Genomic DNA, 125,799 nt, shown 5'->3' with positions numbered 1-125,799 from the left:
TGGTTTCATCTTTTTCCTCACGCCTTTCTTAAAGTGTTTCTTGTGAGAGTGTTCATGACAGGCGCCTTAGTGTAACCTTAATAAACCTTCTAATTGAGTGGTCTTAGACTGTCGTGTTGCTACCTCCTGTTGCTCTTCTTCCAGCTGAAAATCCATTTCTCAGAGTGTTGGGCACAGTTTTAATCTTGAGGTGCACTGCCAATTTGAGCTTAGGTTCCGACTTTGAAGTCATAAAGAAGTGCTGTTGCTGATGTTCAAATAATGCTGAACCGCTTAGGGCTAAAGCAGAGAAGAAATAAAAATTGTGCTTTTCTAAAACATCTCTCACACCGTGGTTATCTCAAAGGGCTTTATTAAGTAATGTCAAGTAAAGGGGCACCTTTAAGCATAGCAGCGATTCCATGCACAAACGTACCTTTGAACGAGGAAAATTTTGGCATTAGAGTTATCTACTTATTTAGTAGGGCTATTATGTATGTTTAATGATCACTTGCAGTACCATGAGAAATATCCAATAATGGTCACTGCTTAAAACCATTAAGGAAAGATAAATTATGTGTGTATATTCAATTCCTCCTTGGGCTGGCTCTATGTAAGAAAATGCAGCCAAGTCGATTTTAAGGTTAAAGTGAATGTGTGAATCTTTGTTACATATTCCAGGAAAGCTGTTAAACTTACAAAGTACATAATTTGGTGGTCATTAAGTTACATATTTATGTTGAAGTACTCCAACAACAAACTATACTGGAACTTAAAAGTTTGAGCAGTAGATCCTGGCTGGCACACAATTACTTGCCAGTGTGATCACTCCAGCTTCAGCGATGCCCAGCAACAGGATGTTGCCATTTAGGAAACACAGATTCCTGTCTAAGCTTTAGGCAGAAGACAATGTGTGGGCCATATAGGTTTTCCAACCTGCATCTGTCCAAAAGATATGATTAAATGCATTTTTGTTTAGCTATTGATTTATTCACCTGGCTTCCTCAAATATCGGATATATATATGTCTCTCGTCCAAGAAAAATAGGGCTCTTCGGAGTATTGATTGCAGCAGTGGAGTCTGCAGTACAGCTCAGTAAAAGATTTGGTTCACATTTGAAGACATTGCTCTGTTCTAGCTAGTAGGTAATAGTAGGTAATAAACCTACATGTCCTTTGGATGTAGGTGTAAAAATCTGCTGACAGGATTATAATCTTTATTATTTATTCTTAAGGTAGAAAAAAAGATCTTTTCAGGTTGAGCTATCAGTGTGCAGTAATCTCCCTCTAAACCTGCTCAGAATTTATAGATTTGTTTTATGCAGTACTGTAAAAGCATGGGAAGTGCTATTGCCAGATTTAGTATTTTGTCTCTTTGTTGTATCCTACTTCTGTGACAGTAGCAGCTTCATCTTTTAAGAAATACATATGGTTTTACATATGTGCATGTATGGAGAGAACAAGAAAAATATTCACATATAAAGTGCAACTGAAGTGGAGAAACTGTGGTGTTCATTACAAGTTCTAATACAAAATATAATCAAATGGGTTCATATATGTGTACACTTACAAGGCCCTTTCCCTTGAATATTGTTTCCTTCTCTGGGAACTTACAGTGGCAAAACCCTACAGATGATATCCTTCCCAACTGGCAAAATATTTTGTGACAATAAGAAACAGATGTTGCTTGCCAAGACTCTTTGGATTTGTGATTTTCATGGTCTCTGGCAGTTTTGGACTTTTTCTCCAATGAGTGGTGGAACCACAGCACAGATACTTTCCACCTCTGCAGTTGCACCCCTGGGTTTTGCTGGTGTCTTTGCCTTCCAAGAACTCCTTTGCCTTTCCTTTGATTTCTTTTTGGTTCCACACTTTCTTCAGATGTACTCTGGGTTCTTGTTTTCCTTATTTTCTGTTCATATCAATCTCCTGTGAGACTTCTCCTAAATCTCCTCATCATCTTCTTTCTCTCATAAGATTCAACACTGAAATCTCACAGTTACCTCCAACACTCAGACTAGATGATCTGTCAAGCTTTGTGTGGGACAGAGGTGCCGTGGAAGTGCCTATTTATCTCTTTCTGACTATGAAAAGTACTTAAGAAGTAGATCAGATTTAGACATTTAAAGTGGGGTGAGATGAATTCCATCTTATGATACTTCTCTGTTGCCAGTGAAATCAAAGAAACTGAGTCATTTCAGTACTGAAAGATAAGAAATTTTTATGTCCTGGAAACAATGGTACCTGAGGGGATGGATAATGAATGCTTTCTTTTCTAACTCAGAAGCTACCTCAAAACACAAGTGACTATTGCTTATTTGTAAGTAGTTTGGTAGTCTTCAACAAATGAGAAATCCACATGGCTTTTAGTCTGTGTTTTCAGTGATTGCTTCATGATAGATGTCACTCACTGAACTGTCTCAGAGATTATAGTGCTCCTTCTTCTCTGGAGAGGAGGTCTTTGGAGTTCAGTCTGTGTTAGAACAAGTATATCAAAAAGGTGCTTTAAGGAGCACAGCAGCTCAGTACTGGAAGTAACTATGTATGGAACAAGATCCTAGGAACAGACTGTTAAGTTAAAGCTTAACATTTTCACACTAAGAATGAGATTAAAAACATGAAAGCAAATTAAAAGGGAAAGTAATATACATCCTGTAAAATTGTCAATAATAATAATGCCTAAATTGAGGCAGGATGCTTTCCTGATTCGGGCCCAGAAATTATGATGACCTCTCTATATATAGAAAGTCAAAGTAAAATATCACAGTGCTTTCTTCTCCCTTTACAAATTACCAAAAAAGCTCTTCAAACAGAAAGCTGGGCCATATTGACAAGGTAGAAGAAGCTGGTTTGTACAGTCACCATCCTGCAGAAATCCTTTTTCTGAAACCTGAATAACACTTTCACAGTCACAACAATTTGCCCAGTGTAGAGCCTAAAATAACCTTTAGAAGATGTGAGTTTTGATACAAAACAAAAGACTGGATTCATCTGCCCATGTTAACTTGGCATAGCTCTATTGAAGTCAGTGGAATTATATTGATTTACAAAAGGAGCAAATATGATCTATAAACATTTTAAGCGAAGACTAACACACACTAAGACACTATCCTTTTTCCCTAGTACTCCAGGTCACAGCAGAATTCTTGGATTTTAAGATTCCTTTTTAAGAAGAACATGATATGTAACATTTTGAAAGATATTACAGAAATGTGATGTCACCAGAACTTTGGCTGATCTTACCTGAAAACCATAAAAATATTAGTCAAAAATTTCTGAGAGATAATTTATATTTTGTGTGTTGGATACACACCAGTATATTTTGCAGGCTAATTCTGTAGTGCAAGTTTAGTCTTTTTATATTTCATCCGCTGTCACAAGTGATCAAATGACAGATAAAAAATTTACTTGATATTAATTGAGTATGTCATCTGCTTTCAAAGGCTCACAGTTCCAAAACTGGGAAAGACCGAACAAGGAGAAATGTATAGTGTCTCATTATACTCTATCTTTCAGGTAGCTAAATATTGTGACTAAAAGTCAGACTAGACAGTTACATCTGTACCATGTTTTACAGAAGTGGAAAGATAAGTCACAGACGTTGACAAGGCTTTCTTCAGTACATTCTATTGAAAAAAATGCTTTAGTTGATCTGCTTATAATTTTTCATGCTGTGTCCTCTTTTGGCACTGAACTCTATGAAATTTACAAAAGCAACACCTGCAGCTCTCTAAATCACAGCCCTTTTGAAAGTTGGTGTCTACATATAACACGCTCACATTCAATCAACCTAAATGTGCTAACAGCTATGTGACTTACAGTGAATCCCTGAAGACTTATGCTTGAGAAAGAATCTTCTTTGTTTGAAGATGTCTCTCTCTGAAGAATCTGTCATACCAACCAGACTTTCAAACTCTGCTCTATAAACACCATGCTGCAGTGCTGAGCAACTTCCTGCTAGTTACTAAATGCTGTCGACTCTTACTGAACTTTTAGGAATTGTAGGAAGTTGACTATTTACAGGAAGAGCTGAGACTTTTAAAGAATGAAGTGCAAACTAATTTTATTAGCTTACATGCTTATAGCTACTTTTAGGTATAGTTTGACATTTTCTATTTTTTTCTTCTTGACATAAAAATATACTTAACTGGCAAAGTCTTGCTGTCACTTCAATTAAGATTCTCACACCAGCCATCAGCTTCTTCTGTTGCTGTTGATGTTAGAGGACAAAATGTTTTGGAGGAACTTATGTGTAAAAAGCTTTAAAGTTAATGTGAAGTGCCATGAATTTCAGCAGATAATTTGCTTGCCTTACGTATATAAATGTACTAATGCTGTGAGCTATTTTATATTTTTTCAAAATCATAGCAGCCAGATATCCAAAGGACCAATTTGGTTGTGGACTTTTCTCTAAACAATCAGTGCATTTTCAGACCAGAGCTGTTGACTGCTTAATGATCTGTTGAAAGATTCAGTAGCATTTGGCACATAGATATTGTTTACAGCATGCCCTTCATTCTCTCTGGCACATAACAGAGCCTTCTGCTTCCTCTTGCTTCCCTGCTGATCACCTTACAGTGACTCTGGAAGTAAAATAATATAATTAAAGGGAATGTGGGTATCTCCAGATAACATTAGAAAATCACATAGCAGGATTATCCAGCTTTGTGCTTAGCAAGTTTAGCGGAAAGATGGGTTCTGTGCTTTTTGACATAGATGGTCACTATAATTCTTTGTGATGGGCCTTCACATTTGATGATATTGCAAAAGCAGAGTGGGATAGATTTAACCTTGAAATAAATTGCAATCTGTGTGAATAATTAAACAGTAGGGTGCCTTCACAAGGAAGTGGTGGATCACTATAACTTTGCTTTTTCTAAAGAGTTGATATATTTTTTACAAAATATGCTTAAATCATCTGGAAGAAATTTACAGCCCCTGTACTGAGATTATGGGCTGGAGACATTATATTTCCTTTTGATTTCTGGAACCATGAATCCATGAAGAGTTTCTTTTCTTTGTGGATCGTGGCATAGTGAGCAGAATTGTGCCCATAGTCCTTGCTTTGCTCATAGTACTAGTAGTTCTGTATTACATTAATGTGTGTAATTAAAATGGCATCTCTCAGGACTTCAGATTATTTCCTGAAGTGGTTAGGAAGTTTTCTCTACCTTGCCTCTTCATTTGCCTGGGCAAAACTGGCCAGATGTACTTTTATTTATCTTTTCCTCCACCAAACCCAACAAAAGTGAGATGCTGGATAGCGTAAATTGGTGGCTGGAAAGGGTGAAGATTTCACACTGGCTGGCTGGAATTTCTTGTTCACGACCCAGCTTTGGGCCTAAGGAAGAGAGATCAATCATAAGATGAATGTATATGTTTCTGTCAGAAAGGAAGTGTTGGGGGTTTATGCTTACAGTTGGGTGGAGGAGTAGAGTAGATTCTGGCTGCAGATGGGTTCCAGTAATATCACTAATGATGTCACTATAAAACATTTTCATACATAACATGATTAAAAGAGAATGTGTGGTTCCTGTTGACCTGCCTCTGAAAAGAAGTTTGTAACTCAGCTGTAAACTCTGAGGTTTATATTGCCATGCAGATTGAACTAGGCAGTAAAGACCTGTTCCTCATAAAACTATGCAGGTTTAATTCCAGCCCCCAAACCCTTTTATTTATTAATATTAGACTTGGAGATTTTAGGAGAAGCATAAGGAACTGTCTTGTATCAGCAGTTCTTTCTGGGCTCAATTCCAAAGTCTTTCTCCACATTGTATCCATGAATATATCTAATATTACATCTGTGGACATTATTAATAATTCAGTTCCATGGATCCCAGAGGCCAAATTCATAACTTTTTTTTTCTCCTCAAGGTTTTATACTTATAATGCAAAGATATATATTGCACTTTTTTTTTTTTTTTCAAAGTTTTGAGAAGTGAATGGGGGAGATACTCTTGCCCCCTTCTCCTTCAGGACCCCTTCTTCTTCAATCTAATAACTTCCATGAGTAGGTGCTACTCAGCATGGGGGACATGAGAGCAATCTCACCAAGCTGGGCTGGGCATGAATTTCTATTTTGAAACTGGACCCACATAGAAGCCCACAATCATGGGTGGGGGAATTTGAAATAGTACTTTCCTGATGGCTTCAGATTTGGAGTTCTGGCTTTGGATCTTTTCCCAGTGGAGGTAAACATGATTATACACCCTAGCAGGTGTTATATAATCTCTAGTCACATTTGGATCCACTGCTATGTACATTTGATACTTCTTCTCATACAAAATATTAGAGATTAGTTCTCTTCACCTCCATCGGTGTAGCTGGGATTTTTTTTCCTATAAAATTCAATAACAAGAAAAAAATCCAATGCATTTATACTCACAGAAAACCAGTCATGCAAAGCATTCGCTTATGAAAGACAGATAGTTACACTGAGTCAATACTAATACAATTACCTACTTGAACAAGCTCAGTTACTCAATGCCTTACCTAATTCTGCCTTTTGAGAGTCTTGCTAGGTTGTTTTTTTCTTAAGGTTCTCTTTTTGTATGCTTTTATTCTTGTGTTTTCAAGAACCACCAGTAGCTAGAAATGTAGAAATACACACTGTTGTCATGGAAAACCTGACTTACCTACACAGATATCTTACCATAACTGTAAACAAAAAACAGATGCAAGATTTGCAAACTATATTTACAGTTCTGAGACACAGTAGGCTATTTGGTAGAGCTGGGTATTTTTTTTTCTGTCTGTCAAAATATTGAAATAACCTTTTCTTATTCCTGATGGGACCAAAGTTTTCTTATTCCAAGTGGGACAAAGGTTTCGAGAGGCAGGGAGATGAATGGGATGAAAATTGTCTCTATTAAATTTTAAAATTTAAAAAAATAATTCTAGATGACTTCTCATGTTTTACCTTACTCTGTTCCAAATGTTTTGCTTCAATTTAATTTTTTATGTTTCATCACTAAATGGCAAACCATATTGAGGTTAAACATTTCTAATTTGGAGAATATGGAAAGAGGAAGATTTTTACTATTTCCTAATAGAAACTGCTTTGAAATTGATAATTTCACATAAACCGACCCCCCCCCCCCCATTTCTGTAGAAATGGTGCTTTCCAAACAAAACATTTATGTTAAAAAGTGTGACTAGTCTAGTTTATCAACAATTCTTAAAAATGAAGATTGTTGGTTTCGAGTTATATCTGTGACCCTCTGAAATCAATGGGAATCTTCGAGTTTCTAGAGACTGTATTAATTATTTTTGCTAAGTGTTATGTGTCAAGCTCATTAAAAAACACTTATATTAAATCCAAGCTCATATTTAAAAACAACTTTAAATAGGTTTGATTTAATCTTAGGGACCTACTGAAGTTTACCATAGCCTGACATCATTGCCCAGGAGCAATAAAACAGGAACTGATTTAAACTCTGCATCCAAGGAGCATGGAGATGTTGGTTCTTCCCCTTTACTTGTAGTTAGAGGAAGTTGCTCCACTGCACTACACTTGTATGGTTGCACTTGATCCTCCAAATTTGTGGATTATCCCAGAGTGTCGCACTGATCACAGTTTGAAGTCTCTTCAAAAGGCTCCAGAATCCAATCGTGATCCACAGAGAAGTGAGCGGTAAAGATGCTCCTCTACCACAGCTGTTCATTTCATAACATAGTGTTATGAGCAAATTTAAATGTGTGCCATTGTGCATGCCTGCTCAGCATTCATCTTAAGTTCTCCGTAATATATTCAGTAAATTAAAACTTATATACTCCCTGGAGAACAGACAAGAAAACCCATTCCTTCTACCGTCTCCACCTTAATCACTAAGTCACAAGTCATACTCTCTCAGGTCCCTGTGAATATCAGTTGTTCTACATAGAGTGGAGTGGCTTCAGCAAAGGTGGTGAGACAGACATTCAGAGTGCTCTATGACTTTGACATTATGGCACTTCCATGGGAAAACAAGCTCAAACCTTTAAGGTAAATGAAGTAACTGGGGCACTTCTGTCCTGGGCTGCATTCAAACTCAAATCCCTCTCAGTGAGTTATTAGGTAAAAACACTTATCAGGAGCATCCAGCAGGCCTGGAAGAGCTCAGCCTTGAACCTAATCCAGAGCAGTTTGGTAGCAGTACACTGGTCACAAGACCACAGCTGGTACTGGTATGCCTTCTTCTGGAGTTAATCATTATTTAGAAATCATGGCTGCAGTGGTTTGTTTTTTGATCAAGCAGAAGGAATGAGGGCAGAGCAACCCTCATATTTGCTGTGTCATAAAGGGAGTGTGAAGCAGTCGCTCTTTGGGAAAGCTACTGCTGAAAGTCTGCACCCGGTCCATCACTCTGCAGCTCACCACTGGGAAAGGGCTGGCTTTGCCGGGCTTGGCAGCAATGAGCATGGCTCAGCTCACAACTCAGAAAGCTGGGGTTGGCTCACACACAGCCATTTCCAGACGATGAGCTGGGTCAGTTAATACATTCACTTTGGGAGTCATAGGAAGAATACCCTCACATGGAGCAAGGCTACACTGCATGAGTATCTCCCTCATCGGAAAGAGAGATGAAGGCTGCATACAGAGACAAGGTGTGATTAGCATAAGGGAAAAGAAAGAGAGGCAGTGTATCTTTTGGAGAGAATCGCTTCATTCATTTTCCCTTGATCTTTTTGAAGGTTTTGGGTTTTTTCCTTTATTGCCATGTATCCCATTTGTAGCCAATGGGACTCTATGCTTCCACCCTTTTCCCCTTTTTCACATACACTGCACAGAGTGCCCAGCTATGGGTGTAACTTAACAGTTGTGCCCAAACTGCATCCCTTCTCCAAAGAAGAGGGACCATTACTTCACAAAAGACTCAGGAATTAAAGAATCTTCTTGAGAATAGAAGAAGTGCAGCTAGACACAGAAGGGAGCCAATCTCTAACATTGGATTACAGGGTAAAAAGAACAGATTTCATGGATCACACAGAATCACACAGAATAATGAGGTTGGAAGAGACCTCTAAGATCATCAAGTCCAACCTATGCCCTAACACCTCAACTAGACTATAGCACCAAGTGCCATGTCCGGTCTTTTTTTAAACACACCCAGAGATGGTGATTCTACCACCTCCCTGGGAAGACAATTCCAGTACTTTATTATTCTTTCAGTGAAAATTTTTTTCCTAATATCCAACCTATACCTTCCCTGATCTATCTGGAGACTGTGTCCTCTTGTTCTGTCAGTTACTGCCTGGTGGAAGGCACCGACCCTCACCTGTCTACAACCTCCCTTCAGGAAGTTGTAGAGAGCAATAAGGTCACCTCTAAGCCTCCTCTTCTCCAGGCTAAACAACCCCAGTTCCTTCAAACATTCCTCATAGGGCTTGTGTTCCAAGCCCCTCACCAGCCTTGTTGCCCTTCTCTGGACCTGCTCAAGCATCTCAACAGATGCCTAACAGTAAGCTTCCCTTCATTGCTTGGATTCTGAGCTGTCTGGAGCAGAGTGGGTTGTTTGGTTTGATTTTTTTTTTATAAGGTTGCATGATAAAGTATAAATAAGAACAATTCACAGTTCATTACTGCTCTTTTAGGCAGTACCTAATCTTTTTTGGTGCCAGGAAACAATGAGCTCTTGGCTTCTTTTTTTTTAACACATGATGCACAGGAGGAATTCCTCAGGTTTTATATAGTCAGTTGCTGCTAGATTTTTGTCTGCCACTGGCATTCAGTCTTTGTTGTTGCTGCATTTGCCACAGCTCTAAGTGCATAATAATACGTATTAGCAAAAATATAGTGACCTGTCACTATGTAACTTGCTGCTATAGCTGCTGCAAGAACAGTTTCCTCTTCCTGTTTCTGCTCGGGGAGAACCTTTCCTAAAAGCCCTTAAATAAAACAAATATTCCCAGAGTGCATATTTTACTGTCAAACTTTGCTGCTTTTAGGACAGTGTGCAAGTGTGCAGGACACTGTTGTGAGCATGGTATGTAATGCAGGAGCTGGGCCACTCCTCTCTCACAAAGGGCCACATCTGACAAGAGCAGAACAGGCTGGAATCAGCTGGAACCAACTGGAACTGGCTGGCACCAGTCAGTGCAGCCCTTATACTTCCAGACTTGTGGCCTCTGGTCTGTTGACTTCCCTTTGGGACAGCTCTTGGACTCTCACATCTCCCCATTAAGGCAGCTCTTGGTTTTCCTTATCTACACACTGGCACAGCTCTTGGTAACTCTCATCTTCCAACTGGTACAGCTTTTCTATTCTCATGTCATCCCATTGGGACAGCTCCTGGATTCCTCACATCTTCTGCTTTGTATAGAGATGTGTCATTGGCAGCCTTACAATCCTGCAGTGTTAATCAAACCAAACAGTGAGCTTATTTTGTTTCTAATACAGATACAGAGCCTTAATTACTTCAGTATTGTTTTAACTACCTCAGCACATTCTTATCTGTTTTACTGCACTTCATTTCATATTACATATTTCCAGTTGGAGGCTTGACAGGAGGCAGAAGCAATCAAACCATATTGTCTTGCAAAACAGTGGGGAAACTGCCATGTCTCTCATGCAAAAGATTAATCATAGACTGTGCGCTTTGTTAAACAAAAACACGTCTCGCTTAAACAGCTTAAAAGTTACGTCCTGTGTGATGCTGTCAGGGTGGGGGCCAAAAGTCAGAGGTCTAAAGAGTCGAATCTTTGAAGAAGCAGCTTTTTTTTTTTTCCTTGTAAGTCATACCATAAATTGCTGCAGCTGATCTGGGAGCACGATGCTTACACGAGACTGCTGCTGCAGATAGGAAGGGACAAACTGTTGCTGGGCAGATTAGTGGAGGAAGCCGGGAGTACTTCAGGTGCAGAAGGAATAGCCTGCCATAGCCAGCCAAGAGAGCTGTTTAGGTGCAAGCTTGAATTTTAGATCCAGAATTATCTCTGGAATATAAAGAGACTAATTGTGTAACTGCTGCCCTAAAATACCCGTGAGGGCCAGGCACTTTATTTCTAGGTCTGACAACAGCTTGGAAAAACCTACATAGGTGCTGTCTAATCTGAGGAGGTAGGGCTACGTCCAGAATTATTAAACAGAAAAAACAGAAGTAGCAAGGCTTGTGAGGAGGCAACAAAAGTTTATTTGGAATTTTTACCCATAGATTTAAGTAATGCTTCAGAAATACATGAAATCACTGTAGGGACTGATTTGTCAATCCAGGAGTGTAACTCCTCCATATTGCATTTACTGTGATCCATCTTGTCCTAAATATCTGAAATGAAGGTAATGCAGCACAGAGCACTGGATTTTTATGAATCTCACCAAAGTACAGAGAAATGGTTAAACATAAAAAACTTGCAGGTGATGGGGAAGAGGCAATTAGAAAGTCCTGGCGCAGGGACTTATCCTCTGCTTGCAGGGAACGTGTCTAATCTTCATTTAAAAATTCAAAGCCTGCTTGGCACAGATCCTAGATGTGTAGCGGTTTGTTTAGTGATGATGGAAAGCTTGCTCTACATTAATTCCTAATGGTTTATTGCAAAATGTTCTGTAATGATGACGTGCTTGAGCTGTTAATTGATTATGAAATGCCTTTAGATCTTTATGAAAAGCATAAGATAAAACTATTGGTGGATCATGCCGCTCATTAAAGAAAATAAATGTGCTGTAATTCCAACTGTCCTGTAAATCTCTTATGTCTGGAAATATTTTTATGTCATCCTTCTTTTCTCTGGTAGTATCAGTGTTTGCTGCGTGTTCAAATTCCAGTACATTCAGGGAGATTAAGGGCCTGAACCAATCTGACTGAAGTCAACCTGAATTTTTCCCATTGAATAGAGAAGGAGTTGGAGCAGTCCTTGTTTGCTCTGAAGTCCGAAAAGAAAATCTCTTGAAGAGTGTGGCAGCCACGAGACTTTCCGAAGAGAGGGGACGTGAAAATTCTGTTTCTGAACTGAGAGAACTACTTTATCCTAGAACTGTTCCTAGAACTGTCTTTTGTTGTCAAAAGAATTCTGCATAAATGGTGAGGTGTAGGAGATTGGGACAACGTTACCTGTGATACTATTTCATCTGGAATACTCAAGATTTGGGTACAATTACCACCTAATCTGGTTTCAAGAAGAGTTTGAATTCTCAGGGTACCACTGAGATGTGGTAAGATGACACTGGCCAGTGCATAAGGGCCAGTCCAGGAGAAGAGATTAATGAGTGTGACTTGTACCTTGTTCTGAATGGGGCTTAGGGAAGAAGCTTGGTGGTAATCCTCTGTGTAGGGCTGAATTTCAGCTCTAGTTCTCACACTTGCAGCAAGACCATCATAAAAGAGAGCTGAGCATTTTTAGACATTAAAACTAATTTAACTGGAGACATGAAAGTTGTATTTTTAAGCATTTTTACCTTATACCATTTCAGAAATAATGCTGTTGCCACCAGTTATTTGGGGAGCAAACACGTGTTGCAAAAAATTTTCAATTTTATCAGAAATAGTGTAGACCCCTAATTTCTGCAAAGCATTCTCTCTAGAGAAGTCAGCAGACTCCCACATTACTCCAGACCTCAAATTCTGACAGGTAGCACTGGCACTCTGGAAGGTGAAAGTGAATTCTGGATATTCATAAGTAAATTGAAGTAACTGATGTCCCATTATTCTTTTGCTTTCAATTAAAAAATGGATAGAGGGAATAAGAAATCTCCCCAAATGTAATGAAGTATTTGCATATAAAAAGACCTTTAACTTACATTCTTTGCTCATTGGCAGTCTTTGGAAGCCCATAATTCTTTTCTGATGTTAAATTTACTCAGAAAAAACATTCACATTTCTGGGGAAGTAGAAGTTTATTTTAAAAAATTATTGTTGTTAATTTATTTTCACAGGATGCAGACCTTTCTAGACACAAGAATTGTTTCTAGACACAAGCAGGAGAAGGATGTAAGATTCTGTGGTGGTGTGTTGTTTTGGTTTTTTTAAAATATCCTAGATAAAGGTTTATAGATGCTATATCAGTAGAAAATCTTACTATGGCAGCAAAGGAAATGTGGATGTTTTCAGTTTCTCATCCTGAGTGTGCAGCTTTGTGACTAGATAACCATGAACAAATGACTTATTATATCAAGGACTAAAGTTAGTGTTATTTCTACTGGTGTAAATCTGGAATAACTCCACAAAAGTCAATGGAGTTACAATGCTAATCCAATATTGTTTTCTCATCTGTAAAAGAGGTTAATGACATTATCCTCTCTTGGGGAACATGTCAAGGATATTTAGTTAATGTTGACTCTGTAAAATGCTAATTAATTGTTAGTGCAAAATTTGTACTTTAGAGGTGAAAGAAACCGCACGCAAGGTACTCATGCTTAACCCACTCTGCTAAAGACAGATTGGCTTTCATTACAACATCTCAAACAATTTTCCCATTATCTGTTTCATTTGGGAGGGAAGACTGATCCATTCTATTAGGAAAGCAACCAGATGCATGTAAATAAATTAACACCAAAAGATTACCAAGCATAGCATGTGCATATGTCCTACACTATGCAGCTTGCTTGTGTACTGGTCCAAGGAGAACATTGTAAATTTAAAATAAAAAGCTTTGATTCTGCTAACTAATTTGTTGTTATATATAGACTGAGAGAGAATAAAATATACACAGGCAAAATGGTGGACAGATAAATAATTACTGCCAGAAGTGATCTGCAGCTTTCAGGCAATCCTTTTAACATTTTTCTGTCTCATTATTTCTGTATATAAATGAGAAGTGTCTTTGTAAGAAGCAGCATGAAAGCCCTAGTATATGTCTTTCCAATGCAAACAGAAACATGACTGTAATTCTTAGTAACTCAGAATTAGCAATTTATGAAGCACTCATGGGACACTGTCACAAAGCAAGTAGGAGCATGCAAAACTGCAATAGCAGTAATTTCCACCCCTGTTCTGAGGTTCATGCTGGTAATTCTCAATGCATTTTTCACAAATGGGTGCATTATTACCATTTTGCAGATGTGGAAAGGGATGGCCCTGGGGCAAGTGCCTTGCCTGAACAAAACAGCTGGTGAAGGAGGTGCGAGGAAGCCATGCAGCTGCGTGCAGAGAAGAAAAGGGCAGGAGTGGGGGATTGCATTTCTAGCAACGGGCATCCCACAGAGCCTCTCCCATACCCACTTTCTCACATGGAAAGAGAAACTTGGCCTACCAGCCCCCATCATCTATCCACTGACATTAGATTAAAGGTAGAGGACAGAATAGCATAATAAAATAGCATCAAGGAGCTCTTCCTTATGAATGACCAACTCAAGTATTGGGATCTCCTGGATTTTTTTCAGGTGCTACTCTTCTCAACAGTGTGTTAACACTGATGTTTTGCATTGCATCTTCTACTAACAACCTGCCAGTCTCCTCTTGTTATCCCCTCTACTAGTGCTGCAATGAAGAGGAGGCCGATTGAATAGCTCTCATGTTCTAATCTTTCCAGGGGTTCAGCTGTGGTCTCTTGAATTAGGTCTGTAGGACACATCTTTCCAGCACAGACCAGCTCAGTTTTCTGTTCAGTCTGCAAGGACTGGTGAAAACAGACAGTAATGGTTAAAGCTTCCTTCTGTCTTAGCCATGTGACTGTATCCAGTGAGGTGGTATTTCCAGAGAAAAACATTGTTAACCAGTTCTGTATTAACCAATAATATTTTTACATGGAACACTTGAGCTGGCAGTGTAGTTAGAGTGGCTTTGGGCACCAGCTGCCAAGTGTTTACACAGGATTTCAAGCTGGCTTGTTCCATTCATGCCATGAGAGCCACACTGCTACTGGTTTCTCAGTCATCATGATACACAGCCTGGGTTTATTAACCTGACATAAGAAGATGCTAGACTTACCTTTGTTGCCAAAACAATTGCAAGGAAAGCCCAAAAATTCTACAACAATCATTGGAAATCACACACTGAGAACAAATTTTATTTCCAAAATTAGGTTTTTGTATATTCACATGATAAAAGGAAAAGAAGCAACAATATTTCCTATAAAGTTTTAATTTAGAAAAGAAAATAATCAAGTAACTTTTTTTGGTAGCCTCTATAAATTAGCAATAGCATTGGTTTGGCCAACTTGTCCTTAAAATGAGCTCATTAAATCTAATTGTACACACTGTATAGCAAAGAATCATATGAAAAAACTCTCTGAGTTTTATGTCCAATTAAAAGAATACTCTGTGGTGTTCAGCACTGATTCCAGTAGTGGATGTCTGCCAAGATACATTTAACTAAAATTAATACACTTCGAGATAGAATCAGCCCTGACAACAGGGAAGTAATCTATTAGAGGCAATAACTCAAAGATCACAGCAAAACTGCATGTTAAAAGAAATCATAGACTTGGGAAAAAGTTGATTTTTATTAAAATTTATTCTCTCTGATTTAAACAGATGGCTTAGTAGAAGAGATTAAGATATTTTCAAGATTTTGTAACTTGACCGTAGTGAATCAAAATGAATGAACACATGCCTTGCAAGTAGAAAATAGAGCTAATATCCTCCCCTACAGTCAAAAGCAAAGGGAAAATGCACAACTAAATAATGTGAGGATGAGATCCAGAGTGCCTATTTATGCATCATGAAGTCTGGGCTCAGCAGGGGAACCCAAATAACTAAATTATGCATGTCAGCTCCATATTCCTGGAGAGAATAGACACCGTACAGGGTAGCCCAGAAAGCAACACAAGGGCTTAGTGGCTGGCCAGTATGAGATCCTCAGGATTACAGGTGTCTGAGCATTCCCCTGTTCCTACACCTCAGAGCTTCTTTCTGCTCAGGACACACTGCACAGAGCCTTCCCCCCACTGCAATGGCCTAGCTGAGCATGGCTCATTCTTTCCAGGTGAATGGAATGGCTGAAGGACAAACCTAACGTGGAGTCTCGACTCATTCGTTCACTTTGAAAGTTCATCTTGTGACTGCCTAATGTAAAATGCAACGATTATTCAGAGCACAGCAGAGAATTCAATCTTTGCCTGATTTCCAGGGCCCCTCACCTTTCTCTCTGGCATTGCCCTGTCTGCTTTCTTTCCAGTTTCATTCCTGGATGTGCAGCAGCCCCTTTGGCAGAGGATGCACCCCTAAGAGACTTTTCTAGCCTGAGACAGGGCATTTTCAGGCTAAGGATTAACCCCAAATCTCCACTGCCCTGGGTAACTTCTTTGACCACTAAGCAACAGGACTGAAGAAGAAAAGCAGCATCACTTCTGTAAAGGGTAACTTTACACTGAAAAAAATACAGTCCTTATGTGATATATATTTAAGTTTATAGCTCACATAGTCATTTCTGGTTGCATCATGGTGGACTTCTGCTTTCACCAAGCAGGCATCTACTTTCACAGAAAAGAGCAATACACAGAAGTCTCATTTCAAGTGTTAAGAGAGCTTCCAAGTCAAGTAGGGGCATGCCATCTCCAAGAGTATGTTTGTTGTGGAACATGGGATTTTGAAGATGAATTTCTTGTATTCTCCCCAACTTCTTGTTTCTAGGCACTGAAGGGATGTCCCTAGAATTGCTCCCAGCTGCAAAGTATGATAGCAGCGATGGGGCAGTTGCAACCAAAGGACAAACTTGAGTTTCGTACTTACCTCCACAACCCTTGTCACATTTTGTTAGCTCAGTTCCCAATCTATATGGTCTGAAATGGACAGTATGCTTCAATACACTTGTCAAATGCCTTCCCTCTGTGGATCAGGATTTCTCAGAACAAAACCTCATATTGAATCTTTAGTATTTTAGAGTAGAGATTAAAATACCACATGCAGTGGTAGTCAGCAAGCAAACAAGAAACTTATGTTTTCAGTAAATCTGCTTATTTGTGTGTCTCCCATCACGGCAGCACCTGAAGGATTCTTTGCCCTTATATAGCATTAGTATTAACCTAATTTTATACCGGTCACTGAAGCTCAGCTTTTTTGAGTCCCAGGCCAGTGTCTTCCAGTACCTCAGGCAATCTGGTTGTAATTTGATTATTGTTTTTTCTGCTAGTGTTGCTTTTGTAGAAATAAAATTAAGAACATAAGCATTGTCTAATTCTCTCTCCTTCATTCTTAAACCAGTGTTCATTTCCATGGATTGAAATTTAACTTTTGGCAGAGGACCGACCAGCAGACCTAAGCACATTGACAAGTGCTGATTGGCCATGTGTGCAAGGAATTCAACCTTGGTCTGTCTTTTTTCATCCAAAGAATCTCAATGTCTTTCACTGATTCGTGCCTGGCTGTTCTCTGCCACCTGCACTGGAATGAGATGCCTGACCAGGCAACCCAGCCTATCTGAGAGGAAGTTAACAGATAGTGTGCAATAAAGCTTTATTGTTTCCCCAGTATGTGTTTACTCTGCATCACAGAGAATCCATTTGTCAAATATTAATTGAATTCTCCAACATTTGGCATATTTGCATAAGTATTATGAAATAGAACATTATCTCCCTTGGTATTATACCCATTTCCCTTAGATGGTCTCTCTTTGATCCATTAATCATGTTTCCTGTATCCTCCCACAGAAACTTAATTGCTCACATCCTGTAGAACCCAGTCACAAAAAAAAAAAAAAAATTAGCCCTATGTAAATCTAAGGTTATTACCTTGTCTCTATAAATGTAAAACAATTAAATTATCCTCTAAAAAGGACAGTGATGAAATTCCAGATGAGCATTGATCACCTAAAGAAGCAGATTGAGGCGATTTTATTAGACCAGTGGGGAAAAAAGTGGTTTTGCTCTACCAAGGACATTACTGGGGCAAATGATACTGCTGCCTATGTCTCTGCTACTGCTGCTGTCCCCTCTACTGGCTTCAGTATTACTTTAATATCTGAAACAAAGGGTTAGATTCAATAGATGCCTCCAGTTTTAGGGCTGATGTAGCCTCATGCTGGTGGGTACATCACCTGGGCTTTGCTGGAACCTCGAGGTATGATTTAAAGATGTGAGCACACCAATAGGGAACCATGTAAAGTCAAAGGTGCAGCTGTCCAGCTGCCTTATAGGAAATACTGAGAAAAGGAATATATCTCGAATTCCACCTCTCAGATCTGTAGGGATATGATTTTCAGAATATGTATCTTTAGCCTCAGATATCTACAAATATTGGAATCCACATGAAAAACTAAAAAAGCCTTCTTGAGTACACTAGATGGTGATGTAAATATATATATATATATAAAGACATAATTCCTGAATCTTGTTCAAGTTTAGATTCTGAGCCTTTCTGTCCTGTCAACATCAGAAGAGCTTGGGCATATAAAGATCAACAAATCTAGAAGCTCATGGATCTTTAGCACTGAAAAATGTTAACAGCTTCTAGACTTTAGTAACTTAGCAAGGCTTTTCAGGATCAAGATTCTGGGACTTAGTTCCATTTACAAGATCTATCCCAAAATGCCTAAGTCAGCATTACAGGCACAAAAGTCTCTTGTCTTGTAGAAAACAGAAGCAAAGACTCCAGTTTACCAAACTGGCATCTAAATCATCAATAGCTTCCTTACACATTTGTTTTCCTCAGACTTGACTCTAGGTTTAATTCTTTGCAATCACTAAAGACCCTTTGTTCTTTCACCCTTCCTTGGATTCTATAATATTTAGCAAAATTATGACGGAAAATGTCTCCATGTCTTTAGAGAGATTAGTTTCTGTTAAAGAGTAAAATGGGAGCAGTAAGAACCAGTATATCACTGCTCCCTGTTCACTGCTTTCTTCTGAACTCATTTGTTCCCTTTTCAACTTTTCCAAATTTCTTCTCTTGGTGCAAATTCATTCTCACTTCTTGTAAATTTTTCTTCACCACCCATTCCTTTTGTAAGGTTATCTTTGAAACATATTTCATCCCTAAAGCCTTTTAATGACTTCATCTATATAATCAGTTTCTACTAAAGAAAACATCAAAGTTAATCTGCAGTAGAAGCATAATCTGCTATATCACAAGTCTGTCTGATCATATAGTCTCTTTGATTTACAGCATGAAGGTCTTGATCAAACCAGGATCCACTCTTTTACACTCTGAACACTTTTGCTGGTATTTCATAAACAATATTAAGATGTTATAACAGCTCTCCATGAGTAATGACATGTACTTTCCCAAGAGGAGACCTGCATCCTGTATCATATCCTGTAAGTCACCCACTGTACAGGTGAGTTGTCAGAGAGATGGCAGAAGCCAGCATTAAGGAAAGGGATTATCTAACACACATTTTTAATTGCTTTATGTATAAATGACTACTAAGACACCAAAAAGGATTCTGGGCTTCTGTGCTTGAATTGGTCAATATATTGGCAGGTCCTGACAATATCATTTTTTATGATTTTATTCAGAACCTTAATTAAACCTCTTCTTTGGAGACTTGTAGACTTAAAGCCTTAAGCTATTCTTCAGGATGTCTTTGCATTATTTTTTTTTGTTTATGGCACAGCATTTGGACACCCATCTGAGAGAAACTCAAGCTTGTGAAAACTCCCATGTCTCCTGTATAAAATCTAATAAACATAATCCATCGAATGGAGGGGGGGGCAAACAATAGGTTTGGAGAAAAAATAATCATTTTGAAATTAGAAAAAAAACCTAGTTTTCTCCTTTCACCTTTACTACATGCTGAAAATACAATGCTTACTAATAATGTAGGACTAAACTAAAAAAACATTTTTCATCACATAAGGAAGGCTTTCCCTACAATGCAAAATTTTAAGCCATTTAAGAGATCTTGCTGCAGTAGAATCTGTTATTTAAAGAAAATACCAAAAAATCCAGGTTTCTGCTTGAAACTACCTGCAATAAAGAAAGGAATGTTCAATATAGATTCTGAAATTGAATAGAAGTAGATATTAGAAGCAGCAGCTCAGGAAGGTTAGCCAAACAAGATATGGCACAGTAGTTGAGAAAAGCTGGCAAAGACCAGCTGTAAACTCACTGGACTGAGCATAATTGGCCTATTAGTGCACATAGTTACTATGCATATTTTAAGAACTGGAGAAAATTCCGTGTATGGTTCCCATATATTTTAGAAGGTGGAATGCAGGTTACAAGAATTTTGGAAAATGGATGTGCACACACCAAGTTTTCATTGTAGAAATCTAGACATGCTGGCATCACTGAGTAATTAGGCAGACTGGTTCTGAGGATATACAACAGGTACACAAGGCTCATTTTTGTCTGTAAAAACCTGAATCCAGCTCAGTTCTGTTGATTTCAAGGTTTGGGAGACTTCATTTGTTTGAGAGCCCTTTTTAAAATGACCTCAGGCAGCACAGTGGTTCATGCATGAATGATAAGTTCTTAGTTACTTGTTGCTGCTCTTACCACCCCAAGGCTGGTTGTTTTCCAGTGACCCAAATCATTAAGCTGGGCCAAGGATGCTGGGTGAAATCCCAGGAGCATTTGTGACGGAGAATGAGCCTGGTTTCCTAATAAGAACTTCTAGATCAATGTCATAGGACAGCCTGCCTTTTATTTTTGTCTGTAAGACAACACCATACATGTCCAAAACCACATCTGAATTTAGAGACATTTTCTTCCAGAACAATAATTTTAGGATGTACACTATATTTAATTACACATAATTATCTTTTTGCCAGCTACATAGCCTTTTATTCTTCATATTTTACTTCTTTTTTTCTTTTCTTTTTTTTAAATGTAGCATGTTTTTTTTTTTTGGAAAGAATCTGCGCCTTGAGAATTTATACAGGCACAGCTCTGGATACAGTTGCTTTGGTACTGAAAAGTGTAGCTTTGCAGCTTTCCATTACATGACATGGAGTATAATAACAAAAGCTATTCTTCCACATCTGTCAAGAAAATTTATCTCCAAATCAGTCTCAGGCAGAAACTATTATAGGCTGTGCTTGCACAAGCTGACCGTGGTAGATTAGTCAGCCTCAAAAATAAAGATTAGCCCTTCTTCCTTCTTAGGAAACTCCATGTCTTTTTGCAAAGCTTACACATGAATGTACTTATTGCAAACTATTTAAAAAAAGCTCTTTGCAGTTTTGAAAATTTATGAACTGGAGGATTACAAACATTTGTAAAACCACATCCTGTCAGCTCCTGGCAGTCACGATAATTAGACATCAGGTGCCAGGTGCTAAAAAGAACAGTATGGGAGAAGTAATCACACATCAAACCAAAATGAACCATAGGGGAATTTTTAAGATGATATGACAATGTGGGATGTGACATTGAGGAATACTGAATGCAGAGAAAGGCCAATACAGACTGAGATAAATTCTCATTTCATTCTGATACTTCAGTTATCATCAAGAAGGAGACTAGAAGCAGAAAACTGCAGTAATGTATAATGATATGTTAGAGGACTCAGGGCAGGGGAATTTTGTGTCTGAATGTGACATGGTTTTTAAAGCTCTTCCTTCAGGATTTTTCAAGGAGAATACTTATTTTGTGCAGGGTGCCAAGTCCTGTGCAAGGGTGAGCCGTCAGGTGTTTCTACTGTTCCATTACTAGCTTGCAGAAAACCTTTAAAACCAGGGCTTCCCTGCTAAAGATGCAGAAAAGCCTGCAAAGTCATCTTTCCCTTGTGCAACTGAGAGACATGAGTGGACGGGAAAGAATTTCTGATGAAGAAAGGAGCAGGTGTTCCTGTGGTAGTAAAAGATATAAGTTGCTTATGCTCGTCTGCTCGACCTGCTCGTGAGACAGGGAATATTTTCTCATGAGACAGGGAATATTTTCTCTCAGGCCACACAAGGTCACCTCCAGCCTCGTGGACCTCACATCCAGACCAAACGGCCCCACAGAGCACACTGAGGCAAGGTGCCTGTGCCAAAATCTCTTGCAGTGGTTCATCTACTGATGGAATAAACCTCCTCTGTGATAGGGAAGTACAAACAGTCTGCTCTCAAAAGACATTTTCTGGAACAGCACAAGGCCTGTACTGTGATTTGAGCTCCTGACTGTGCACTACAGACCAACTCATCTGTGGCTTTCACAGTCATACGACCCCTCTTCAACCTCAAATGCATTAAATTAATATGATTTCTTTCAAATCTGTGTTTTCACATAAATTCACTCAGAGACATTTTATACATATGAAAAGTATTCTGTTTCTGAAAAGAAATTCAAATTTTCCAGTGGCTATCTTGGGACTTTGTAGATAATTCCTGCAAGTGTAATTTCTGTTTCTCAAGAGACATGTGACCAATAATTGAAGCTCAGTACCTCCAGTTTTATGTATCCCTGACTTAATGCACCAGTACTGCTGCATCACTACTCAGCTTTTATAAAAGGAACACCATCTACTTCACAGCGGGAAGGAATTAATGCAGGTCTGTAATACTGTAATTCACATGTGTGTAGTAAAAAGTAGAAAACATTACAGTATTAAAATTCCTGGTTTTCAGTATATGTATGTAAATTAAGCTGTAGCAGAAATAATTCTGCAAGACAATGAGAGAAAGCAGCCTTGAAACAAAATTCTTACCCAGCACATGTCGGTTTCATAATATCCCTTTTATTCAACAGTATAATTGAGGAGAATATATTTGACCTCTTTCACATTTTATAAGTAAAGGACTAAAATCCATAATCTCAATTACTCTCTTAATAGACTATCTTGACTTTTTTTTCACCTGTTGACCTGCAGGATAAAGCTATTTACAAGTGACGTTATTGAGGAGAGCACTGCCATAATGAAAATGCTGAAGGACAAAAAAAATCCGATAAGGAGACTAGAAAACACATTTGGAAGTGCACTTCTCAAGTCTAATTTATTCAATATGCATACTGTGAAGCAATGTGTGTCTAATGTACAATCAGGTATTAACTTGGTACCAGCTATTCCAGTCAGTAGTTTGCAGCAAGTTGCAGGTACTTGTCAGAAAGCAAAAGTCTGTGAACAAGAAGGTAGTCTAGCAGTGAAATGCAGAAGGCAGGGAGGAGAGCACATCAAACTGCTATGTTACCTCTTCTCCTTATGCTGATGTCTTTTCTCTTGCAATTCTGTATTTTTTTTAGCCTATTTTCTGTGCAGCCATGCATCTGCATGCACCAAACCATAAGTTTTACAGAGTAATCTCAGGCCTTCTGGTTTCAGTCCTGTAGGGCACAATGTGGTGGGTTACTAAGACAGCTAGTTCCTAGCATAAAATATTTTATTTATTTTTCTATAAGAAACTGCCAAAAAAGTAGCTATATTTTGCACTCAAGTCTCATGGCAAGACAATTGATTATCTGCTTTGTTCCTGGTCTGTTTTAAGTCATAAACATTTCTTTGTTCCTGGTCTGCTTTCTTCCTGGTCTGTTTTAAGTTACAAACATTTCTTTCATTTTTGTAGCAGCAGCTCAGACCCTTGGAATGTGCTCCATGCAAAGGAAAAGCCTCTCTTGCCTCATTTGTATGTGTGGCAGACATTTAATTCAAATAACATTTACATTCCGTATAAGTCAAGGATATCTGATGTCTTCACTTTCAAATCCCAGCTGCTGCAAATCTTACATATATGATAAATGGTTCATTTTAGAAACAAAGGTGAAGTGTGAGGAAGAATCATAGAATGGTTTGGATTGGATGGGACCTTAAAGATTGTCTGGTTCCAGCCCCTCTGCAATGGGCAGGGACACCTTCCACTAGACCAGGTTCCTCAAAACCCCACCCAACCTGGTCTCGGGGGATCCAGCTTCCAAGGATGGGGCAGCCACAGCTTCTCTGGGCAACCTGTGCCAGTGCCTCATCGTCCTCACAGAAAAGAACTTCCTCCTAATGTTTAATCTGAAGCTATTCTCTTTTTGTTGAAACCCATTGCCCCCCTTGATCTGTCACTACGTGCTGCCAGCAAAGAAGTAAGCATTCCATCAGATTTACAAGGGGAAGACGTTCGTTAAAAATTAGGTTTATAAAGGAAAGATTTTGCTACAAGGTTGAAGCAGCAACACAGATGCGCCTACAGAAGCCATGTGCAAGCCTAGCAGACAGGCAGAGCAGCACGACGCGTACAGGGACACTGCCATAGCCCGAATGGGCTTGGAACTAAATGATCCTCGAGGTCCCCCTCCAAGCCAAACCATTTTATAATTCTATGATACTCCTTCTACTGATACAGTGCGACCAAAAAGAGCTCTGAACAGGGAAGCTGCAGAGGAGTAACACTAGTGAGGCAGAGCGAGCAGGATTCACTTTTATTCCACTCTCTCCGCATTTCAAGCTTGGCCAGTGAGTGCCCCTCCCACGCGAGCACTTGGAAACTCCGACTGCGGGCTCCTGGGGCGGTGTTGTGAGGGAGCCGTGGTGACGATCCCTCTCCTGCATATATTTCTCCACGTGCGCGCTGAGATTGCCACGTTAGGCGAGCAAGGCACTGCCCACACTTAGATCGGCCATGGGGAAGAGGCTGACCGGCACAGAGGAACCACCCCAGCCGCCTCGGGGGACAAATACCCTCTGCCCCACCAGCGCCGCTTTTATATTGGGCGCGCGCGCCCCCCGCCGCCGTCCCGAGTCCCAATTGGCTACAGGGGGACGGGGGCGGGGCTTGGGCGGCCGGGCGGGCGGCGGCGCATGCGCTATTGGCGGCTCGTTGGAGGCGCGGGGTCACGTGGTGGGGACGGCGGCCGTTGGCGCCTCGGCGAACGGGAGGGCCCGGGCGGCGGCGGGTGCGTGAGGGGCGGCTCGGCTCTGCTGTCTTCTTCCCTTCCCTTCCCTTCCCTTCCCTTCCCTTCCCTTCCCTTCCCTTCCCTTCCCTTCCCTTCCCTTCCCTTCCCGCCCCGCTGTTTTACTTCCCTCCGCACTACCCCTCCTCAGCTCGGACGGATCTAGGTGCGGCCCCTGCGGGGGCTCCCGGTGACTGGCGGGAGCGGCCCGGGCGGACCCGGGGCCCTCTCCGCCCCGCACCACCCGCCTTGGGCTGCGGCTGAGCCCGGGCAAGCGCGGCGTTCGCATTCTCCGCCTCTGCTGTTATCCTTTGGAGCCAGGCTTTGCATTGGTCATCCTGCACATTTTTCCTCTCTTTAGGAGTGTGTGTGCGTGTGAGACAGAGAATGTAGTAATTTGCTACTTAATTTTGTGCCGTGATAAACTTCTGTAGCTCACCGGGTGACTAAGGGAGGGCTGGCAGGATCCAGGATGCTAATGACCCTTTTTATACTGTAAAGAGCTTGGGACTCATTGCTTTAATAACCCTTTACCGAAAGTATCCCATGGATCTTCGGCTTTACACCTCACCTGATTTCTTTACAGTGTTGCTGTTTTATCTGTGATAGTGTCTCTGCATATACCAAGATCAGTATGTATGATGCTGAAAGTAATTGTTTCCAGGTGTGATATGTTGGTTAAACTCACTAGATTTTTTTAGAATCAAACAGTGGCTTTTGAAAGTCTTTGTTTGTTTTGTGTGAATATTTTCAGGGTTATAAATATTTAAAGATCCTGTAAAAATCTTACTTGATTTGTGGGGAGGGGAATTTTAGACTTTCACAGTAAAATTTTGAAGGAAGCATAATTTGAAATTTGTCTTCTTAGGAAAACTTGAATAAAAAATCGTTAGTGAGCACTTTCGGCTTTCCAGTGAAATGCTTGGTACGCAGGCTGTTGCTAGAGTTTCAGAGCCTGTACAGTAGCAAACCTTGGAGTGCAGCCAAAAACATCAACAAAACTGCTGTTGTATTTTACCTCTTCTCTACAACAGTTATGAGAGTATTTCAGTACAGATCATCTGAGTGACCAGCCTACTTTACTGTGGGGTGTGCTTTTCAGTAGTTGATGGGTTTGTTTTTAAATCTTCCCAGGAGCGGAATGGTGTTCGCTCTTTGCTTTGCAAATGTTGGTGGCTAGTCCGCAGAGTAGACTGTGAATGTCAGACTGTTGCAGTGTTTGGTACATAGCTCAAAGAAGTTCAAAAGCAATATCATTTGTGACTGTGACAAAGACAGAGCCAATGCTGTTGATTACAGTTAAGAGTCATTAAGGTTGGAAAAGGCTTCTGAGATGTCAGCTCCAGCCTCCACTTAGGACAGATGTCAACAGTTGTAGCTCTCACATGCAGATGCCATGATAGATTTGACAACATTATGGCAGTATCCTGTTTTTATAGCTGTTTTGACAGTGTCGTTTATGCACAATTTCTCTTTTTCTTTGCATTGTTCTCACAGACGTTGATTATTCAGCATATCCAAAGATGAAGAGGAAACTTGCAGCAGCTGGGACATTGAGGCTTAGTCCTAATGAAGAAGCCATGTTTCTGAAAGAAGAATACGAAAGAAGAAGAAAACTAAGGTTACAGCAGGTATGCCTGTTGTATTTTTCCATGTGTTTTATTTCATTTGATGATATAACAAATAATTTAAGAAAAGTAGCTGAAAAGAGTATTTCCTGTAAGCTAAATTTCAAGGTAATAGTATTGTTGAATAGTGGAATTTTTCATGTTGGAAAAGACCCTTGAGATCGTCATGTCCAGCTATTAATCTGGCACTGCCAAGTCCACCCCTAAACCATGTTCCTAAGTGCCACATCTACATGTCTTTTGAACTTTTCAAGGGGTGGTGTCTCAATTGCTTCCCTGGGCAGCTTGTTCCAGTGCTTGACAACCCTTTATGAAAAAAAAAAAAAAAATGCAAAGTGGAAAATAATAAAAATAATAAACTATGTTTACTAAGTTTTCGGTATAGTTGTTGATTTTTTAAAATCTTGAATTGTAATAGGAGCCTTTCATAGATTATTGTGTTATATTTTTGGAGAGAAGGATATTCCAAGCAGTGTTTGTGATTTGTCACTTGTATGTAACTTTTTGGACTTTAACCAAAGTGTTAAATTGAGATTAAATTTATTATTTTATATATTAATTTTGGAAAAAGGTAGGAGCAACTTGAAAGTATTTTCTGGATAGACTGTGAATGGAATAGTAGATGAGATGGAAAGATGGAAGTAGGGTAAACTGTGTTGTGGAAAGTCTTGCTGCAAAAAGTATAATGCTTTTCTTGAATTGCTGATAAACATAAATGCTATTTCTACAGGTTAGAGAGCAGCAGAAGTACATCTCCTACCAGATAAGGCAGAAGGTAAAGCAGAGGAGAGAAGAACAACTGCATCAGTTAGAGGAGGCACTGAGAGCTGAATGGCAGAAGGCACAGGATGAGAAGATGAAAGTCCTGGAAGAACTGTATCTATCAAGCTTAAGAGCGATTGGGGAGGGTCACCGACAGGCCAAGGAAAATGTAAGTGAGCTTAATATTATTGTGTCATGGTTTCAGCCCAGCCAGCTGCTTGCTCACTCCCTCACCAGTGGGATCAGGGAGAGAATCAGAAAGGTAAAAGCCAGAAAACTCATGGGTTGAGATACAGACAGTTCAATAGGGAAGCAAAAGCTACACACAGAGCAAAGCATAATGAGGAATTCATTCTCATCTTCCCATGGGCAGGCAGGTGTTCAGCCATCTCCAGGACAGCAGGGATCCATCATGTGTAATGGTTACTTGGGGAAGACAAACACCATCACTCCAAACATCTCCCCCTTCCTCTTTTGTCCCTCCACTTTATGTACTGAGCAAGGTGTCAGATGGTCTGGAATATCTCTTTGGTCAGCTGGGATCACCTGTCCTGGCTGTGTCTCCTCCCAGCCTCTCATGTACTTCCCACTCTCTCACCACTGTGTGAGCCCTGCTCAGCAATAACAAAAACCTTCCTATATTATCAACCCTGTGTTCAGCACAAATCCAAAGCACAGCCTCATACCAGCCACTATGAATAAAATAATTTCTATCCAACCCAATACCAGCATATATTGTCAGAGACAATTTTGATGTTTTAGAAATACCAAAATTGCTGTTTGTTTGGTTTTTCCTTTGACATTCCAGATTTTGAAGTCCTGAAACCTAAATAGACAACTTTTTAAGAAAGGAAACTTTTTAGAAGTGGTTGTGTATTTTTTTGCAGTTATCTTCCCACAAGATAGTCTGTGGGCCTATCTGTGAAGGCTTTTGCTGGGTAGATGTTAAAGTTACTTTGTATTGGCTTGTCTAGTCATGTACATTTGTACCTGACTAAATTGTACATAATGACTAAGGATCTCAATTATGCCATTATTACAGTAATTTTTTCTCCACCATGGATCTTTTCTATGGTCAAGAAAATACACTTAACATTGTTTTTTCCTTCAGTGCTCCAGTGACATGGAAAACCTTGATAAAGGCTTCAGAGACCTTTGCCTGGACTGCAAACGGGTGTCACTTTTTAATTCTGCACCTATAAACTGATTTAACTTTTTTTAAAATCCTGTAACTTGTGTAGGCTCTGCTTGAGAGATCATTAAGATTTCTGGGTAGAATATTTCTATAGGTTTGACTCTGAATCAGGTTTACAGAAATCAGCCATAGATTTCTGTCTTGGTTTGAAAAGACAGGAGTCTGTGAAGGAAGGCAAGAGTCTCCCGTGAAATGGAAAAGGTAAACCCCCTCCCTCCAAATTACCACAATTTCAAAATAAAAAGGCTCTCAGGCAAAGATATGGGAATGGGAATAACAGTTCTTTACTAGAAAAAACAATACAAAACAAAAAAAAAAGTAATTAGTACAAACAAAACTACTGATAGAGTCAGAAACCTGACCTCCTGAGGAGTCAGGGTGTTGGTGATAGTCCAGTTAAATGGTGGCTGCTCCTCCTGGAGTGGCAGATGAAATGCAGCTGAAGCGGTGGTCTTGTAGAAGGGTGTAGTTTTCTCTGAAGGTCTGGTGATAGAGTAGATGGTCCTGGTCTTCCTCTGGGAATCCAGCGGAGAAGAAGCTGCTCCTTTGGGAATCCAGCTCCTTTGGGAATCCAGCGGAAGAGGCTGTTCTGATGATGTAACTTTATCAGTCCTGCAGTGAGTCATTCAATGGCCCATTAACAGACGATATCTCCCCGGAGGGAGACATTGTACTTGGAAGAGATAAGAAAACTGCCCAACTTAACAGAAGATACCTGCCCCACCTCCAACAGATGGCAAATAGAATATATGCTTATCATACAAGCCAGGACAATTTCTTACATGGATTTTGCAAAGTAGCTTACTTCCTGAATTAGTCAGAATCTTTAATAAATTAGCATTATGCTTTTCCATGTATCAGTGTCTTTAAATCAACTTCTTTATAAATTCCCTTCCAATGCTAGGATGGGTGAGTTAGCAAAAAACTGTGGAACCAGTGTTAGAGGAACAGAAAAGTAATAATAAATGTTTCTGTTGATGACTGAAGAGTAGTAACATACTTCTTCTACACAGTTTAGTTTGCATTTGCTACAAGGTGCTTAAATAACTATGTTTAATTATCCTTTTCATCAAACTGATGTAGAAGAAGCTAGGATTTCTACATCAATATTTGGTTAAATTGGCTGAGGGATGTCGCAGGTTTGCTGCTGTTGTTGGCAGAGAAGAAGAAAATAAAGATGGCAGAGAAGGAAAAGTTATTAAAGTAATTTTACCTTAATAGAGTAGAAGGTAGTTTTGAGCTTGTGCTTCTTACCAGCAGTATGTAATTTGAAATATCATACTGATAGTATGAGATGTGAGTAGAAATCTGTATTGATTACAATATTTTAATGTTAAGGAACCTGACTTAGAAGCTCTGGCAAAGCAAGCAGAGGAAAGGAAACACAGAGCAGAGACAAGACATAGAAAAGCTCTGATAGCGCAGAAGCACCAAAAGGAAAAATTACTTCGTGAGCAAGCCAGGTATGCAATAGTTATTTTATTAAGAATGAACTTTACAGTGTCACAAGGTGAAAGGCAGAAATGTTAATGCTTCTTGCTTGGAGCTTTTTCAATCTTGAAATTTTATAGATTAGAGAATTAATGCTCATGGACAAAGCTTGTGCCTTTTGATAAAAATTGTAGCTTTAAAACCAAGACAAGAATGTCAGATATTCAAGCTGGCTTTATAGACTCTCCAGGAGTTCAGTGACATATGAAATGAAATGTTGTCAGGGCAGTTCCTCATGGAGAGTTAACCACCTGGAAGAAGGACCTAATGTATTTGTCATAGTCTTTCTTCTTAGGCTGTTTTTTATTAAGCAGATTGGAACAAACTTGGGCTGGCATGGAAAATGCCATGTGTCCTCTTGGGCATCATTGTGCTTGGGTTGAGCTAAGACCTGTAAATAAAATAGTTAACTATATCTACACTCAAGCAGTTAAAGTAGGTTGAAGTGCACAATGTTTTCTGGAAACTTAGGTCAAAAGCAGAGATTTTGCCTTGCTTTTGGGATGCTTCTATATATTAATGTTTTTGCATAACTTGAAGAAGGTAATTTTTAATGCTGCCTTCCAGCCCAAGTTCTGTTATCTTTTTAATATGCTGCCCCATCCCTATGGCCCGACCATTCAGTGCAGGTACTTAGGAATCTGATTTTCGGTTTACCTTTTATTTTGCACTGTTCTGTCACTGTTGCTTGAATAATTTTCCATCTCTCTTCTCTTTTGCGGCTTGTTTTGTCTTTGTCCCCCAAGACGAGCAGATGCACGTAAACGTGCTCTGGAAGTGGAAAAACAAAGAGCAGCCAAAGTTGCAAGCCTGCCACCTCCTCCGCCACGTCCTTTTGAGGTATGTATCCGTGATACAACAGTGATCACAATTTCAGAGGTACCATAGATATTTATTGGTCTGACTCCTTGCAACAGACATCCAGAGTTGGTATTTGCATATATAAGGAGAGTGGTTCAGCAAAGGCCAAGAGAATGAATTTATTAGAATGTTAGTGGATTTCTTGCTACTAAGCTTGGGTACTTTATTGATCTCTTGTTATATGTGAATTTTATTTCTTGTAATCAGAGTCTTGTTTTTGTAGTTAATGTGTCAGTCTAAACTTTCATCATATTTTCATTTAGTAGCCTCAGTAATATGAGCCTTTACAATGATCCGTCTCAGCAAGTACATCACATGCCTCCTCAGCCTGCTGTCATACTGTTGTAGTTCACAGCATTTTGTTTAGTTCTGAAATAAAGGCAATTCTGTGTTTTTAGCTGTGGGGTGGTTTTTGTTGTTTTTTTTTCCTCCCTTCAATATCGTTTTCTTGTAGGGAGTCCTAAATAAAGGGGAAGCTCTTGAATTTTGATTGGAAACCATCACCCAAGTCTATTGGGGAGGCTGCAGCCTTTTGAGGTGTGGCTTTGTACCCCATTCATGCTGCTTTGATTTCATAGAGCTGGTGCAGACGTGTAGAATTTGCTGTAGGATTGCAGATCTGAACTGCAGAAAGAATGTTACGTGCATTTTTACTTTGGAGTTAACTAATAGAACTTCATGAATGCAGAGTTTTAAATTGCCTCATGTGGTGTTGTGCCCTTTTAGACCTTTGGGTTCAGGGATATTCAAACTACTGACAATAAAAGAAAGGTTTGAGGTATACTAGCCCCTCTCAGAGCCAGTGAAGCGTTCAAAACTTTTCCCAACTATATCCCAGCACAATATGTACAGGTTAGAGTGCAGGATGATAGGGGTTTGGTGTTATATTTGGAAAAACTAAATAAGGTTTGACCCTCCCAGTTTTAAGAATGATTAGAAAGAGTACCCATTGACCTTTCATTAGTACAAGCTTCTCTCTAGATCTTTTTGTTGGCTGCCCAAGGGTTTTCATGTTGTGTAAACTGGATATGAGTGAAGATTAAAACAAATGTAAGGGAGTGGTAAAGTTTGCGGTTATTTCTGGTGAAATATATGGTGTATTGAAATTTAGTACATCTGGAATAAGGTCCTGTGGTACAGTCCAGGTAAATTCACACACCCTTTCACACTGCTGCTGCCCTCTGTGTTGTGCCACAGGGTGTGTTCCCAGTGTGTCTGGTGTAGAGAAGGTGAAGTCTGTGTCAGTCCAGACTTTGACTCTTTGTTTCCTGGGTCTCATGTGCTTCTGTTGCTCAGTTTGGCATTGTTGAGAAAGCATGAGATGCTGTGGCTTTGCTTTGTAGTAACTTTTGCAGTTTAGAATGGGTCTTATGTCACATTTTATTTAACCCTTCCCCATAGATTGTCACTGCAGTTAATCTCCATAACAACTAAAATGACACAGTATTTAATATGTAATACTTTTATCTAGCAATATCAATAATGCATCTTCCTTTCCATTTTAAAAATGCAGAATTTTCTCCTCGTTCTGTCACCAGGGGAAGCAAGAAGGCTTTATTTCCAGGTTTCTTCAGGTTCTGGTGAAACCAGAATTGCATATACAATTGTGTGGATGATATGTCTGGGTCGGTGCTCTATTTAAGTATTGTTCCTTTTCACTTGTTCTAGCAGGGTTTGCAAACATCTGGATTTTCTACAGTATGTAGGGTTTGTTTCTCTTACAAAGTTCATGTTGTGATAATGGCAGATTGAATCAGTAATTTTGCAGATATGTTGAGTTTTTGTTGAGGAAAAGAGATTGCTCTCTTTCCGTATAGCACAGCGTGTCAATTTGTTCCATTTAAAGACTAGCTGACTTTAAGCCTTTTTTCTAGTTTTCATATCTGTATAGATTTCAATCCTTTTGTTGTAGACCTATGGCTGGGAGGGCACAGGGCTAAGAATAAAGTTATTTTCTTCAAAGAGTTATTGGGTGCTATGTACTTCATTGCCATGTACTTCATGGGGGAAAATGTTAAGTAATTCAAAGATTGAGAGATTTTTATTCCTGTTTCTGCTTCAAAAGATAGAAAACAAAAGATATTGACTGTCAGTTGGAGGAAGGTAAATCTAGCGCTTTGTCTTGCAAATGTGTTACTCAAAAGGCACTGAATCTAAATTGTTTAAATCCTGTGAATTACAGCAAATTACACGGTCATCTGAGTAAGTCTGCTTGTTTTTTTGAATGTTTGCATAAGGAGCTTATTAAATGCAACTATAATCATAATCTGATGCTCTGTTGCAATAACAATTGACTATAATTTCATAAAAAGGAGCTAGGGTATTGTTGTTTATGGCATGATTACTTAGAATATAAGAAACATTTTCTAAAGATACTCCTATTATTGTGATTTTACCCAGTTAGAAACGAAGTATTTTTACTCTAATGTCATAACCCATTTTGGTTCACAGAATTATGGATTTTAGAAGTTGAGGTTGTATTTAGTTAGACCAAATGAAAAGTTACTTAATTGAAGTTAAACTGTAAGCACTATCTTATTGGAAAATGTTGCAGAGTTCTTGGAAACCTACTTTTTCTTACATGATCTATTAGATTTTTATGGAATGGAAACAAAACCTGAAAAATATTACTATACTCAAGTATTAATAGCATTTGTAGAGTTGAGGTCATGAGGTTTTTGTTTGGTTTTTTGTCCCATTCCATGATACTTTGCTGCTCCAGTTTTGCCAGATTTTAGTATAGAATTATTTGCTTTTCGAAGGAAGGAGAAAAAAAGAAGGGAGGAGTTATAAAACCATGCTGGAAGTATGGTATTTTTTTCAGCCTAAATTGCTTTTGACACTGATTGAAAAATTGCAGCCTCCCAACATAATTCTCAAATCTTTGCAGCTTTTGAATAAAATTCTGTAGATTTGATTGATTACATGTAATTAATAATTCTTTGTTATTGGTTTGTTAATTTTAAATATTTTAAATAATTCAGAAGAGGTGTTTAATTGTACATTCTGAAAGTAACCCAGTACAGGTAATCTGGTAATCTGGCTAATGAGATTTAGGCCTGGGACTTGTCTGTTCTCATAGCTATAATTAATATCTGCAAGTGTTTGTTGATCTGTTACTATGGTTTTTATTGATTAAGAACTTTAGCAGTTTATTTTTTTACCTACTAGGATAACATGCAAAAATATTGTTTTAGGACCACAAAATAAGTTACTGAAGTTCTGTTGGTAAGACTAAAAGTAATTTTACTGGTTTTGGGTCCCTTAGGACAAGAAAGACATTGAGGGGCTGGAGCATGTCCAGAGAAGGGCAACGGAGCTGGGAAGGGTCTGGAGCACAAAGCTGAAGAAGAGTGGCTGAGGGAGTCTGGGGGTGTTTAGCCTGGAGAAAAGGAGGCTCAGGGGGAACAGTGTCACTCTCTACAACTGCCTGAGATTGTAACTAGGCAAGGGTGGGTCTCTTCACCCAGGTAACAAGTGATAGGACAAGAGGAAATAGCCTCAAATTGCCCTGGGGGAAGTTTAGACTGGATATTAGGAAAAAATTCTTTGCTGTCTTGTCAAGCAATGGAACAGGCTGCTTGGGGAAGTGATGGAGTTGCCATTCCTGGAGATACCTAAAAGATGTGAGTTGTGGCACTCAGGAGCATGATTTGGTGGTGTTCTTGGCTGTGCTGAGTTCATTGCTGGACTTCATGAAGATTTTTTCCAATATAAATGATTCTATGATTTTCATTTAAAGACTTTACTTTCTACAGTCTTCATAAAATAGTGATAGTCAATACTGAAATTTTGTATGCCTATTCTTATGCAGAGATAAGTTTAAGATATTCCTGAGATTTAATGCTGCTCTTTGTGTGTGTGCATTTCTTTATGGTCATGTTAGTTTTAGAGCACTCAAGCTATGAATCTTTCCAGTTTAGTAAATGTGGATAAGAACACATTTTTAGGAGAAGGTTGAGGGAAGAGGAAGCTGAGAGAAAATTAGTGGAGGAGATGTTAAATACAAAGACAGGTCCTACAGGATATTGAGTAACCTAACCCGGCTACTTTGCTACTGAGAACATGAGGCTAAGCCAAAGAAGAGGGAGGGTCTGATGGCTTATTGTTCAAATTTCCAGAAAAGAGTTGAAATGTGTTAGTGAACCCAAAACTTCTGAAAAACCACAGCAACTTAGCATTCCATGAATAGACACTTTTCAGTGAAGTTGCCGAAAATGCTCTTTTCTCTGGTCAACTAATAAATTGGACATAATGGCTCTGAGTTTCCTAAAGCAAGTCTGTACTTGACAAGTGTTGTTTTGCTGTTGGGTGTAATTATTTTGTGGGTCTGTGGTTGCCCTGCTCTGAGATGAATGTGACAGCTGTTGTAAGTGGGATTTGTATTAATGCATTAAACTCGAGTGCTTCTAAATTAGTGCTTTTGAAACATGACACTGATGAGCGTCATTTCTGTGCAGGGGTTTGCCTAAGACTGTTAGATGCTCTCTGTTATAAAAGCCCTCTAGATCTGCCTTGATGTCCTGATGTGGTTTATTAACTATTACATGTATATAAGGTTTTAAACACTATTTTCAGGACAGAATTTGGTGTCTTTTAATAATAATTTAGCTATACAGATCACTTCTGTTTAGTTGCTTTGGTGGAGCTACTGTTCTGTGATACAGCTGTAGTTGTACTTTTCTTCCTAGAGTTTTGAAGTGAAAAAGATCCTTGCGATGAAGCCCTGTGGTGCAGGCAACTTTTCTGTTACACGTTACCATATTGCTGAAGCTTTGGTGGACAGAGAAGTGGACGGAGGGCAGGTGAATAACTCCAAGTGTTTGTGCTACAGTGTTACATACATGTTTCTTTACATTGCATACATTGTCTGGATATCAGCTGGTGGATTTTCTAGAACCTGTTTAAAGATAACTTGTATAAAGAAGCTTACACTACTTACTGAAGAGAATCTCAGATGGGCAGGCTTCTAAAGCCTGTTATGTGCTCAGTCACTTAGGGGATCACACCTAGTAGTCCCTTGTGAACAGGCTTTTATTGGAAGGTGAGATCACGAGACTGGTATAATGTTCAAACACCCAAACTGGAAGACTTGTGTCTTATGCTGAATTGATAGGCACAGTTGCCCTGGTTTTCTTTCTTCCCCTCTTTTTAGCAATGTATTCCCAGATGTGTCTTGTATTTGCCTTACTTATTTGGAATGACTTTTTTTTTTATTCCTAAGTATATTTTTATGTTAGTGAGATTTTTCTTCTTTGAAGGTTGCAGATTGTTTCTGGTTTCCCAAATGAGATTGAAGATATTTCAGGGACATTTTTCCCCTTGTTTAAAACAAAAGCATGAGGATAGAAGTACTCAATCTGTTACGTTGACCATATCATTCATTTTACCATGTATTGTAGGAAAAATAACCACTCTGTGATAATAAATAAATTATATAAATGATTGTCCCTGGTACAGCTTGAAACTGGAACACTTTGTCACCTAAATTTACAAAATACATAATAATGTGGTTTTTTTTCCAAAGGTAAAAAGTGATTTTGGTCCTGCTTGCAACATAAACGTTCAAGGATGTTCATATGGCATTGTATGTCATTTAAGTGCTATTGCTGCAGAATTATTCATTTATCTATTGTTGCATATGCTTTAAACTACCGAAGAACTTTGTGGACTAAACTATTGATTGTCTGCCAGCCAGATGCTCATTTAGCTGCTGAAGAAGAAGGGAGACGTTTGGAGGAACTACACAGGGAGGCAGAGAGGGAAAGAAGAAAGCAACTTGAAAAGGCAAATATTAGAGGAAGTCATGCCTTGAAGAAGATCCAATTGGCCAAGGTAGGCAAAGCAGTTATGCCTGTTTTTAATGTCAGAATGGCCACTGTTCAGTAAGTTGTAGGTAGGTGATTAATAAAGGAATTACATTTACAGGAGGGAAATTGTTGGACTAAGTAAAGTTTGCAGAATGTCTTTGGGAAAAAAAAAAGTCAAAATCTGTTTGCTTGTTTTAAGCATCTAGAAGGAGTGAGAATGAAAGAACATCCTCTTAATTTTTGTTATCTGAATGTTTGACCTGCTATTAACCAATAGGTAATAGTCAAGCAAAACTTTAATGAGTTCTGCTTTTCCACATTAGCTGTAGTTGCAGTTGGTACGTCAGTGGAAAAAATATTGCTTAGAAAGTAACAAGTTTTTTTATTTTTTGAAAACTTTTCTAAGTTTTTACTCAAAGACTGCTATTCTGTTAGTGTGCAAGTCTGGAAATGTTGAAATAGTTTCCTTTAAGAAATAAAAATTGAACTACTAAGAAAAGTCTTTGTACTGAGATCTACACTCAAAAAATTTTTGTGGTCTGATAGCTTCACATGTATTTTTGTTGTCTAAAAAAAGAGCTTATGTTTTATCAGCTGGGATATGATTGGTCCTGAATGAGTAATCAAACTAAAATGGGGGTTTCTGGAGATATTACTGATGCTCCTGAAATTAACAGAAAAAAAATCCCAACAAACTTCTTTTTTTTTTTTTTTTTTAATAGCTCTCACATATACTCAATATGCCAAAAAGTATTTAGTTTGCATCTTAAAAAGTAGCAACTGCTGAATTATATACTAGCAAAAGTCACTTGGCAAAAGAAATACTCGTTTACCGTATAAAACAGGAAGTTTAATTATCTTGAGGAAAGTTGGCCTGCAGGTGTTGAGTCTGATCCTTAATTTAACATCAGATCTTCTAGGTAGTATTGATGACTCCTGTGTGTCTAAAGGGCTGATATGGCTTTCTTCTGAGGAAGCACTTTCTCCCTAGAATAAGATTAACTTTGAACATTAACCAAACATCATTGTAATCAAATGGAAGCATTTTGTATGAGTCTTGATATGTGGCTGTCTGAATGTGAACACTGAAGGTTTGTTATCCCTTCTTTATTCTTGAAGGACAGGGAAAGACTTCTGGAAGAACTGGAGCAAATGCATGCTCAGGATCGGATGCGCAGGAGACGGGTTGTCACACAGATGCCACCTCAGCTTTCAGTGCCACCATACAAACGCATGGAAATAAAAAAAGAATGGCAGAGAGAACTGGAGTCTGCATTTGAAGAAATGTGCAGTGAAGACAGGAGTAAGTTCTTTGTTGGAGGTTGCTGAATCTGGCACCCAGTAAAGGAGAGGCTGCTGCAGCTTCCTCCTCCCTGTCCAGCCAATAGCGAGGCTTTGTGTGTATTCATAGCTGGCATGCACACAAACAGCCTTCCAGGGCACATGCATACAGCTGGCTGTGCAGGCCAGCAGGAAAAACAGCACTCACATAAGTACAAGCAGCACAAATGGCCTCCTTCTGTTTACTGCTCTGGCTGATCAACAGGAAGGCCTTTTGTGGGATATATGTCTGTAATATGGTATGGATCCCTCCAGCAGCTGGTCTTAGACTATCCAAGTCTATCCAAGAGTTGTCCCCTGTATCCTAGGTCTCTCTCTGCCACACTGCAGATCCTCCTCAGGTTTTAGACACCCAGTCTAGTGTCCAGTGATTCATGCTGGATCCTGGAGCCTTAGAATTACCTTTCATACTCATGTATGTACTCAAATGCACATGTGCTCAAATATGTGTTATGGATCACTTGGTGGATAGCTTTCGACACTTGCTCTTACCTGGCAGCTGGCCCTTGATCCTTAGTCTTCCCAGTTGCTGGCTGCTGGGCCTGTGAACCCCCAAGATCTGCTCTACTCCAGTTGTTACTGCACAGACCCAGCTGGGCACGTGAGCATATGCACAGACATACACATGCTATGGATTCCTGTGGGAACTGACCTTATATACTCAGTCTACCCAGTAGCTGACCCTGAATCCTCTTGTAGTCTTGGAGATGCACACATATGTGCTAGCAGGTTTCTTAGGATCCCTTCCTCTTCTCTGTAGCTGGCTTGAATGCTTGGATCTCTTGATCCCTCTCCTAGACAGCTTGTAGGTTCCCCTAGCCTATACAATACCCAGCCCCTTCTTAGAGCTGCCTGATGCGTAACTCCTAAGACTCTTACCTTTCTTGTTAGCTAGTCTAGCTTGTGATTTGCTAGCCACTGCATGCTAATACTCATACCCACCTAAATGCACTCATTATGGCCTCTGCAGTTAGCAATGCTCTAGACACAGATGCACCTGTGACTTTTGGTCCCTGTTCCAGTTACTGGCCCTTATATATCTGTGTACACACATGCACACAAAACACAGTGTTCCTCACGTAGAAAAACAGCTACAAGTGGAATTTAGTGAGCAGACAGAACAGACTGTCAGGTACAGTGCATGGCCAGACCAGTGGACTGACTGTCTCATTTTATCTCACTATTTTTGCACTTTTATTTCATAGTTGTTGTGCCCCTGACTAACTTGATCCTTTCGTTTCCCTGCCTTGGGTTCCTCCCCTAAGTATATGTAACAAGCAGAGAATTTCAAGGTGATCTTCCCCTGTGTCCTACATCCCTTGTAGGCAGTGACCCCCTCAGTCAGTAAGGTGACCATAGGGGCATTCCTGTTGTGCAATCTTCTGGGATTTCACACCTGGACTGTGTGATCGCTCTCCTGTGGCAGCCTTGTGAACAGCCAGGTCAGGGTGTGTCTTTTCCCTGATGAAGTTATTGACATCATGTGTAATTTTTCTTGTGAGCTGCTTTTGGTGTAAAGCTAAGCCTTTCATCGCGTCAACTTCTATTTTGAAAAACATAGCATATTCTAGTGGAAACTGCTGTGGAGGTTCTGTATGAATAGATGGCTATTGATCTAAACAGTTTTGAATCTTGTACTTTGGTGGGAAAAAAAAGCTGCATTAAATCTCTTGTAAAATAACCTCTTGATATTTGAATTTCCTGGGGATTTGTGTGTGAGTGTAGTCTTGCAGTGTTATGGGATTTGTATTCCAAATGGTATTTTTATTTCATTGTGTTCTTTTAATTAGACATAAAAGGAGACCTGATTCTGCAGTTTGAGCCACAACCTTTGCCAGCCCCTTCTGACAGAGCTCAAGATAATGATCTCGATATCTCTTTGGAGCATGAATCTGCTTGTGACACTCAACCAGAGCTTCCTTGTGATACTCAACAAGAATCAGGACATGTGATAGAAGAGGAGGTCCTTAATGAACCAGAAAGTAAAACTTCTAAACTGCATATTTAAATTAAACCTTTTCATTTTATATTAGAAAAGATTAGTATATCAAATAAATTTTAGTAATAAGTAAAATGCCTTCAGTAAAACTTCTTAGTGTGCGTAAACTAATTCAGTATAATTTGGTTTATGTTTAGCATAGAGGCTAATACCCTAATGATTACGAATTTAAAAATGAAAATGTGACTTCTCTTTCTGATATGCTTTAGTTTATTAGTATGCTGAGAATAATTTTTAATTATAAGAACTACACTGTTAGTAGCCATAATTATTACTGTATATTTAGTATAAATTACAGACTGATGCCGATGTGTGAACTTAAGATTTTGAGGTATTTCAAAGCTGAAGCTTTATAGTCTGCTTTTTGTATGTCTTTTATGTTCAGGTTTGTGGTTGAGTTGCTGCATATTGTGAGTAGGCTGGAATGGATGCATTCCATTTTATTTGTCCTGTTTACTTGTGTCATGTCCAGGGTCATATGATGTGAGCCAGAAATGTCTCTGTGAGCTTTGCTGCTTGGCCAAGCACTTCTGCATCCCTTGAGTGGCACAGTCTGGTGTTTGGTCTGTGGTGCATTGTGCTGCCAGTGCTGATAGAAAGCAGAGGGCAGGTGTGGGGATAGTACTGCTATATATATTTCTGCTATAGTTTGACTATAAAACACTGCATCCAGCTTAGCCCTTCTTTTATAGCTTGCAGAGACAAGTTATGGCTTTTCTTTTGCAGGTAAGAGAAAATTTTGCTAAGATTTTAAAAATACAGCTAAGCTATTTGTCCAACTCTGTAAGCAATAAAAAGAAAAGAGGGGTTTTTTAATGATATGAAGATATTCATTACCCAAAACTCTTAACAGTATCTATTCTTTCTAGGGCATGAAGAAGGAAAAACTTGTCAACCTCGATCAAAACTTGCCTTAAAGAAATTGTTGAACAAAATTAGAAGCCAAAAAGAGGAGTGGACATCAAAAAGTGAGAAAGAGAGTCAAAGTGAATTTGAAACTATTGAATCAGGCACAATTGCTAGTGAAAAGAGACCATTATGTGATTTAGAACTTAACAAGGAGCAGCAGAAAAATACAGTGTCTGAAGCCAAAGGTACACAGTACATGCTTGCATCAAAGTTTGTTGTGTAGGAGCAAAAGACTTGTACTGCGGGGACTGTGACAGTGACTGTGACAAAACTGTTAAATGAACTTCCAGTGTTAAATGTTTTGTCTCGTTGAATGAAAGTACTGTTTCCTATCTGTGCCCACAAGGCATTGTGGATTTGTTGAAACCACAAATAGGAGAGGTTTTTGCTATTATTTCCAACTTGTCCATTAAGATCTTGAAGAGAACAGATGTTCAAAATACCTTTCTGTCTTTCAAATCTCACTCAAATTGTTGTCACACTTGGTATTGCTGTACTTAATAGGTGTTTGCCTCCAGGGATAGAATTCTCAGTGCAGGAGTCAGCATTGAATTTCTGTACCTGTGAAAAGCCACTTTCTTTGGAGATTCACAGCTATAAATGCCCAAGACAAGCATAAGTGGAGTTTTTTTCTGCTTTTAGGCACCACTCCAAAAAACCTTCATAAAACTGGAATTTATAGCAATTAGACCCTGCAATTTGTTTGATAGCCAAATCATCTTGGGCTACTTCCCATGTCTGTCCTTGGTGCCCTTCTGGTTAGGCTAAGGGTGCCCTTCTGGTTAGGCTAAGGCTGAATTGTGTATGTTGAGGGGGATTTCTGAAGTTTTCAAGTGATCAAGTTGTGGCATGTGGTTTTGGGTTTTTTGCTTTTGTGTTATTTGTTTTCATAGGATGCTTGCTTTTTTAAACAAGATAAAGTGATTTAGTTCCATCATGTACATGGCTATGCCAACATAATGCCTGGGGATTGGACGGTGCAGCATGAGTGAAACCATGCCTTGGGGAAAATGTGCTGCTATTTGAAGATAACAGTACAGGATTGAGACTTGCTTTTTGTGCAGTAGCCAAATGTTAGATAATTTTCCCAATACTGCCAGTTTTAGACCCTCTTTGTTCCAAGAGGTTAATGTGTGGCTTTTGATTCTTCAGGGATGATCTTGCTCTTGGCCTCCCAAGTAATATTAGAAGTAATTTTCAATCCCATTGAAGCTGGGACATTACTGTGTATTCAAGAAAGACACACAATAAAGGGCTATTAAAGACTTAAATTATATAAAAACCTGATTTTCCGGCTTATGGAGACAGGCAGAATAGTAGGATATAAATCTTTTCAAGAGCAGCTTATGCATTTTGTTGAGAGATATTGGGAAACTGTAAAGCAAGGTGTAAAGAAGATCCAAGACTCGCTCTGACTGCAATTACAGCTAAATAACATGTATGTTTTAGACTCTGTTAAAATGTTGGAAAATACAGTTGCAGATGAAAAGTCAGTTCCAATCCATCCTCAAGAACAAGCAGCTAAAATGAGAATGGAAGAGGCAGCTAAAATGAGAATGGAAGAGGAGAGACAGAAGTGGGTAAGTGTGTTTGTATTTATTCTTACCTCAGCTGTGCTGTAAAAAACGGATTTACAAAAGATTTTAAAATATTTCAGGTTATACAGCAGCTATAGGCACTCTCAACATTTGAACTTTTACTGTAACATTATCTATACTTCTCAAAAATCAAAGCTGTAGCTGGAATTTAGAATAGAGTGGAAACCCCTAGTTTCTTCAAATGTAACAAGTGCTGTAGGCAAGGCTAGTCAGGGTTAAATGAGAATCCCAGTTGTACATTAATACCTTTGTTTTATAAAGGGAGGGTATAGTCAGCAATACACAACTCTGAAAACTTTATTTACCCTGTGTAATAATGTAGGAAAGGCTGTGAGATTGTGTTTAGAGAGACAGGAAAAGCATACAAACCTTGAGTAATTCTTTTTTTTCCATTATCTAGGAAGTTTATGTAGGAAGCAAATGCAGAAAGTTTTTTGTGTCTCTGGGAATGCTATATTTATTACATTTAGAAAATAATACCTTTATGCATTATTTCATTATATCTATTGTGTATTGTGTTTCATTGTATTTTAATTTTTGTTGTATCCCTAGAGACCTACCAGGTGTTATGTGGTGGTTTACCAATTTAAAAAAAATGTTGAATTTTGGGTCTACATGCAGACTTCAGTTGTAGAGTTTAAGTTCAGAAATCAAGGAAACAAAAATTTGATTAAATAGTAATATTAAAAAAAAAAAAAACAAGCAGCAGATCCTTTATGAAAATGTGGCTACTTTCTTTAACCTTCATTTCCTCCCACTTTGCATCTGGCCAGGTGTATGTAGTTCTGTGTCCACATTAGCTGTTCTCAGGCCCAGCATTTTCTCAGGTTGCTTTTCCTGATGTGCCCATTCAGACTGTTATTAAAGGCTGTTGTGCACTTCATCTTTGCCAGTACTTTGAAATTTTTCTTTGTTTCTATTCTAAAAGCACATATGCTGTTACTAAGTGTGGATCTAAGTGAATTGTAGCTGATAGGTATATGGAAAGAGAATAAAAACAAACAGACTACTTCAGAGGCTTATGGATTTCAGAAGCTTTCGTAAAGCTTAAATTAATGTTTAGATGTGCTGAACTCTGATGAAAAACTGAGTAAAATGCAAAATAGATTTTTCAAGTAATTTTAGGAAAATTACTTCTTTTGCAGTCTTTGGAAAATGATAACATATCTTGAATGGATTCTGATTTTATCCATTTTATTAATTTTAGAGCAGATAATAATGCAATAGTAAATGGACTCAAGAGATTGTTAGAAATATTTAGCCAGTAAAACAAAGTTATTCCTGTAGACTTTGGAGCTACTTTTAAAGGCCTGTTGCAAATTGGAAATACCTGTCACAAGCAATAGAATTTCTTCTGTAATTTGGAACAAAAGTTTGTGTGTGGTGGTGTGTATGAGCAGTCTGGTTTCTTTGTTATTCAGTTCTAGAGATTCTCCCTCATTTTTCTTCTGATAGAATGAGGAAATAGAGAAACAGAAACAGAAGCAGCTGGCCTTGATTAAAAAAATTGAGGAAGAGAAAGCTCTTTTGGAGGCTGATTATCTGAAGATCCAAATGCAAACCTGTTTGGAGCAGGCTAAGAAAAAAAAGGAAGAGGAAGAGCAAAGTCAGCTGGTGCAAAGCCACAGTCTCCATTCCACAGATCAGCAGAACCAAAAGGAACATGAGGTGAATAATTAGAGAAAATTGTGTGTAGGTTTCTATTTACTATTATAATATAATAAAAATAACACCATTTACCAATTTCGAACTATATCAGTTAAGACAATTTTTATTTCTTAGGTTGTGAATTAGAAATTTGTACGTTTTAAAGCTTCTTTTTCTAGTGTGCAAGCTTCTATTTCACTGAAGGAGTGGCATGAATATGTGTCAGAGGAGGTTTAGGTTAGATACTGTGGATAAAGGTTTTTAACCAAGAGGATGTTTGGGCACAGGAACAGCTCTCAGAGAAGTGGTCACAGCACCAAGCCTCTCTTGAGTTCACGAGAGTTTGGACAGTGGTCTCAGGTACATGCTGTGACTCTTGGGGATGGTGCTGTGCAGGACCAGGAACTGGGCTTTGATAGCCTTGTGGGTCCCTTTCAACTCAGATATTCTGTGATTTTGTGATTGTGACTTCTGCTGTTGTATTGTCTCTCTATAGTTCAAGGGGCAGCCTTGATAATGATACCTGTTAGTAAAATCTGGTTATAGTCAGATAATGATTGTGCATGTAGATATAACCTTTTTCAAGAAGATAAACAGAAATCATAGTGGGAGAAAAAAGACAAAAATCTGCCTCTGTCTTTGTTTAAATCTCAAACAAATGCTTAAAGAAGAGGAATTTATGGAGGATGTTGATGGAAAGTAATCTTTTTTATATATAAAATCTTGCTTCATTTGCACAACTGCTACTCTTTTGAGAATGTGATTGCCTTGGAAATGCAGCTACATTGGCTCATTGCTCCCTGAGTTTGCAGGGTATATTTACCTCTTTAGTCTGAGCTGCTGTAAGCACCATTGACTTTGATGGTGTGTGTAGAGAGAGGCTGTAGCTGTGGGCCATCTGTTCCAAAATCTCCTTTAGCTTCATTGCCTCAGGCTGAAATCTCACAGACTTCAAACATGGTGGTATCCAGCAGCTCCTATAAACTTAGGTGCAAGAACATACAGCTTAAGGTTTCTGCCATAATAGTTTTCTGTGAATTAGTTGTATATGTGCAATTAAAATTATTTTATTTTGATTAGTCTGGAAATGTATCAGAAACCAGGAGTCCAGGAGAAGACAGTCATAGACAGACGATACATAGTTTTCAACAACGCCTTCTGCAGCAAAAAAGGTAGGTATCTATGGAATGTAAACTGTCTTTATGGAATGCCTGTTCAAAGTCATTGAATTGCCTTGATTATTGAAATTGACGTTTCTTTTTGCACTGCTTTGAAAAGATCCATGTTTTTGCTCTATTCAGGTTGCACAAACAAACCATTGAAGAAGCTAGAAAGAATCTACAGCAGTATCAGAATACACTGAGGCAAAGGTACTTGTCTAGTTCTGAAATACCTCTGAGCACAAGGGAAACAAAACCCATTAATTTAGAGCCTGTCTCAGAGCCACCCCTACAGATACAAGGAGCACAGCCAACACAGTACCAGGCATCAGAACAAGTTCATGCCCAAGAATATGCACAGTCGTTACCTGGAAAATTGGGTATGTTGGAAAAACTATCTTCACAGAAGCAGCAAGAGCAAGTGCACAATCTTTGTCCTGGAAAATCAGTGCAGTTTTCAGAAGCATCAGAATTGAAGCATGAAGGGTTTCACTTGCCCTGTGACTGTCCTTCACAGGAACAAGTGGGAATATTCAAAACTGCCGATAATCACATCAGAGAACCATTCCAGTCCCATTTACCATCAGGGTCAGTCAGGAAAGAAGTGACTGCAGTAAGAATACAACCAGAAGCATACCAACACTTTAGATTTGTGTTGCCTGCAGAAAGTTCCTCTGAGTCTTCAGAAACAGTACACTCTAAAGAGTTAACTCAGAAGATATCTAACTACCAAAACAAGACAGAAGCTGGAGAAGAGCATGCATTTAAGTCATCCATCATGCCAGCAGCAAAAAGATCAGCCTTGGCTGATCCTTTAGTCTATCAGCAGGGATCTGTAGAGGGCAGCAAAACAAGCCCTGATCAACCTCCCAATCTTTCTGAACCCACGATTCTAGCGCATGAAGAATCTAAAGCCCAGAGAGTTGAGGAATTCTCGGTATCAAAAGCAGGAGATGCGTCTTCGTTAAATTATTCTGGTATACTGAGCTTAAGGGACAGAGTGTTGGCCTCATCAGAAAGCATCCAAGCTCAGCAAAAGTATTTGAAAGAATTGCAAGAGCAGCTAGATGCACAAAGAGAAGCTCTTCTTTCTAAACAGAGAATACAAGAAAAACTACTTTTACAGAAGCAAGATAAACTGAAGGAACAGATGCAGAGACAGAAAGAGGCTTTGAAAGAACTTCTAAACAAGCAGGTAAGCTTTAGAAACACTTTGCATGGGTAATCATCAGTAGGTGATCAAACCTACAAGTCAGTGCTACGGTGTACCCCATGGAGTGTTGATAGTTTTAGGTGATTTACCATAACAAAAAATTTAATTAAGACTTGTGATTTGTAATCAGTATTTTCCTCTGGAAAGCTCCAAGAGCACAGTTTTATTAAATCTAACAGAAATACTGTGAAGGTCTGTGCTTGGTCTCTGAACATAATGCCTATTGAAATTGTTGTCTGAAATACCTGTAGGTAGAGTTGTTTTCATATCTGTAAATGCACCTCCAGGTGTAAAACAGCCCGTGTATTAACAATACGTAAGTAATACCTGAAAGGATATCATAAGCATCTTGAATAGATCATTTTTTAAAGCTTGTCTTTTTGTGTGTACCCACTATGAAATTGGTTTGGCAGCTGCAGTCTTGAGTTGTAATTTCCTTGTTTCTCAGTAACGGAAGAAAAATCCAAGTTTATTTTTGAGCTTATAAAGAGCCTCCTTTTGCCTCTGTTTGTGTTTTTTTTAAACAGAAGCCATCTTAGAAGAATAACTGTTCCCTATAGTTCCTGTCTTTTGATTTTGCAGTTTCCAAGCAGCTAAAATTCTTGAATTCAGGAACTGAAAAACTAAAAGTAGACTTTTCAGCTATTGTTCTTGTTAAAAATTATGAGTACTCTGATCTAATCTCACAAAGGCCTTGAAAATGTAACTAATTGTGTTGTAGCACATTAGGTTTGTAGAGCTCCGTAAAATACCTCCATGTCCAAATGTTTTTGTTAGCTAAGAGATATGTCTGGTATCCTGCATAACTGAACTACTTTCTCAATGTGCTCAATATTGTCTTGCGTGGAATACACACAAGAGAAAATGCTCTTTTGATAAATGAGTATAAATATAACCTTATATAAAACTGCTTCCCCCTTCTAAGGTGAGACATATGTGCCCAAATGAAGAAATGACAGAGGCACAAAAGCTTTTCAGGATTAAGAGAACTGACTTCTTCCAAGTCTCAGAAAACTACCAGCAAGAGAATTGTGGCATGAGTAAATTTCACAGAAGTGAAACAATTTCACCATGCATTGGTCCAGTTGAGCAAACTGGTAAGGCTGTTATGTTATTTTTCATTATAATTTTTATTGCTTTACAGCTGAGATGGAGTTCTCTTCCATCTCTCCAAAGTTAATTTGAAGTGTTTGTGTGTTTGTACACATATTATTGCAACATACTAAACTTTGTTTTACAGAACAATCTGAGAAAGTTCTCTGTAGAGAACAGAAACAGAGGTCTTCCAAACCACCAGTGACAAAAGTCAAGTTAGGGCTTGGTTTGGAGCAACATGAACTTAGTGTTATACCAGAGGTAGACACACCGAAGAGTTGTAGCCTCTCTTTGGCAGGTAATGTATAAAATATATAATAAGTGCTGTTATGAGTAGTAGATTGGAGGAATATAATATTTTCTGAAGAATCTTTGAGATTATTAGGAAATAATACTTGATACTGTTGCCTTTATTAAAGTATAATTATATACTAGCAAAGTTGTAGTTCAGGAAAGTTTATTCTGTGAGTGTCTGTCTAGAAAAACATAAACAAAATTTCACTAGGAAAAGAAAATTCAGTTACTCCATGACCTGAGTTCCCTGTTGATTTTTCTTTTGGGCAGGGTCTGTGTTAATAGGTAGTTGTACATTAACTCTAAAAGAAGTTTGTGTATTTTGTTGAAAGGTTTACGTTTGATCATACCAAGAAAGTGACTGTAAAATCTTTCAAGTAAAGTGTTAGTCTCAAGCTTCTACAGAAACTTTTAGACCATCTCTTTAGGTTGTTTTTTCTAGTTAAAAATACTCATTGCAAAAAAAAAAAATTTGGAGAGCAACAAAAATTTTATAAATATATTACAGTTACAGTCTGCAGGCAATGCTTTGCAATTCTCTGTAAGGAACATTATTTAACAGGTACAACAAACTCATGTTTTCTAAAGGTTGACATTTAATTTTTTTCAGTGTGTCTTCACATCTAAAATGTAATGCATATTTTACAAAGCTTTTTATGTTGTGTTCTTAAAAAGGCTCAGCATAACAACGTGAGTAATTATAGGCCTGTCAGACTGGCATTCCTTGCAAAATAATGAAACAGCTGATATGGCTCATCCTTCAGTTAAAGAAAAGTAGTTAATGCCAGTCAGCATCAGTTTATGCAGAGCAATTCTTGTTGGACCAATTTGATATCTTGATTAGATAGGAAGTTCTGTTGGGGAAGGTTTTGATGGAAAAACATATTTACGTTCTCAAAAGCACTTGGCTTAGTAACTTACACTTAGCTGTATAATGCTGTTGTGATCCACAGGTGATTTATTCTTATATTATCAAACCATTGCTAATGGTAGATAGTAAAAACTTGAGATTTTTATTGGATTGGGTGTCGAAAAAGGGCTGTTTTGTGGGCTGGGTTGCAGAGAAAGAAATCTTTAAACCAGAGCAGAGAAGTTGTATTACCCTGGGATCTGGAGAAGTTACTGCAAGTTTTCTTGGATTTGCTGTGTGAAAAAATTTGTTTGAGGTTTTTTTGAAGAAGTACTTTGGTGGAATTAGGAATTAGTTTTTGAGAAGTATATGATCTGCATAATCTTTCAGCCTGTATAATGCAAAGACTGATGTGATATGGCTAAATTCATTCAAATGGAGACAATACAAATTCAGCAGTTTATTTCTGTAGAATAGAATGTGCATCTTAATGTTCCTCATGAAGTGCAAAACACTTCCTTTTTATACCTAAACTGATTACAGATGTTTTAAATTTGGATAAAACAGATGATGGTACTAGAGAAACTTCTCAGATTTCAGCCTCTGGGGAGTTTGCATGTGTGAAACATCACAGTCATGCTCTTCATGAAGGCAGCTTTCCCTTGGGCATAACAAACTATGACAGAAAAGCCTCCAATGGAAGTCCAAGGCAAACTAATCCATCAGGAAGATTATTACAAGAATTGCTGATGCTGGCTGCTGAAACTTCATGTGATTCAGGTGAGGAATTCCTCTCCCTTCAAGAATACCATTCAGCATTGCTATTTTGCTGCTGTTTATTTGTAGAATATGACCTGACTGTTAAAGAACATGCAGTGCTATTTAATGTCATTGAATTTTGAGTGTAAAAAAGGGTGTTTCAATAAGCACTTGTTTCAGAATGAATGAGTTTTTATCTTTTGGGTTTTTGTGATCCGTTACCATTCTGGTAACAAGTCCACATTGCTGGACACTTCATTGCTGGTCAACAGTTTCTTGTCCAGGCCATGTGCTTTTCATCTGTAACCTTTAGAATTGTAAAGGTTTGCAGGTATTTCAGGTGGGAACCTGTTTTGGGTAGACCAGTGGCATTCCTGATTCAGTACCCAGTGATTCTCGTATTGATACAAAGGAAATCAGTGCTTAAAAAGACCTCTGGAGTGTTAATGTGTTGATGTAGACATTCACTGAAAGATCAATGTGTATAAGAAATTACTTAAAAATACAGTTGAGACAAAAAGTAGAAGGCTGAGGTCATTGTCAGCTCAAAAAAACTTGGAAAGAATCATGTCTTAGTTGTGACAGACACAAAAATTAAGAGTTGTAGAATATTTCAAATTTAAAGACCTATAAGGTTCATTGAGTCCGACTCCCTGCTTCTCCCAGGATTACCTAAAACTAAACCACTGCCCAGTTGCTCCTTGAGCTCTGATGGCCTTAGTGCTATGATCACTTCCCTGGGGAATGTGTCCCAATGACTGACCACCCTCTCAGTGAAAAACCTTTTCCTAATGTCCAATCTGTGTTTAACCTAATGCAGCTTCGTTCCATTTCCTTGTGACCTACTGCCTTGCTTAGTGTCAGGTGATTATTTTGTATCTGCAATTTCTATTTAATTCGGAAGTTTTGACTACCAGCTCACAGTGCATTAGCCTTCACTCTCAGCTTGTGAGACTAACACAATGCTAAAGCTGAGCCAGACACCTGGAATTTTCAAGTAGCTGTGACAGCTCTCCTGTCTAGGAAAAGTCTGTGCATAGCCAGTCTTCAAGAGAGATCCATTCTGCTTTCACCTTTCTAGTAGCCGTCATAGGCTTTTAACACGCTCCACTGAATATGTCAAAAGGAGCAACAGTGTAATAGTGTAAGGACTGCTTTAGCTCTATTCGTGTCTGTCTGTGAAGAGCTTTTATTGAACAAGAACACCTTTGAGGATAGGCCATGTTCATAGGGGGCAGACTTATTCTGATTCCATAAAATAAAACAAGTTGTTTTGGTTATCAAGAGAAACGTTTTTGTTAGAAAGTTTTGTGAATGTTCAAAATTTTGTTACAGGGACATTGAAACCTACTAAGCATGTTATGGGCAACTTGACTGGCTTTATAAAAGAACAAAGATGACTAGTTTGTAAAACATTCACTAAAGCAACTTGAAGCTTATTACAAGATGACAGTGTTGCATGGTCCACTACAGTTTTCAGTATTCATCTAAAATATTATCGGAGTTGCAGAGGAGTTCTCAGAAACTTGACAGTTTTCATATGCCCGTTGGTACAAGCAAAACAACTAATGTAGTGTTGCAGCCTGAACTGCTACAAGTCCAGGGTAAAGAAGCAATGTTTAATTCAGCTGCACCGTGAGATGTTCACAGTTCCCCAGCACACACATCTCCCAGCTCTCTACCCTGTCCGGAGGGGTGGGGTGGGGGTGCGAGGTGGGGTGGTGAACCTGGTCTCTGGGCTGTACAAAGATGAGGGCCAGTCGGGGAACAGGGAGGGAGTGGCCCCGGCACACAGGACCAGACGCAGGAACAGGGAAAGGAGCAAACGGGGTCCAACAGCCCCTTGAGGGAAGCCTCTTGTGTCTCCCTAATCCAGGGAAATGCCCCCCAGGGTCTCCACAATGTAGTACACATCTCCTGGTTTTGATAGAGATTTCGTCACTGGCCCAAAGCTTTAATTTTTCATTTAGTTTGTATTGAGACATCATTTCCAATTCAATCGGATTTACTTGGAATTGAAGTTGTTTTGAATAAGTACATATAAGCTCGTTTTCCTTCAGCTGTTTCTTTATTTCTCAGAATGCCCCTTTTGAAGTATATCTATCTTTGAACTTCAATTATCATGAAAACGTTTTGTCTTTTAACAATATTTGGAGAAAAGACTTGTATTTTTCTGAGTAAGTTGTAGAACTATTACTAGAGCAGCTGTTACCCAATGAATATAAAATATCTTGGTGTAGTGCCTTTTTACATTATAGACTATTGTATATGAACAATGCAATAGTTTATGTAAGAGGATTAGGAAACTTTATGTGAACGTCTATATTAAAATAAAAAAAAACCTAAAGCTTTCTATGATTATGTGTTTAAGAGGATTGCCCTCTTGAGCAGATCAGCAACCAAGAGTGCCAGCAATAATCTTGAAAACATGTAGGCTGTGAAGCTCTCTGGTACTTTCAGTAACTAGTGTGGTATTTCAGCAAGAAAATCTACAGTTCCTTGCACTTTAAATACAGGGTTTCTGAAGGGAAAGTTTAAGGTTCATTTTAGATTGTTGCTTATGATTTTTTATTTAATTCGGTTTTAAATTTTTTTTTACTACTTGATTCTTACCAGAACATGTCTGCATTTTTTTCATGTTTTCAAGATGTAATTGTATCTCTACAGGTAAGAGTAAATGCGTGCTTTGTGTGATCCTTGACCTTGTTCTTTGAAGTTATGTTCTTGATGGTTTGAACCTTTGACCAAATGTAAATCTTTACAACTTAGGAGTTGTACTGCTTTCATGATTACAGAACCACTAGATGTGTACAAATCCCTAGTCATTGATCACATGCTTTTTCAAATCAGACATAAAAGATGAAAAGAGAAAGTTGGTAAGTCTGCTTTTTACATGCAGATGCTTTATCAACAAAGGTGAGTTTGCTTTGATAAGAGGGTTGCCGTGGGTAACAGGCAGTTTTTTTGAAAAGTCTGTAATTAGCTGCCTATATAATTTGCCTCTCAAATTTAAAGGCAGCCATGTCTGTAAAATGAGTCCTAAGGACTGCTTGTGGTTAGGGAGGGATGAATTCCTGTGCTCAGTACTGAGTGGCTGCAGGTGCTACACAAACTGATGAGCTGGTTGCAGCCAGAGGACAGGTAATTGCTGAAGTGATGTTGCATTGCGTGCCACCAGTGATTCTAAAATCTGAATTGTTCTTTTACATGCTACTGATGCATTGATAGGATGAGTTGGGAACTTTGGACACTTCATGTCCTTTCCAATCCTCTTTGGTTAGAATGGGCCAATAGAATTTAAGCTGTTAGTAGGGAATTACAGAGTAACCGTGCAGGTGAGATGGGCAGTTTGGTAGCATAAGCCTCATTTCCTTAGGAAGTCAGCCTGCAGCTAGTGACTAGGTTTGATACATACACCTCTTCCACAGTTCTTGAGGACACCTCAACAGGCTTGTCTCTGTATATCTGCAGTGATTCCCTTGAGCAGTGTTCCAGATGTGATTATCTTCATGTGTTGCTACTCTGTACAGAGGTGTTATTCCAAGCATGACTTTATTTTGTGATCCAGGCTAACCTAAGATTTCAGTTTATCTTTAGTAATCACAAATAGTTGTCCATAATTTGGCATTTCAACAGACTGTCTTTTCCATTACCAGTTTAGCTTTTGTTTGTTTCTTTGTTTGTCTCCATGGCTGCTTTTGGACTAATCCCTGTTTTTATATTGTCTTCACTGACTGGCTGGATTTTTGGTCCTTTGTCTTTCAAATTGCACCCTAAAATAATTGTTGCTATTTTACTGCCATTCCCCTTGCGGGGGGGAAAGAAGCATTTGGGATATTACAGATTCAGCTTTTAAACATAAATTCTTTGTGACATTGTGGTGGCCAGAAAGTTAAAACATTAAAGTCTCATGTTGATTTCAGGATGCTGCGAGGAGCAAGAACCTTGCACTATTATTTTAGAGGAGGGAGAGAGAACTGGAAAACTCTCCTTTATGAATCTCCAAATACTGGATTTTTACAGATATTAGTATAATAAAGTCATGGGATACGAGCCTGGATTTTTAATTAAATAATTTGGTTTATAGCATGAAATGATACCGTTCATCCCTGGTATTAATATCACAAGAACAGTGCAGGTTATTACAGTTCAGTAACAAAATATTTGTAACATAGCTGTCTGCAGAATTTATATACAAGAGATTATTAAATGCTTGAATCTCATCTCTAGTGTATCCTGAATTACTACCTGTCATGGTGATATTCTAGAGAAAATAAAATAACTTCTTTCAGAAAAGTATCTGTAATGTTGATGGAAAGGTATCAAGAAATGGAGAATTATGTGGCAGCTTGTTCCAGCATTTACATTTTATCAAATTTTAAAATAAATAGTCTGTTTTTAGTTTCTGAACGTCTGACAGCCATTTCTGGACACTGCTTCTTGTTATTGCTTTAAGTTAAGCTTTTTGTACTGTGCATTTTTTTCTCCTATGGAGATATTTAAATAGCAATTGATTAGATGATCACAGTTTTCATGCTTCTTCAAAGAATTTTCTTGAAGGCCTTGCTCATTTCTAGGATCCTCTGTCTCCTGTATCCTGCTCCAAGGAAGAGGAGCAGACTTGAGCTGAGTACTTGAACTCTAAATAAATGTGGTTTAGATGTATTTCCTTTCATGTTTTGTACTTTCTCCTAGATGTATACTGGGTAATAGTGGCTATAAGAAATCTTGGATTTTTTTTTTCCTCTCACTAGAATGAGTTTCAAAATGTTTAATATTTGTTGAGAACACAATCTTTATTATTGTCATATCATATCAATCCATCCCTGTTGTTGCTTTGCAGAGGAAACATTTCCCTTTTTTTTCCTAGTATGAATTAGAACAACCAGAGTTTGCCATCTGGTAAGAAGCTGAGTTTCAGCATATACAAAGTACAAACTAGTGTTAGGATTCAGAAAAAATTAGATCTGCCTAAGTAGAGAGCCTTACAAAAGCTGGGGATTTGAAATGTCTGTCATTAGCAGCCTTTTTAGAATTGGGAGAAAACATGCCTACCTCACTTGTGTTTAATTTCAGTTTCATACTTAGCACTTCTTTCTTGAAAACTATACTGGAAATAAGGATATGCATTTGTTTGTGACAGTTAAGTTATAATCATAGAATTGTTAAACTTTGAAGGTGCTTATCAGCACTAAATGCAGAAATTGCATTTTTTGGGTGCTGCTGTGTTAGTTTTTTTGCACAGATACTGATCTTACTTTTATGTGTAAGAGCATTATGGCAAAAATGACTTAGTTCCATGGTATTAGTCATGCTGTAGTTAAGCAATTCAGTGCTTCTGGTTTCTCTGATTCACTTAGAATGTCTGCTTTTCTTTGTAGTCACTGTAATGATAGATTGTAAAGGATTCCCCCCACTCCAGTGAAATGATTGTGATAGTGAAATGATTGTGATAACGCTGGCAAAGCCACGTTTCATTCTGCTAAGCCAAAACATGAATTTCGAGCTCTTCCTGCCTGCTCTGTGGTAGTTTGAAATGATAGGAAGGCGTGTCAAGGACCACAGGTCGCTGATGAAATTGGTGGTATGGTGCAGCAAAAACTGTTGTGTAGGTGAGAGGAAAGTGGTTAAGGATGGGCAGAATCAGTGCCCGAAGAGTGAGGCCAGCAGCAGTAGAGTGTTACTGCCCTCTGCTGTGCATTGCTCACTATGAACTCGAAAATGGCCTTTTGTTCCTTATTGCTTCTGTTGTTTTTGTGTTCAGCCCAGTCCCAGGATTCTCAAGTGTCTCAAGATTCACCAGTTGTTGCTGCTGAAGGAGAGAGACTTAGAACAAGTTCTGGACCATCATTCAGGCTTGATAATACGGTTGGTCATATTAAAATAATCATATAACTCACTCTTTATTTTGTGATGTAATCTATCTTTCTCATATTGGGTGGCTAAGAGTGGGTGCACTATTCTAGATGCAGCAGTAAAACAAGCACCAGGTAAAGAGGTAACCACTGTGATGCATCTGCTGGCTCTGTTCCTGTTCATACAGCATGGGATGCTGTTGCTCCTCGGTCAGGGCACACCATGGGCATATACTCAGCTTTCTGAGACTCCTTTTTCACAGTGCTGCTCCCCAGGCAAGCCCAGCTGGGACTGGTGCTTTGGTTTCTTCCTTCCCAGGTGCTAGACTTTGCCCTTGCTGAGTTTCATATCATTCCTGTAGAGGCAACCTCAGAGGTCCTTCTGGATACCAGCACTGCTGTTCAGTGCATGGGATGCTCTTCCTGTCTTAATGTATCTGCAAATTTGATAAAAGTGTGGTGTCACCTCCTCTGAGTCGTTGCCAAAGACAGGGCCCTGTGTACTTGTTCCCCACCTCCACAGAGTGTGTAACCCTTCAGTCACTGACTTCTGAGCCTGATGATCCAGCCAGGTTTTTACCCTTCTTACTGTCCATCCATCCAGGTTGCAACATCCAAACTGGGATCCTAGAATATTGTGAGAGTGTTAAAAGCCTTGCCAAAACCAGCACCAGTCTCCCTCCTTTCTCTCCCTCAAAGATTCCATCATTTTGGTAGCAGATAAATACAGTATTTAAAGCATGATGTGTATGACATGGATATATAAACACATACATACATACATATATATATATATAGTGAGAGAGAGAGTACGTAATGAGAAATGTAGCAGAAGGGTTTCCTAGATTTTTAATTTTCTTAGGGCACATTATAAGTCAGAGTTTGAGAAGAACTGTTCACATCTAATTCTTCAAAATTTTGAAGTACAAGAACCCTCATTATCTGCTTTGTGACTTTGTAGAGCTTACCTTAAAATTAAACATGATAATGCTTTAGAAGATTTTGTATATTTTAGTTTAATTTCATAGAATTAGATTTTAAGTCTACTGTATGCAAAAAGCTCAATATTGAGAGTATTTGTAAAGTTCATGAGTTTTTAATATTTTGCATATATGTCCCTCTGAGATCCACAATTCAACTGAAGTGGGTCTGTGATGAGAAATAGCCAAATCTGACCACCAGAAGATAAAACAATCTTCCAGGTGACATGATTTGTATGCAGTTCTGAGAGGCTTCATATGAGAGTGAGTGTGTGTATGAGAGAGAGAGGGGAGGGGGCTGTTGGGGGGTGATGTGTCTGGGACATGGGGTGTGAATGTGTTGTACTGAGCAAGGATGAATCTATATTTGCCTGACTGTGCAAAACATGAAGGCTTCTACACTTGAACTGAGCTCAGAATAAAATGTGTGGGTTTAAAGTTTTACTTCTGAACATGTGAATACATGGTAATATGTGTGTTACTTTATCCTAGGAAGTGCCAGGTTCAGAGGCTTTCCTGCAACAAATACCCTGTGATGTAACTTCAACAGTTTCCACTGGCACCTTTTCAACCAGTGAAATGTTGAATGCAAGCCCCATTGACACTGGTGAGTGTTCAGGTTTTGTTGTTCTTGTAAAAAGAAAACGGTGGTTTCATTTCATGGCAGAATGGGTCTAACTTATTGAATGTAAGTTCTTCTGAAATAATCTCGTGTCAAACTTCAATGAAGGTTGATTAATACATCTTAGAGAGTTGAGTATAACCAGAATGTTTTCTTAGGTGCTCATGATATTTTACTTTTATAATAATTTAATATTATTATACATCTGCTTTGGCAAAGGATATTTTGAGTTTTATTATGCAACTCTAAAACTAGCAGCTTTCAAGTAGCAATTTTTGTTTTAAAAATTATCTTCAAACAATACATTAATAAAAGTTTCCTAATCAATATACATCATGGATTATTTCAGACCTATGATTGTCTTGCTGTTAAGAGACTTGTTCCAGTATCTGCTTGTCACCACAGTAATTCTTAATGACTTATTTGTGAAAATGTCATTTGAATGTCATATTGACTTTTAATAGTTTTCTGGGAAATGTGTTCTTACTATTTTTTGTCTGTAGTCTGCCTCTTGATGTTAGTTTTTCTTAAAATCAAAACCACTTCCTTTATAATAAATATATAAGTGCTCCTGACATTATTACTTGTGAACATGGAAGTGAGTGCGAAATTGATTAGGTAGTGACCCTTGGATTTGCTTACATTGAGGCTTAATATTGGGTCATTCTGACATGCATCTGATTTCTTAAGAAACGTATGTATATGTGTTATTCCATGTTTATAAATCAGTTCTTGAAGATTACAGTTTTTACAGCCTGAGATTTCAATGGCTCATTTTAACCCTAATGTTTCAAACAGATGTTATTTTGAGTAGTAAACTTTATAATTCATGATACATCTGTGTTTTATTGATGTAAGAAAGCTAAAGCCATTTCTAAGATAATTTTCTTGTAATTTTTCTTCTCTATTCTTTTTTAGTTAGTTTTTTAGTCAAAGAAAAATACCAGAATTTTTCTTGAAGAAAAATACCAGAAGTTATATGACTAAATAAATTTTTCAAGTCTAGCTGTGTCTTCACCATACACTCAGTGCTTAGTAATGACCTTTTCTGGTAGCTTTGTGCAGTTCTTCTGTAAGCTTACGGATAAAGAGGGGTTGGTGTACTGTTTAGGAACATGATTTTGGTTGTCTTGGTCCCCTGGATTTCTAGTGTTAGTATAAAGCGATTTCTGTTTGAGCACGAATAAAACCACTGTGGGGTGTCATGAAGATATTCAAGATCACATGAAAGGATTGACACGTTTATATGCAGTAGGAGGTAAAGATGTGCTAGTTAGCATAAAAGAGCAGTATTAATTCTTTTCTGATTTTATTTCAGTATTTCTTAAGTCTACATTCTGTAAAAGCGCTATGTACTGACTGCTCCCTAATTAGATATTAGCAACTTGCGTTTGTGAAAATGTGCGGTAGGGTTTGTAGGAGCGTTGACAGGAGACAATTAAAGTAACAAAACACCAGAACTCTTTATGAATATTTCAGGATACTAAGCACTGTCTTTTCAAATGATATCATGTAAGTGGTTTGTATGCAAAACTATGAACATCTAACTTACTATTTCAGGATTGTCTTCTGATAGTAGAGAAGTTGGAATTCTGAGAGAAACAGGAAACCACCCTTGGAAGTCCTCGCTTCCTTTTACCTTGCAGCAGAGGCAAGAGAATTTGTCTGAAGCATGTGAAAGTCAGTTCTCCAAAGGAGAGATGTACTTTTATAAAGAAAACCAGATACAGCAGATCCTGGGGAGACCTACTGGGAACTTGAACTCTTACTCAGAGGACAGTACACATTTCCAGGGTATTCATTCTTTTATAGCATTTTTGTGCTACTCTCTGATCATACAGAATGAGGAGCTTGCTCAGTGTTAGGCACTGGTCTGTATTATTTATATTCAATTTACATTTTAAAGTCAATAAGGATTCTACATGCAAGAATCCAATACTTTGATGTTCTTGGAGCTTGGTGTTAGATATATGTTCACAAAGCATTATCTAGTGCAGAAAAAAAAAAACTGACCAGGTCTCTATCAGTTCTGTGCAGCTTCCTGCCACTGTGGCTGGGCTGCTTGCTACCTATGCCATTTTTGTCAGTTTCTCCTTCCTGCTCACAGCAAATCCAACTTAGACCAGGTTGCTTAAGGGCTTGTCCAGGCAAGTTCTGAATATCTCCAAGGACAAGGATTCTATGCCACCAAGCAAAATTTTAGTAACTTTATTATTTTCTTTTTGTTTTTTTTCTTGCATGTTCAAGGAGACTGCATTTTCTTTAAACGTACAGAGGACAGATTCAGATTAAATATTAGGAAGAAATCATTAATAGTGTGAGGGTGTTGAGGCACTGGTACAGGTTGCCCAGAAAAGTTGTGGATGCCCCATCCCTGGAAGTGTTCAAGGCCAGATTGGATGGGGCTTTGAGTAACTGGTCAAGTAGAAGGTGTTCCATTGCAAGGGGCTTGGAACTAGACGATCTTTAATGTCCCTTCCAACCCAGACCATTGTAGGATTCTCTGTACTGTCTCTTAAGAGGTAGTAGACAGCAGACATTTTTGTATCACTTCCCTCTCACCCCCAGTTCTTCTTTTAAGATTGAACAAATTCATTTATTTAGCTGCTCTTTGAGCATCATGTGCTACATCCATCCTCTAATCATCCTTGTGGCTCTTCATTGGTCTTGTTCTGTTGTGAGTTTTGTACTTAGAAACCCATACTACTTTTGAGGCAGTCTCACATGAGCTGAACAGAGAACTTATGGACTTCACCTTTTCACTTAAAGAATAATAAAATTGAATCAGGGTAGCACTTTCTTACTTCTTTTTATACCTGCATTGTGTCAGAGTCAAAGAATTGGATGCTGTAAAGATTTTGTTTTTACAGCTGGTGTTTGTATACCTGCAGAATATTATAGGCTTTATTTACTGTATATAGAAACAGCTTGTGATATGTCCATTGTTTGGGGGGGTTGGGTTTTTTTTTAATTTGTTTTTATTTTGGTTTTGGGGGTGTGGGTGATGTTTGTTTGTTTTTAAAATAACCTCTTCTCTTATAGCTCTAGCAACTGAATTCTATTTTCCTGAAATGGAGAGACCTTTTCCAAACTTCCATCACCAGCTCTTTCAGCCTTTGGAACCAAGTGTTGACTTCGATACATCATCATCATCATCCTGTTCTCAATACAGAATTTCCCAACACAGTCGAGAATTTAGCAAGGTACTGCAGGAAAAAACTCTGGTGGAGGAAATGCTTTGGCTGAAGATTTTTCTAAGATTTAAATCTATAATCCCTATACTATTTAGAAAAAAACACAGTATATTTTTTATATATGTAGATTACTGGTTGTAGCAGAAACATGACCCAAAAATCAAAAACTACCTTTTTCTTTTTATGCTTCATATTTCTGAGAAAATTAATCTTAAATCAAAGTTTTTTTTTTTATGCCACTAGACTTCGGAATTTTCAACACAAAGTCCACATGTGTCTGCATTTCTAGATGAGGAAAACTCCGGTCTGAACAGACAAAGAAGCAGTCTGCCTTCTAGTCTTGAAACAAATGGCCAAAACATTTCATCAGAAGAAAGGCTGGTTAGAGAAAATGTTACTCCAGGTATGTTCGGTGTAGTTTTCAAAATCAGCTTTGTGCCAGTGTATAAATACCAGCCCTTAGTGTGGGTTTGAAATGGGGACAGATCTTGCTTCTCTCAGCCGTGCTCTGAAATGTCTTAACTCCGCTGCACTCTCACACACAGTCTCCTCCATCACCTTTAATGGTAGAACTAAATTTTTTTAAGTTAATTTCTTCAGCAGTTATGACTGTGATACAAAACCAGACAAGTGTATTCAAGTCACTGTAATGAATATTATGATACTTATTCCATCTGCAATGATTTGGTTGGCAAAGAAATATCAACTCTGGCTGAAACTGCCCTTTTTTCAAATATTTGTTAATGTATATCCATTACTTTGTAAGTATGAGTAAGGTAAGGAGATTCCAAAAATTGCTTAAAATTTTGTTAATGTGTTAGAGTCTCTCTAAACTGAGTAATTTGTCTTTTACATACATTGTGTTCTTCAAGAAACAATTCCATTTTCCTTTCCCACTGTTAAGTCACAGCAGTACACACTGCACTACTGCGTTATTTGGTTTGATTGCAGAACTGCCTTATCTCTCTGCAAAATGAAGGGGAGGATAAGACAACAACCTTTTGAGCAATGGTATTATAATTAAAAACTGGAAGTTTATGATTAAGTTAACTGCAGTTTATAGCAGGCACAATATTTTGTAATGTTTTGCAGTTAAATTTAAATTAACTTGATATTTCATGTAATTCTAAATTCTAAAAATTTCAAATGCAGCTAGTAGCAATTTAAATATTTCTGGAGCAATAATTGGGTGTTTCAGTGTTTCAAGATGCTCCAGCAAAAAGCTGAACAGGAACAGGAAATGTGGCACAATAATTCAATAATAGATGTAGTTATGATGCAAATGTTATTGGTCAGTTATATTTGTGACTTGCAAAGTAATAAAAAATGCTAGAAGAGGTTGACTTCAAGATGTGATTATGGTCACAGCAAATAGGATTTAGCAAGCTCCATTCTAACTTCAAACCATTCTATTTCTAAATTGCTTATAGACACCGTCTTTGTGGTTTAATTGCAAAATCTTCCCATCTCTTAAGTGTTTTTATAATCCCAAACCAATTATTGTTGTGCTTTAAAAGGAGGGGGAAAGTAACATAAGCAATAGGCTAAGCAAGTAAAAACTATTTTCGATGGTTCAAGGAAGGCTGACATGCAAATGCATCATCCAGAGAATTTTCTGTTGATGGCTGATGTTGCAGTGTAATTCTTCCCTCCCCATTAACAGCTGTTTATCAGCAGACAATATTGTTTACACATGTAAAATTAGATATTTTCTGTGTATCAAAAAATGTCTAAAGGAAACCATTAAAGGTTTCTGTGGGACTTTGCATGTGTATAAAAAGCCTGGTGATAGCACAATGCTGGAGTCTGTGCAACCGACTTTATCAAACTTAGGACAAAAGTGATTTAAACAACACTGTTGTCTGTTTGGTAGTTGCTGTTCTGCTGAAATGCCTCCCCAGTAATTAATGTTGATAGCCAGTCTTACTCTTTGCCCAGCCTCTTCTGGGGAAAAATGGTACCTTAATTTCTATGCTCAGGTAAAGAAAGATAATTTAGGATGCATTACTGTACCTAGTAGGAACAGTAGTGTCTGTTCCAGTTGGAATGTTGCTTTCTACTTTCAAGATTTTCTGCCCAAGTAATGGTGTTTTGGATCGTTTTCTTTCTGGTTTAGAGACTTTGTTGCAGACCCAAAAGAAACTCGGAGGACTTCCATTTACAGAGTATAAGCTGTAAAATGTTCTGGCTTCCAGTGTAGTTATGTCAGCACCATCACAAAGTCCATTGCTAAGCATATTCTAAGAAGCAGCAGAAAGTGTTGTTTCTTGAAGTTTTGTGCACAGTGATGGAATAATTTTCTGTAATGTTAATGGTACTATGTCTGAGGAAAGTTAAGCAGTTTTTTAAACAAAATGTTTCTTCCTATTTACTAGACTTCTTGTTACACATTAGTGAAAAGTCTTCTTATAGAGAGACTTGAAGTGGGAATTCTGTTTTGTTAGCAAGAAGTTTGACTTCTGACAATTTTTGAAACAGGATCTGAAGAATCTTTTCACCCACTGCAATTAGAATCTACTCTGAGTGATGACTGTCAGAATGCTGATCAGGCAGGGGATATGAATATTGTGTCACAGAGACATTTTGAACAAACCCCTGGAATTAAAAACAGAGGCATTGAGAGCTGTATTTCACCTGCAAATGCATATGAAGATCTGTCAAGAAGTATGGAATGTATTAATCTCCAGTGTTCAGTGGAAGATCTGCAGAATGAAAGTCTGATTCACCTGGAAGAGCAAAAATCATTTTATCGGCTAGATCCCATACCAGTTACAATGGATGAAACTTTCCCTCAGCAGTTAGTAAAAGAGACTGTGTCTGCTGAAAAATTACCTTTGAAGGCATTTGATAAGAAAAAGCTTCCTGAAAAATCAGTTCATGTAGATGAAGTAAATAAAGCAATGGAGCTGCATTTTCAGTGCAATATGGATATAAAGGAGCCAGATCTACGCTTTCCAGAAGGACAGGAATCTCTGAGGGTTCTCAGGGAAACAAACTTGGAAGACTCAGACATCTGTTTGCACACTGTTGTACAGCAGAACAATTCTTTATTCCAAAGACATGGAAAACATTCTCATCCTATGCCCAGAAGCTCATGTCATATTCCAGTCTGGGTGAGTAGAACAGATTTCCAAAAGCAGGTGTTTTGTTGTTGCACAGTTATTTTAGACCTTTACTATCTGAAAGCTTGGCAAATGTTGATTTTACAATTCTAGTTCCTGGTTCCTGGAGTTTTGCCCTACTCCTTCTTCCAGATCCTAGCACTGAGATAATTAGCAGTAGCTTAAATGAGCCGAGTTCCCACAATGGTTGGAGGAGCTGTAGCATCCCTACTGCATCCCCTTCTCTTAGCACCAAGGGATAAGAGTTCATGCAGCTGGGTTACATGGCATGGGTGCCTCACTGAACAGCCCCTGGCTCCATTTAGAAGCCTGAAGGAAGTAAATAAATTAACCAAAGCATAAGCAAACTAAAGAAATAGTTGATGTAGCTTTAAAAAAAAAGTTTGCCCTAGAGCTAAGTAATTTAAACTTGTGGAGAGAGGGAGTTTTTTAGTTGTTTGGTTGCTTTGGGTTATTTGTTTCAGTTTTTTGAATTCTGATATACAAATATTCTTTCTGTATTTCATTTACTGCTTGGGGCAAGTTTTCTTTTTTCTGTATGTAAAATGAGCTTCCTTTTTCTGACAACAGTTGTTGCTATTGCTGAAAATACTGGGTTTTTACTTTTTCTCCTTACTGATGTCTTTATTAATTTATTTTCTAGGAGACTGAGTCAGGGCATGGTATTATGGAAGAACCTGAGCTCACCCTGATAAGCTCCAATGACATCAGTATTGTAGAATTAGACATTGAACATCCTAACCAAGAGAAAACTAAGGAGGATGCAATGGATAACCCCTCTTGTGTGGATCAGTCTGAATGTAATGTTTATACTGAGGTGAGCATTATGTAGTGTGATTCTGGCTTGAACTTAGTATTAATTACACTAAGGAGAGGCCCCATTGTCGCAGTTCATCCACTGTTGAAAAAGAAGAGGTTGTTGGGTTCTCCAAGCTTTGTAATTGCTTTGGATCATCTTGGTTTGTGTTTTCCAGACAGATTAAATAGATCCTAAATTTGGGGTATTCCTTAGAATCACTTGTCATATTGATCTAGATAAAGCTTGGGAAGACTTGCTGCAAAAAACAAAACCATCTTGCTGGTGTTTGCAAGACTGGATTGCATCTTATTAGTTGAAAACTGAATGAAAGGAGAGTGTGGGATAAAATGAAAACTACAAAATAGACAGGAAAAAAAAAAAGGAGAAACCCCTCACCTTGTGAGGATGCAGCCATACCAGAGTACTACAGCAGTTAGAGGTTTATGGGGAAAATGAATCAGCTCTTCATAACTGCCACACTTAATTAACCTGTGGTGTTCTTTTTGATGCTTGCTTATATAAAGCAAAGGCTTTTGTAAACTGCAGAGGGGCTGGGCTGTAATGAGACAATAGTTTGGGTGCTGAAGCACTGATGTAGAACCAAGTAATCTGTGTCTGTTAGATGAACAGACTAGATTAAATCATGCACTAATTTCAAGAGCCATCTAGAGAATTCCTGAAAGTGTCTAAGGATGGATTTTTTTCAAGTAGTTGATACATGGGTGAGGTGGAGGTTGGCAGCTGGAGGCTGTACTGCTGCAGTGGATGTCATCTGCCTCTGGGAAAAGGGGGGAAAAGACAGAGCAGGAAGAGAGTGATGGGGAGAATTGGAGAGAGCGGGAGGAAAGGAAAATGAAATTGGATTTGCAGACCCGTATTATCAGACGCAATTGAAATCTGGTGGGCAAAAGTCTTTAATGGATGGTTTTGGTTTTTTTGGGGGTGTTTTTTGTTGTTGTTGTTTGGTTTTTTTAATTTTAACATGTTTTTAGAAAACAGCTTTTTCACACCTATTACCAAAATCCATTTCTGATTTTTCTTTGCATCAGGCATAAAGGCAAAAGCATGTCTTTTATTTGTATTAGTTCTATGCTAGTGGTACAGTAGTACTGCTTCACTCAAATTTGTCATATGTGTTAAGCATTTCCAATCCAATCACTGATCCTTTTGAAACAGGAGAGCGATTTTTTACCACTAGCTCCAGATGCAGATTATTCAGCATTCAAAAGGCCTGACAGTTCTCCCAAAGCCCAGAGTCCCAATGAGAGTCACTCTCCATCACATCAGACTGCAGGTAATTATGTGATACTTCAATACACTGAATTTGAAAGTATTTTTTTAGTATTAAAATTATCAACAAAATACACCTCTCATTTGGAAAACCTAGAGCTGCTTTTACTTAGTTAAGTGCATTCTGCTGTTCAGGCTTGGTCTGCAGTACCTTTGACCGAGGTTTAGTGTGTGTCACATTGACTTGTCTCTTCCTGGGCCAGGTTCTCTCTCATGAAACTTCAGAATCTCTACCAGTACACTTGTTTGGTTTTGTAATGACTTAATTTTGAAAAAAAATATGTGCCATTTTCTGATTTGTTGTCATAATTTATGTACCTTTGTTTATTTCTCATTTTCTGTTAGTCCCCCAAGTCCTGTAGCCAAAGAACTGTCATTTTTCCTATTCTGATGGTACTCTGGAACAGTAGTAAAATACTGACTGTTTTTTGTCCAAGATGAACTGCAGTAATGTGAAGGTCAGGAATTCACAGAACTTAATTGTGTTGGGGACTTGTCAGGTCTTCCATATGTTTTGATGCATCCAGATGTTTTTGATGCAGTATTTCTCATAGCATTAGTCTGGGCAGATCTGCTGACCTTTACTGGATTCCATAGGTTTGAACTGCTGCTGGTTCTGCAAGATTTCTGATCATTCAATGCCATTCTCCTCATGCCATTTATGAACATGCTCAAGCTCAGCATTTTAGAAGTACCTTGAAATGCATGACTTATTGCTCATTGTTAAAAGTGAAAGATGTGGAGACTTTTCCTTTTCTTTCACAGTGATGCTACTGGAATTTGCAGCTACACCTGGAAGTTTACAAAAATCTTTTTTAAAAAGAAAGCAGAATTTTATGCAGGAATCTCTGAAAAGAGTAGAAGCAATTAAAAATAAGGAGAGAGAAAATGAAAAGCTGGAAGCAAGAAAGCTTCAAGGAGGAAAGTCTGAGAATCTAAGAAGCAGACAGAAGAAGTCTGGTCTTCTCTCTGGTAGGTTTATCTGGGGGCGAGACACAGCATTAGATATCCCTTCAATTGCTGTTTTATATCAAAGAATAGATTTTATATATGCTACATGTTTGCTGTTGCAAACTGGGATATTCTTTAATATGTTTTCTCAGGGAATCTGGGAGCTTTGTTTTCCCCCACTGTCTGGCTGCCTGTTCAGTGTTGTAAAGGCCCTTATGGGGGCTCTTCATCTTTCACAATCACCCCACCTTTATGGGCTACCCCGGGCCGGTCAACGGGTGCCTGGATAGCGTAATTAAAATCCCCACCAGGAAGACGGAAGGACTCTTGAGCTGCTGGAATCTGAGCAGGTTTATTGAGGATTGATCGAAGGAGTAGGGAGGCAGAAATAGGAGAAGGGAGACAACCACACTCAGGGAAAGCAGACTCCGAGAGCCCCGGGGAAGGAGGGTCCAGAGTATATAACTGGGGAGGGAAGGAGTGCCTAGAGTACAAATGATCCAATGGGAAGAGGGTGTAAGGGAGGAACAGGGATGGGTAACATAAACTGGGCCAGTGAGGGAAAAGGGAAGGAGTGGTTTACAGAGGGAACCATTAGGAGCAACCAGAATGGGGAACTTTCCAGAACTTGGGGAGATGACAACCACAAACTGACAGGTGAGGGGTATGTGCTCATTTGCATTGGGGGGCAGAGGACTCTGGGGAAATGCCTTATGCTAAACGACTGTAGTTTCCCATGGCATTCCCACACTGTCCTCCCCATGGACACATCCCACACACCTTTATCATCATAAGGTGCCTCTGCAAACAACAGCTGCTTATCACAGAACAGCCACGTTTAGCAAACTGGTGCATCTCTAGTGCCTCGTCCTGTGGACTTTGAGGTCGGCTGTGGAGAGCCATGGATGGCCTAAAGCAAAGGCAGCAGCCTCAAAAGGGAGACTGGAGGGACTTATTTAAAAATCTTATTGGAAATCTCTCACGCTGTTGAGTTAGCTGAACTAGAGATTTAAATTTAGGATATGTTTGGCTTCTTTTTTTCCCTTAGGAAGAAATGGTGCACTTGCCAATCAGTTGAAAGAAGTAGAAGTGAAAGTGTCTTCTCCAGAGGATAGGAAGTCTGGAGAAATTGAAATGCACCAGCGTACATCCAGGTATTGCATGAACATAAGTGGGAGAAGTTTAATTTAAAAAAAAAACAAAGTAGTTAATCTGTGTTTTGTGAAAGCTGCTGCTCAGTCTGTGCTTTTCCAGCTGTACCCAGTGCTGCTTACTATTAAAGAGGTGGGAGAGGAGCCAGGTGTGTTTGATCAAGCAGGTACCTGCTGGGAAATGCCGTTGCAGAGGTGGCACTGAAGAAAGGTCACTCGGCTGGTGTCACCCTGCTGAGGCAGCTGTGCCACTTAATGCCTGACATGGGATGGAATTTGATGCCAAGTTCACAGTTGCACTTGGGCACTTAGGAGCAGAAACAGGCAACAAGTGCAGCTCTGAACAGGTTTGTTTGATGCAGCTGAAAAAGAATTTGAAATGATTCTGGATTACTAGATAGTGCAGTCAAATTGTCCCAGTTGCTGGCAACTGACCCAGGGCAAAACCTCAAGCTTGTTAACCTACTCCATCTTTGCCACTTCCTTCCTGCCCATACACTGACTTTTTTTTTTTTCTGTTTTCACAGACTTTATAATCAGCTTGCAGAAGTAAAAATCAGAAATGAAGAAAAAACAAGGCAAGAAACTTATGCTAAAAACAGAGAAAAGGCTAAAGAGTTTCAAAAGGTGATGACAGTTTGCTACAGTGTTCTCTTGCCCTTGGGTCTTTTAATTTCACTCAGCTTCCAGTCAGACTAATTGCTATGTGGTATGAATGGAGCTGAAATGGAGACCCTCAAACCAGTCTGGATGTGAAGTGATGCCATTGGTACAGCCTATGTAAGAATTTTCTTGTCAACAACTGAGCTCAAGTTTTCTCTACAAAGCTTGTCTGCCTCAGGCTGAATTTTTTTATGACCTGAGCTTGAGCAAAAAGTCTCCAACTGCTGGAAAGTCTGTAGCAAAAGAATAGCAGCCTTTTTCTTGGTCCAGACTTGGCCAAATTTCCATTTTAAGGCAGCATTCTGGGTTTGGTGTTTTTTTGGACTGCTTTGGCTACTCTAGGTAGGGTAGGATTCTGGGTATGCCCAAACTTGAAAGGTGCAAGATCTTGTCAGCGTTTTGATGGCAGTTGTGGAACAGGGTTGAACAAGAGGCCTTGAGCTTGTCAGTTCCCTTTCCCCTGCTGCACCCCTGACAACTGAAAGGAAGATAATCCTAACAGGCTGTAACTACTGTGGGGGAATCCAGGGCCAATTCCTGCCTTTAGCCCTGAGCAGCTCACCTGCTTTGTGGTGGGTGGAATGAGTGGCTGCTCTTGTTACATTGCTTTACAGATCCCATCATTAACAGGAAAGAGGAATAAGCACACCTTCCCCCCTGCCCTTGATCTGTGGCTTCTTTGGAACAGAGGAGGCACTGCCCATTCCTGATGTTTTAGTTACAGGCACAATACCCAGGCACGCTGGCTTTAGGGCAGTCACTTCAGCTTCAGTACTGCAGTCTCATGGTTTGTTTTATTTGCAGAAAATGCTGGAGAAACTGCGAGCCAAGAAGACTTGGAAAGCACCATGACAGGCAAAGACTTGGAGCAACAAGGACATAGGGTGGTGTTGGTATAATCCAGGCCACTGAGTGGTGCAGCCTCAATGGTGAAGTGTGAAGCCATTTAGCAAACCTCAGCTTTAAGCTGTAGGAAAACAGTGAGTACCCCAAACCCCTGTGGGTCCCTGTTCAGAGCTCACCACAGCAGATGGACTGTGCTGCTTTCTTCAGTGTTTGTCTCAGACTGAGCTACTGGCCTGAAAGGTCTGTATTTTATGTTAATATTTTAAAGAGATGCCAAGTTTTGTAATATACTTGTATAAAACATTTTCAAATAAAGTTTTAAGGTTATTTGAATCCTCAGGTGACAGGACTTTTCTTCTGTAAAGCTGGAATTTTTCTGCACTATGTGATTTAAGATTAGAAGTATGGTTTCCTGCAGTCACAAGGTACATCTTAAAGCACTTGAATGAGAGAATTAAAAATCTTACACCCTTACTTCTTCCAAAGACATGTTTTCTACTCCAGTTTTCTGAGCTAAGCACATCATCAGGACAAATTCAAAGCTCAACTCTTGCTGTAAACTTAAGTTATTAACAGGTGCAGCACCAAGGGCTTTTCATTAATGCTCACTCTGGTTAAAATGCGCCACAGCAAGTAATGGAGTAGTTGGGGGTGGGGAAGAGACCTTTAAAGATCCTCTGATCCAATGCCTCTGCAATGCTAAAGCTCTATAAAGATCTCCCTGGAGCCTCCTCTGCTCCAAGATGAACCCCAGCTCTGAGCCTTTCCACAGCTGCTCCAGCCCTGTACTCATTTTTGCAGCCTCCTCTAAATCTGCTCCAAGGGAACTCTAAGAAAGCAGATTTTTGATGAATGAACTCTACACTTCTTTTCACCCATTTCTTTCAGTCTGGTGCAGTTGCATGTACTGCAGCAGTGAACCATAAGCCCGAACAAGTTGGTAAACTCCATGGAGTCAGGTGGAGGCTGTTTGTAATTCTGGGATTATCAGTAGAGCCTGGGGAGTCTCAACTTCACCATGGCAATTCTGCAAGGACTGCTGAGGCTCATACACATCAATTCTTGTTTCTCTCTCAGAGTATCAAGGGAAGAGACCAAGCCTGCATTCTGCTACCAGCAACTCACAGGTGATTGATCAGCTGCCATAATTTCCTTAACCTGTTATTGGCTTTTCAGTGCAGCCCAGCGCTGTGATATTCTGTACAGAATAAACACCTGTCCAGGGCTTTGGTACAGTTCAGTTCAGAGACAGGGAAGCGAGGGGAAAGACCTGATAAACTCACTTGCAGTCACCTCTATACTCTCAGTTCAGCTGAGCCTTCTCTAATAGTGAACAAGCACCTTCACCGCAGCTCCAAGGGAGGCCAAGAGGTAAGTCACAACACACACTACTACAGTGTACAAAACAGTAACAAGTTGAAATGAATGTTTAATTCCAAAAACTGCAATAAAAACTCTATAGAGAAGATTCTTTGTTTGAAACAGCTGTGCAGTTCTTTGCAGCAGGCTTGAAGCAACATCACCGGGATCTAAGGGAGGAAAAATATTTATTAGCATTTTCAATCCAAATAAAAGCAACTTTTCCAATATCCAATCTAAACCTATCCTGGCTCAACTTGAGGTCATCTCCTCTCATTCTACTGCTTGTTAATTGGCAAACCTTCTTTTCTCCAGGCTAAACACTCCCAGCTCCCTTAGCTGCTCCTCATCAAATTTGGGTTCCAGACCTTTCCCCAGCTCCACTGCCCTTTTCTTGACACACAAACAGCAACTGCGCACTGCAAGACTGCTCAAACCACAACTGAAGCAACCCCGTTCCCTAATGCCCAATGCTGCAAGTTATTGCTTCAGAATGGACCTGAGTAGCCTCTCTACAACAGCATCAAAAAGCCCCAAAGGCAGCAGGCTAATACCCTTACTCAGCCCAGGAGGCCTACCAACACAAGTTATCTCCTCACAAATAGACCATAGCACACACAGAGTGTCCACGGCATCCTGCAGAGGATTTCAATATGCGGTCACCGCGTTAAGAGCTGCTGGTTTTTCAGCCACGCAAACCCTCTTTGAAGTGACCTTCAATTTCTTTACAGTATCAGCCTTTTTGGTAAATGCCTTTACCTCCACACTCACTTTGGTAGCTCCCGTGGTGTTTCTCATCCCTGTGACATGCAGCAACTTGGTGGCAAGACCCTAGGAGTTAAAAGAGACGGGTTTGGTTAGTACAGAGAAAAAGTTCACCTTGGGTGTAAATTGCATGAAACAGCCTATGGTTTTTGCTTCTGTTCCCAAGAACCAACCTCTCAGCAGGAGCTCTGGAATCCAATCTACAAATCTCCCAACAGGAACTTTTGTTTCCCTGTAGCTTAAGTGTTGAAGGTGCCCAAGGATAAATCAATACAAGCCATAATCCTACACCTCAGGAGCAACTTGCTCTTAACAGCAGAAGAGAGTATTGTGTCCTTGACCTATGTTAAAGCTTTATGCCCAGCAGACTTGGTGCCACAAATCATGTAGCAACACAGGAGTCTGGTGGATTTGCTTTATGGTCATGTCCACAGCTCACCAGAAACAGTAACATCCCAGCAGCCTTGGTAATGACCAGATACTCCTCTCACTGCTCTCACAGGACTTCACTCAATAACCCAGCTGCCCATCTTTTCCAGTGACGTTCCAATCAATCCTGCCATTACATAGCCCAAGTTGTGAACAAGCCTGAAGTGTGGCACAAGCTCCAAGTACTGAGGAATTCCTCACAACCAACAGCAGAGTAATTCAGACACCAGTACTACAAATGGCTGCACAAGTGTGACAGCAATTTGAAGTATGTATGCACACATAAGAATGACTCACAGGTGAGCAATCTGCTCCGATACTGCCAAGATCTGCAGTAATCATTACCCAGTAGTCTCTGGTACTACACAACCATTTCTACACTTAGTTCTATAATGGTTTAGTAGTTCCCATATTTACAGTCATACAAAGCTAATACACAAACTGTGATATCATACGGAACTGAAGGCTTACCTGCCAAACAAGTTGCTTCCATCTTTTTAACTCGGGGCAGTTCATTTTGTTCTGTATCATCAAGCACCTGTTAGAAAGAATTGAATGCACTTGCTGAGTTCCAGAGGCTAGTAGCCAGTTTTCACACAGATAATAATGACAAATGGAAACATCTGTCACCAGAGGACACAAGGAAAAACGACACACCACAGCTTTGGTCACCATGAAGAGACTAATTTATTTTTTCTGACTCCAATCATTTATAGTTCTCAAAAGGTGCCAGTGGACTGGAAGGTGAACGTGCCACCTCTCCAACAACACTGGACAAACTACCAGTCTATCAAATTTCTCTGCCTCTATGAAAGAATGCAAAACAATAGGTTGTTTACAGAAAGTTGCGTGAAAAAGTTCTCTACAAGAATGTAAATTCAGAAGGCTTTAGAAAATCCTAAGAAATCAGGGTGACAAACATCTATTTTCATTTGTTACATGAAAATAGAAATAAGTACACTGAAATCCCTTAAGAAGTTAAAGACTGTTTCAGCAAAAATACCAGGTGTAACACACAGCAGATTGAAAACAAAGGATACCAAATGCTGCACTAGTGTAGCACTGTTTTTTGAACATCCCACCAGGAGATGTCTGCTGGGTGCACAGGACCTTCCACAACAGCTCATTTTACGTTTGCACTTCTTCCATGCACCACAGTGGCTGTCAGGGAGTAAGAGGTACTCCTCATAAAACTGCCATGCAGACGAGATCAAGAACAGACTAACATGAACAGCAGCTTCAGTATCCTGCTATGTGAAGATTTGTACTTTTTACAGAGTACTTTGCTTCTTTTACTTTGAACTCTTTGTTCTACAAAACAGAATTTCAACAGTATAGCAGTAAACTGGCTGAGCTGCTCAGAAATGAACTCTTTAAACCCCATACTTGAAGAAATTAACCAAATATTGCTGCTCAGTATGAAACTGTGGAACATCCCTCAATACAAAACAAAAATGCAGTAAGTTTAAGAAGTTATTTCATAACAGACATTACAGTGCTGTCTCTTCTTATCTATATCCACTGAAACAAGAAACAATAATCAGTCCTGCATGATTAAAGGGGGGAATAGACTGTTTCATACCATCCAGAAAACAAGCAGCAAAAAAAATGTCAGTTGCACCTGAAGTCCCAGAACACTCAGACTTTTTACTCCAACCATGCTTTTCCACTTGAATCTTTTTGTTTTGTATTCCAAAAGCATGTTTCAGTACACCAAAAGAGAACACTGGGCATCCTGCATTCCTCCGATTCTACTCTAAGATTTGTCTTGCAGTTTTATCCCACAGAGCTAACAGGTAGTTAAGTGGGTAAAGCCAAACCACAAGTTTATTCTGTGAGGCGTTTCCAACGACATGAACCTACAGAAAAGATCCCATCGGGATAGACCTCAACACTTCTGGTACTATAAATTAACACAAGAGATAAAAATAAAGCAGACTGTAAAGGTATCTGGTACAGATCCCAGTAAGTGTCATTTTACGTTGTTTTAAAGACATTTTGGGGAAGGAAGAGGGTAAATGATACGCTAGCACCTCCTTCATATTAGCAAGTTTTTAATTAAAAGTTAAATTACCTGAGAAGCAAACATCAACGGGAATTATCTACAGAACTCTGCAGAATCCTCCTTGTAGATTTCCTTTTACATGTAACTACTGGTCAATGCAGAACTATCAGTTTAAGCAGTTAACCTGTTCACCTTGTTTTTGACTGTGGAATTTATGAACATTCCTTGGGCAAACTTAAGTTAATAAATTCCTTGGGCAAAGTTAAGTTCATAAATTCTTCCCTTAACAGTATGAGCAATCGATTTAGATATAGCAGTGTAGTGTTGAAAACAGTCCCTGAAACCTTCACAAATTCATAAACTTAGTCTGAGATACTTCTGGCCTACTGACAACCCCTCTACAGAGCCCCGCTGTCTTTAAGGTATAGGCAGAACTTCAGATGTCACACTAACCTTCGAAGCAGCTTCAGACATCTGTGAAATGGCAGCCTGCACTTCTTCCTTCACTTTCTCTAAATACCTGCCACCAGAAAAGAACAAGTAAAGTTACAAACCAGCATACAAATCAACAGAACCTACAACAGGACTAAGCAGATTTGTTCAGAAAGGCTCTTCTCACTCACTCTCTTCAGAGCAGTTGAACATTTTGCCAATCATCACAACAATTTTCTCACAGCATTTTTAAGTTTAGGGAAAATAAACTCTCATGTTTTCTGAAACAACACTGCATTTTTTTTCAGTAAGAGAGGAGCAGCAGTATAACCAGCTCACTAAGTTAAAGACAGGTGGCTGACCTGAAACAGGCAAGGGTAAAAAAAAACAAGTCACACAAACTTACCAAGATGCTAGTTCAGACTGGACTTCAGTTGCACTTCCTAAAATAAAATAAATTGTTGTACCTTAGTAATACTTTCAAGTTTCCTCAGTATTTTAGCAGTTCATGAAGACTTGGGTGCTTTTATCTTAGTATGAAGCCAGGAAGACAGTAGTCCAGTTACACTGGCTGAATGCTGATGACATAAAGTATTTTATCTGTATTCAAACCACAGCCCAGTTTATCACACAACTACCACCAAGGTCTATATCTGCAGCTGAAGAAACTGGAGCACTATGGCACAGAAGGTAAAACTAAGGGCATTACCTCACAAAGCATGGAAGAGACCATTGTTAAGACACCTTAAAAATATGCTTTTAATAAACCATTTACAGGAATTCAACACTGCAAGTATTTTTCCTCTATCTGCTAATTCTACTTCTTTTAGTACACAGGATGCAGAATTGACACCAACTCACATTTATGCTTAGATTTCATAGTAGCTGCATTTTTAAGTATGTTTGTAGAATTGTCCCACTAAGTGAACTTGTTACAGGTCTCATTGTCACCACTGCAATTAAGTGTACAGTGAGGAAAGCAGAACCTGTTACTCTTCTAGCCACGTTTTCCAATTCAGACACACTGCAGGTTGTGTCTAGTTGCTGAAGAACGAGGCATAAAAACTCCACAATGTCTTTAGAATAGCCTGGTTTTTAAACCTAGCCAGGTAACTTGGAAAGAAACCTTCTCTAGTGGTCATCTGGAACTTGGACTGTTGTTTCAAAATAGAACACTTTTTTTTTTTATTGTCAAAAGGCAGCCAAGAAGTTAAGACTTGAGCTTTTATCTTCATACAACTACCTCCACCTAGGAAAAAACCCAGCTGTTTCCTCAATACTTACACCTGAGTAGAGGCTTTCCAATCTGTTCCACACATCACAGGAATGCCCTTTTAAGAAAAAATATTTTGGAACAATGTCACTAGTTTAACTGTACTTTTATCCTGTAACAGCTTAACAGTTTTTTGATGTTCTATTTGAAAAGCTTCCCACTAATAATCACTCAATATACTTGTTTCAACAGAAATACCAAGTTTAACCAGCACATCTGCATGAAAACCAACGATGCCAGCTGTTGAAATACTGTAGCACTGCTTTTTGAACACCCCATCAGGAAGACACTGCTGGGTGCAGATACCATACAGTGCACAAATTAGTCTGATTATTTGCTGTGGGAATAGCAATAAACTGAAGAAACGCAATAGTCTTATGCTGAAGCTGAGAAGAGACACAAAGCTCACCTCCTTTGCTACCATGTTGCACAGATGTCCACTAAGTAAAGGATTTGTGAATCAGGTCAGCAAACAGCCCTAAGAATTCAAGAGATCCCCAAGTAGTTACAGCTGCTGCAGTGTGAGTGTGCTCATCTGCAAAGAAAGATACAACCAAACTACATTTCTGAAAATTCAGAACACCAAACTCTAGATTGATTAGTATTTGAATGGATGACTGCTGTTTGAGCCCATGCAAATATTGTCCCTTCATATAAGTAACACAACTAATACATTAATCAGCTGTGGGTTGCAAAAGAAGGGTTTTTTCTAAGCACTAGGTTCCAGGTTTTTGCCTACAGCAAAAGACAAAACCTGATCAAGTGCTGGAACAGACTGAACACATTCACCTTTTTACTATTTTTGAAACAGCATTTGAACCTACTTCCCAACTGACTATATACTTACTGTTAGCAGTAGAAGCTGACAGTTACCACCCTTTCCAGCTTTAGAGACACGTAGCTTGAACCAAGGTAATTGTGGTAAGGAGCTCAGAATCACACACTCATCAGAACAAGCTACACTATGCCAACCTGATGTGCTTCCTAGTGCAGTCCTCTACCTACAGCAACGCCAAGTAAGATGTCTGTTCCTGTCCTCTCACTCAAGAATCTTCTTGTAAGGTTTCACTACTTGCCCACCCTCAGCTCAGTGTTTCCCACATCAAAGGGGTTTTCCTATGCTGTATCTTTACATGGTGCTTTCCTCCATGCTATTTCCTACACTGTCCCAAGCCATGCAAACTTGGCAACATCCTACAGCAGTAAGCTTTCACAGCCATGTACATGCAAGTCTACCAGCTGCTCTCTGCTGTCCCTCCTGTTCTTGCAAGCTGTATGAATTAAGATGTAATTTTACCACAGGGAAGCCACCAGAAGCTGCAGCTGTTGATACATGTGGGTAGAGAAAGTGTGGGTGAGCCACCATGAAGACACTGAAGAGAAAGTAGCTCCTCAACATCTTCAGCAGAGAAAATTCCAGACAGTGTTGTCCAAATCAGATAAAGCTGCAGCATTTGACAGCAGGTAAAACTTTTGGTTTTTTGCACTTTGAAGTATTCAAGAACAAGTTTTTGTTCAAAGAGAGGCTACAGGCTCTAATTTTAGTCAGACTGATGAAAGGTTATGTAGCACTGAACTCGTACCTTGGAAGCTTCACACTCACAAGCTGCTCAGCTGTGGAGCACTGTAATGTATTTATTTTAACTATGGAGCACTGCTTTTTCAAAACCTTTTGTGAAATAATGCAAAAAAGGTTACCTGAAGGAAGCAAAACTGAAACCCAAGTAACACCTTACCTTATGCAGCAAGAAAGCCAAGAGGTATTCAATCTTCCAAAAGCAACATAAACTAGAAGGGAAAGAAAAGCAAAGTGATTAAAACTGTCATATACAGTCAAATAACTGAAGATTACTGAAGTCAAAGCTAGATTTTAACAATTAATTTAACAGCTCTAATAAGCTTGATTTTTATGTATATATTTATCCAGTTCTAATCAGAATTGAAATTTAGTTAATTTCTGAGTCACCCAGCAGCTGAACAGCCAAATTTATCACATGAACTGCAGAAAGAACATGACTCCACATATCCCTCACTATGACCTACCAAGAACCCCACTCCTTGATCCAGGAGTGGGATCAAGGAGTCTTTCAAGCCTTTAAGTATTTCTCAGGGAGACACCTTGAAGAGTTACATTTAGCTATTAATTCTGGACCAGTTTTAGTTGTGATCTTTAAATGCTGAAGAGTAATTTTTGAAGTCCTAGAGCTATCAAGCTGCATTTGGGAAACTTCCTTTGCAAAGGTTTGGGACCTCAATTCAAGCATGTAAATAACACAGCTTGACTTGCTCTCAGGACTGAGCGCCTACTGCAAATCTCAGACTGTCAGTTTCATTTGAAGGAAATTTAACCAGCAGACAAAGCCTTTTTCTGACAAGACTTGCTCAGCACAGAGTACTTTTACCTGCTGAACAGCTGTCAGTCAGCTGCTGACAGCAATTTGGTTAAGACTACCTGAGTGAGGCTGTGAGGTGACTGGTTTTTAAATCTTCCTGATTTACAAGTGAACATTTTAAGCATTTATTACTTCAGCTACCAGAACTGCTGCAGGAGGACTCAGTGATATTCAGACCACTTTCTAAACATTAGCCATGTTTCCCACTGACTAAAACACCTTTGAGAAAGGTATTTGCAGCTGGGGCAGTGCCTGGTAAGAACTGAAGCTAAAAAGTTTACATCAGAAGCCATTCTGGACTGAGGACGGAAAGAAGGAAAAAAGTAATTTTTATCCCAACATTCGCTATATTGCTAGTTATTTTTACAGTAACTTACAACTTCAGATTTTTGTATTAGATTAAGGAGCAGAGAATTAGTTTTCTGAGAGGTTATTCCACATGGAATAGAAACATCAATCATCCAAAATTAGATTTTATTACCATTCAGATGTATTAACCACATTTTTCAATAGACTTTTGTCAAAATTGACCAATCACTTCTGCATTTTTATGGCTGGCACTTGACTTGCATTAAGCTTTAATTCTTTTTTCAACTCTTTAACTTTTAAAGTATTTCAAACCTGCACCTCTCTAAGACAGAAAAACAATCTCTCAAGGACCACTCACGAAGAAATCGGCTATGAAAGAAAGGCATCTAAACTGCCCTTTTCACTCGAGCATACAGATGTATGCATGCTTTTCTATATACACATACTTTTCTATCCTGTGCTCTTGACCGAGAACAGCCCAGAAGGCACTTAAAAGCTTAGCATGAGGACAAGTTATTTAATTTTTTAACTGTCTCAGACACAAGCCCAATATACTCACAGTAAGCCAAATGTGCCTAGGCAGCTGGGTGGAGAGCTCAACACTGACTCCAGACCAATGTTTTAAACCCAAGAGGCCTGTGAAAGAGGTATTGAAGAACGACCACTGCCACCTCATTGGTCCATCTGCCATTCACCGAGGAGAGGCTTGCAGAGGCACTGAGTTCTCTTCAGCACCATCTTCTTCATCCACTATTTCAATCACTTCAGATGGTTTTGCATGTTTTCTTCCTGGCTTTGACTTTTTTTTTACTGGGAATTGTACTGCTTAGAATGAAAGAGCTGTTCTCCTAAGAAAATGGAAGACAGAACAAGTAGTAGGAACAAGTCCAGTTTTGAGATACTTACATAAGATTTTAGAAGTGAATTTGCAGATTTTAAGCACTCTACAGAGAACTGCAGAATTTCTATACATTTCAGCATTACACTGAAGAGAAGAGTGTAGACTATCAACCTTCTGCACTAACAGATCAGTATTCAGAGGTCACAATTAACTCTGGATTTAAGCTCAAGAACTAAATACTGAAGACATTATCTACCAATTCTTTAACTTCAGAACAGAAAAGCTACAGTGTTTCCGAAGGAGTGCTTACTTACCACTACTCTGGCATCAAGTTGTTCCTCAGTATCAGAATTCAAGCTGTCATCATCACTGAAATAGAAGTATTAGATCAAATTTGTACTTTTATAGTACCTTAAAATGTGTAAAGTACAAGCCCTTAAGTGAACAGTAGCTGAAAGACAGCATTGTATCTTCCAATGATTTTCAAGCTTTTTAAGTTATGAGTATATTTACAAGTATTCTTGTTGATTTACTGATCTCTTTATTGCACTAAGCTAATTGCTTGACCTAAGACCAAAGGTAACACTTCAGTTTTAATAATGTAAAAAGTTACTAAAAATCATCCTTTAGTCTTAGAACACTGTACTTTATTTGGGATAACATTAGGAGTGCACTTCAGGAAATACTTTGTTTCAATTTCTACCAACAATTACCAGTCTTCAGATCAAATTAAAAATACTCCCTTCTGTGAGAACTTCTAAGTCACCATCTACAAATATATAATATCCCAAGTGGCAGAGTGCTTTGTTCCCACAATAAACAATGCTTTCACAGGTCAAAAGGACAGAACAACTGAACTTGATACATACACATTTATATTTCAGTAAAGCACAAAAGGGCAAGTGAAGATGAACTTACTCTGTCTGAATAGGGGAAATGGGGCCTTCATCATCTAAGTATTTGTGTTTCCGTAACACCATACACTCTTTTTCTAAGTCATCACTGGCCTGAAGGGCTTTTAAAGCTTTTTTAAGATGTTCTTCATATTTAAGCACTTCAATATACTTGAAATATCCCTTTGCAGCTGCTTGCTGTAGAAAAAAATACTCAGGTAAGATTTTAAGATACCACTATAAAGCATTTGCATTATGAACTGAACTGTAACATTCTATCAACACCCATATATTCTTGCAGTGTTTTCTTTAAAAGATATTAATTTTACAACATCAAATGTTGTAAATGTCCTGTTTAACAGAAGTAAAACCTGTTTAATTCTGTTATTCTAGTAGAAACACAACACAGCCCATTTCAATTCACAATTTTTAGACTAAGAAAATATTCATCCCACAAAACAGAGGACTTACCTCATAGCCAAGAACCATCTTTAAGGGAATATGTTTCTCCCCATAATGTTTTTCAACAAAAGGAAATTGAAAACCTCTGTCTAGAAGCCTCCTCTTTTGTTCCTGAGGTGAGGCTGTCAGTGGGGGCCTCCCTGTGGGCATCTGTGTGCCCTCGTACTTTTTTTTCTTCTTGTTCTTCCGTGTCTGAATTTTGTATTTTCGGTGTGCAGCTGCTTTGAACTTTCTTCCCCTGAAGTGATAGGCAAAAATGGCCTTCAAATTGAGTTTTGACTTCTGCTGCTTGGAAGCTTCTAATGATTTCCCTGGACTTTGGGGAGACAGTGAAGACTCTGAGGAGCTTTCATTGTCAGGTACTTCTGTAACAGATTCAGCTTGTTGCCTTGAAGATTGAGATCTCCTTTTCCGCTTTGAAGGTGCAATGGAGCACTCAGGACGAGCAGCAGAGACATCACTGAAGAACAAACAAGTATTTACTTTCAAAAGAAGATACAGTTTTATGACACATTACACAGGTTCTCCAGAGGAAAAATTTTGAACTAGAGATAAAAACTCACATTTCTGAATCACTGCTGATCAGTAAAACCTCAGCTGAAGCTGCTGATGATTTACACATGCTGTTAGGAGGATCTGAAGACTCCCCAGGTGCAGCCACCTTCTGCCTTGACCGATCCGTTCCTGTATTCCTTTGCCATGAATACACCTCAGATGGCTCCTGCTGCTGATGGCTGATCAGCTCTTGCACATCAGAGTAATCGGAGCCAGATGCCTGGGGTTCATCTGTATCAGTCATGTTTCACTTTACCCTAAAAGGCAACGAGAATTCAAGAAGCTAAAAAAAATTTACATTAATCAGGTAACAAACTTTCCTCTACTCCACTTACGGTCACAGGGTAAACTCACAAGAACAATCTTGAGCAAACTTGAGCAGGTATTTTCCTATGAACCATGACCAGTGATATTCTGCATACTAACATTTAAGTCACAGCCACTTACCTAAAGAATAACTGCACGGCATAACTGAGGTCAGAAAATTTTTTAGAGTCCTTTTGGTTCAGCTCTTGACCAAAGGAAGGTAAACATCAGTGGTCCAACAGATTGTCCAGAGACCTACTGAGATTACTTCTGAATGTTTTAACCCTCTCCGTACTAGGGGTAAGTTTTCCTCCAAACAAGCACACATACAAATAGCCAATAGATTCTTATACTTGTAAGGATATTGCAGTTTAAAGTCATACATAAATATTTACTTCACTGTGGTTTAAAAACTTTAATCCATAACAGTGTCATCATGAGAAGAAATGCCTAACAGAATCTTCCTTCTGTTCTTTTGTGAGCTGTAAGATACCTAAAATGTCCTGCTCTTAAATATCCATCACCTATTTGTTCACTGGTTACAAATCGTCATAGAGCCCAGCTCCAGAACTAAAATGTTAATTTTCACTTGAATATGCGAGACAACAAAGTCCAGCTCTTCAGTGGCCCAAATCTACACAAAAGAGACTGTAACATAGAGCAAAGGAACCTGGTTTTCCTTTATATGAGCTTAGTTATTTTACCTGTTATTTACTAGCCCTGTAGACCTGTATCTTTTTAATTTTACTGCACTTTTTAGAGTTTTACAAACTCATCATCATACAAATGTAATTACACAGTTCAGCATCTGAAGACACTAGAGCAGAGCTCATCCCATGTCCTCACATAACCTGCAGCAAATGATCCTGAGGGCACATGAACCAAAGGATTAGGCCCAGTCAGCATGAGTTTAGGAAAGGCAGGTCCCAACTGACCCACCTGATCTCCTCCTATGACCAGTGTAGGAGGCAAACACTGTGGCTGTCGTCTGCCTGCACTTTAGTAAAGCTTTGGACACCATTTCTCACAGCATTCTTCTGGAGGAACTAGCTGCTCATGGCTTGGATGGGTGCACTGTTCATTGCATGAAAAATTGGATGGATGGCTGGGCCCTGAGAGTGGTGCTGAAGGGAGTAACATCCAGCTGGTAGCTGGTCTTAAGTGATGTTCCCCCAGGGATCAGTGCAGTTTAATGTCCACTTATGACTTCAAAAAGGGGATTAAGTGCACCCTCCTTCGGTTTGTAAATGACACCAAGCCGGGTGGGATCTGCTGGAGGGCAGGAAGGCTCTGCAGAGGTGTCGGCACAGGCTGGACTGACAGACTGAAGCCAAATGAGTGACGTTCAACAAGGTCCAAGTGCCAGATTGTCCACTTGGGTTACAGCAGAAAAAACCCTGAGGGTGCTAGTCAACAGCTCAGTATGATACAGGGTGTGCCCAGGCGGCCAAGAAGGCCAGTGGCATCCCGGCCTAGATCAGCAATGGTGTGGCCCGCAGGACCAGGGAAGGGACTGTCCCTCTATACTCAGCACTGGTGAGGCCACACCTCCAATCCTGTGTTCCGTTTTGGGCCCTTCTTATCAAGAAAAGACACTCACAGGCTAGGTTCACGATGCCTTTGTGGGCACACTGCTCACACTGGTTCACCCACGGCCTGACAAACACGAAGCCCAGAAACAAAACCAACCAACGCCAGAGCCAGGACAATGCCACTCTGACCGCACAGGCCCTGCCTAGTACTCACGAGTCGCAGCTCAGCATCCCTCGAGGTCTCTACCGCAGCTCCGGCCTGGAGCGCTGGCACAGCACGCAGATGCCTTAGGGAAGAAAAACAACCATCAAAACTTGCTGAAGAACTTGACCAAGGCGCCAAGCACGCCGCTCGCCCCCTCGCCAGGCTCAGCTGCCAGCAGGGCGCTGGGGCCGGCGCCACGGGAAGGCTTTCCAAACGCGGGCATGCACCAAGTCACCACGGGCCGGGGACACCCCGCCGGCACCGCTCCCGCGGGGTCCCTCACCGAGCGCCGCCACACGCCCCGGCCCTCGGGGCACGACTCCACACCGCCCGGCCTGTCCCTCCATGCCCGGTCTCCTCGGTGCCGGGCCCCCGCGGCGCGGATGGCGGCGGATGCGCCTGCCCCCACCACCCTACCTGCGCCGGCCGCCGCCTGGCCGCAAAAGGCAGGCAATGGCCGCCCCGCGCCTTAAATAGCGCCGGGAGCTCGCGAGAGGCGCGCGGGCGCACGGGAAGGAGGGGGAGGAGGATGGCGATGGCGCCATGCTGGGAGTGGCAGCGGGGCGGCCGCGCCCGGGGGCGGGGCCGAGCCCAACCGAGCCGAGCCGAACCAAGTCTTGCCTTGCCTTGCCTTGCCTTGCCTTGCCGTGCCAGTCCCGGGCGGCAGGGCAGGTACGTGCGGTCGGGCGATAGCGGCGGTCGGTGCGTGGCAGAGCTCGGGCCGGTCCTGGCTTCCCTCGGCTTCCCGCCCGGTGAGAGGCTCCCGTTCCTGCCGTGCTGCTTGTCCTTCCCCGCGCTGCCCAGGCTGCTCCTGCCTGAACAGCCCCTTCCTTCCCCTCGCAGCTGTGCCAGGCGTGCCGCCGGCTTCAGCGCTCCCTCGCTCCAGTACTCTTCGCTGCCTTTGCCTGCCGGGGAGCTCCCAGTCCCTGCGGACCCCAGCCTCGCCTAGCACGCCTGTTAATACCTGCCGTGACCCGTGCCTTCCCCAAATCCCAGCCGCTCAAACAGCTGCTTCTGCTGCCCCGCAGCCTTCCTCTGCCCCGTACGGGATCTCCTCGCACCGCCCCAGGAGAGAAATACCGCTTCTGCATCTGTGGATGTCTTGGTGTCATCGCTAATTTTCTCTCTCACAACTGCCATCTTCAAATTTTTCCACTGATATTTCTTCCCCCCACCTCCCTCCCCGACTCGTGTCTAGCTTGCCTATAACCTCTCCTTTTTTGCTTTAAGTCTCCAAGCTAATTTCAGTTCAGATTTTGACAATAGGCACCCCACACACATAATCAATCTAACGATTCATATTTCATCTGTATTCTCCTGGCACCTGGCTACTCTCTCTGATGTTTTCTTCCCACTTCAAAGGTAGACTTTTAAGTTTTTACATACTTGTTGCCTCCATTCTAGTTGCACCATTCCATATCTATAACAATTGTATCATCCCTTTAGCATTTGTGTTCTTTCTCTGAAAGTCTTCTGTAGCGATTCAGTGTCACTGCACCCCTCTGTGATGGATCTTAATTGTGTGCTGTTGTCTCAGGTTCTCTCTGTCCCCACAGCACACAATTCACTCCCCTGTGAATATTTGCAGTGGTGGGCCACAGATCTACCCTTTTGTGTCTAAGAACTATTGTCTACCAATCGGATTGGGTTTGTTGTGGTACATCAAATTTCTCCACAGTCTTTCCCTCTTTTCTTGATTGTGAGGAGCTAACTTATACTAACTTGTACTGTACAAGTGTTGTCTCTGCCTTTTGCACAACACCAATTCTAGCTTACCTTCTCAGACTGTTTTAGGACAACCAATGTGTGGAGTGCTGGCACAGCGTCCTCGTGGATGTGGCAAAAAGTTCTTGAGGGGGCAAGGATCATCTAAAACAATGCTCCCAAAGCCATGTTCTCACATTACTCCCTTTCTTGGTGCACACTAAAAGTCTTGTGGTATGATTCACTCCACCTGACATGAGGCTTCTAACAGAGGCACCAAATCCAACCTGCTACTTTCTCCTCCAGAGCCAGAGGAGGGATGAAGTCAACTGTGGAGATAGATAGGACCAACTAAGATGAGAATTACTATACACAGGTTGCAGTCTTTCTTCTCTACTGCTCACAACAACAGTAATTTGAGGTGGCTGAGCATTGAGCTCAAAAATTTCAGTTAAGTGACTGCTACAATCTCCCCACTCTTTTTCTTTCTTTCTTTTTTCCACTGGTTTGGTTTTATTTTTTCCCTTTATGCTAATGGTGTAAGGACAGTTACATTTTTTGACATTCATAAAAGTTAGGATTTTTTTAAAAACAGATGCTAGAACTATACATAAGGAGCTGTCTCACACCATAGTCCTTCCTAACAAAGACTCAGTCAGGTCTAGGAGTGTAGTTAGGATTTTGGCTTTTTCCTTCTTCCATCTGAGATCTGAGTAAATGGGACCCATTTTATTTTTTATTGCTGTGTGTAGCAAGTTAGGAGTTAATGATTGCTGCAGCTGATTTTTAGGTAGTGTACAATCAGTTGTTTCTGCCCTGACCTAGTGGCTTGCCCTTGTAGCTGGCTTTACTGTTGCATGGCTGACTGCAGTACAGTTCATTTCTGAAGGGACTCTTAAAGTCACATTCAAAAATTTTGTTACAGTACATACTGGTTTTTTAACTTACTTTTTGTATGGGTACAGAGCCTGATACTGCAGAACTTGCTGCTGTTGATTTCTATTTTGCTGCTAGCCTGTTCCTCTCTGGAAGGGGAAACACATGCCCAGAATCAATTGGAGACCATGTCACAGCTGGGGTTGAAAGTCCATCATTGCCAATGCTGGAAGAGTAAACATTAAATTTGGGAAGACCTTAGGAGATAGCTGATGTGCTCAGAAAAGCTCAGGTTTCTTTAAAAACTTTCTTGTGACTCCAGGCATACAAAAAGACACCCAAATCTCCTGATCACTTGAACTGCATTCAGCGTAGGATATGTTTTCTCTACACCCAGTTGTCAGCTTGAGGACTAGTATGTGTAATGCTCTGAGCCAGCTATAGGGCTGACAGACACATCTTCCAAAATGCATAATAAATTTAACATTGCTATTGAAGCTGTCAGTCTCTCCTGTGATGGTAGAACTACAGTTCTATTTTTTCTATGTGTTCTAGAGTGAAATAGGAAAATAATTAACATGTTGAAAGGAGCACGTTTAAATTGTTAAATTATTATCTTTGCTGGCAGACCAGTTACTCTGCAGTGTGCTGTACTGTAACTTCTTACCTGAAGAAATCAGCTCCGATCAGGAAATGGCCAAAGTCGAAAGGTTTGCTTTTCATGTCCCAAGTCTGGAGGAGCTTGCTGGGGGTAAGTAATGCAACATGTGACTTTATACAAACTTGTAATGTACTCTTCAAACTTATCTTAAAGCTCATACCAAAGTCTTTCTACAGCTAACACATGCACCCAGTACATACAGTACTGCTTTAAGCACACTGAGAGGTAAAGAACAGCACTATTTCTCTATATGATGAGTTTATTTTCTTAGCACAAACAATGACTCCTCCCCAAGGCCCCAAGGTATTTAAACACACAGACTCAATTCCTTTAAAACTGCTGCATATGCAGATTTGTGTGCAGGTCGTGGATGTTTGACCACTACACACCAAACTTCTTTACACATACAGGATCATCTGTCCTCCTCTACCCTCTAGTATTTATTTATTTTTCAGGACTGCTTAAAACATAGCTGACAAGATGCAGTGTAGCATGGCAGATCCTCTTGCTTGAACCTAGTTGGCTCCTCCTTTGGTGATTGCCTTAAAACAGGGCTGCAGGAAACATCTTCTGTAGTTTACTTCTTTCCAAAGCCTTTGCAGGATGTGCTTGGAATAACAGAATGGTTGAGGTTGGAAGGGACTTCTGGGTTCAGCCCAGTTGCTCATGAGCTTCTTTTCTTGCCCTAGTAGGAAGACATTATCCCTTCTGGCAGTCTCTGCCCTGCAGCAGATATACTGAAGTTTTTTTGTCTTTTGGATTGATCCTCAAGTTCAGTTTGCCACTTTCCCAAATCTGTGTCAGTTTGACGTTCCCATGTATTGAGAACGTGTGGTCCCAGCAGTGCCCTGGGTGGTTCTCAGTGCTTTTCTCACCTAGTTAGATGGGGGGAGTAGGCCAGGGCTGCTGTAGACCTGTAAGCTCTGCAGAGAACACTATGTACTTGCAGTAGAACAGCTTGAAAGAGTATCAGAGAAATTTCATCACAAAGCAGAATTTTCCCTTTTTTCCCCATCTGTTCTGAGGATCTCCTGTAAGCTGGGAATTGTGTTGCTGGGAATTGTTTAGATTTGAGGTATAATTTGAGGAGTGTCCTTTTACTGTCCTTGCCAGGACACCTCAGTCCACTTGCCAGAAGGTACTGAGATGTATTTAGAAATGTACCAAGTACTAGCTACTACTTTTGGTCAACAGCTTGGTAAATCTGATCTCGAGAGGTAAGGTATGGCTGAAACCCTAACTGGAGTAAACAAAGGCACAGGAAAGTCTTCTGCATAAATAAGGAACCACCTGATTTGAGATCACAGACTGAATGTTCTGTTCTTTAGTTTGAGACATCTGTCAAAGCAGACCCCCAGGCATGAAAGAACCTGGACCTTTCAACATAGTATTTGAAGCAGTGTATGTGAAGACAATCCCACACTAAAGGTTTGAAAGTTGTTTCCAAGCAATGCACTCATCTAATCTTCCCTGTTGTTTGAGTGACTTTGCAAGTTCTGAGCCTAAAAAAACATTGATATGAAGCAAACCAAAAATTTTAGATTTGGTTCATTATCACTAACACCATTCATTATCTGTCTTGCTGTGACAGTGGCAGTTGCCAGAAAATCCCCACAAGAGCATAAACATGATAGGCAGTATCCCATGGTGGTAGAAATTTCCAGGTTTCCAGCAGAGACAGTTTGAGATTATAATCAAGCAATTGCAAACCGTCTGGTTAATGTATGCAAAGAACTGATTGCTGCTTCAGCTAAATCTTGCTGCCCCCTTTGCTCTTGAATCATATTTGACCGTGATCGTAATTGTCTGCCCTTTGAAGCAAACCTACTGGTGAATGTGATTGAAGTTTATCCACATTACTTCACGCTGTGATGCTCCTAGTGCTAATTGGAGCAGTCAGTGTATTTCAATAAAAATGTTTCTTCAATTCTTTAATTAACGAGGCAAACAATTATCTGAACAAACTTTTGCTCCTCTCTGAAGCTCCGAGTAACATAAAAAGTGCCTGCAGACATTTCAATCAATGGAATTACTTAGGGTAAGCATAAGTAATGTATCTTGCAGAAATAAAGCCCAAACAGATATGCTTATTGTTGTTAGAAACTTGTCAGACTCTTGGTAATTTTTCGTTGTTGATAATTTTGCCATTATTCTTTATTACAGTTTTGCAGAAAGGGCTTAAAGAGAACTTTGCTGATGCTCAAGTCTCTGTTGTAGACTGTCCTGATCTGACTCAGGAACCCTTCAACTTTCCTGCTAGAGGTAACCTAGCATTCCTGTCTTCCCCTACGACTTCTCCAGTTCTTTCTGCACAATCCTGGTTAGTTTTGACCCTTTAAAGATGTTGAGAGAGCTTAAAATGTTTTTCAGGTAAAGCATATACATGAGAGAAGAGCTACATTTTATTTCTGGGTTTGCTTCCTAGTTGATGTATGAACAAGGACAAGTCATTACTAAGTACTTATCATATTTTTTTTTCTTAACCTATCATTGCATACTACTTATTTCACAAGCTTTATTTAGTGTACTGAAAAGCTTTTGAATTTAAGTTGTTATCTTTCAGATGGAGAAATTTTTTAGAGCCATGCCAATCACTATCCGAACCTAAGGAATTATACTTCCATTAATTTTTAAATTCCTGGCATTCATGTATGTCAGTGAAGTGAAACTGTCTTATTCTGAATGGGATTCATCTTGTTTGACACTAGCTGTCTAAAAGACAGAAATGTCATCTGTGCTACTCATCTGAGTTCCCTCTGGTATCAATGTGAAAGAAACAACTCCAGGAGGTTATTCATCCCTTCTTAAAATACATATCCAAATAAATGGGATGAATTGCCTTGAGACAGCTTTCAGCTTTGCTAAAATTTTGCAAGTGGAGTCCCAGCAGAGTTCTCTACTGTGTGGTGGGGGTGTTACTGGAGAACTGGCAAATGGAAGGTGTTGTCCATTTTGGCAATTTTTTTTTTGTGCTCAGAGAATGTTATTTTTATAACACCTTGTGTAGCATTAAATCCTACCATGAATATTTTTAGGACTTGGACTTCTTGATAGTTCAACACTTTATCTAAGCATGCTAGGGAAATAGTGTTCTCAAGGGTTTGAGAAGTTTGAGGAACCGGTTCTTTGGTGGGTTAGAATGTGTGCTTATTGAAGATTATTGGGAAAAAAAGATTTTACCAAGCTAACTGACTGTATTTTTCCAGGAATCTGTGGAAAGCCTAGGATAGCTGATGTGGGAGGTGTTCCTTACCTCATACCTATTGCACAGAAAGAAAAAGTGAGTTTTTCTCTATAGCTGTGGGGATTAATACATTTGTCAAAAGAAAAGCAATAAACAAAACCAAGGACTAAGAGATACTAGGATCTAGATACTAGGATTCTACACATGTGAAAGACACTTTCCAGTGTTTAATGAGACTGATTCTGATATGTATTGTATGTCACAGAATCTAATAAGAACAATAATTCAGTCTTTGAATCAAATGAGCAGGAAACATACAGGTAGAATCTATCTTTTAGCAAACAAATGGACATCTACCAAATTTGTTATTACTAAATGTTATGTTGAGTTCAGAAGCCATGTTCAACCTAATTATTAAAAATTTTATGAGGATGGGTGTTGTGAATTAAATGCCTCCAGGACTACAGTAAGCAGACTGACAATTGCAGATCAGAGCACCACACCAAAATCATAGAATGGTTTGGGTTGGAAGAGACCTTAGAGATAGTCTAGTTTCAACCCCTCCTGCAGTGAGCAGGGATGCCACCCACTAGGTCAGGTTGCTCAGGGCCCCATCCAGCCTAGCTTTGGGCACTTCCAGGGATGGAAGTATTGTTTTTCTTTTGCAGGTTTATGATCTAAATACAGTTGCAAAGGACATAGAGCTGCCTGGAGCTTTCATTCTTGGAGCTGGAGCTGCTTCATCCAGAGTTCTTGGAATAAATGCTGAGGTCAGTATGTAAGTGTGATAGTTCTCAATGAATTAATGGAAGTATCATAACAGTAGAACAATATGATGCTGGGCATTCCCCATTTGCAACAATGTATTTAATAAACACTTTCACACCACAAACACATAAAACACATTAGAAGGAATTGAGATGAGGGGCATCCACTGAGGTGCATACTCCTGAGATAATAAAGATTAATTTTTAACTTGTAATTCTTCAGGAGGCATGTGATTACCTTGAAGCATGCAAGAAAAATGGTTTTTGAAACTGATTGACAAAGACCTGACCAGAGGTTTTAATTCTGAGATTTAGAAATGCTTCTCAAACATACTGGTAAATGCCTTTGAAATACTCCCCGTCTTTTGCCCTCTTGGATGACTTTGTTTCAATGTTGTGAATTTTAAAGATACCACATAGAAAATTACAAACTGCGGGAGGGGTAGGAGACAAAAACTATTGCCTATGGAGACCTTGGTTAATCACAGGTTTTTTCAGGCCGAAACCTTTGGTCTTGCTGTCACCTTTTGATGGGTTTATTGGCAGGTGAGATAGTCCATATCAGCATTAAATTTGGGCCACTATAATAGTGGTTGTTACTGTACACTGAGAGAGTATTACATAGAATTCCAATATTTACATGCAGACTATAGATCTTTTTTTCTTTCTTTTTTTTTTTTTTTTTTTTTTTTAACACTAGCAATCATCTTTATGTAACATTAATTGTTCAGAAAAAGTAGACCTGTTTTCTGGACCTTTCAATTACATTACAATATTAGTGCATTTTCCTTACCAGTACCTCATCCTGAGAGACAGAGCTGTGTGATGAAGTGGATTTTTTCTTGGGATCATAGCCCAAAGCTTAAATCACATTTATGTGAGTTCAGTTCATTTGGCTGATTCTTACATGTTCTTATTGACTTATTCTTATGTGTTCTTTTTCCCAGTTTATCCCTATTGTTCAAACTAAGAGTGAAAAAAAGCCTGCTGTAAATGGGAGCTACGTTGCTCAGATAAATCCTGCAGATAAAGGGTGCCTGCTTGAGAAGTACAGCAGTAAATACACTGATTGTGAGTTTGGATTGTTGGCCAACCTTTATGCCAGCGAGGGCCAACCTGGTAAGGTACATACTTCCACCTAAGGTGACTTTGCAGTGCTTTGTGACTGAATGGAAACACATGGTTCTCCTATCAGTGTTCTGTGATGTAGTAATTCCACAAGGGAAACATGCAAAAATAAGGAATTGATGCCAGTGATTGAGGGAAAGAATTAGTGGAGACAGAGGCATTTGAATTTTTGAGGGATAGGTATTAGTTTACAAAAACTTTTCCATCATAAATCATTCATCCAAATCCAATCCAAACTAGCAGCTGACTTAAGGTAATAGGGCAATGTACTCGTGTAAATGAGATGTGGGCACTTAGGTAGTTTTTTGCACAAGTGCTTCTCCTAACACAGCCAGCATTAAGAGGTGCTGGCAGAACAGTCGAAAACCTGAGTGCTGCATGGAAACTGAACAGTCTTCTCTTTTATCCAGTGTTCCTTTCACCACAGTGGAAGTGGTGGGCAGAAGGGAGTTGCTTAAGTCAGTGTCCCATGTATAGGTAAATCTCTTGCTGCCCATCTCCCTTTACAGGCAAAGCTAGCATTGAACAGAACTGAGGAAAAGAGAGTTGGTTGCCTACTGGAAAGATGCAAGTGCAGCAGTGATTGCATGGAAGCTTATCTTTTCAAGAAGTGATCTTGGGTTATCAGCTTGGGAGAATTTCAGAACAGCTTTCACAGACCTTTTCAGCCTATTGTAGCAGGAGACAGCAGCGACAAACTGACTTTATCTTCCAGGTCATTGAAGTGAAAGCCAACGGAAGAACTGGGGAGCTTAACTTTGTGTCCTGTCTCAGACAAACTTTAGAGAAACACTATGGAGAAAAGCCGGTTGGGATGGGTGGTACGTTTATCATTCAGAAGGGGAAAGCAAAGATTCACATTATGGTACGTTGTTCTCAATGCTTGTAACTCTCTTTGTCCTCCTGAAAACAGAAGTATAAAGCAGGGTGTAACATCTTAGTTCCTACACTTTGTTTTGTATTTCTAAATGTATGCATAAACTATTAGGATGAGCACTGTATTAAAGTAAGGAGTTGACATTACAAAATCAGTGTTACAAAACTAGTCATTCTGTTTAAGTTGGCATTAACGCCATCATCTTTTGAAATCTGTGTGCAGCTAAAGAACTCGAGAACTATTCTAAAATGAATTGAAATTACATACATGAACTCAGATGGTACTTATAAGAAGCATTAAACTTTTTAAAAAATAACTGAGCTTCTAAAATGTACCAGGAAGAGGAGCATCCTCACTTCAGTAGCTCTCCCACTACCTGTGTAATGAAAGGCGCAATATTCCAGTCGCTTCTGTTTCTGGCAGAAACAGAGTGATGGACGCTGTGAGCTTCTTTCAGTCAATAAGGAAAATGAACTGAATAGTGGGGAGTGAAAAAGCAAAGTTGCTAGAGAAAAAGTATCCTGATGCAAGTGTCTTCCTTTTACTTAAAAAGTTTTTATTTTTGCTCTAGCCTCCAGAATTTTCTGCCTGTCCCCTGAATACTGATGAGGATGTGAATAACTGGCTCAAATTCTTTGAAATGAAGGCTCCACTGATTTGTCAGCCAGTAATAGTTTCCAGAGATCCGGTGAGTCTCTTTTTCTCCTTTCTAAGTATAGACTGAGACCTGTAATGAATTTTGACTTGGTTGTGATTTTCCTTTCAAGAATGGGAGTGTGTATATATAGATTGTGTTCAGGTCTTCCAGAGCTGGGGCAATAATTGAGAAGCTTCTCATTTCTGTGAATTGTTTGAATTATTTGAATTAAGGCTAGGTGAATCTGTTCTGAAACCTAGTGGTTGTTCATAGTGGATTAACTTCATGGTTCTGTTGCACGTGTGCAAGTGTTTGCATCCCAAACCCAACAGTACAGTTTACATTCACTGCTGGTCACACTGGGAGAAATGTCAAGAGCATGGAAGGTGGTTCAGCCACCTGTTTATGTAGTTCTCTTTCATAACAACTCCCTCTGCTAATGCTGTGTCAAAAGACATGAAGCATATGTCCTTTTGCTGATGTAAATTAAAGTCTGCAAAGCCTTATGCTGGAAACTTACCTAGCATCTTTCACAAGCACCAAGTTCAACAGTAAATAATTCAGGATAAAAGCCAATCTGGTTTAAAAACCATTAAGGTGTTCATAATTAGGAAAACTATTTGTTTCAAAGCAACCAGAAAACCATAGATGGAAAAGATTATTTTATAAATAACAATGCAGTCAATAAGTAACATAAAAATATTTTTCCAGAGGTAAGTGGGACATAACTGTAGGCTTAAATATGTTGAAGGGTGTGATTTTATTGTGTCATTATGTGGCAGCCTTTGGCCTAAGGCTAAACCATATCTTCCCATAATCCACTGATGCATCCTTTGAAAGCAGCCATCGGCAGCTTTCGTTTGGAACCAATGCAACTTGTGTGGTGGATGCCTCTGGTTTCTCCTGTCTGCATCCACTGCAAGCTCAACAGCACTTGGCTAGGCCTGTGGTTTTGGAAATGTTTGAGTGTCACTACAAGAAGAGCAGCAGACGATGGCATTCCAATGCCATAGCACTATTCACCAGTATTCCCTTGCAGCCCAGGAAACAAATCATGTCCTGGGCTATGTCAAACGAGGCGTGGCCAGGTCAAGCAAGGTGATTCTTTCCCTCATGAGACCCCACTTGGAGTGCTGCATGTGGCTTTGGGGTGCCAAGAAAGATGTGGACCTGTTAGAGTAGGGCCCAAGGAGGGCCATGAAAATGAGCCAAAGGCTGGAGAACCTCTTCCTATGAAGAAAGACTGGGAGCTGACATTGTTCAGGCTGGAGAAGAAAAGGCTCTGGAAAGACCTTATTGCAGCCTTCCAGGACTTAAAGGAGGCTTTTAGAAAAGATGGAGAGAAACTTTTTACCAGGACATGTAGTGACAAAAGAAGAGGCAAGGATTTTAAATTGAAAGTGAACAGATTTAGATTGGATATGTGGAAAAAAAATTTTAGGCTAAGTGTGGAGAGACAGTGGAACAGGTTGCCCAGCGATATGGATCCTCCATCCCTGGAAGTATTCAAGGCCAGGTTAGATGGGGCTTTGAGCAAGCTGGTTGAATAGAAGATGTCCCGGCCCATGACAGGGTGGTTAGAATAGATGAGCTGTGAAGGTCCCTTTGAACCCAACTCATCCTAAGATACATAAAACTGGTGGTGTTGATCTCATGTTTTAGGATGGTAGTTGCTATTTTATTCGCTGTTCTTCCCATATTCATCTAAGCTGGCTCTCAGAATTGGAGACAGTCCATTTATCACATGGGCCTGTGGCAATTCAGTGCAAAGGGGTTTGATTTCCAGTAGGGGTTCCTTGGTGTAACTGCATTATTTAATCCCAGTGGAAAGAAAGGGGGGGGCAAAAAAGGGTTAAAAAGGAGATCTCAGTCAGATTAACACCAAAAGCTGGAGGCTGTCAGGGTTTCTAAATTCTTGGTTTCACAAGTGTCTTGCAAGTTTTCACTGCATAACGTTTGGAGATGTGTGGAAATACGCATTGGGATAGATTTCCTGTGACTTTTACCTGCTGTTCCCATGAACGCGTTGATGACGGGCCTCTGTCTGGTGCCAGGGCTTCGATCTGCGTGTGGAGCACACGCACTGTTTCAGCCAGCACGGGGAAGGAGGGCACTACCACCAGGACACCAGCCCGGACAGCGTGCAGTACCTGGGCTACTTCCAGCCCGCCGAGCTGCTCTTCCGCATCGACAGGCCCCGGGACACGCACCTCGTCGGGAGAGACTAAGCCCGCGGGCCGATTTGATCTTCCTCAAGTACAAATGCCGAGTTTTGTAACGCTTTCAATTATCACTGATCAGATTTAAGAATAAATATGAGAATCGTTAACTGCCGCCTTCCTAATTGTGTCAAAGGTTAGAACTTGGAGCATACGTGTCATTGGAGTTACGACCATATTCAAACGCTAATTTAATGGCAATGTTACTGTGTGTTTTCCTTTTGTTTGGCTGAGCTTCCCGCGTGGCCACAGCTGACGATGGGGAACTAGAGATTAAATTATCTTTAAAAAGGGACATGAAACCAACTTCTGGTCAAAAATAAGACCGTACAACAAAACCGGCACCGCCTCCGAGCTTCGGCGCTCGGCACCGTCTGCTCGACTGCGCTGGCCCCGCCCCCTCGCGAGTGCCTCCGGAGACAGCCGAGCCCACTCGGCGCCGGCCCCGCCTCGTTCCGACCGCTCTCCGAAAATGGCCGAGCCCGCCCGGCGCGGGTCCCGTTCCCTCGCGAGCGCCTCCGGAAACGCCCGAGCCAGCCGGCGCTGGCCCCGCCCCCTCGCGGGCCCGCCCCCTGCCGGGTGCGGGCGGGGGTCGCTCCAAGATGGCGGGCGTGCCGGCCGTGCGCATCAGCATCGAGTCGGCGTGCGAGAAGCAGGTGCAGGAGGTGGGGCTGGATGGCAGCGAGACCTACCTCCAGCCGCTCTCTATGTCCCAGAACCTGGCGCGCCTGGCGCAGCGCATCGACTTCAGCCAGGGCTCCGGCTCCGAGGAGGACGAGCCGGGCTCGGCGGGCCGCCCCTGGGCCGAGCCGGGCGAGACGGAGGATGAGGAAGGTGAGAAGGGCCCGGGCCCGAGCCCTCCCGCCGGGATGCAGCTGTGGAGGCCCGCCGCGCTGTGGCGGTGCCGGCCTGCGGCTCCGCGGGTGCTTGGGCCTGGCCTGCCTTCCCCCAGGGGCTGGTCACAGCGTTCGTGACCCAGCCCCTGGGAATTGTAGCGGGAAAGGACAGCAGGTTTCATGTCGTGTTGGATTTCGTGCCGTTATGATCTCTCTGTGGTTCAAAAATCAGCCTTACGCGTACCTTTTTAAAGCCCTTTGTTTTTTCTTCCTTTGTTTTATTTTTAGGGTTGGTAAAGTTCCAGCCATCCCTCTGGCCTTGGGATTCAGTGAGGAACAACTTAAGAAGTGCTTTGACTGAGATGTGTGTGCTGTATGACGTTCTTAGCATAGTGAAGGATAAAAAGTTCATGACTCTGGATCCAGTCGGGCAGGATCCCCTTCCTCCAAAACAAGTATGTTGTACCTACTTGAGCACTTTGTGTGGCTTGATGCTAATGATTTTATTCCAGTGGATTTTTTTTTCACATGTGATCAGTACAGAGTTTATCAAAATGTTCCTTTTGATGTGCTAGTGCCGTGCTTTGAGGGTCAGAGTAAGGCTGGGATTGTGAGTTCAGGCCAATTTCAGAAGCCTCTTTGCTAAAGCTCTAAGTCAAAATGCTACTTCCAACTGTATAATGGTGGTATGAAAGTAATTCTGAATGAATTACTGGACATCCACAAAAACAACTTACCAATTACTGTCAGTTAGTTTCCACTAATAATAAATAAATTAAAATTATTCATAATAAATGATAAGAATAATATTTTGTGAATTAAAGTGCAAGTATCTTGTTGTTGTTTTTGGTACTAGAATCCTCAGTTTCTACAGCTGATTTCAAAAAAGAAGTCATTAGCTGGAGCAGCTCAGATCCTGTTGAAAGGTGCAGAAAGATTATCCAAATCAGTTGCTGAAAATCAAGAAAATAAGCGACAAAGAGACTTCAACTCTGAACTGCTAAGACTGAGACAACACTGGAAGCTGAGAAAAGTGGGAGATAAAATTCTTGGCGATCTGAGCTACAGAAGTGCAGGTAAACAGTAGGATCTTTTTCACAAGAAGAGATATTTTATGAAATTGTCTTTTTGTAACTGAAAAAAGAGATGGAATATATCTTAATAAATAATTTCAATGTGAATTTATTTATGAGAAAGGTTTATAAAGGGAGAACTCTTGTTTTAGCATCAGGAAAAATATCTTGGCATCTTCAATCCAGAAAGTAATTTTAAAGGTTAACTTTAGTATTTTACTAAGAATTTGCTCACAAAAACAATACTGCATTTGCAATGTAGTTGATCAGTTGACAGGCAGGCTTTGTAAATCCTTGGCTTTTATCAATTAGTTTGGTGTGTAAAGCATTAAAAAAAAGTGAAGAGTTGGTTACATTTTTTTTAGTCGAGGATCAGAAAATCCTACAATATCTCAAGCTAGAAGGGCTCAAGTTAAAAGACTTATGATGTCTAACTCCCTGCTTCCCAGAATTCATACCAGGTAAAACTAAACCATGTGACTAAAGAGTGATGTTGAAGGTAGATTATTATACCTGTTATTCCCACAGTTGAGAAATGATGCTGAGAATATGCCTTAATTCAAGGATTACATTTAAGGGGGGTGAGCAGCCCAGGGTTCTAGAGGCCGCTATGGAGTGACAAAGTGAGTACAGAATCACACAGAACAGAGGATGTAGGTACAAAGCAGGCATGAGGCCTGGATGTGTTGGGTTCCTGTTGTCATTGGTGAGGGAGGGGAAGGACAAAACGAGATTTGTTCATGAAAAAGCTGTCAATGTACCCCAGGCTATGTATCGTTTTTAGTTGATTTACCCTGGACTAGGTGAACTGTGCCCTGGATGAAAAAAGGTGTGCAACTAGGACAGATGTGGGTATCTGCTTTTATAAGTCCCTGAATCATTGGCTATAGAGTTTTCTTTTCTAGTCAAAACATGGTCATAGTTCTAAGATTTCTAGGCAAACATCATCAGAATTCTTTTAAATCAGTAAGGGTGTTGTACCTTTAACTACCTGCTTGCAAAACTTCACACATTTACTTTTTGCCTTTTTTAACTTTTTTTTTTTTTTTTGCTTTCCTTGCACCTAATGACTCAATTTCAAAAAACTCTTGGCTTCCTCCCATAATTATTAAATACTCTGTGTTAACTTACTGTAAAATATTACACATTGCACAGTGGAGGATTGACATGCTGGTACAGTGGCATGAGCTTTCTAGTTTACCTGGGTTTTTTTAAGAAGTCATTAAGAAATGTGAGTCAAGTGCAGCTCTGAAGATTTGGAGACTCAGAAATACATATTCTTCCAAAACAGAAATAGGAGCTTTTTTATTTGCAGAGGGTGCTTAATATTTATTGTGTATGTCTTTGTCTTTCTTTACTCAGGCTCCCTTTTTCTTCATCATGGCACATTTGAGGTGATAAAGAACACTGACATTGACCTGGATAAAAAGATACCTGAGGATTACTGTCCTTTGGATGTTCAAATTCCAAGTGATTTAGAGGGATCAGCATACATCAAGGTTTGTCAGAGAAACCGTAATAACTTAGGGGAGTTTTGTTTCAGATTTGTATGCTTGTAACAGAGAACAAACATTAAATACTGTTCTCTCTTGCCTAGGTTTCTATTCAAAAACAGGCACCAGACATTGGTGACCTCGGGACAGTCAATCTCTTTAAAAGACCCTTGCCAAAATCAAAACCAGGTACAGCTTATATGTTGTTTTATGAGTATGTTCTCAAGGAATGAGTTTGGATATGATCCTTGTTTTAAAATTTCAGCATATAGCTGGGAAGAAGAGTGAATAAGATTTCCCTTATTTAAACTGAAATATTCTGTTTGGGTGCTGCTTGGGCTTTAGAAGTTATGCTTTCAAAGCACGCTCCTTCAGTTTTTCATATGTGTTTATTAAGTTCTGAAACAAAATTATTAGGGTTGTATTTTGAGTATTCTGGAGCTTCTTTTGTTAGACATTAAAAGTTTGAGCCCATAACTGAAATCAAATCAAGGTGTTGTGTTTCAGTCAGTTACATCCCATTAATTCAGCTGAACTAATGATTGTTCACTCTTACTCTGCCCAAAATGCATCATTTGTGTCTGTTGCTCATGTTTTATCTGGATCTGAAATTCTGCTGATGGTCTGTGTGTTAATTACCAACAGCTCACCTGGCAGATAGTACATTGATTCATTTAATGTGTGCCAGTATGTGAAGTTGTAAACTTTTGGATTAAAAAGCCATCCTTTACTCTGTAAAGTTAGAAATAAAGTGGCAGGGCTTTATTTCACAGTTGTCTGTGATATAGCTGCTGGTGCTTGTCCTGAACATAGAGTGCTATAATATGGGGTATTTCATATGGTATTATACAGCTTGTGTGCTTACTCACTCCAGAATCTCCCAAGAATTTTGGGCCTGTAAACCCTGTGAAAGCACATACATGCACTGAACATTACTGGATAGTTCATCATAGAGTGAATTTAATAAAACCAGAAGTATCATTGAAAGTAAACCAGAACTTATGGAAAGAGGTTCATAAAGAGAGGCTTCACAAAAGGCCTGGGAGTGTAATATACTGTTCCATGAAGGTGTTGCACTTCACAATACACATATATGTAAAATTGAATCAAAATTAGTTTTAGTTTTACCTTAAAGTGCTTGCTTAACTGAGATAAAATTCCGATAATACTCAATTTGGGTATAAGGCACTGACTGCTTTAGTGATCACACGTGGCTACTGCATAGTATCTGGCATCTGAACAAAAAGGTGCCTTCTCTTTGCTCTTTCCTCCTGCAAACATTGATTTATACTTTTCAGGTTCTGCACACTGGCAGACAAAGCTGGAGACTGCACAGAACGTTCTTCTATGTAAAGAAATTTTTGCCCAGCTGTCACGAGAAGCTGTTCAAATTAAATCACAGATTCCTCACATTGTAGTGAAAAATCAGATAATCTCCCAGCCTTTCCCAGGTAGGAATCTTTTTAAGACTCTTAACCTACAATTATTTCCTTAAATACTGATTGATGTCACCTTTTTTAATGCTCTGTCCTTACAAAAGGAAAAACAAACTCCTTGATTTTCGAAGGTTTTGAAAAACAGAATTTCAGCTATTGTACAGTAGTTTCTAATATACTCTTTCCCTTTGTGGTTATGTTTTTTGTCAGCAGCACTTAAAACTGTCAGCTGTAATGCCATGTGCATGTGGCAGTTTGGAGCTGAGCATAAGTCATTGCTCCTGGATTGCATGTAAGAAGAAATTTAAGACTTGAGTTTATGGCTCCTCAGAAGAACAAAAGCAAATGCTCTTCAGTGAGGGTAATTAAACAGCATAAAGGTGGCTCAGAGTCAGTGGTGAATTCTCTGTTCTCACAAGGGGTACACAACTGATTGTATCATGCAAAGAAGATGTTTCTGGATTGCTTAAAATGTGTGTGATGGTTAATCACTCCTTCTTTGAGAAAGGAATGGGGTCCTGGGGACTTCTTTTTGTGTGGCATTGAGTTTTTGTGGGATAGAAGTTGATGCGAAATGCACCTGGTCAGTTCTCAGTTGACAACACTTCAGTGAATATCAAGTTTTATTTGCCTTTGTTGCTGTGCTCTCCACCATCATTCTTTGATTTTTCTCTGATACAGTGAATAGCTGTTGTTAAACTACTGAGTATAAAACATGAAGAAAAGCAGTTCTCAGTAGCAACCTTGAAAATTGTCTATGCTCACTCTTTTAAAATCTTTTTTTTTTCCATCTGCTTTGTACAGGTTTGCAGTTGTCTATTTCTCTGTGTCACTCTTCCAATGATAAAAAGTCACAAAAGGCTGCTTCTGAAAAACAGAATCCAGAGGATCATCTCTATGTTCTGGAACATAATTTGCATCAACTTATCAGAGAGGTACTGCATCTTTGGCTGAAGTAGTGAAGAATTTTTGGGCTTTTTGTTCAGCCTTCTGCCCAGTGTGTGGCACTGGAATAACAGCCGAGTGCCACTAGAGGCCAGTCCTTCTCCATCCATTTGTGGAAGGCAGCCTACTGCTTGGGTTGGCCTGGGTGTGGGTGGATTGGGAGTTCCAGTTAATGCTTTCATGGAATGCTAGTTCTTTACTTAACCTCAGACCTGGCTGCTCACTTCAGAAAAGCCACGCAAAGCTTTTCCAGTAGAGTTCACCAGTTCTGCCTTTTTTTGTTGTCTAATAGTACTTACCAAGCACTGTCAGCAAGTATCTGGTCAGTCATATCCTCATGAAGGAACAGTCAATTGTCATAATAGCTTTGTTTATTTGAATGTCCACTTCTCTGCTTTAGCATTTTAGATTCTTGAATAATCTAGCAGAACCTGGGGTACAAAGTTGAGGTTGTGTCTCTTCAGGAAAGAAGCACAGTTTTGCATCTCTAAGTGGAATTGAAACCATGTTCCAGAGAGTGTTCACCTCCTTAGAGCATGGCTCTGCAAGTCATGCAGTCATGTGGAACAGTCCAGTATTTTAAACACAGATTTAGGGTTCATGAAGCGTTGGCTTGGTGCCCACCTTTCCTGTGGATTTCCTTTCTTTACTGTGGAAATATTGCTAAAACCTTTTGTACTTCAGCTTTTTTCATCTAAAATGCTTCCTTTATTTTTAAGTGACCATTCTTTCTGTCTCCATAGATGTATATAAAGAAGACTTATATAGTAGGAGCTACTGCCATGGTACCAAATTTTTGTTAGCTAGCTCTTTTTTCTTTTTAAATTACCTTCTATAAGGTTTGAAAGACATATATAAATGGAGGAAGCAAAGTATGAAGAACTGTCTTTAAAGTGCTGTCAGATTGATAAAGTTAAAAAGGTGTACATTTTGAAAGTATGTACACTCAAAAATATGATGTGAAGCAACATATTGTAGGATACATGTTATTTCTTGCAGACACATTATTTGGTCCCTTCCTTTTATAACATATGTTGGTTGTTGCAGTGTCACAAGCAAACCCTGAGCTCAACAGTGATGCCACATCCAGCTAGTGCACCTTTTGGCCATAAGAGAATGAGACTTGCAGGGCCCCAGGCTTTTGATAAAAATGAAATCAGTTCTTTACAGTCGAATGAAGGACTTCTGGAAAAGATCATAAAACAGGCAAAGCATATATTTTTGAGACGAAGGTGGGTCACAAGATACTCTTGTTACAGTAACATGTACCATTACATAGAATATAATTGATCTATTTTAAGTGTTCTTAAAACTAGCTGCTATTTCCTTCATGGTTAATACAGTCTTTTTTTGTAAGTACTAAGAACCAAAAATTATGAAGAAATATGAGAAAATAACATTCAGCTAGTAAAAAGAAAAAAATACCAGATTTCTTTGAGATCTCTGTGACAGTTGCGACATAATCTGCTGATAATTGTCCCTACTAATCTCAAAGTGCATAAAGCCTTTTTAGTATTCTTTGCAGTGCAGTAGCTGATAGTGAATAATGCCACTTCAATACTGCTGCAGAATGTATGAACAATGTACAGAATGTACATTGAAATTAATGAAGTACAAGTGTACTTCATTAGCACCAGAACAGTGCTCAAATGGAATTTTGATCCACATGTTTCTGCTAAATGTAATAACTTCCTTGCATCCTGTGAGCAAGATGACAGCTCAAACTGCCTGGATTATTGTGTGTGGAATATGGTTTTATCTTCTAGAACTGCTCGAACCATTGACAGTCTGGCGAGTCGTATTGAGGATCCTCAGATTCAGGCTCACTGGTCCAATATCAATGATGTTTATGAATCCAGTGTTAAAGTTCTAATAACTTCTCAAGGATATGAGCAGATATGCAAGTAAGTATAAGAATGCATGTCCTGTTAGTTGTAGAAGCATGAAGCAAAGGCAGCATGTATTCACATTGTGCTTTAAAGGTTTAGATTCTCTTCAGACAGACAAGTAGGAGCCCATTATTTGTCTGTGTTTGTTTTTCTGAGTTGACTGTGGGGTGAACAGTCACCTTAAGAAAACTTCACCCATTTTATCCGTTAATGAAGATGTTTAGTACATCTTTAATTACTACCATTTCCTTTCAAAGAAGAAATTTGAGATTGGACACTTAGTGGGGGATTTATTTTGGTTAGAGATGACTGAATACAAAGTATCATTTGATGGTGCTGGATTCTAAACTTCCAGTCTGGTCATGGAAGACTCATCAGTGCTCAGTCCTAGCTTGGTTGCATAGCTACTGAAATGTGGAACTCATGTAGTTCATGCAATAGTTACACACGTTGTTATCAAAATACAGGATGTGATGTTCCAGAAATAAATGCCTGCAGACTGACCAGCAGTCATTAATGTATCAGCAGTGGTTTTTTAGAGCAGTGCTCTCTGGCTGTGATCACAGTGTCAACCACAGGGGCAACCTGCAGTCGTTGGTACATTTCCAGTCTTGGAGCACGTAAGCTGCCCAAGTCTTGTCTGTAGCATAGAACACACCATTTCCCCCTGCACAACTGGAAGGAAACGGGCACAGGGGCAGGCAGGGAGCTGCAAGGCTCCCTTGTCCTGAACAAATATATCACCTGCCATATAGAGGGAGCTGTTGTGGTGACTGATGAAACTGGAATGTTTGGAGTTGCTGTCCCATTCTGTGGGCTTTGCACCATCTGTCTTAGGGATTCTTGTCAATGATTGGGTGTGATTTTGGGTTCTTAGTTTCCTATTTTCTTAAGTGTTTTAATGCTTTTTTAATAAATATGGATCTTGTCTTCAAAGATCCATTCAACTACAGCTGAACATTGGAGTTGAACAAATAAGAGTTGTGCATAGAGATGGAAGAGTTATTACATTGTCGCATCAGGAGCAAGAACTGCAGGATTTCCTTTTATCTCAGGTAGACTCATATGTTGTTCTTCCCTTTCTCGTGATGTTTGGGAAACAGAAGAAGCTAGAATCTCGCTTTCATCTATGTAGAAAATATTAAAAAGTTCAAATTAAGGTAGTGAAGATGAGAATCTGGATGACTGAATTTTCACTGTGTTTGTGTAGAGTTTTCACCAATTGTTACTAAAATATATTGCCATTTTTTACTAGGGTCAGTAGTCATAATAATTTTTCCCTCCAATTTAAAATGCATTTCTTTATGTTGCTCATTTTGGGAGAAACAAGTTGGTGGTAATCATAGCAGACAATAAAGTATTCTATATATGAAACTTACTGTAGCTAAGTTCTTAATGAACCCTTAATTACTGTCATTTCAGCATTGTCTGCTAATGCTCACTTTGCATCTATCGTTACTAAATCAGCTGATACTTGAATGAACTGTTTTCTTAATTGCTTAGAACAGCCTGCTGGTTTTATTCAGAAGTAGCAATCTCCCCACCATGCATTATAAATAGTCAAAATACAGGTCTTTAATAACAGTGGTTGGCCTGTTGCAGTTACATAAAACTCCACGACACAGAAAACAAGTTGAAACAGATTCTGCTGAGGTCGTGTCTTTTTGCTCAAGTGTTGTCAGACTTGTTCACAGAGAACTGCTGAATAGTGCTGGATAATTCCTTGTTACAAGGGTTAAGTCATGACACAGGAAAACAGTAGCATTTAAACTCCTAAGCTGTTAGAGCTCAGTGCTTACACTTGAGCATTAATGGAGATAATCATGCATGTGAACACCTCAACTTCTTTTTCCTAATTTTCTCTGCTAATTCTTTCTCATATTTTTATATATTTTACAGCAGAAGTCTTGTTTCTATTTAAAGACAGAATTGTTTGCAAACTAATTTTTTGAGACCTAAATAAAGATTTTTGAAAATCGATAGCAGCATTTAAATAAAATGGCTAAGCGCATATACCTATGAAAAATTCATTTAACTGCATAATAGAGTGATCTTTTCTTCTGTGGAGGAACTAGTCTAAATTCAAATGACACAAAGCTCTACCATCATATTAAAAAAAGTTCCTCTGAAAGTAGAGAACTTAAAGTCACTTCTATAAGTAACTATTGTACAGAAAGCAGGCTTGCTAAACTGCATACGCTAATCTTTCTATGGTCTGCAAATAGTGAACAGAAAACAAACCTCTTGTTACGTTTCAGATGTCACAGCACCAAGTACATGCAGTTCAGCAGCTTGCAAAAGTTATGGGATGGCACGTGCTGAGTTTCAGTAATCACGTTGGTCTGGGGCCGGTGGAGAGCATTGGCAATGCATCAGCAATAACTGTAGCATCACCAAATGGAGACTATGCCATTTCAGGTACTGTTCCCTCTTGCAAACAGAAGTCTTTCTGAGAGTGTTTGTAGAATATTTTGCTATAAATTGATACTATGCTTTAAAAGTCTAGAGACTATCTCTTTTGTGTATGGAATTGACATCTAAATAGAATCAGCACCTTGCCCAGGAAGCCACTTAATGTAAACCTGATTTAATTTACACAGGCTTGAAAATATTTCTTACAGTTACCATGGAAAAGTATATGTATTCTATAATATGTATTGTATTAATACATTATTTAAATATATTATTTTGATAAACATTATATAAATATTTGTTTATATAATTATATATCATTAATTATATGTATTATTATTAGCATAGAAAAAAGAGATCACAGAAACTGTCAGGATCCTTAGAGAAGGGAACAAGATAAACAACAGGATCACAACTCCAAACTTAGGGAGAACAGTTTTGGTCTCTTTAGGGATCTTTTTGAAAGAATCCTATGGGATATGATCCTATGGGATGGAAAGAAGAGGGGTCCAGGAGTGCTGTTTGATTGATGTTTTCAAGGGTCACCTCTTTCAAGCTCAAGAATGGTCTTCCTAATGTTCAGGAAGTTGTGCAAAGGTGACAGAAGACCTGTGTGTATGAACAAGGAGCCCATGGCTGAACTCATGACATAGGAAGGAAGCTCCAAGAGATTATAAGTAGTTGTCCTGGGAGGGATAGAGAGAGACTATCCAAGCATGCATTGGTAAGGGTAGGAAAGCTAAGGATAGGATAGGAATCTGGTGGGGTATGTACAGGGCAGCAAGAAGAGCTTCAACAGATATGTCAGCAGCAAAGGAAAGATTAGGGAAAATGTGGGACTGCTGTTAAACAGAGAGAGTACCTGGTGGCACAGGACATGGAGGAGGCCAAGGTACTCAGTACCTTCTTTGGTCTCAAGACTGGCCTTCAGAAATGGATCTGTGAGACCCATGGGAAATTTTGGAGCAAAGATTCAGCCTCAGTAGTGGAAGACCAGGTTGGAGAACCTTTGAACAGACTTAGACATACACAAGTTCATGGGATCAGGTGGGATATAGATCCATGACTGCTGAGGGAGATGATTGATGTCACTGCAAGGCCACTCTTGATCATCTTTAAAAGGCCAGGCCCAAGAAGGGCTCCTAAGGACTGGAGGAAGACAAATGTTACATCCTGTATTCAGGAAGGGAAACTTGGGGAACTACAGTCTGATCAGCCTAGTTGCAATTATTGGGAAGATGAGTTGGAAAAAAATAGTCTCAGAAGAATTCTCCAAACATACTATGGAGAACGTGGTGATGAGAAGTAGTTGGCATTAATTTATGAAAGAGAAATTATGTTCAATCAGCCTGATAGTTATCTCTTTATAGAAGGTTAGCTTGGTAGATGGGAGGAAAAGCTAGGTGGTACTTCTCTAACTATTTATTTAAAAAGTCAACACACACCACTCCCCAACATGAAAACACAGAAACCCATCCAAGCCAATGAAGCAGCACCACCCCTCCACCAATCTCACAGAATTTTGTGATGAAAAGTAACTGCCTAATGACTTAGATCCTCTCTGTTTGAGATAAATCTACTAGAAACAATACATTTTTCAACGGAATAGTGGGGAATACATCCTAAGAAAGAATGAGTAATGAAGCCTTTGCCCTTCCTGGCATCAATGGGGAAAAAAAAAAGCATTTGTAAGGTGTACATTTTGGGGTTTATTAAAAGTTTCTCTGTCTTGATCTAACCAAGAACCTGCAGTGTGAAAGCAACAAAATCATATGGAAGTGGGAAATGAGAGGGAAAATCCAGAGAAAAAGCTTTGAAAAAGAAAGGAAGAGAATTTCCCTTGTTTGCTTTCAGCATGCTGGGAATTGAGTAGGAGTAAAGTATAGAATACACAAGGAAGAATATTTAGTATGAGGAATTCATACAGTGTAAAAATGCTCATTGAACTCTCCTTTCCCCACAGTCCGTAATGGTCCGGAAAGCGGCAGCAAGGTCATGGTTCAGTTTCCACGGAGCCAGTGCAAGGATCTCCCCAAGGGAGATGTCCTGCAGGACAGCAAATGGAATCATCTCCGGGGACCATTCAAGGAAGTGCAGTGGAATAAAATGGAAGGGCGTAACTTTGTGTATAAAATGGAACTTCTCATGGCTGCCTTAACTCCTTGCTAGTGAAGCATCAGCCCCTCTCTGAGGGCTTTGAAGTGTCTCTGTGCAATGATAAATGCCAGTGCAGCAAAGGGAAATGGGAGCTGTGGGCCAATATAAGAAAGCAAAATCAAATATATTTCCTGTACAGAAATAGCCATTTTGGCATTTGTAATAAAACCTTTTTTCAGTGACATATAAAATACATACAGTTTTTTGTAAAAGTTCCTTTCAGCTGTATCTTTGAAGTTTGCTCTGTCCACAGTGACATAGATGAGTAATTAATGTATTTTTTGTTTTTAAAATTAAATTTGGTAGTCCTTGAGTTGAAGCATTCTTGAGTTGGAATTTTTATACATTGATGGTGATTCTGGGTGACCCCTTTATTTTTGAGAAATATGTTTACTTGGCAGTTTAACTTGAGAGTGTTACGAAGTCACTGCCTGTGGCAAAAGTCTTTCTTCTCTGATGGCCTGTGTCATGTCTGCTACTTTGCTTGTTTTTTGACCTTATACAAGAATATAGAGGAAAGGGTCTTACTTGGCTTGTAAAGTTCTGACAATTTGAGTTTGTGGGTGAATTGTGACATAGTGACTGGATAGAAGGAGGTAACTCATGCAGTAAACCTCCACGCTTGAGTATCTGGGTCTCTCTCCTGCATTCTCCATGATTATCATCTAGAGAAATAATAGTATCTTCCTGAATATCAGCTCTTTTGAGTTCTTTCAAAATAAAAAAGTCAAGTTTTTTATAGTTTTGGTTGTAATTCTTGAAACTTACGGTATGGTGTTCAACAAAGCTTTCATTTTGTTTGGTACTTAAGTGCTAAGGGTCATTTTGCAACCTGTGTAAACTGGTTCATATTCATGTCCATGTTGTCTTATGATGTATCTGTCTATATGTATATATATGAACTTCTTGCACATAAACATGATCGAATTGAGCATCACACTTCCATGGTGACAGTTGTTATTTTGTTGTATTCTCAAGTATAAAGAATAATTGTAGGCAAATAAGCAGCCAGCTGCTGCTTAGTAGGTATCCAAAGCAGTTCTTGTACTTGATGTTGGCCAGCACGCAGCATCTTGTTTCAGTTCCTGGAAGTACTTGCTTCTGTGTGACTGAACTAAGAGACAGAAAGGGTTTTCCTTTCAAGTGCTCGTGTGTTACCCATGACAACTGATGAAAATTAAAAGCCCTAGTTGAAAATAAGTCTCTTGATCTTGAAACAGGGCTGAGCCTAATGTAACCCCTGTGATGCCAGGTCCTGTTTGGCTGTGCCAGCAGACACTATGATTACAGGCAGAGGGGGGGTTGTTCCTTGGTGAACAGTGCAGCCAACAGCCTGATGCATGTGTTCGTGCATCTGACTAGATGAGGCTGTTCTGACTCCTGCTAACACAACAAATCTCTTATTAATAATTAGAAGATGAGTCTATGAAACTTGAACATGTCTTTACACTTTATTGTTTTTAACCTAAATTAACTGGTCTGCATGTAGCAATACCCTTTTCATCAAGTTCCTTCTTAACAAGTAATCAGATCACCGGGGAGCTGTTACAATCTCATGGTTGCAGGACTTCTCTCCTGAAAAGAAGAACATATCCTATGTTATAGAACGCAAGCTCTGCATGTTAGCATGAAAACACTTGTCAAGACTTCTAGGTCTAGCTGAAAAAAGAAGAACAACAGTAATATCATCAAAAAAAAAGTTTAATATTAGAGACCTAGAGAGTCTGTGTTTTGGTGTTGAATACACAGGGATTCCTAATTTTAATGGAAAACAGACTGATTAGATATCTGTTTAACAGAGAGATAGTCTTGAAACTTGGTAGTGCATCTTTGAATATGAAATGATGACAGTACTGAATTATTAAGACCTTTTCAATTGATTGCCAAAGCAATCTGGTGAACTTGGACATCTCTTTAATTCAAGTTTAAAAGTAAAATGTCTTAATCCCTTAGATCATCTAGAATGCTCTAAATATTAAATTTGCTGCTGTTCCGCAGGGAGTTTACAAGTAAGTAAGAACAGCTGTTATTTTCTGAATTTCTACTGTAACAACCTTCCCTAAGACTTTAGATGCTCCAGGGTAGCAAGAAACTGCTACAGTTTAGCCTCATGTTCTCTACCTCAAATACTGACCTTAATAATGCATAGCGACAAACATAATTTTCAGGAAATTGTGAGTATTTTTTAAGTAATGTTACCTGTGTAGAGTAAGCATGTTAAATTTTGGGTAAAATTTTTGGGTGAGGAATTGTCTATAAAGAAAGCTATATACAGGCTAACTGTACTGGATGTTCTTGCTGAATACTTCGAGTCCCTGCTATTCATATGGGCTATTACTGCCTAAAAGTGAGGTTGGCACCAGGTTTAATAGCCAAGGATGGGTGCTTGAAGTTGCAGTGACTTCAGCCAAGCTGAAAGAGGTAGAAAAACCTGTGCTAGTTGTAAACTTCTTTTGTTGTAGTACATTTTAAACTGAAGAATTTTAGGTGTTCATTTCCTACTTTCCTGACAGCTTTCAAACATTGTGGTTTAAATGTGTGTGTGACCTCTGCAATCACAGCAGTGCACTGGAGTGGTCATTCATGTCTGGATAAATTCCCTGACTACCTCTAGCAATTGCAGTGTTCAGGTCAGTGTTAGCAGATAATAGTGACTTTATGTGTAAGCTGCACTTTTTGTACTTTCTAAGTCTGGCAGAGCATCTGCTGTATATTCAGCTCAGCCTAATACCTAGCTTCATGTTCAAAATGCTTTAATACTTTTTGCCTTAAAAGTCTGATTCATTCAAAGTCTAAAATTTAGGGCTCAAAAAGAACCCTTAACAATGTTTTCCATTATTCTATACTTTACCAAGTAATTCAAGTATGGTGATTGAAATAGATGCACTTACAGTTTCCCTGTTGTCAAAGCTTAGTTCACTCAAAGACACAAAAATGGGCAATATACGTTTAAAGCAGAGAATTGGAATAAACTGTTACTTGTCTGTGCTGTATGTGATACTTCATTTCTCACCTTTTTCGATCTGTTCTAGACATAGGAAGGAGCAAACAGCTGAATCTGGTGCCTCAATTTATGAATGAGAGAGGCCCTTTGTACTACAAATGGCCAACTCAGTATGGGATGGCTTTGTGCACAGGGTGCTTTGGCTTGTTTGGCACCTACCTGCATTGTTATGCACTCGGTGAGAAATTCCCTGAACGTTTTTCCAAATGGAGCCCATAGTACCTCTGCACTTGAGCATCCCAGTCCCTGACCAGAGGCAAAGCTCTGTCAGCCTGTCCTGTAAAAGGGTTTTGCAAACAAGTGAGATGAAGTGTGAGAAAGGCAGTAGCAGCAGTTTTGACTCAAACAGCAATGTGGCAATCTGCAGGCGCAGACTAGTCCATGATGTCTTCCAAGTTCAAAGTTTATTTCACACTGCAAAATTCTCATTACAAAAGCAAAACACAATATTGGAACTCAGTCAGTTTACTGCTTTCTTACTGACAAACACAGATGTTATTCCACCCAGCAGATATACAGGTGGAGAATTGCAATATGCAGATTCAAGAAAACATTAGTTGTGTCACTTCATGTTTTCTTACAACATAGGGAAAGCAAAGGTGGCTTCTCAACAAGAGCAATTTTAGAACTGTATTTGTAAATACTATATTTCAAAGTAATGCTGTTGTAACATTTCTTCTCAGACTGTTCAGCACTGGGTTAAGTTTGCAAAGAACTTGACATCTTTCACAACAAAACTGTTTAGTATTTTGCCACCCCACTGGTGTTGTGTGGCAGTATTTTATCTGACCCCTCTCATCTTCATAGACAGTGTCCTCTTTAGTGTCTGCCTGTACTGTTCCTTGTAGAACCACCTGCTCTAGTAATGTCATAAAATGTGTGTTAACATCCATCCTGGGGCAGTGTACACAACTGGAAACACAAGCGGGAGAACTTTGACCAGCTCAGCGTTCTTTCAAAGTCAGTTTTGTCTCATGAAAAATTGCAATTTGTCTTCAGAGCTTCAGGAAGTTCCTTACACCCAAAAGTAGCAGCATAGGTGCAATAAACAGGATTCAATGCTTGCAATTAATTTTTTATGTAATACTGTAATTAGATATTTAATTTATTATGTTGATGGGTGCTAATGACCACTCTGTCTGTAATAGGAGACTTGCTGTATCCAAAATGCAGGTGTCCTTCAAGACCATGATAATTTCCTTTATGGGTTGATCTTAGAGGCTTGCTTGGTTGGTTGGTAGATTGGTTGTTTTCAAGAGTGGTAGAGGCTGTAGATTTTATTAGCTAGCCACAAAAATGTGTTCATGCTCAGCATGAAAGCATACTCTTTTTTACTCTGACCTTAACTAGCAGAACCAAAAACTTAACAGGTCAAAACAGCTCCATCAGTCACTGCTGATTTAATTACTTTGCAAGTCAGGATGTTTCTGCAGTAGTCACAAACATTTTACCTTCTAGGTTTTTTTCTTGCTTTCTTGGCCAATACTTTCTCCTGAGGTAGAATTGTTTTTATTATGATGCAGTCCTTGGCTAGCACTCAATGGTGTCCAGTTCAATCTCTTCTGTTGTACTTGCTGTAAATGAAAGGATATTGTTATTGATTGGCAAATGGATTGGAAGGCCAACATTCCAAAATTAACTGTGCCGAGACATTTTTAACTTTTTTATATTAGCTCAAGCTTGCTCATCTAAAATTAGGTTTTAAATACATCTTTTCAAAATATTTAACTGGATAAAGAGGTTCTCACAATCTTTAAATTGGCAACGATTTCTTCCAGTACAAGGCTAAAGGCACTAAGAAAACTAAGTCCATAGGGACCGTTCCTATATCTCTCTTCATGACTTCTGAAAGGAGGGCTCTTCTGAGATAGAATTGGGGCAGAAATTAGGTCTCCGTTTTGGACCATTTCCTGGAAGATCACACAAGTTTCTAGAACTGTGCTTTCCTGAACTCTGCCATAATGTTACATGAATATGTCTATTCAGTTCAGCTGTGTGGGAAGATTGGCTTCAGCTGGAGGAAGAGGCTTTAGCTAAACAAAATCCTCTATTCTGGCATGATAGGACAGTTTTCAGTAGTTACAGAAGCTTGTGAGTGGTATATGCACCATGAAAACAGCAGCAGCCCTTAAGAGCTGTAGGTGAGCAACAGAAAGGAAGAGGCAGCTCAAACCAAGTTAATTTCTTCTTCTATTGGGTTTTTCAGAGTTGACACGAAGTCTAGGCCATGAATCTTAGGATGCTTGAGTGTCTCTGTTGGTCCAGTAAAATACTGGTAGCTAGGCTGCTTGTTGTAATGTAACACTTATTACAGAAGAAATACAGACCTTTTACCTAGAGGGCAAGAAACCACAAGTGGATCTGCACTTACAAAGAAGGGAGGTAAACATCTGAAATATTTGAAGTGGTAAAGAAAACCTCCCATTTCAAAGGTGTGCCTAAGATCTTGATCCCAGGCCCGTAATGTGCACCTTGTCTTTCTGCCTAGGCCAAATATCCCTGGCAGTGGCTTGCAAATTTCTTCTTTAATATGTCCCTTCAGTGTAGCCCTTGTGTTCCCTTGACCTGCTTTTCACGACTGTTGTCTTCAGTGTCAGGTTTTAATATTACTCAGTGTTCGCTGGAGTCTGCAACTGGATCAAAAGTGAACAGATGAAGAGGGGGTTTGAAAAGAGGAGATGCAATCCTCCACTGAGGACTGAACTGAGGTGGGGGCCACTTCCAAGGATTATTTGAATATTTTCCCCTAGGATACACCCTGCTGATGTGAACTCTGAGAGAGGAGCTGAAGCTCTTGACTTTGTCTCCTGTCCTTTGATGGGGGGTTATTGCAGCTCTGGCCTTTTCTCCCTAAGTTTTGCAATCAGCAATGTTGAGAAGTATTTTATTATTTCTAATGTGAAACATACAAAGCAGATGTCCTGTGGACTGCTCTTCAACTAAACACCTGTTATTCCGTTGCCTCAGCTAGTTAGAACAGGACAATGGATCCCTTCAGTCTTGTTTCTTAGTGTCCCTGTTAAGCACCTTTATGGTACAAATTTTAGGCACAAATTTCAGGCTTGAAGACTATACCCTGACTACATTTTTAGAGAAATACCTGTTAGTTTGTGTGTTGTCTTCTTCTGAAATAGATGCAGAGATTTATTACACAGCCACATGAAGCATATTAGAATGGCAGATACTGCAGCGAGAAATGCAAAGAGAACTGCTACAAAATGCAAATCTTCATAGATAATCTCTGTAGAGAAAATGGAAAAAAATAGTATTATAAAATTGATTACAAACAGATTGATGCTTAAACACAGGGTAAAGCTGAGAAGTCCTGTCTAGTTTGTACCGTAAACATTGACTATGATGGTGCCATAGGCATTGGTTCCATGCTCCTCCATTACAGTGACAAAATAGTAGCCAGCATCTCTCATGCCCACATTCCGAAGCTGTATAGAGCCATTTTCAAAAGTAGTCACTCTGTCCTTGTAGACTGCAGATATGTTGACATAATTCCCACTTCTCCACTCAGCAATGCTCGTCGTGCCCCAGCTTGACACATGCTTCCACTCAATGGTGGCCACGCCTTGGCAAGAGTATTCAACTGAGAGGAGGATGTTTTGTGCCACTGTTGCATTGATGTTGGGTTGTGGGACAACTAAGGATACTCCTCCAGGAGCTGAAAGACAAAGGAGAGTGATGAGTCTGGAGGGGATGCTGCAGCACCTGTCCAGGTCAGGTTGGGACCTCTGGATCCTGGTGATTCATCCTACCTATCTCAGTGATCTGTTTTAAGAGAGGATAGATTATGCTTTTTAAAACCTTCTTTCTTCTTTCCATAACAGTAACATACCTGAAGACTAAATACACATTTAGAATTTGTGATAGCAAAAACGCTTCCACCATAGAGGACAGATAATTGCATGTGTTTCAATGTTTTAACACCCACACAGAAAGGGACTTCAGATAAGCATAACATTTTCTGAAAACTGAGCAAAGTTCATCAGTAATTGGCTTCCTTTAAAAATCTTGCATTTACATGGAAAGTTTAGTCACCATGTCCAAGGTAATCTATCTCATTCATTACCTACCATCCCCCAAAAGCAAGAACTGTAGTAGGCATAAGTATGTGGAGTCGTGGCAAGGCCTTTGTCGTGTTTTCAGGATGTGTAATCAACATTGGAAATATCAGCTTCTTAAAGGCGACCAGTTAATAAGCCAGTGCAGATAAAGCACATGTAACCAAAGGTACACAGTTTCATGACAAGCCAGGGACTTCATGTTCCTGATGATACCCAGGCAAAAATGCATATAAAAGAATATGTAATTCTTACCTACTTCCTCCTGATGTGATTACGGAGCTGTTCATGACACTGTGAAACTGAACCGATGGCTTAGTTTAATGTGTAACTGCAATAATTTCTGCTTGCATCTGGTGTTTCTGCATGAAGATTTGGATGAATACCAACACTGGAGTTTTAACTGGCATACATTTTTTTCTTTTGATTAATGGCTTATTTGAGACCCTTGGCTAGAGACTGAAATTCTGTTATCTACCCACAAAAATCAAAGCAGATGAAAGGCAGATAAAGCACACAGTAAGGCTGAATGACTTTTCCTGGTTTGGCTTGGAGCAGCTCACCTGCTCTACTCCCTTACTGTGGGAACAGCCTGACTGCAAGAGCAAAACAAAAAAAGGCTGACCTGTAAATGTCTGTATCCCAGTGGGGGAGTGAGAATGAGACCCTCAACTACACTGCATGAGTGCAAAGTAGGACACCTGGGCATGATCCTGGAGGTTCTGCAGAGTCTTCAGGGATAAGAATGATTAAGAAAGGCAAAGAAAAAAATCTCAAAGGGAAAAAAATTAAAAAAAAAATCTTAAAGTAAGAGCCCTCTATGGGCAAAACTCCACAGCCACCACAAATGGAAGAGATGGGTGAATTACAACCTGACTTCACTGTATTTTGGGATCTGAATTCACTAACTCTGCTGGTCATGGTAAGGTAGGGGAGCTCAAGAAGCCAGTTCAGTTCCCAGGCTCTCATCTATGATACCAAATAGGATCTAAGCTTTTTCCAAGATAACACTCCTGGGCTCCCCCTTTCATGAGCATTGTCCACACTCACGCCGCCCAGTCCCCCTGCAGGAACATCGTGCTTTTCAGGCAGATCAGTGTGTCCTCAGCTGAGCTGTGGTCTGCTGTTCAGCCTGTGTGCAGGAGAGACTAACCAGAGCCGTGAAAATGAGGTTTGTGCCAGATACAGAAACAGAACAGCCGGGAACCTCTGGTAATCGCTGCAAATTGTTCCAATTGTTTTCTGGTCCATGTGTTTATTTAAAGGCCTTTCCCACTGTTTCTGACAGGAGCTGAGTATCTTCCCTCAGTGACCCTTTCATGTTTTTATAGAGGCTTTGTTTTGAATATGCAATTGCAAAATAAACGTAAAAAAAGAGATAATTTAAATCTTTCTATTAAATGATTTGCAAACATGTTCTGTCCCTCTCTGGTATGCAAAGCTAAAAAAAGGCAGTGCAGTATCCATCTAACGATTCAAAAATATTTTTAGTATGCAGTGTGCCTAGATCACCTGAACCAGTCTAATCCAACAGAGCTGCACCAGGCCGGAGAGCAAACATCACACCCACATGCAGCGCCCTACGCAAAGTGACTGCGCCCTGCTGCTCACAAAACCTGCCCCTTCACACCCAGTAAAACACGCACCCAGGAGAAGAGCTGCTCAGAGCTCACGGAGTTTGCCATCCTGGCACGCTGCTCTACGCCAAAGTATTTGCCTGGCCAAGAGTCAAAGTGGCAAGTGTGGCTCTGCGTACCAGACCTGGCCGCAGCAACGCAGCTGGGCCTGCAGAGTGCTGGGCAGTGAGTGGGAAAGAAAAAGGCTGGCAGCGAGTGGCCTCCCCGCAGGAGCTCTAAACTGGGGGACAGCTCTAAAAGGGGGCTCTGAAACCCTGCGGGCTGTTCCTCCACCCTTTGGTGTCCTGCTTGCGCATCACTTCTCTTGGTGGAGTGCCGTGACCAAACCAAACTCGCTGGCGGCGCTGACACCCCGGTCCCCAGGCGAGGGTGGGGCTGGCAGCAGCCTCCTTCAGGCCCCTCTGCGGGAGGACCGGACGGCTCCCTGCGTGTTGCTCCATCCCCACTCCACTCCCCGTGGGGTGCTAGGTGGGAACCCACCTTCCCTCCTCAGCGCCGCGTTTCTCAGCGTGACCCGACACCCCTCAGGCTGACTAACCGGGTTGTTTCCCCCTCCACGCCTTGTCCCCTCGGACCCTGGAAAAGCACCGGGGGCACGGCGGCTGCTGGAGCCGTCTCTTCTGCCGGGAGCGGGCGTGAGGCGCTCCCCCCGCGGCCGCGCTGGTCCCGCTGGGCTCCCCCGCTCCCTCCGAGAAGCAGGACCGGGAACAAGTCTCCCCTGACCATGTCAGAGAGAGTAGGGACGTCTGTCTGAGCCTCGGTACGTCCCGTCCCCGTCCCCTCCCCAGCCGCTCCCTGTTGCGGACGGGCTGGGCAGGGCGCTGGCCGCGGGCGGGGGTCGGCGGGCGCTCTGCACCGCCCCGCGGATGCCGGGCGCCGGGGCTGAGCCGGGACATCGCGGCCAGAAGCTGGAGGAAAGGGCCGGGGAGGGGAGCAGGGGAGGCAGGGACGGAGCCGGACACTTACTCTGCAGAGCCCACCCGGCGGCCAGGCAGAGGGTGACGGTCCCCACGACGACGCTCCGGCCTCGAGAGCCCCGCAGCGGTCTCATCAGCGGGAAGCCGATGCCCCAGGGGTTGCATTTAAGTGGCTGGGCCGGCCGGCGCGGCCCGACCCCGGGGGCTGCCCGCCCCAGGCCTCTCCCTGGCTTCTCTCCCTCCTCTTCCTCCCGCTCCAGCCGCGGCGCCGGGGCTGCTCCCAGCTCCCCCCCGCAGCGGCCCCCGGGCGCTCCCCGCCTCACACCCCGCGATCTCCCATCCGGGCTGGAGATGCAATTGGCTGAGGAAGCGAAGGCGCTGCCCGGCCGCCGGCCATCGCCCAGCCGGGAAATGAGTGCGATGGGCGCAGCCCTGCCCGGCCCTGCCGTGCCCGGCCGGAGCCTGGAGCCGGGAGCCGAGCCCGGGATCGGGACACCTGGCCGAGGAGGCTGGTTTTAAGTGTGATTTGGCATCCGCAAGGGAAATTTCACTTCGGGGTGTTAAAACTGACTTTTTTGCTCCAAGAAGTCTGGTGATGACGCAGGTGAGATAGGGATGGGGGGAGGGCTGGAGAGCAGCATCTCTGTGTCCCCAGAGATCATTTCAAATGACCACGCTGGAAAATGAACCTGGTTTCCATCCCACTGTGCCTGGCATATGCACTAGGTGCTCCTCTCTCCCTTCTATTGTCGTCCAGAGGAGGTCCCCAGCAATCCTTGTGCTTTCAGAAGCACCGGACAGTGTGAGATAGTGGGAAACATGATTAGAAAACATGAGAGCATCCCAATCCTGAAAATTCATCCTTTCTTAGAGGCATATTTGTATATGGCTACCAGAAGCCATATACACCCCCAGGAGATCTGCCCCTCTGACCAGGGAAAGAGTTACACACCACATCAGCCTTTTTGGAGATTTTCCATTCTCTTCCTTGCATTTCCCTCTCCTCAAGTTTTCTTTTGTAGAATTGTGGATTAAAGAGAGACGTTTCAGCGTGCTGGTCAGCGCAGGCTCCTCAGGGTGAGTGGGAGGAAAGGACAAACATCCAGGCGGGAGGGACAGCTGCGATCTGCCCGAGCCGCCTGCGCTGAGTAGCCACTTTCCCCCTGCACTGTATGGTTTGCATGCAGGTTTCACATGCAGGTTTCCTTATGTACTGGCTGGCTGTGAGAACAGGCGAGTCCCACAGAGGACTTAAGCACAGCTCTGGATGGGGGGCTGAGTAGGAGTGAGGCTGGTGCAAGGCTCGGCTGCAGGGGACTCACTCCTGCTGGGGCTTTTCAACCAAATGTGATGCTATCCTGTGCTGCCATGCTCTGTATGGCATTACAGCTTCTTTCATGCACATCTCAGGGAGGACTTCCAGGACTTAATTCAGACCTTGACAAGACACAGTGCAATCTTCATGGACTTCAGGGCCCAGATTTTGTTCAGGTGCAAAAAAAAAATCTCCAGCTTCACCAACTTCTGGTGCATCTCCTGAAGCTTTAGCGATGATACCCAGATGAAGGGGCAGGGAAAAGAGAGGTCAGTGAGGATGTACTGCCCAAGTGTTTGATCTCACATATGTTTTGCAGCCTGCCGTGGTGCTGGGGTTGCCTGCAAGTGTGTTTGCAGAGGCAGGCCATGGAGTGCTTCCCTTCCGCCTCATCTGTCTGAGCTGCTCCTGTGCTTTGCCAAATCCCCTCTGCTGCGTCAGGCCAACATTGTGCCTGGGCGTCCCTGCTGAAAATGTAATCGCATGAAAAAGTGTGTAGTGCTTCCCCTGGGAGAGATTCGGTCAGACAAAGTTCCTTCCTGATCCCATCACTTTATGGCTGTTTTATTCTTCAGAGCATTAAAAAGGTCTCATGGTGATGTGACTTTTCCTTGTGTGTAATTTTCCTTTTTTATTTCTTTCAGCCTTTATTTAAATTATTTTTGAGCTTGTGGCCCAGTGAACTATTTTGGCAACACAACTTATGAGCTATATTCTCATATAAAATTAATTGAACCCTGCATATTTTAAATGTGTCAAACTGGTTGCATTGAATAAATGCACTCTGTTGGAAAGACAGATGATAGTAACAAAATTGAAATACAGGCTTGGAGGTCCTTTCAAATTTTGTCAGTTTTGGCTACCTCAGGTCAAATGTTCAGTCGTATGATAAAAAGAAGTCCTGTGTTTGTGTTCAGCATCAATAATTAACAGCAAAGAACTTTTAAATTCCTTCTTTTTAAAGGGAAAATTATAAAATATCTAGAGGTTGGAGGTTTTTTTAGTATTAAGTGTACCTCAAGAAATACATATCACAAAGTGCTCAGCATTAAGAAAGCATTTAATCAAGCTATTATAAACCATATTTATTTGAAAGCTGGCTAGTTGCTCTCTCCCTGAGAGTCCCTTGGAAACAATGCTTCCTCCATCTGTGTGGCAAACATCCCCCCTGCAAGGGAGGAGGTTTCTCTGAAGGAGAAATGCATTGGAGTGTGAAATGGCAGTGCTGGGTGACAGCTGTGCAGGGTGGGGGCCCACTGGCAAGGCAAGGGAGCAGCAGGGGCAGGGGAAATTTTTAGGGCAGTCTTCTTGCCTGCAGCCTGTGGAGAAGTGTGGCCATATCAGCTGCACTGTGGCAGCTGGTGCTGGAGGCCATGGGGTGCAGCCCCATCAGCAAGTGACTATGGAGAGAATCACTTGGCTTCAAGGAATCATAGAATCAGTTTGGCTGGAAGAGGTCATCAAGCCAACAATTAACCCAGCACTGCCAAATCCACCACTAAACCTTGCCCATAAGAACCACATGTACATGTCTTTTAAATACCTCCAGGATGGTGGCTCCACCACTTCCCTGGGCAGCCTGTTCAAGTGGTTGACAACCCTTCCAGAGAAGCAATTTTTATTAATGTCTTCTGGCATAATCTGAAGTAATTTCCTCTTGCACTGGTGATGGCTGGATTATTGATTAGCAACTAATCTTACTGAATTTAACCTTGATACTTGACCCATCTGAGTCCCCCCAGCACCCGCCTGCCACTCATCAACCCAAAGGCAATGGGGGATGAACTTCAGCAGATATCTGCAGATAACAGCCCTGCTGTTGGGCTGAAGTTTGAAGAGGATGCTGTGGACATCCTGGGCTTTGGTGCTTGGGCATTGGTGCAAGGCTTCAGCGGAGGAACTGTTTCTGCCAGGTGTAAGTGAAGGGATGCACTCTGCCTGGTTCTGCTGCAGGATTTGGTAGTTAACTCAGAGTAACTTTACAGAAAAGCCAGATTGGAGTGTTATTCTTAATTTTACTCACCTTGGCATATTCATGATGTATTTTCCTAACAAAGCTTTTTATTAAAATCCTGTTCAACCACATTCAGATGAGGCTAATGATATGCCACTCCAAGTTGTAGGTTTTTCATCCATTAGTGCTGCTCTTCTGGTTTTATTTTTCTCTGCTTGTCAATCAGCAGTTCTAGGAAACATAAATGTATCAAGCAATATAATACACACTGTAAAAAATTAGGTTGTCTTTGTTTAATTACAAAATGGCCTTAAACTACCAGGCTCTGGGAATGGCTTACAAGGTCTGTAAAATATTTAGTTTGCCATTCCTACCCTGCTGTAGGCATCTGCAGATTTTACTGCTACATGCTCAGTGTTTTAAGTCTTCCCTTTTCTTATTTCAATTATTTTAAGTGCTTTTTTCCTTTCTTCTCATTGCCAGATGTGAAACAACAGTCTCTCAAGTTTGTCTGGAGGGCCTGATTTCTCATTCTGGTGCCATTAGTAATGGAACAAAACCACATTAACGATTGCAACAACAGCCAGATAGGAGCCAGAAAGCTCCTTTTGCTCTCTAATATGCTGCATGGGAACATTGAAGTGCTTTATACAGAGGGTTTGCTCTTTTTTTTCTCACCCTTTTGCATTGATGTCTTTTTTTGACTTGATAAAATGCTTGACCTTGTCTTTTGCTGAAGAAAAGATAGAAACCACCAGAGTTAAATATTCTAAGAGATCATAGACCTGAGATAGCTCTTTAGAGGAAATTTCATGCTGCAAGAAACCATAGGAGAAAACAAAGAAATGTTAACAACCACTGCAGGGCATTGCATCTGCCTGGTCAGATGGGCTGCAGAGGCTGCTCACTTGTTTTTGGTTGATGATGCAGTGAGCTGGCAAACAGCTGGCAGAGAGCAGGAGAGAGCTGCAGGCTTCCAAACCAGCAAAGAAACATGCACCTGGCACAGGAGTAGTCAAAAAATAGGTAACATTCTGCTGGCCCCTCCTCTTTCATATGAGGTTAATCATCCATGCTTAGCTTATTCTAGTCTTCTGGAAGTGAGAAGAACATTTGTTGTGAGGTCTTGGTGGGTAAAAGCATTCCTTCCATTTGTATAAGATGAAAAAGGATTTTTCAGCATCTGAAGTAGGACCTGGTCAAATCAGCATTTGCATGTCACTGGTCTCTTTTTGCCTTTTATTTTTTCTGCAGAGGCACAGTACAAAAAGCCCCTTTCTTACCTCAAATCAATTAACAGCTGTAAGAGAAAGACAGTGCGCAGTTCTGGTCTGTCAGCACTCATCCACTTTTTAGGCTATCTAGACTGCCTAAATTTTCTTGTGGGTTTGGCCCGTGGGTTTGCAGGTTAGGAAATAGAGGAAAAAAATGAAGTGATGATGCAGAAATGTTTATCTGAGAATGCACAGATGCTTAGTAGAAGGGAGACATTTAGAAACAGCTTTGCTCAAATGGGAAGTTCTCAAAGCACACCTTTGAGGAGGGGTGGCTGACATTTGCCCATGGGGTGCTGTTGTGGCAGTAAATATCTTCTGGGACAATACATCCTCACTTTATATTCACAGAGAGTGGAATATCCCAATCTTCTTTTATTGGGAAACCAAAGCACAGAGTTGCTTTTTTTCCTAGGAAGTTTATATCAAAACAGAGAAAATAAGTCCTTACTATCTTGAGTCTCTGAGGTGGTCTTTATCCTGCCTCTCTGAGCAACCTGTTCTAGTATTTCACCATCCTCACTGTAAAATTTATCTTCCTTATATCTAATCCAAATTGAATCTCCTCCAATTTAAAGCCAATACCCCTTTTCCTTTCACTAAGCTGCTCCTTGGCCTTCCTCACCATATCTTTACACACCTGAGCAGTGTCCCTGTACTCTTCCCAAGATACCTGCTCCTGCTCCACTGCCTGTGCACTTCCTTCTTGCCCTTTAGTTTCTCTAGCAGGTCTCAACTCAGCCATGGTGGTCTCTTGCCTTCCTTCCCTGATTTCTTATACCTGGGGATTGAGAACTTTTATGCTCTATGAAAAATGCCCTTTAAGATCTCTCAACTCTCTTCTGCTCCCTTGCCCCTGCACAAATGTCCTATTGACTAACTCTTCAAAGGATTGGAAGTTTTTTTTCTAAAGTTCAGGGTCCTGATTTTATTCTTTGCCTGACCTTTATCCCTCGGGATGTGAACTCCACTAATGCATTATCACTGCAGCCCAGGCTGCCTCCAGTCTTGATGTCACTGATTAACTCAACTTGTGTTGTGGTGGTAAAAATAAAGTAAAATATTAATGCAATTCAAATTAAATAAGATACTTATGTTCCACTTTGGACACAGAAGGTCAGTCATTCCTACAACCCTTTACCTCACATCAATGTCCCAAGTTACTGTCTGTTGGTTAGTGTTATACCATACAAAGAATATACAAGAGGAGTCTTTATCACAAGGAAGATTCATCTGACCATTTTCCAAGTTTCTAGTTCAACTTTGCAGACCCATGGTATTTTCACTGTTTCTCATTAGAAATATAAATATTTTCAATTGCAGAATTCAGCAAAGTGAATGGCACGTCTATCCACTGTGTGCAGAATGAAAACAGTCTCAAAAAGGGATGGAACAAGTGCAAAAGGGTCTCTTCTGTCTTCCCTTTTTCCCCCTCTTTTTTTCCCTTTTTTTGTCTGCATTGCTGCCCATTACCATAATAGCACAAAGCTTTTTTCATCTCAAATCTTGGGATGCTCCAGGTGCTCAAGCCTGTGTCTCATCTCTGATTTGATCACTGTCCTAGGGTGCAGGATATGTACATTATATCTTAATCTGATATGTACAGGTTGGGCGACAAGCAAAATTAAACATGAGTAATAATTACAAAAAGCAATAATTAAGCATTATTAAGTTAGTCTAGTTGAAATGGATTGTTTAAATACTCACACTTCTGTCTTAACCGCACTTTTTATGTGGATCACCTAAACAGCTCTCCAATTCATTTGGCCTAAATTTGGTGCAAAGTATTTACTTTGACCTGCCCTGTCAACACAGCTGTGTCCTCATGGTGTCTGAGCTGCCAAGACCAGAACTCTTTTTTGTACCACTGATTAGGCTTACTATGGGCTTGCTGAAGCACCGAGCAGGGGCTGCCATATCGTCTCTCTAGAGAGCCAGACTTGATGATCCTTGCTGCAGGCAACCTCCTTATCTCGTGCTGGTTCCAGTGCCTGGACACAGCACCTGCAAGGCAGCTGGGAATACCAAGCATTGAAGTAAATTGAATCGAGCTGGTCTGGCCTTGCATAACAGCTGCTCAAGCGTGTCAGGTATGTGGTCTTTCAGATAATGACTGTGATTGAGCAATGGTGGTGTAATTATGGTGTCTCCCGTGGAAACAAGTGTGGGTAACTCAGGCACAGTGGGTGGTTTCCCCCTGGAGCACCACACAGGGACGTCACAACACCACTTGTAGCCTTAGCCTTATGCCCCACCTCAGCCTATGTGTGTGGAGGACTTAGGAACTGCTCCCAACACAGTAGAGATGGAAACTTGATTTTTCTGTGCAGGAAGGGTAGGTGGCTGCTGGAGGAGTCATGCAGCACTGTCACCGAGAGAAGGATTCTTTCTTCCCTCATCTTTGAACAGACCCCTTGGGGTCCACGATACAGAGAGTCTGCTGATGGAGGACCCAGTTTAGATATAGAAATCCAAATCACACTGTATTCTTGACTTCTTATTGTTGGAGTTCAAGGGTGGCAAGCAGGGCTCTGAGCAATGTCAGCATTAAGATAGAAGTGGCAGTGGTTACCTCAGTGGTACCTGATTGCTCATCTCCAGCAGGGCTGGGAGAAGTAAGGAACAAACAATGTTACTGGGATTTGTCAGTCTGAACTGTGGGCTGGACATGGACATCAGATACCCTAGGGCTACACTGAATGGATTCCTTTTAAAACAGAGGGATAACTGAGAAAAGCTTCCACTTTCACTGTAGCCTTTTCAGTGATGGCAAATCCACCTCAGCCCTTGCCAACTTGCTCTACTGAATGGACTTTACATTTAAAATGCTGAGCTTCATTTTAATCTTAATTTGTCTAGTTTTAACTTCCAGACACTGGATGTTGTCATAAACCCTGCCTGTGAAGAAAAAAAAAAAAAGAGACAAAGTAGCAGGAGCATGCTCTGGGTAAGACTGATCTCACCTAAATCTTAACATTGCAGTGCATAGCATCACTCAGATCTTTCTTTGAGGACAACACAGCCAACAGTTGGTTTTAGGCTGTGATACACTTGATCTGTCTATAGACACCTGCATTAGATTGTCTGTGAGCCCACACTGACCTGCAGCTCGTTTGACCAGCTGAGCACACAATGTGGACTGCTCCTCATTGCCCACCCAGTCACTGGTAAGTGCAGTTCCATGGCAGATGCCAAGAATCACCCTCACTAGACGTTCTGATACTGGATGGTAATTTCCTACTAGTAACTGCATTTCAAACCTGACAGTTGTTAATCTACCTAATGCACATGACATTGATTTTATATGGTTCTTCTTTCTTAATCAAATTTCAGTCTGATACCATCTCAGATGCTCTGAAGATGAACTGTAAAAATGTCAAAGAAAGGCAAGACAATGGAAGCCTCAGGGTATCAGTGGATCCTGCCAGCCCAGGCAACAATAGAGTACTGCTGGATGCCAGTGTTTGCTGCTTTATGTAGCAGCTGTCTAGGCTGAGAAAAGTTAATCAAAACTGGAACTGCATAGAGTCACTGTCATGGACACTTCTACGGGTCAAGGGAGGTAAATCCACATGTGGGGAGGTAAATCCACATGTGGAGAGGTAAACTGGAAGAAAAATAAAGGAATATGAACTGGAGGCTGTATCCCATGAACAGAGTGGCTTCACAGGAGTTGGGTCATTATCCCCCATGCTGGTAACACCTCAAGGACCTTGAGTCTGCTGGACTGGAACAACTAGGCATTTGGGCATTAAGTATAGGACAGAAGTACTTTTGTATTTATTTTACTTGCAACTAATTGCTTCCAAAACTTTGTCCAGCTTTGATGAATGTTTTCTTTTTAAGCTTGCTGGGGGGTGTTCGGAGGAGAGAGTCATATAAGGATGAAAATGGTAAGCATTCACGAGAGTTACAGTAATTGTGTTTTTGCCATTTTCCTCTCTTCACACAAAGCAGAGCGCTATTTAGTGGTATGAAATTTAGGGAAGCTTTGCAAGGGCCAAGTATGGCTGAGTATGCCAGATACCCCTGACAGCAAAGACTCTCATGTTTGAAGTCTCTGTGAGTTTCTGTGGTGACACTGGGTGGTAACATGGTGGTGGTGATGGCACTCTTCAGCAGTGTCCTTCACTGTTCTCTCAGGAAGCTGTGGATCTATTGCCTGCCATGCCAAACCTGTTAGCACAAAAAGGCTTCAATGTCAAACTTTGGGTCTCTGCAGGGTAAAAGCAGGGGAAGTTGAGCACAGCAGTGGAGAGGTATCTCCAGATGTAGGCATTTGCCTGTCAGAGCTGCTGTGTGGAATGGATCATGGGCTGCATCAAAAGCAAGGTGGCCTGCAAGGCGAAGGAGTGCATTCTGCCCCTCTGCTCTGCTCTGGTGAGACCCTACCTGCAGTGCTGCATCCATCTCCAGGGTCCCAGCACAGGAAAGATATGCTGACTGGGTCCAGAGGAAGCCACAAAGATGATCAGAGGGAAGGAGCACCTCTCCTATGGAGACAGTCTGAGAGATTAGGGGTTGCTCAGCCTGCAGAAGAGAAAGCTTCATGGAGTCCTCATTGCAGCCTTCAAATATCTTCAGGGGGCTTATAAAAAGGAGGGAAGGGGACTTTTTGTATAAACAGATAGTGACAGGACAAGGGGCAGTATTTTTAAAATGAAAGAGGATATCTTGGCACGAAGACATTGGGGTTTCACTCCTGTCTGGGTTGTGCATCAGGTCTGTGCCCTGATTCAAATGCAGCATGTCAGCTTTGATCTGCCCCACAAAGGGGGATGGACAGGTCCCCAGATTAGGTCACCCCTAAATCTCTCAGGGGAGTATGTTTGAATCAGCATCCAGCAACTGTGCTTTAACGAGAGCCCTGTTCTCCTTGTGCTGGGGTAATGATAGCTTTGGTAAGCACAACATCACACACTCCCA

At 40.3% G+C, this 125,799-nt stretch overlaps 5 protein-coding genes, 1 long non-coding RNA gene and 9 other non-coding genes across 24 annotated transcripts in view; 5 read left to right on the top strand and 10 right to left on the bottom strand.

The window, feature by feature from the left end:
* Nucleotides 1-24,480: 24,480 nt before the first annotated feature.
* On the top strand, nt 24,481-68,982 carry CEP295 (centrosomal protein 295). 3 transcript variants are annotated; one of them, XM_068181507.1, is made up of 29 exons: nt 24,481-24,567; nt 26,062-26,195; nt 26,923-27,123; nt 29,488-29,612; nt 30,387-30,480; nt 35,193-35,306; nt 36,196-36,336; nt 37,431-37,614; nt 39,443-39,634; nt 40,521-40,745; nt 42,010-42,140; nt 43,614-43,826; nt 44,886-44,977; nt 45,107-46,160; nt 47,104-47,275; nt 47,419-47,571; nt 48,961-49,197; nt 54,941-55,044; nt 56,504-56,618; nt 58,194-58,427; nt 59,676-59,836; nt 60,071-60,230; nt 62,306-62,940; nt 63,593-63,766; nt 64,925-65,042; nt 65,804-66,010; nt 67,038-67,143; nt 67,668-67,767; nt 68,608-68,982. In XM_068181507.1, the coding sequence occupies exons 2-29, from the start codon at nt 26,088-26,090 to the stop codon at nt 68,653-68,655; spliced, it is 5,598 nt and encodes a 1,865-aa protein (XP_068037608.1). In that variant the 5' UTR covers nt 24,481-24,567; nt 26,062-26,087; the 3' UTR covers nt 68,656-68,982. The 3 variants fall into 3 exon arrangements, with proteins under 3 accessions (XP_068037608.1, XP_068037609.1, XP_068037610.1); XM_068181508.1 differs by lacking the exon at nt 65,804-66,010; XM_068181509.1 differs by lacking the exon at nt 24,481-24,567 and having other exon boundaries at nt 26,068-26,206; nt 26,930-27,123.
* On the top strand, nt 56,178-56,261 carry LOC137469830 (small nucleolar RNA U2-19). Its single transcript, XR_010996709.1, has one exon. It is a non-coding gene; the product is annotated as a small nucleolar RNA U2-19 (small nucleolar RNA).
* A 1,612-nt stretch (nt 68,983-70,594) lies between the features above and the next one.
* LOC137469825 (small nucleolar RNA SNORA25) lies at nt 70,595-70,724 on the bottom strand. The gene has a single exon (XR_010996704.1). It is a non-coding gene; the product is annotated as a small nucleolar RNA SNORA25 (small nucleolar RNA).
* A 949-nt stretch (nt 70,725-71,673) lies between these two features.
* TAF1D (TATA-box binding protein associated factor, RNA polymerase I subunit D) lies at nt 71,674-82,490 on the bottom strand. 4 transcript variants are annotated; one of them, XM_068181529.1, is made up of 12 exons: nt 82,418-82,490; nt 80,374-80,622; nt 79,820-80,270; nt 79,374-79,546; nt 78,770-78,824; nt 78,174-78,462; nt 76,649-76,700; nt 75,322-75,447; nt 74,924-74,970; nt 74,046-74,082; nt 73,661-73,727; nt 71,674-71,740 (listed from the first exon to the last, which is right to left on the bottom strand). In XM_068181529.1, the coding sequence occupies exons 2-6, from the start codon at nt 80,607-80,609 to the stop codon at nt 78,379-78,381; spliced, it is 999 nt and encodes a 332-aa protein (XP_068037630.1). In that variant the 5' UTR covers nt 80,610-80,622; nt 82,418-82,490; the 3' UTR covers nt 71,674-71,740; nt 73,661-73,727; nt 74,046-74,082; nt 74,924-74,970; nt 75,322-75,447; nt 76,649-76,700; nt 78,174-78,378. The 4 variants fall into 4 exon arrangements, with proteins under 4 accessions (XP_068037630.1, XP_068037629.1, XP_068037631.1 ...); XM_068181528.1 differs by lacking the exon at nt 71,674-71,740 and having other exon boundaries at nt 73,715-74,082; XM_068181530.1 differs by lacking the exon at nt 71,674-71,740 and having other exon boundaries at nt 73,715-74,082; nt 78,286-78,462.
* On the bottom strand, nt 72,186-72,323 carry LOC137469824 (small nucleolar RNA SNORA8). The gene has a single exon (XR_010996703.1). It is a non-coding gene; the product is annotated as a small nucleolar RNA SNORA8 (small nucleolar RNA).
* Nucleotides 72,964-73,095, bottom strand: LOC137469828 (small nucleolar RNA SNORA18). The gene has a single exon (XR_010996707.1). It is a non-coding gene; the product is annotated as a small nucleolar RNA SNORA18 (small nucleolar RNA).
* LOC137469820 (small nucleolar RNA Z40) lies at nt 73,802-73,874 on the bottom strand. Its single transcript, XR_010996699.1, has one exon. It is a non-coding gene; the product is annotated as a small nucleolar RNA Z40 (small nucleolar RNA).
* LOC137469826 (small nucleolar RNA SNORA1) lies at nt 74,567-74,698 on the bottom strand. The gene has a single exon (XR_010996705.1). It is a non-coding gene; the product is annotated as a small nucleolar RNA SNORA1 (small nucleolar RNA).
* On the bottom strand, nt 75,091-75,229 carry LOC137469823 (small nucleolar RNA SNORA8). Its single transcript, XR_010996702.1, has one exon. It is a non-coding gene; the product is annotated as a small nucleolar RNA SNORA8 (small nucleolar RNA).
* On the bottom strand, nt 75,553-75,679 carry LOC137469831 (small nucleolar RNA SNORA40). The gene has a single exon (XR_010996710.1). It is a non-coding gene; the product is annotated as a small nucleolar RNA SNORA40 (small nucleolar RNA).
* Nucleotides 76,841-76,912, bottom strand: LOC137469835 (small nucleolar RNA SNORD5). The gene has a single exon (XR_010996714.1). It is a non-coding gene; the product is annotated as a small nucleolar RNA SNORD5 (small nucleolar RNA).
* A 3,090-nt stretch (nt 82,491-85,580) lies between the features above and the next one.
* Nucleotides 85,581-94,571, top strand: C2H11orf54 (chromosome 2 C11orf54 homolog). The gene is made up of 8 exons (XM_068181501.1): nt 85,581-85,739; nt 87,813-87,911; nt 88,856-88,929; nt 89,502-89,603; nt 90,548-90,724; nt 91,444-91,593; nt 92,177-92,293; nt 94,297-94,571. The coding sequence occupies exons 1-8, from the start codon at nt 85,682-85,684 to the stop codon at nt 94,468-94,470; spliced, it is 951 nt and encodes a 316-aa protein (XP_068037602.1). The 5' UTR covers nt 85,581-85,681; the 3' UTR covers nt 94,471-94,571.
* A 451-nt stretch (nt 94,572-95,022) lies between these two features.
* MED17 (mediator complex subunit 17) lies at nt 95,023-107,641 on the top strand. The gene is made up of 12 exons (XM_068181500.1): nt 95,023-95,295; nt 95,586-95,752; nt 96,154-96,373; nt 97,733-97,869; nt 97,968-98,052; nt 99,162-99,314; nt 100,104-100,234; nt 101,292-101,476; nt 102,011-102,148; nt 103,071-103,188; nt 104,392-104,551; nt 106,509-107,641. Exons 1-12 carry the CDS (start codon nt 95,064-95,066, stop codon nt 106,712-106,714), a joined length of 1,932 nt encoding a protein of 643 aa, XP_068037601.1. The 5' UTR covers nt 95,023-95,063; the 3' UTR covers nt 106,715-107,641.
* Nucleotides 105,983-116,675, bottom strand: VSTM5 (V-set and transmembrane domain containing 5). 5 transcript variants are annotated; one of them, XM_068181505.1, is made up of 6 exons: nt 116,380-116,675; nt 113,047-113,376; nt 112,807-112,947; nt 112,078-112,339; nt 109,866-111,280; nt 106,867-108,361 (listed from the first exon to the last, which is right to left on the bottom strand). In XM_068181505.1, the coding sequence occupies exons 1-4, from the start codon at nt 116,462-116,464 to the stop codon at nt 112,317-112,319; spliced, it is 579 nt and encodes a 192-aa protein (XP_068037606.1). In that variant the 5' UTR covers nt 116,465-116,675; the 3' UTR covers nt 106,867-108,361; nt 109,866-111,280; nt 112,078-112,316. The 5 variants fall into 5 exon arrangements, with proteins under 5 accessions (XP_068037603.1, XP_068037604.1, XP_068037605.1 ...); XM_068181506.1 differs by having other exon boundaries at nt 112,178-112,339; XM_068181502.1 differs by lacking the exon at nt 112,078-112,339 and having other exon boundaries at nt 105,983-108,361; nt 116,380-116,654.
* An 8,595-nt stretch (nt 116,676-125,270) lies between these two features.
* LOC137469102 (uncharacterized) overlaps nt 125,271-125,799 on the top strand; it is a 4,735-nt gene continuing 4,206 nt past the window's right edge. The window contains exon 1 of the long non-coding RNA XR_010996342.1: nt 125,271-125,799. This exon is cut by the window's right edge and continues 207 nt beyond it. This is a non-coding gene — a long non-coding RNA (uncharacterized lncRNA).

The sequence above is a fragment of the Anomalospiza imberbis genome, chromosome 2 (genome assembly GCF_031753505.1).
Source record: "Anomalospiza imberbis isolate Cuckoo-Finch-1a 21T00152 chromosome 2, ASM3175350v1, whole genome shotgun sequence".
In the NCBI taxonomy this organism is placed as follows: domain Eukaryota; kingdom Metazoa; phylum Chordata; class Aves; order Passeriformes; family Viduidae; genus Anomalospiza; species Anomalospiza imberbis.
Note: the sequence above shows the minus strand (reverse complement) of the source record. Positions and strands in the feature narration are given on the sequence as shown.

What these genes read in the sequence shown, in the direction of transcription:
- CEP295 (XM_068181507.1), top strand. Translation starts at nt 26,088, where the DNA reads ATGAAGAGGAAACTTGCAGCAGCTGGGACATTGAGGCTTAGTCCTAAT. An exon ending in GAAAACTAAGGTTACAGCAG is followed by an intron (nt 26,196 to 26,922) that starts GTATGCCTGTTG and finishes CTATTTCTACAG; the next exon opens with GTTAGAGAGCAGCAGAAGTA. An exon ending in TAGAGAAAATGTTACTCCAG is followed by an intron (nt 60,231 to 62,305) that starts GTATGTTCGGTG and finishes TTTTTGAAACAG; the next exon opens with GATCTGAAGAATCTTTTCAC.
- TAF1D (XM_068181529.1), bottom strand. Translation starts at nt 80,609, where the DNA reads ATGACTGATACAGATGAACCCCAGGCATCTGGCTCCGATTACTCTGAT. An exon ending in AGATGGTTCTTGGCTATGAG is followed by an intron (nt 79,547 to 79,819) that starts GTAAGTCCTCTG and finishes TTTTTTCTACAG; the next exon opens with CAAGCAGCTGCAAAGGGATA. An exon ending in AACTTGATGCCAGAGTAGTG is followed by an intron (nt 78,463 to 78,769) that starts GTAAGTAAGCAC and finishes CCATTTTCTTAG; the next exon opens with GAGAACAGCTCTTTCATTCT.
- C2H11orf54 (XM_068181501.1), top strand. Translation starts at nt 85,682, where the DNA reads ATGGCCAAAGTCGAAAGGTTTGCTTTTCATGTCCCAAGTCTGGAGGAG. An exon ending in TCTGGAGGAGCTTGCTGGGG is followed by an intron (nt 85,740 to 87,812) that starts GTAAGTAATGCA and finishes TCTTTATTACAG; the next exon opens with TTTTGCAGAAAGGGCTTAAA. An exon ending in CTATTGCACAGAAAGAAAAA is followed by an intron (nt 88,930 to 89,501) that starts GTGAGTTTTTCT and finishes TTTCTTTTGCAG; the next exon opens with GTTTATGATCTAAATACAGT.
- MED17 (XM_068181500.1), top strand. Translation starts at nt 95,064, where the DNA reads ATGGCGGGCGTGCCGGCCGTGCGCATCAGCATCGAGTCGGCGTGCGAG. An exon ending in CTTGCCAAAATCAAAACCAG is followed by an intron (nt 98,053 to 99,161) that starts GTACAGCTTATA and finishes TATACTTTTCAG; the next exon opens with GTTCTGCACACTGGCAGACA. An exon ending in AGGATTTCCTTTTATCTCAG is followed by an intron (nt 103,189 to 104,391) that starts GTAGACTCATAT and finishes GTTACGTTTCAG; the next exon opens with ATGTCACAGCACCAAGTACA.
- VSTM5 (XM_068181502.1), bottom strand. Translation starts at nt 116,464, where the DNA reads ATGAGACCGCTGCGGGGCTCTCGAGGCCGGAGCGTCGTCGTGGGGACC. An exon ending in CGCCGGGTGGGCTCTGCAGA is followed by an intron (nt 113,377 to 116,379) that starts GTAAGTGTCCGG and finishes TTTGTCTTTCAG; the next exon opens with CTCCTGGAGGAGTATCCTTA. An exon ending in GACAACACACAAACTAACAG is followed by an intron (nt 111,281 to 112,806) that starts GTATTTCTCTAA and finishes TTTCATTTACAG; the next exon opens with CAAGTACAACAGAAGAGATT.